The sequence below is a fragment of the Phoenix dactylifera genome, chromosome 13 (genome assembly GCF_051530095.1).
Source record: "Phoenix dactylifera cultivar Ajwa chromosome 13, Ajwa_hap1_PhDact_Kaust_v1.1, whole genome shotgun sequence".
NCBI classification, from domain to species: Eukaryota; Viridiplantae; Streptophyta; class Magnoliopsida; order Arecales; family Arecaceae; genus Phoenix; species Phoenix dactylifera.
This window is the reverse complement of record NC_143202.1, coordinates 5,231,141-5,375,319: the sequence shown is the minus strand read 5'-3', so window position 1 is coordinate 5,375,319 and position 144,179 is coordinate 5,231,141. Positions and strand designations below refer to the sequence as shown.

General features: G+C 39.6%; 1 protein-coding gene, 1 long non-coding RNA gene and 1 pseudogene across 2 annotated transcripts; 1 reads left to right on the top strand and 2 right to left on the bottom strand.

The window, feature by feature from the left end:
- Positions 1-37,591: 37,591 nt before the first annotated feature.
- On the bottom strand, positions 37,592-136,987 carry LOC149751432 (uncharacterized). The gene is made up of 6 exons (XM_089927033.1): positions 136,754-136,987; positions 125,953-126,102; positions 125,130-125,258; positions 124,957-125,027; positions 123,610-123,690; positions 37,592-62,206 (listed from the first exon to the last, which is right to left on the bottom strand). The coding sequence occupies exons 1-6, from the start codon at positions 136,985-136,987 to the stop codon at positions 62,116-62,118; spliced, it is 756 nt and encodes a 251-aa protein (XP_089783159.1). The 3' UTR covers positions 37,592-62,115.
- Positions 129,712-129,809, top strand: LOC120105271 (small nucleolar RNA R71; annotated as a pseudogene).
- Positions 136,988-140,813: 3,826 nt separating the features above from the next.
- Positions 140,814-141,606, bottom strand: LOC120105269 (uncharacterized). Its single transcript, XR_005507666.3, has 3 exons — positions 141,335-141,606; positions 141,075-141,142; positions 140,814-140,981 (listed from the first exon to the last, which is right to left on the bottom strand). It is a non-coding gene; the product is annotated as an uncharacterized LOC120105269 (long non-coding RNA).
- Between the last annotated feature and the right edge of the window lie 2,573 nt (positions 141,607-144,179).

Genomic DNA, 144,179 nt, shown 5'->3' with positions numbered 1-144,179 from the left:
TAATCTCCAGAATCTATTCTAGAAATATTCGGAGATTAGTTGAATCATACTTAAGAACAAATTGACAGATTTTTCCTCTAAAAACCAAAAATCTAAGTTCGAAGGCTTCAATGCACTAAAAGAAAATTCTGAGAATCAAAACAAAGTTGAATGCATGTGTTGAGGGGGAGAATCTGAATTTTTAAGAAAGCAAAATCATAAAATATATATAAGCCAAACAATTGATTGCATGATATGAAGGCTTATATAATTCCAAATGAAAGGGGGAGCCTTAACGTCGAAATTTATTGTTTCACACCTTTCAAGTCTGGATAAATTAAAACTAACTAGACACTTGAATTCATTTTCAAATTTTACTATAATTCTCCTTGTTTGTTGAGCAATTCACTTTACATATACTCAATGTTTTGTCATCATCAAAAAGGGCGAGATTGTGGAGTGATTGATTATAACCCTATTTGATTTTGATGAGCTCAAAGCATTTGAGTATATCTTATGTTTACTAATGAATTCAATCTAGTGTTTCAGTGATATCCTTGTAAATTTATGGCTAAGTGTCTCTAGATTTGGTTCAAGACAATTTGGATAAGTTAAGAAGTCAATGTGAACCAAAGTCTGAGACTCGAGTCGACTCCGGGATATTTCGAGTCGACTCCAAGCATATCAGAAGCACTGGCACAGGCTCGAGTCGACTCCGGGACATTACGAGTCGACTCCGACTGAAAACAGACAGGCGAACAGAAAGATACAACTCAAAACCTGTCAGCGAGTCGACTCCTGAAAAGCGCGAGTCGACTTCGATGCTTGCCGAGTCGACTCCAGAGTAGTATGAGTCGACTCCAGGGAGTTACAGACAGAAAGACAGAGAAGTCATTTTGGACCCTGAGAGCCGAGTCGACTCCTGAGGAACGCGAGTCGACTCCGATGGTTGGCAGGTCGACTCCAAAGGAAGCGAGAGTCGACTCTCAGTGTTATACAAGGCAAAAGTCAGAGAGCAACTTTCGGACACTGAGAGCCGAGTCGACTCCCGCAAAGCCCGAGTCGACTCCGAGACAGCGCGACCCGAAAAAGACAGAAGACAGTATTGTTGTCTCTGAGTCGCGAGTCGACTCCAAGGCAGCGCTACTCCAAAAAGACAGAAGACTGTTTTTCGGATACTGAGAGCCGAGTCGACTCCAGAACAGTTCGAGTCGACTCCAAGACTGCACGAGCCAAAAGACAGAAGATCGGGAGTTCGGACTCTGAGCGCCGAGTCGACTCCCAGAATGTCCGAGTCGACTCGAGTGAGTGAAGTTGAAGAATATCTCTATGGATTCCTTAGGATGAGCCGACTCCAAAAGTGCCAGGTCAGCTCCAGACTTTGGGGAGTCGACTCTGGGTTAAGTCGAGTCGACTCCCAGTCGAGAAGAACACTTTAATTCAAATCCGGAACAGTTGCCGAGCCGACTCCAGAAAAGCATGAGTTGACTCCTGCTACAGCCGAGTCGACTCCAGATCGTGCGAGTCGACTCCGATCCCAACGGACACATTGTCAGGATGTGCAGAATGTGCAGAACGGCTAGTAAAATGCGTCTAACGGCTAGTTTCCGGGAGGAATGGCTTAAATAGCCACAGAGAACTATAGCAAGGTAGAGAAGTAACATTCCTTTCAAAGAAAACACAATAACTTCATCTGCCAAAGGGATTTCCGCGGAAAAGAAGGAAGAGAGCCATTAATTCCATTCAACCAACTCTTCCCAGCATTAAAGAAGTCTCCTTCTACCTTCAAGTCTTCAAGACATTCAAGAGGAGACCCAAAGTTCGAGAAGCCTTCCACTACATCATCATAAACTTGTTTGAGGGCTCTTAACTTTTCTATTATTCATATTGCTGAATATCTGCTTATTTAGAAGCTGTATTTTTCTCTTTGTTCTTTCTATCCATTTGGTCCTTACTTGATTCAATCAGGAGATTGAATCAAGGGTGTAAAGGTTTGTTGGTGAGCCTAGGTTGAAACCAACGTGTGAGGGTTCGATTGTGATCCCGAAAAAATAATCGGGTGGTTCTAGTCGGTGAGCCTGGGAAAACCGACCGAGTTCGTTGTGACCTCGTAAAACAACAAGTTAGGTTGTGAGCTTGTAAAACAACCGGCTGTAATCCGAGGGGTTATAGTGAATTCCCAAGTGAGGCTTGGGGAGTGGACGTAGGAGCAAGGGTTAGCTCCGAACCACTATAAAATCTTTGTGATTGTGATTGCCGTGTCATCTCTTATTTTCATTTCATTCACTGCACATAGCATCTAATTAATTAACTTGCAAAAAGTATTAATTAGTTATCCACAGACATTTTAATTGCAATAATTATTTTAAAACCCAATTCACCCCCCCCCCCTCTTGGGTTGTCTATCTGGGCAACAACTCCCATGGAGGAAGATCTTCCTAGAGCTTCGCGTGGACTATCCGTAGAGGCCAAATGCATGTGCGGCTACAGAAGGTGATCAAGGCATCATCAAAGTCCTCAAAACAAAAAGGTATGAGATCTGATCTTATTAGAAATTAGAATTAGAAATCAACTAGGTTGCTGAATTCTGCATGACTACATGTTAGACATAGAATCATGCATACTTATTTAGGAAAAATGCTTAAAATTTTGGATCTATTTTTATTGTAGCATGCATAAAAATTAAATAGTTTAATTCTACTTGTAGAGTGATTGATTATAACCCTATTTGATTTTAATGAGCACAAAGCCATTGAGTATATTTTATGTTATACTAATGAATTCAATCCAGCATATCAGGCAAAATTTGTAAGAATCCTTTTTTGAGTGCATGTGGAAATCAGCTTAAGTCAGAGGCTGAAACTCGAGTCGACTCCGGAAGATTTCGAGTCGACTCCAAGTGTTTCAGATGTTCTGGCACAGGCTCAAGTCGACTCCGGCACACTGCGAGTCAACTCCGACTGAGAACAGACAGCAGGACAGAAAGATAAATCTCAGACCCTGTCACCGAGTCGACTCCTGAAGAATTCGAGTCGACTCCGATGCTTGCCGAGTCGACCTCCGATAGTTCCGAGTCGACTCCAAGGAGTAACAGACAGAAAGACAGAGAAATTGTTTTGGACTCTGAGAACCGAGTCGACTCCAGAAGAACTCGAGTCGACTCCGACGGTTGGCGAGTCGACTCCTAAAGAAGCAAGAGTCGACTCTCAGAGGAATGCAAGACTAAAAGTCAGAGAGCCAACTTCGGTGTCTGAGAGCCGAGTCGACTCCAGCAAAGTCCGAGTCGACTCCGAGGCAATTCAACTCCAAAGACAGAAGATCAGTTTTTCGGTGTCTGAGAGCCGAGTCGACTCCAACAAAGTGCGAGTCGACTCCGAGGCAGTTCAACTCCAAAGACAGAAGACCAGTTTTTCAGGCTCTGAGAGCCGAGTCGACTCCAAGAGAATCCGAGTCAACTCGAGGAAGTAAACCCGAAAGAAAGATCTTTGAATTTCTGAAAAACGAGTCGTCTCCAGAAGGGAGAGTCATCTCCGGACATTGGCGAGTCGACTCCAGAACGGGACAGCACTTTATTTCAAATTTTGAACAGTGGACGAGTCGTCTCCAGTAAAGCATGAGTCGACTCTAGCAACAGCCGAGTCGACTCCAGATCGAGCGAGTCGACTCCGATCCCAACGGACACTGTGTCAGGAGTTGCAGATTCCGCAAAACGGCTCTAAAAGTGTGTCTAACGGCTAGTTTTCGATGGGGATTGCTTAAATAGCCAGAGTGAACAGTAATAGATAAGAAGCGAGACACTCCATTCAAAGCAAAAGAGATTTCCACCTACCAAAGCTTCTCAAGAGTAAATACAAGTGAAAGAAGGAAGAAGTGCATTAAAAATCTATCCTCCAAACGTCTTCCTCGCATTCAAGGCTCCCCTTCTGACAGCAAATCTTCATGTTGCCCAAGGTGACAAGCCAAGAGGGGGGGTAAATTGGTTTCTCTTAATTTTAACTATCTTACTTATGTCAATTGATGAGTTAGTGGAATTAAACAAAGCACAATACAAACAACAAGAAGAATAGTGGTTCGGTGCTCTCCTAAGCACCTACGTCCACTCCCCAAGCGATCCCTTGAGAATTCACTATAATCCCGCGGATTATAGTTGGATTGTTTTTCGGGCTCACAATCCAAAAATCTTTACACTTTGGTTTTTCGGGTTCACCAAAAACCTATGTTGGTTTTACGGGCTCACCAACGAACCTATGTTGGTTTTTCGGGCTCACCAACGAACCTTTACAATTGGTTTTACGGGTTCACCAATCAACCTACACTGTTGGTTTTGCGGGCTTACCAACTAACCTTTACAAGGAGTTTAATAAACGAAGTAAGAAGATTTAAGCTCCTAGATGAGCAAATATAACAATATAATCTACAAAGAAGAATTTAGAGAATAGTTATTGCTTGATGTGACTTCTCTCTTCTTTGTCAAGGATGCTTCACTCTTCAAGGGTGGATGGAGCTCTTAATGACTCTTGGAATCTGCTCAACCACTTTCTTTTGACTCTTGAATGAAGCACTTGAATGAAGAAGATTAGGGCACTTTGTCTTTCTTGTGTACTTTTTGATATTTTGCAAAAGAATGTTTTCTCTGATGAATAGTGCTACGTTAAATAGTTTCCTTCATCCATTGGACAAGCCCCAATGGTTAGAATTCAAAAACTAGCCGTTACTCACTGTTGGAAGGACAAAAAGTACTTATGCAGAACTAGCCGTTATGCTTCTGCCCGTGCTTGGGTCGACTCAACCTTTTCTTGGGTCGACTCAACCTTTTCTTGGGTCGACCCAACTTTCACTTGGGTCGACTCAATCTTTTCTTGGGTCGACCCTCTCAGAACCACAGAAACTTATAATTCAGCCTTCCTTCACTTGGGTCGACTCAACATTTCTTTGGGTCGACTCAAGGTTCAGTTAGGTCGACTCAACTTTCACTTGGGTCGACCCTCTGAGGGTTTTAAGAGAACCTATTCTGTCAATGTATTCTGTCATTGTCTTTGGGTCGACCCTCTCAGTGTTTGGGTCGACTCAAGCTTGGGTCGACTCAACTTCCTCTTGGGTCGACCCTCTGAGTGTTTCCAGAGAACTATTTTCTTGAGGCTTGAGAGGCTTGAGGTTTGGGTCGACTTATGCTTTCCTTGGGTCGACCCAACTACTGTTCATTCGTGCCATTTTTGCAGAAGTGTGCCAGATGCTTTCTTTATGTGCCGGGGTCGACCCAATCAACCTTGGGGTCGACTCAATCCACACTTTGCTGCAACTCAAGGTTAGATTCATCCATATAAACAATAAAATGCATCTTTATCTTATTATACGAATATAATGAGAGTAACAGACTTATAAATGAAGTATCGAATTAACTTGTAACATACTCTTGATTATTGCTTGTTAATCATCAAAATAACACTATCATCCTCAATCTCTCCCTTTTTGATGATTACAAAATATAGAATATGAGCCTTTGATACTTATCTTAAAATCAGTTTTAAAAGGGCTCAAGTTGCTGAATTTCAGCTTTTCAAATATGAGAGTGAAGTCTCCCCCTATTTCATCCAAATGTTTCCAATTTGACTTTTTGAATTGCTCCCCCTTTCATTTATATTTCATTAAAGATGAAACTTCAAAAATTTGAGATAAAGCATGAATTTCAGATTATGTATCGAGGTGTGAAAGGTATGTGCCAAATTCTGAAATTCTATGTGCCAAATTCTGAAATTCAATAGAAATTTTAGATTTGATCATTTTCATTGTTACAAATTGCTCCCCCTTAAATGTATATGCTTTCCTATTATAATTTTCAACTTGTTTGACAACTTATTTCTCTTTCTTACACAACTTATTTGTCTTTCCTTACTTCTCCCCCTTTTTGTTATCATCAAATAGGTGCATGGGAATATACACAATAATTAACAAACATTTAAACTTCATTGATCAAAATAGGAACATTTTAGTACAATTAATGTCAAAAACAAAAACAAATACAATGTTCCTCAATCAAAGTTCAAAGTACATGATCAACACAAAATACATATGAGAACTAGATACATATCCTAGGCTCTAATCATAATGTTAATATCAGCCTAGGGAGTATCTAATGGCTGTGATCTAGTCCTCATCCTCCTAGTATAAGTGGCGAGGGGAGGTCGAGCCTGATGAGACTGAGTCTGGCGTGGAGCACGGTGAGCTGGATGACTCTATGCCGAAATCTCTGACTCAGCTGCCTGTGGCACAGATGGTCCATGAGTCTCTCTCTCTCGCCGTAGAGCTCCTATCTGCTCTCTCAGATCACTGATCTCAGCAGACATGATATCTAGTCTGCTCGTCAGCCCATCAGTGATAGTCCTCGCCTGAGCTGACATAAGCTCAGTCATCCTACTCCAGAACTCATCTGTGTCTCCCGCAGGAACAGATGACGATGGTCCAGCCTCTGAAGGTGCAGTAGGATGATCCGTATGCTCCTCATCCTCAGGGATAGGGTCTCCAAAATCTGGTGCATCACCCTCTGGTGCATCATCCTGAATTCCTGCTCCAGTACGTACCCACTGCCCGTTCACCTTCTCATAACCCATGCGAATAAGGGATCGTGCAGTGTACGTGTCAGTATGGAGTAGATGCCTGGAGATCTCTCCCTCTACTGATATGTCGTGCTGTCGAAAGATCAAGGTGAGTATCATACCATAAGGCAGGGATACTCTGGAGTTGCAGATCACCTTCCTCATCTGCCTCAGTATCATGGCCGGGAGATTCAGGGGAATACCCTGAATAATATGCTCCATCACAACTAGATCTCGCTCTAAAATGAGATCAAATCTCCCGCTCTTCGGAAATAGAATCCTATCAATGATGTTGTGCAACAACCTCATCTCTGCAGAAAGAGAGCTCGCTATAACCTGCTCCGAGAAGTTGAAGTCTTCATTCTCAAGAATTAACTGCAGGGCTCTCAACTTGTTTTCTGGCTTTTCTGGAGTTGCTCCTTCGCAGGGGAGATGAAGCAACTCACTCAAACTCTCTTCGGAAACTCGAACCCTAACTCCTCGAACTTCTGATATGAGCCCTCCCATCCCAGTTTTGAGGAAGGCATAGAACTCCCGGACTAGTCTCGGGTATATCACCACATCTAGGGAGCAGAGATACTCCCATCCTTGCCTTCGGATCCATCCCCCCAAACGGAACCCTTCTTGATCCAAGAACTCGGAATGGATCCTTCTCCCCGTTGTAACCGATCTCCCCGCAAACTTTGCAAGTTGTACTGAAGGGGAGGGAGGAGGAGGTGGCTCTACACGTGTCTCACCTTGTGGAGACACTGTAGACGGCTCTGTAGCTTCCCTTTCCGCATGTTGGATCCGTGAGACTCTCCCGGATCGCTTGGCTACGGCTCTCTTGGGTCCCATTTCTCCATGATTGTGAAGTAATCTACTGTTTGGAGATGATTGGAGGAGATTGGAGAGTGGAGAATAGGGTTTTCGGAAGATGACAAAGTGTAAACAGTGCCCTAGATAGCTCACGGGTCCCCCTTTTAACAGTGGGGTCCCGACGTTGGGTCAACTCAAGAATTTTCTTAGGTCGACTCAACGTTGGGTCGACCCTATTTTGGGTTGGGTCGACCCAAGTTCAGAAATTTTTCCTTTCTCTTCCTTTTCGCTTCTAAAAATTTTTCTCGCTTCCAATCCTTACAAATTCTTTCTGGGACAATGATACATGAGTAAGGAATCTATAGATGACAAGTTTGACTCATGTTTTATGGGTTTTTAGAAATGGGAGGAATGTATCATGAGACTGCTTGCTCCCTTTTATATCTCTTCAATAAAGAGGATCACATATGCCTAATTCCCTCCTTAGCGTGCAGAATCTATCTTCACTCAAGGGTTTTGTGAATATGTCAGCTAATTGTTTTTCAGTGCATATATGCTCAATACATATGTTTCCATTTTGCACATGATCCCTAATAAAATGATATCTTATTTCTATGTGTTTGGCTTTAGAATGCTGAACCGGATTTTTAGTGAGGTTGATGGCACTAGTATTATCACACTTAATAGGAATGTTATCTAGCTTAACTCCATAGTTCTCTAGTTGTTGCTTAAGCCATAGTACTTGAGCACAACAACTGCCAGCAGCTATATATTCAGCTTCAGCTGTTGACAGTGCCACTGAATTCTGCTTTTTGCTAAACCATGATACTAAGTTGTTTCCTAAGAATTGACATGTTCCACTAGTGCTCTTTCTATCTAATTTGCATCCAGCAAAATCAGCATCTGAGTATGCAAACAAATCTAGACAGGAGTCTCTTGAGTACCATAATCCTATGTTCGTAGTTCCTCTTAAATATCTAAGGATTCTTTTAACAGCACTTAAATGTGACTCCTTAGGATCTGATTGGTATCTAGCACATATTCCTACACTAAACACGATGTCTGATCTACTAGCAGTAAGGTAGAGCAAGGATCCAATTAGTCCTCTATAAAGCTTAATATCAATACTCTTTTCTTTCTCATCTTTGTCAAGCTTACTAGTAGGATTCATTGGAGTGCCTACTCCCTTATGATTTTCATTTCCAAACTTCTTTAGTATTTCCTTTGTATACTTAGTTTGATGAATGAAGATACCTTCTTTAGTTTGTTTGATTTGTAATCCTAGAAAGAAACTTAGTTCTCCCATCAAACTCATTTCGAATTCTCCGTGCATTAAATCAGCAAATTCTTTGCAAAAGAGTATCATTTGTGGCACCCAAGATTATGTCATCTACATATATTTGTACCACTAATAGATTTTCGTCCTTTCTTTTGAGAAATGGTGTTTTATCTACATTTCCTCTACTAAAGTCATTATTTAGTAGAAATTTGCTTAATCGATCATACCAAGCCCTAGGTGCTTGCTTCAATCCATATAATGCCTTATGTAGTCTAAACACATGATTTGGCAATTCATGATTCTCAAAATCAGGAGGTTGCTCTACATATACTTCTTCCTCTATAAAACCGTTTAAGAATGCACTTTTTGCATCCATTTGATACAATTTGAAATCCATGAAACATGCAAAAGCTAGAAGTAATCTAATAGCCTCTAATCTAGCTACAGGAGCAAATGTTTTATCAAAATCTATCCCTTCTTCTTGATTGTATCCCTTAGCTACAAGTGTAGCTTTATTTCTTATAACTAATCCATTTTCATCTAATTTATTTCTAAAGATCCATTTTGTTCCAATTACAGAGTTATGCTTTGGTCTTTCAGTTAATGTCCATACATTACTTCTTTTGAATTGATTTAATTCTTCTTGCATGGCATTTATCCAATTGGTATCTTTTTCAGCTTCTTCATAAGTCTTAGGTTCTAACTGTGAAACAAAAGCAAGATAATCATTTAAATTTCTAAGAGAGGATCGAGTTCTTACCCCTTGAGATGGATCGCCAATGATTAAGTCTTTAGGTTGTCCATATGCATACCTCCATTTCTTTGGCAAGTTTTGAGATTGTGGTGGCATGCAATCATCTTCCTTATCTTGAATTGGCACGTCATCAATATTCAACTTTTCAAAGTTAATAATTCCTGTATCATCATCAAGAATATTCTCTTTCCTAGCAGACTCACTATCAGACTCATCAAATATGATATTAACTGATTCTTCGACTACAAGAGTTCTATTATTGAATACTCTGTATGCCCTGCTAGATGTGGAGTCCTAAGAAGATACCTTCATCTGACTTGGCATCAAATTTACTTAGATCCTCCTTGCCATTGTTTAAAATGAAACATCTACATCCAAATACTCTAAGATATTTAGCAGTTGGTTTCTTATTCTTCCAAAGTTCATAAGAAGTTTTCTTGGTTATTGGTCGTATTAAAACCCGATTTAGAATATGGCAAGCAGTGCTTATAGCTTCAGCCCAAAAGTACTTTGGAAGATTTGATTCGCACAACATCGTGCGTGCCATTTCTGCCAATGTCCTGTTTTTCCTTTCAACAACCCCATTTTGTTGAGGCGTTCTACGTGCTGAAAATTGATGTGAGATACCATTTTTATTACAAAATTCTTCAAAGTGTTGATTTTCAAATTCAGTACCATGATCACTTCGAATTGCTACTAAGGTGAGCTTCTTTTCATTTATGATATTATTATAAAGCTTCAAGAATTCTGAAAATGCTTCATTCTTATGTGCCAAAAATGAAACCCATGTATATCTTGAAAGATCATCTATAATAACTAGTCCATACTTCTTCCCTCTTAGACTCGCAGTTCTAGTGGGTCCAAATAGATCCATGTGTATGAGTTCAAAAGGCCTAGTTGTTGATACTATATTCTTTGATTTGAAGGATGATTTAGTTTGTTTTCCTAATGAGCATCGTCCACAGATTTTGTCCTTTTCAAAAATTAATTTTGGCACATCTTTTATTAATTCCTTCTTGACTAGTTTTGATATTAATTCCATACTAGCATGTCCTAGTCTACGATGCCAAAGCCAACTTGTTTCATTTTTCTTTTCTTCATTAGTAATTAAGCATAATCCATTTTTCTTGCCTAAATCATGAAGATCTACCATGTAAATATTTCTTTGCCTTTGTCCTACAAGTACAATGCTATTATCTTTAGGATTTGTGATTATGCATACTGATGCTTCAAATGTGACTTTAAACCCTTTATCACAAAATTGACTTATGCTAAGTAGGTTATGTTTCAAACCCTTAACTAATAATACATTTTCTATGAAAGTAGATGGAGTAATGAAAATTTTACCCTTTCCAATGATATACCCTTTTCCACTGTCTCCATAGGTTACTACTCCACCCTTCTTAGATTCCAAGGTGATAAATTGATCTACGTCACCGGTCATGTGTCTTGAACAGCCGCTATTAGCTGCAAGACACCCCTGCAATAAAGATCAAGAAAGAGCTTTAGGTACCCAAACTATGTTGGGTCCTTTAGGGTTAGTACTTGATGTTCCTTTTGGAACCCAAACTTTCTTGAATTTAAGCTTATGATTATTACTCAATTTGTTTTGACTGGACTTTCTATAGTTACATTCATATGCTTTATGTCCTAATTTATTACAGCAATGACAAGTAATATTTTCATTTTTAGCTTTTACAAAAATGTTCTTTAAGTATTTTTGTTTCCTATTTGTTTTATATCCTAATCCAGCCTTATCATATACAGCTTTTTGACTATCAAGAATCATATTTAATTTGGTAGAACTAAGTGTAAACTTATCTACTAAGGATTTATATTTTTCAGCATCTTCTTTTAACTTGACATTTTCAGCAATTAGATTCTTGGTTTCATTTGTGAGTTTCCTACTTAGTGTTTCATAGTTATGAGATAGTTTTAACTTATCTCTGATAAGAGATTGATTTTCTTCTTTTAGAACTTTATTTTTATTGATTAGTTTTTTATGTTCTTCCATGAGTTCTAAAAATGCATCATGTAATTCATCAACAGTAAAATCACATTCAAGTTCAGAATCTACCTCATCGTCATTGGCCATATGACATATTTGGGCCGTCTCTTGATGATCTTCCTCTTCCGAACTTAACTCCTCACTTTCACTCAATTCAGCCATGAAGTTCTTCTTTTTCAGTTTTCTTGCCATCCACTTTAATTCCGGACAATCTATCTTATAATGCCCGGGCTTGTTACACTCATAACAAAAAGGTGATTCTTTTTCCTTTTCTTTGTCCTTACCTTTTTCTTTGCTTGAGCTACCTTTGAAGAAGGGTTTCTTTTTATGAAATCTATTCTTACCTCTCATAAATTTTCTGAATTTTCTTCCAAGCATAGCCATTCCTTCTTCATCAAATTCATCATCATCATCTGAATCTTCCGACTCAGTTTGTTGTTTTGGAGTGGTTGACTTTAGGGCAATGGTCTTTCTTCTCTCGACCTCATCTTCTGAATTTTGCCTCATGGTCAACTCATGGGTCATGAGTGATCCTAGAAGTTCCTCTAATTGCAGTGTGTTGAGGTCCTTAGCTTCCTGAATTGCAGTTACCTTGGCCTCCCAAACTCTTGGTAGAGACCTGAGAATTTTTCGCACCAATTCAGAGTTGGTATAAGACTTTCCTAAACTCTTTAGCCCATTTATAATTTCAGTAAAACGAATAAACATATCAGTTATGGACTCAGTGGATTCCATTTTAAACAATTCATACTTATGTACTAATATGTTTATTTTTGACTCCTTAACTTGATTAGTCCCTTCATGTGTGACCTCAAGTTTGTCCCAAATTTTTTTTGCAGAGATGCATGTAGATATTTTATTGAATTCACTTACATCTTATGAACAGTAAAGTACATTAATTGCTTTTGCATTTAATTGTGCTAATCTTCTATCACTTTCATTCCAATACATTTCAGGTTTGAGTATGATAGTGCCCTCTATACTAATTGTGGGTGTGTGAGGTCCTCTAGTAATGATATACCACAATTCATAGTCTAAAGCTTGAATGAATATCCTCATCCTAGCTTTCCAGTATGTGTAATTTGTGCCATTAAATAGAGGAGGTCTATTTGTGGATTGCCCCTCACTCATAGAACATCCCACTTGGGTTGTCATGATCTTTAACTCTTGATTGTGAGATCAATAAGTACTATTGGAGAACCCGGCTCTGATACCACTTGTTGCCCAAGGTGACAAGCCAAGAGAGGGGGTGAATTGGTTTCTTTTAATTTTAACTATCTTACTTATGTCAATTGATGAGTTAGTGGAATTAAACAAAGCACAATACAAACAACAAGAAGTATAGTGGTTCGGTGCTCTCCTAAGCACCTACGTCTACTCCCCAAGCAACGCCTTGGGAATTCACTATAATCCCGCAGATTATAGTTGGATTATTTTCCGGGCTCACAATCCAAAAATCTTTACACTTTGGTTTTCCGGGTTCACCAAAAATCTATGTTGGTTTTACGGGCTCACCAACGAACCTATGTTGGTTTTTCGGGCTCACCAACGAACCTTTACAATTGGTTTTACGGGTTCACCAATCAACCTACACCGTTGGTTTTGCGGGCTTACCAACTAACCTTTACAAGGAGTTTAATAAACGAAATAAGAAGATTTAAGCTCCTAGATGAGCAAATATAATAATATAATCTACAAAGAAGAGTTTAGAGAATAGTTATCGCTTGATGAGACTTCTCTCTTCTTTGTCAAGGATGCTTCACTCTTCAAGGGTGGATGGAGCTCTTAATGACTCTTGGAATCTGCTCAACCACTTTCTTTTGACTCTTGAATGAAGCACTTGAATGAAGAAGATTAGGGCACTTTGTCTTTCTTGTGTACTCTTTAATATTTTGCAAAAGAATGTTTTCTCTGATGAATAGTGCCACTTTAAATAGTTTCCTTCATCCATTGGACAAGCCCCAATTGTTAGAATTCAAAAACTAGCCGTTACTCACTGTTGGAAGGACAAAAAGTACTTCTGCAGAACTAGCCGTTATGCTTCTGCCCGTGCTTGAGTCGACTCAACCTTTTCTTGGGTTGACCCAACTTTCACTTGGGTCGACTCAACCTTTCCTTGGGTCGACCCTCTCAGAACCACAGAAACTTATAATTCAGCCTTCCTTCACTTGGGTCGACTCAACATTTCTTTGGGTCGACTCAAGGTTCAGTTGGGTCGACTCAACTTTCACTTGGGTCGACCCTCTCAGGGTTTCCAGAGAACCTATTCTGTCAATGTATTCTGTCACTGCCTTTGGGTCGACCCTCTCAGTGTTTGGGTCGACTCAAGCTTGGGTCGACTCAACTTCCTCTTGGGTCGACCCTCTCAGTGTTTCCAGAGAACTGTTTTCTTGAGGCTTGAGAGGCTTGAGGTTTGGTCGACTTATGCTTTCCTTGGGTCGACCCAACTACTGTTCATCCGTGCCATTTTTGCAGAAGTGTGCCAGATGCTTTCTTTATGTGCCGGGGTTGACCCAATCAACCTTGGGGTCGACTCAATCCACACTTTGCTGCAACTCAAGGTTAGATTCATCCATATAAACAATGAAATGCATCTTTATCTTATTATACGAATATAATAAGAGTAACAGACTTATAAATGAAGTATCGAATTAACTTGTAACATACTCTTGATTATTGCTTGTTAATCATCAAAATAACACTATCATCCTCACTTCAGCACACTCAAGAGGAGTTGCAGAGTTTGAGAAGCCCCCTTCTTCACATTCAAAAATCTGTTTGAGGGCTTCTAACTCTTCTTTATTCATATTGTTTATATTTGCTTGTCAAGAAGCTATTCTTGTACTCTTTTCAAACTGCTTTTCTTACTTGATTCAATCAGGGGATTGAATCAAGGATGTGAAGGTTGGTTGGTGAGCCGAGGGTAAAACCAACGTGTAGGGTTCGATTGTGATCTCGGAAAAACAATCGGGTGGTTCTAGTCGGTGAGCCTGTGAAAACCGATCGAGTTCGTTGTGATCTCATAAAACAACAAGTTGGGTTGTGTGCTTGTAAAACAACCGGCTGTAATCCGAAGGATTATAGTGAACTCCCAAGTGAAGCTTGGGGAGTGGACGTAGGAGCAAGGGTTAGCTCCGAACCACTATAAAATCTTTTGTGTTTGTGATTGTTTAATTGTCTCTCCCATTCCCTTCATCCACTGCATATAGTAAACTAATTAATCCACTTGCAATAAGGTTTAATTAGTTACTCATTAAGTTTTAATTTGCAATTATTACTTAAAACCCAATTCACCCCCCCTCTTGGGTTGTCTTCTTGGGCAACAAGTGGTATCAGAGCCAAAACTCTTCTACCAAAAGAGTAAAAGATCAAAATGACAACCCCATTTGGATCTTCTCATATTGAGGGGCAGTCCACCCATAGACCTCCATTCTTCAATGGAACCGACTACTCCTATTGGAAGGCTAGGATGAGGATATTTATCCAAGCTCAAGACTATGAGATTTGGACCACCATACTTAATGGACCATACATCCCATCAATTTTTGTAGAGGGTGTTACTATACACAAACTTGAAAAAGATTGGGATGACAATGATATTAGGAAGGCACAACTAAATGCCAAAGCAATGAATGTGCTTTATTGTGCCTTAGACCGTAATGAATTCAATAGAGTCTCTACTTGCAATTCTGCAAAAGAGATATGGAATAGACTTGAAGTGACCCACGAAGGCACGAATCAAGTAAAAGAATCTAAAATAAACATACTAGTTCATAAATATGAACTATTTAAGATGGAATCTAATGAAACTATCACTTGCATGTTTACTAGATTTACTGATATTGTCAATAGCCTAAAAAGCCTTGGCAAAAATTATACAAATAGTGACCTTGTCAGAAAAATTCTTCGATGTTTGCCAAGATCATGGGAGGCCAAGGTAACGGCAATCCAAGAAGCCAAGGACTTGAACAAGCTTCCACTTGAGGAGCTTCTTGGATCCCTGATGACGCATGAGCTCACAATGAAACAACACAGCGAAGAAAAATCCTCTCATAAGAAAAAGGTAATAGCCCTCAAATCTACTTCTTCTAATAAGGATTTATCTTGCAGTAGCTGCAGCGAAGAAGAAGATAATGAGCGAGATGATGATGAGGCTCTTCTCGTGCGAAAGTTCAGAAAGTTCATCAACCAGAAGAAGTCCTTTCATCAGAGGAGAGGTCCCTCAAGTTCCTACAACAAGGATAAAAGTAAGGAAAGGGAAAATAAAGGAATCGGATGCTATGAATGCAAGAAGACGGGACATTTCAGAGTTGACTGTCCCTTGCTTAAGAAGGGCAGCAAATATAAGAAAAAAAAGTCCTCGTCTCCACTCTGTCAGACTCCGATTCATCATCATCATCATCGGATGAGGAACAAGAGGAAAAGGCCAACTTCTGCTTCATGGCGAATGAAAATGAGGTAACATCTGAAACGCATTTAGATTTTACCTTTGATGAATTGTATGATGCATTTAATGAATTAATGGATGAATATAAGACAATAAATCTGTTGCCCAGTAGATACAAGCCAAGAGGGGGGGTGAATTGGGTCTTTCAAAACTTTTATGCTACTTCTAAAACTTTTTGATTAACTATGCTAAGTTGTATAGATGCACAGTGAAAGTTAAACTTAGCAAGGATTTGATGTATAGACTTCGACTTGATTAAATATGCTTGCAACTAAAGGATGTGCGGATAAGAATTAAGCAAGCAATTTATCTAAGTAAGTAAGTGTGTTAGTTAGACAATAACTAGAGGCATTACAAACACAAAGGACATATAGTGGTTCGGTGCACCCCAGCACCTACATCCACTCCCCAAGACCCCTTGGGAATTTCACTATAATCCTACCGATTACAGCCGGTTGTTTTACAAGCTCACAACCCAACTTGTTGTTTTACGAGCGCACAACGAACTCGGTCGGTTTTCCCAGGCTCACCGACTAGAACCAACCCCGATTGTTTTTCCGGGCTCACAATCAAACCCTTACACGTTGGTTTTACCCTCGGCTCACCAACAAACCTAACACAGTTGGTTTTCCCTTTGGCTCACCAACAAACCTTACACCGTTGGTTTTCCCTTTAGCTCACCAACAAACCTTTAACTCCTTGATTCAATCCCTTGATTGAATCAAGTTACAAGATATTAAAACAAAGAATAAAAACAAATCAAAGCTTCTTAAACAAGCAAATATGACAATATAAACAAATAGAGTAAAGAGAAGCCCTCAAACGAGTTTTTGAAGATGGAGGAGCTCGGCTTCTTCTTTACTTGATCCTCCTCTGATTTGGCATGAAGTAGAGGATCCCCGAGGCAGCACACGGATGGAGAGGAAGCTTTCGGATTCACTTGGTTGCTCTTCTTCTCTCTATTTCGTTTTGGATGGCCCTTTTGTGCTTATGGGAGATTTCCTTTGTAATCTCTTTGAGATCTCTTTTCTAGATGATCTCTCCCACTTCCATGATTTCTCCCCTAGCTCTCTTCTTGTTTTTATAGTTTTAGATGGCGTGGAAACAAGAATATAGCCGTTAGAGACAAAAATAGAGCCGTTGGACACAGTCTGCACTTCCTGACAATATTACCGTTGGGATCGGAGTCGACTCGCGCGATCAGGAGTCGACTCGCCTGTTGCAGGAGTCGGCTCGTGCTTTACTGGAGACGACTCGGCCACTGTTCCAAATTTGAATTAAAGTGCATGCCTTGACTGGGAGTCGACTCGGCTTAACCTGGAGTCGACTCGCCAACTTCTGGAGCTGACCTAGCAATTTCGGAGTCGGCTCATCCACTGAAGTCCGTGGATCCAATTTTGAATTTTGTCCTCTCGAGTCGACTCGACTGTCCTGGGAGTCGACTCGAATCTCAGAGCCCGAACTCCCGATCCTCTGTCTTTTGGCTCGTCCAGTCTTGGAGTCGACTCGAACTTCCTTGGAGTCGACTCGGCTCTCGGTTTGCGAAACACAGCCTTCTGCCATCTTGGTGTAGCGCTGCCTTGGAGTCGACTCGAGCTGTCTGGGAGTCGACTCGAATCTCAGAGGCAGTAACTTGGTTTTCTGTCTGTTGATGGTCGCGGAGTCTCGGAGTCGACTCGTGCAATGCGGGAGTCGACTCGAATCTCAGAGTCCCAAAAATGCTCTCTGACTTTTTTCTTGTGTTCCGCTGAGAGTCGACTCTTGCTTTCTTTGGAGTCGACCTACCAACCATCGGAGTCGACTCGCGTTCCACTGGAGTCGACTCGAATCTCAGACCCGAAAACTGCTCTCTGACTTTTCTCCCTGTGACTCCTAGGAGTCGACTCATACTTCTCCGGAGTCGACTCATACTTCTCCGGAGTCGACTCGAATTCCACTGGAGTCGACTCGAAGACTGTTCTTTTGAATTTTTCTTTTGATTTTACTCCTCCAATTTGAATCCTTTGAACTTTAAACTTGGGCCAATAAATTGTAGCTTTCTTCCAACTTGAGAGCTTTGGAGGCCTTCTTGTGTTCTTCCAACTTGCTATGTTCCTTGCAAAATAAATATCTTTCTCCTTGCAACATAAACATTAGTATCTATACTTCAAGGTTTTGTGATCATCAAAATCAATCTATGAATCAATCTTTGGGTCATCAATCTCCCCCTTTTTGATGATGACAAAACTTGGAGTATATGCAATATAAAAGATATTGATTTCTAGAAGTAATACATAGCTAAGTTGCATGAAGTGGAAAACATATATATTTAAAAACATACTTCATGATAATGCTTTTAGATTTAATCAGCTTAACACAATCAACATATTTAAACTTTAAGCTGATTTGTATTCAATTCAAAGTAATAAAGCATTCTGAGGTATATAGCATATACTTAGATATTTCTCCCTCTTTTTGACAACATCAAAAAGATAGTGAAACATTAAGTACAAAGATCAGAGCAGAACACATGGAGTGTGAATTCAAGAGGTTTTTTTTTTTAATTTGATACCACAGATAGTTTTCTAAACAAGTGTAGGTGGAATCTTCCTTAGGTTAATTCAAGAAGTACTACAAATGATATTCAAGGAAAAACATGAGTGGAAATCTAACCTCTCTTCACTACGTATGAAAGCTTGTTCATTTAAGACCTTTTGCCCAATCTATTAAGTATTTTATCAACCATGAGAGCAATTTAATTAATTTTCAGAGTAAAAGATCAAAACTTATATATTTGGAAAAAACATATCATCATGTTGGATCATTAATTCTTAATGACTTCAAAGTTCTTATATGATAATAAGAGCATTGGGGCACAAATACCAAAATATGAGTTTATGCAATTTTTGATACATCTTTGAGCTCTTTTAAAGACTTTCTTTTATTCCTTTAGAAAATAAGCATAATTTGATACATAAAATAATGAATTGGCACAAAATAGAAGTTTTAAAGAGCAAGCCAATTAAAACTCATTAGTGAGGTTCAAAATAGATTTTCTAAGAGATACTCAAGAAAATTTAATATATTGTTCTCCCCCTGTTTTATTAAATTAGAGGCTCTTAAGATTTGTAATTTGGTTCATGAGTGATGCATAAGATATACTAACCAAATAACACGCCTCAAGGTGTATCATAAAGATTTTCAGATTTAAATTTCAGATGATACATATTGGAGAGTATTAGGATCACTTTTCATTTAGTATTCTTTCCCTCTCCTATAGATTTATGTAATTAAGTGCCATAAGACCTCTCCTTCTGAAATTTTCTTTCTCCCCCTCAATTGATCATTCCATTTAAGAGTTTAGAATCCTAAGATAATGTTCAATAAGATTGTCAATCTCAAAAATATACTTCAGCTTATTTTCATAAGACTCAAGGTTTGAGACAAGACAACCTTTATAGAACTCATCTCAAGGTATAAACTTATAATTAAAGCAAGTATTGTAATATAGGGAGGTTCATCAAAATCAATCCATAAAAATCAAGGTATGCATCAAAATAAAGTGTCTTTGGGATAGGATACTGAATATCTAAATCTCCCCCTCAAAAGATGCATTCTTCTTTAATCATTTTAAATTGTTGAATTTCAGATTTTAGTGATAAACGTGAATAACACTGAAATTCTGTAATATCAAGAATGTAGAGTGATCTAGAATTATTCAAAATTTATAGTAATCACTCTTTCTAATCCTTTAAGAACAAGTTATGCTTTCTCCTAATCTTAGAGAAAATGTATAAAAGTATTAATCAGAAAATGATTCAATTGAAGCTCAATTTCTTTCAAAAGCATTTACATTTTCTTTCTTTTAGAGTCATTTGAGTGAACTGAAATATTTCTAGTTTTAAGATCATTCACTCTATTGATATTCTGATGGAAATCTTTAAGAATGTAGGAGAGAAAAACATATAGATGATCATTGAGGTATATATATTTATAGAACTCAATTTCTTAATCATAGTTTTTCACCAATGTATTCATGAAACACAATAAATCTTTTTAATATCAAAATAAGATCATATATTTAGAAATTTTTGTTTGCAATCAAGATCATCGAAAGACACATCATTTGGACCAATATTAGTATACTTTGAAGGTAAGAAATGATATGTTTCGGATGCGTATCGGAGCAATCACCAAAGGCATCAAAATTAATTCTGTTTTTCTTAAAGTAAGACTTTATTTAAAAATCACATTTAGTTTAAGCTTTTATACAAAATCAGATTCTGAATTACATAGGATTTTCAATAGAGGCTTTCAAACTCATACTTTGAAATATGTATCTTCCACATTATAGCTCATCTTAAATCATTAAGATTGAAAACACATATTTCAATAACATTAGAGCACTTTCAGAATCTTTGTATTTAATTTTGAGTTTTGATACAAAATGGAGGATATTTTAACAAGTATTAGGATATTATGTATCAAAGTTAGGCAAGTAGAAAGATAGATCAAGATTAATTCATTCTGCCTAAATAGAGATATCTTTCTCTTCTCCTTTTTACAAATTTATTTAACTTTCAGATTTTAAAGATGATTGTGAACGACAAATCTGAAATTTCTTTTCAATAATACCCAAAAATTTATGCAGTATTTCAAACATTCAATTAAATTATCTAAGCATGGAGCATTACAAAATATTGAGAACCCATAATTCAAAACATCATTCCACATGCAACATATATTATGTGTTAAGTCATGCATTAAGAACAAGCATGTCAAGGATCAAAATCAATTCTTTTCAAATAAACTCCCCCTATTTAAATATAATCTTGCATTGATTTCATCCTTAAGGTGTGTTTCCAAGTGACAAAGAAATTGAATTGATTCTTCTTATATATTTTCATTTACTTTGTCTTTCATTTTTACTTTCTTATGCTCTATACTGTATTTGCTCCCTATCCGGTAGAGTTGGAAGGGGCACGAGGTACTACCACTAGCCTCCCTCTTGTGCCGTCCCTAATATGCCCTACATCGAATAGTTGGGTCAAATAGTGCCGGGTACTACCACTAGCCTCCCCATTGGCACCATCCCTATGATGAGCAATATAGAAAGGTTAAAATGTTTACTTCAAACTCTCCCTGTTTGAGTGTAATTAATTATAGATTTTATCCCTTCCAAATGTGCCGAATATATTATGCTTGTTTTGCTTTTCCTTAAGATTGAAGTACTTGCCTTTGCTCAGATTTTTCATCTCTTGAACAATGTCCATTTTCTTTTCTTTATCTCTCTCTCTTTTTGTTATTCTCAAGTAATCTACATGAAAGAGCAGAATAAAGAAATAATGAAATGTTTCGTATAGAGGTATATCATGCAAACACTATTTTCATTATGCCCAAGAATTCATAGCTTCTCACAAGTCATTCTAAATCAGAGTTTTAATCATATACTTGTGTATTTCATGGTTATGATATAGCCATAGAAATATTTTAGTTTGAGCAACCCATGAAATAGTTTCTAAAAGTATAAGTCAGTCAATACACATATAGACATGATATCAAAAATTAATAATTAAAGAATTTAATCATGCCATAATAAGATTTAAGTTACTGACTTTGCTCAATTAATTTGTGAGAAAGGTATCTAAAATTACCTATTCATTATATGTTCTTCAAGCCAAACTAGATTTCTTATGTGTGAACTTTTGACTGAAGAAGATCCTCTCTCTTGTTTGCATGTGAATGTTTAGTGTATCTTACATGAAGATATCCTTCAAGTTGAAATTTCTCATTTTTCTTTCTTGAAGGAAGGTCATTAGTTTCTTTAAGATACAAAGCATTCATCCAACATATATATATATATTTTTTTAAATTAGATGACTCAATATGAGATATGACAATAGTTGCATGAACTCAAGAGATTTCCTAAATATAAGCAAGCACATATCACTTGAACTAAAGAGATAGATTCATTAACTAAGATAGTTCAAGGACAAGCATGTGAGGCAATAGACAGATTTATCAAGGTCAAATCAATTTAGTTTAGATTCTATTTGCTTAAGATAATTATCAATAAGATGTGTTAACTAAGTTTTAATCAACTTATCTTAAACGTTTGTTTCTATCAAAATTCAGATTATGACGTATTTGTTATCAATAAAATATGATTAATTAAAGTTAGATTGAAGTCTTGCACAAGGTCACATAATGAGCATACAATCTGGTCTACTAGCTGTATGATAAAATAATTATTCTATCATGCTTCAATACAGCTTTAAACAATAGATCTACTTTGCTCATCCTTTACAAATTCTACAAGATGGGGTCATAGACATACCTTCTTCATGCCAATCTTCTATCAGAGTTTTCTTGTGGACTAATGTTGGTCAATGAAGATCCCTTTTCTTGTTTGTCTTAATTTGGAGTTTGAGAGAAAATGTTAATTCATTCATTATACATATTTCAAACTCACTTTGCATGAGCTTAGTAAAATCTCCATATAAATCTTCATTAGTAGAACCAAAAATGATGTCATCAATGTATACTTTGAGCAAATAAGATATCACAAATTCTTCTTTTTGAAGCATAGATTTATCACTATTACTTTCTATCAAAAAGGTTGCTTAAGCTTTTATATCATGCTTTTGATGCTTGTTTCAAATCATATAATGCTTTATCATATTTGTAATGAGTGTTTTCAAATATGGTGATTATCTAACATATATAAAGTAAGCACATAGGAGTCCATTCTACACACTCATTTGATATAACGTTTATAAAGCAAACAAATGATAAAGGTGATTTTTACTTCTAATCATGCAAGAATCTTATCAAGATCTATTTCATCTTTTCTTGATTTAATCTTTTAGTAGTCATCATTAAGTGTATATGTAAAAGATTAACTATATAATTTGATTTTAGTATTTTGATAATACATCATTAGTCTCATAAAGAATAAAATGAATTGATACTTCTACAACTAGAATTTTTCATGAATGTTCTATATGCATTGCTTGATGAATGATATCCAAGGATAGAAATATCTTTATTAGATTTGGCATTACTTTTCTAGAGAACATATCAAGCATAACATGTACGACTGAAAAATATGAGAGATACGCAATAGTTCATTTTCTATTTTTCAGAAGATCAAAAGAAGTTTTCATCAAAAATAGATCTAATAGAAGTCATATATATGACAAGTATTGATGATAGCTTTTAAAAATTATTTAAGTAGATGACTATCACACAACATTGCCTTTTTCAATTCTTCAAAGATTCTATTAATCCTATTTTACTTATAGTGTTCTTGGTGCAGAAACAATTGTATTCACTATTATTTTCTGTGCACAACTTAACACAAAAATTGGTTTTCAAAACTATGCCGTGATTCATAGTTTGCAAACCTTTATCATTTGATCGCTTTTTGTGAGTTTGTGCCAATGCAGAAAATATTTCAATTTGAGTGCCAAGTACAAGGTTAATGTAAGCTTTTGAAAAATTAGTGTTGGAAACAACATCTCTAGATTTAGAAATTATTTTTGGTTTGTTTCCTTAGTTAGCATGCATAGCGAAGCTTTGACCTTTAAGAGGATAATCTAAGTAAGCCTATGGCAAGGTCTTTTGAGATTAAGTGCATACTAGCATGAGTTGATTTTGTATACTAAAGATGGTTTCTTTAATCTTGGTATTCATAGTGCATATATTCAAAAACATACCAAGTACACATTATCATATCTATGAATAATAATGCCATGGATAATAACTATCAATCAAGCATATAGAGAATTCATAGAGTTATTAAATTGATTAACCATTTAACAACTTATCCAATAGCGAGTAAAGTATACTATAAATGAAGAGTTTTGATTATATTTCCAAAAGTATTTTCTATATCACAAAATTGATCACTACTAGCAAATCATATCAAATACTAAAGCACAAATAATGATGAGATGCAAGAATTACTGATTTCATTATTATTTTTTTGTTAATAACTTTTTAAGTTTCTTTATGTTCCATAGGTACCTTGGTACACCTATGTGTACATCCTCATTTTCTCATTTTGGGTACCCAAGCTTGCTTGAGTCCTTGAGAGTTAGGACATATGGTTCCTTTTGGAACCCATATCTGTTTAATAGTAATAACTTTACCATTTGATTTAATTATACTAGAACGATAGGTAAAGTTGTTATTCCCATCCTTTTCATTTTTGAAATAAGTTATCTTATTTAATGGTTTGCTTGGTAAATTGATAACCTTTTTCTCTAGAGATTTATGGCTAAGTGAAGGAGTCAAGCTAAATTTTGATTTATCAAAATCAGCATGTTGGCTTTCAAACATCATTTTTAATCTTTCTGAACTTACAGTGAATTTGTTAATAAAACATCTTAATTGGTTAATTTCTTTACTTAAGTTTTGATTTTCTTTAATTAAGCTATGATTTTTCTGAATCAATTCTTCTGAAAATGACCTTAAGCTTTTATTTTCAGAATTTAGTTTCTTAAGATTTTTATTCTTTACAGTTAATTTTCTACATTCACTATACAACTCATGAAAAGCATTTAATAATTCATCATAAGAGAATTCTTCTTGAAAATCATTTGAGGTAAGAGTAGATTCAGATTTTACCTTGTCTTCTTGTCCCATAAAGCACAAGTCAGTTACCTCTTGTAGTTTCTTGGAGCTAATATCATCATTGTTGCTCCTAACCTTTATTTTTTGGCTTGACTCTTTCTTGGTCAAGGCTTTCTTCCTTTTTATCTCTTTCTTCCTTTCTTCTTGCTTCCTCTTTTTCTTTGTCTTTAGGAAGCTGATTTGCCTCGGAGTCGACTCGGACCTTATTGGAGTCGACTCGGTTATCTTGAGGGTCGACTCTGAAATACTTGGAGTCGACTCGACTGAGGTGAGAGATTCAACACCTTTTTCTGCAGTCTCATTGTTAGAATGTAATTGAAGCACATGAGAGCTAATCTGAGATTTATCATAAATATTTTCTAAAGTATCCCAGATCTCCTTAGCAGATAAGCATGCAGAAATTTCATTAAACTTTGTTTCTTGAATAGCACAATATAATATGTTCATAGCATCAGCATTCAATTGTGCTAAGTCCTTTTCATTAAAAGTTTGAGAGAGTATGTGAAGATCATTTATTATGATTTTCCATAAGTAATAGTTTTGTGATTGAATAAAGATGCGCATGCGTATTTTCCAATGTGTATAGTTTATGCCATTAAATAGTGGAGGTGTATTAATTGAATGTCCTTCTCCTAGAAAACTATCTATTTGAGTTGTCATGATCTTTGGCTCTTGATCGTGAGATCAATGATTAAACTTAGAGCACCTGCTCTGATACCACTTGTTGCCCAGTAGATACAAGCCAAGAGGGGGGGTGAATTGGGTCTTTCAAAACTTTTATGCTACTTCTAAAACTTTTTGATTAACTATGCTAAGTTGTATAGATGCACAGTGAAAGTTAAACTTAGCAAGGGTTTGATGTATAGACTTCGACTTGATTAAATATGCTTGCAACTAAAGGATGTGCGGATAAGAATTAAGCAAGCAATTTATCTAAGTAAGTAAGTGTGTTAGTTAGACAATAACTAGAGGCATTACAAACACAAAGGACATATAGTGGTTCGGTGCACCCCAGCACCTACATCCACTCCCCAAGACCCCTTGGGAATTTCACTATAATCCTACCGATTACAGCCGGTTGTTTTACAAGCTCACAACCCAACTTGTTGTTTTACGAGCGCACAACGAACTCGGTCGGTTTTTCCAGGCTCACCGACTAGAACCAACCCGATTGTTTTCCCGGGCTCACAATCAAACCCTTACACGTTGGTTTTACCCTCGGCTCACCAACAAACCTAACACAGTTGGTTTTCCCTTTGGCTCACCAACAAACCTTACACCGTTGGTTTTTCCTTTGGCTCACCAACAAACCTTTAACTCCTTGATTCAATCCCTTGATTGAATCAAGTTACAAGATATTAAAACAAAGAATAAAAACAAATCAAAGCTTCTTAAACAAGCAAATATGACAATATAAACAAATAGAGTAAAGAGAAGCCCTCAAACGAGTTTTTGAAGATGGAGGAGCTCGGCTTCTTCTTTACTTGATCCTCCTCTGATTTGGCATGAAGTAGAGGATCCCCGAGGCAGCACACGGATGGAGAGGAAGCTTTCGGATTCACTTGGTTGCTCTTCTTCTCTCTATTTCATTTTGGATGGCCCTTTTGTGCTTATGGGAGATTTCCTTTGTAATCTCTTTGAGATCTCTTTTCTAGATGATCTCTCCCACTTCCATGATTTCTCCCCTAGCTCTCTTCTTGTTTTTATAGCTTTAGATGGCGTGGAAACAAGAATATAGCCGTTAGAGACAAAAATAGAGCCGTTGGACACAGTCTGCACTTCCTGACAATATTACCGTTGGGATCGGAGTCGACTCGCGCGATCAGGAGTCGACTCGCCTGTTGCAGGAGTCGGCTCGTGCTTTACTGGAGACGACTCGGCCACTGTTCCAAATTTGAATTAAAGTGCATGCCTTGACTGGGAGTCGACTCGGCTTAACCTGGAGTCGACTCGCCAACTTCTGGAGCTGACCTGGCAATTTCGGAGTCGGCTCATCCACTGAAGTCCGTGGATCCAATTTTGAATTTTGTCCTCTCGAGTCGACTCGACTGTCCTGGGAGTCGACTCGAATCTCAGAGCCCGAACTCCCGATCCTCTGTCTTTTGGCTCGTCCAGTCTTGGAGTCGACTCGAACTTCCTTGGAGTCGACTCGGCTCTCAGTTTGCGAAACACAGCCTTCTGCCATCTTGGTGTAGCGCTGCCTTGGAGTCGACTCGAGCTGTCTGAGAGTCGACTCGAATCTCAGAGGCAGTAACTTGGTTTTCTGTCTGTTGATGGTCGCGGAGTCTCGGAGTCGACTCGTGCAATGCGGGAGTCGACTCGAATCTCAGAGTCCCAAAAATGCTCTCTGACTTTTTCCTTGTGTTCCGCTGAGAGTCGACTCTTGCTTTCTTTGGAGTCGACCTACCAACCATCGGAGTCGACTCGCGTTCCACTGGAGTCGACTCGAATCTCAGACCCGAAAACTGCTCTCTGACTTTTCTCCCTGTGACTCCTAGGAGTCGACTCATACTTCTCCGGAGTCGACTCATACTTCTCCGGAGTCGACTCGAATTCCACTGGAGTCGACTCGAAGACTGTTCTTTTGAATTTTTCTTTTGATTTTACTCCTCCAATTTGAATCCTTTGAACTTTAAACTTGGGCCAATAAATTGTAGCTTTCTTCCAACTTGAGAGCTTTGGAGGCCTTCTTGTGTTCTTCCAACTTGCTATGTTCCTTGCAAAATAAATATCTTTCTCCTTGCAACATAAACATTAGTATCTATACTTCAAGGTTTTGTGATCATCAAAATCAATCTATGAATCAATCTTTGGGTCATCAAAATCTTTAGAATAAAGAGCTAAAACTAACCAATCAATCTCACCTCCATAAATACGATAAATTAATTAAGGATAAGGATTTTATCATTAAAGAAAATTTAGAACTTAAAACAAGCAACCAAATGTTAATTTAAAAAACTAATACTTTAATTAAAAATAACGAAAAACTAGTCAAGAAAATTTCAGAACTTAAAAACGATAAACAAACTATAAGAGATAATCTCACAAAAGACTTAAACATACTAAAAATAGAAAAACAAAAGCTAACAAAAGAACTTGAAAAATACAAACCTTTCGTTGAAAAGTTTACATATAGTTCTGAAAAATTGGAAATGATACTTAATAATCAACGAGCTATGTTTAATAGAGCTGGTTTAGGATATAAACCTAAGAATAAGCAAAAGCTCCTTAGTAACTTTTTTGTGAAAGCAGGGAAAAGTAAAATTAAGAATATAACCTATTTTTGCTGTGGAAAAGTAGAACATAAAGCTAATGTATGTGACCATAGAAAAATAGGAGCTGGAAGAAAAATTAAAAAGGGTTGGGTTCCAAAAGGAACCAACTTTACTAACCTTGAAGGACCCAAGAAAACTTGAGTACCTAAAATTGTATGATCTCTTTGTGTAGGAGTGTCTTGCAGCCAAAGTCGACAAAAACTGTTGGTACTTGGATAGTGGCTGCTCAAGACACATGACGGGTGATAAGGAGCAATTCTTCACCCTAGAGCCAAAAAAGGGAGGTGCTGTGACATTTGGAGACAATAACCAAGGTCACATCGTTGGTATAGGTAAAGTACAAATCACCTCGTCAACCTTTGTTGATAATGTACGATTTGTAGATGGTCTTAAGCATAACTTACTTAGCATAAGTCAATTATGTGATAGGGATTTTGATGTTCTGTTTAAGCCAACCCTATGTATCATAACCAACTCAATTGACAATAGCTTAGTATTCAAAGGAATAAGACGTGAAAATGTGTACGTAGTAGATCTTGAAGATCTTGCCAAAAATAATCCTTGCTTAGTAGCTAGTGATACTAAGGTTAATGATGCAAATTGGTTATGGCACCGTAAGTTAGGTCATGCAAGTATGGATACAATATCAAAACTGGTTAAAAGAGATTCTGTAATAGGTTTGCCAAAACTAAAATTTGAGAAAAATAAAATTTGTGAAGCATGTCAATATGGCAAACAATCTAGGAGCTCTTTTAAATCCATAAACTGTGTCACTACTACTAGACCCCTTGAACTACTACACATGGATCTATTTGGACCAACTAGAACCTCAAGTCTTAGTGGAAATAAGTATGGCCTTGTCATTGTAGATGATTTTTCTAGATACACATGGGTCATGTTCTTAGCTCATAAAGATGAAGCATTTTCAGTATTTAAGAAATTTCATAAGGAAGTTACTAATTCAAGAAATGCTTCAGTTATAGCTATTAGGAGTGATGATGGAACGGAATTTGAAAATCATCTATTTGACAAATTTTGTAGTAAAAAGGGGATAACTCATAATTTCTCTGCACCTAGGACACCACAACAAAATGGAGTTGTAGAAAGAAAGAATAGAACTCTAGAGAAAATGGCTAGAACCATGTTGTGTGAAAGTAACCTCCCTAAGTACTTTTGGGGAGAAGCCATTAATACATCATGTCATATACTAAATAGAGTTTTATTGAAACCCATTATAAAGAAAACACCTTATGAACTTTGGAGAAATATAAAGCCCAAAGTAAACTATTTTCATGTTTTTGGATGTAGGTGTTTCATTCATAATAATGGCAAGGATAACTTAGGTAAATTTGATTCTAAATCTGATGAAGGTATCTTTTTGGGATATTCTACATCAAGTAAAATTTTAGAGTATTTAACAAAAGAACCCTTGTTATTGAAGAGTCTATACATGTTGTTTTTGATGATACTAATGATATCTCTTCTAGCAAGAAAGTAGCTCTTGATGATGATGCAGAAATTCTTGAAGAAAAGATTGATGAGATGACATTACAAGAAGATGAACCAAAGCTAATTGGAGAAGCATCAACAAGTCAAGAGATAATTGTTGATCATGGACTGACTAAAACTTGGAAGTATGCTCATGGTCATCCTAAGGAATTAATTTTAGATGATCCCTCTCAACCTGTTACAACTAGAGCATCTCTTAGGAACTTAAATAATCATCTAGCATTTGTCTCACACTTTGAACCTAAAAACATAGAAGAAGCTGAAAATGATGCAAATTGGATAAATGCAATGCAAGAAGAGCTAAACCAATTCACTAGAAACAAGGTATGGAACCTAGTTGAACGACCCACTAAATACTCAATAATAGGAACTAAATGGATATATAAAAATAAACTTGATGAAAATGAAATCGTGATTAGGAACAAGGCTAGACTAGTAGCAAAGGGCTATAATCAAGAGGAAGGTATAGACTTTGATGAAACTTTTGCTCCTGTAGCTAGACTTGAAGCAATTAGATTGTTACTAGCATTTGCATGCTCTAAAGATTTCAAATTATTTCAAATGGATTTAAAAAGTGCCTTTTTGAATGGATATATTAATGAGGAGGTGTATGTAGAACAATCTCCTGGTTTTGAAAATCATCAATACCCCAATCATATTTATAAACTAAACAAAGTACTTTATGGTTTGAAACAAGCTCCTAAAGCATGGTATAAAAGACTTAGCAAATTTCTGTTAGACCATGAATTCTCTAGAGGGAACATTGATACTACACTGTTTTTAAAGAAGAAAAACAAAGATATGTTAGTAGTTCAGATTTATATAGATGATATTATTTTCGGTGCTACTAACAATCGCCTCTGCGAAGAATTTGCTGACCTAATGCAGAGTGAATTTGAAATGAGCATGATGGAAGAGCTGAACTATTTTCTTGGGCTCCAAATCAAACAATCTAAAGAAGGCATCTTCATCTGTCAAGCAAAATACATCAAGAAGATGCTTAAGAAGTTTGATATGGAAGGAAACAAGTCAATCAGCACACCCATGAGTTCATCATGCAAACTAGACAAAGATGAATCAGGTAAATCAGTAGATCAAAAGATGTATAGAGGTATGATAGAATCTTTATTATATCTTACTGCAAGTAGACCTGATATCATGTTTAGTATATGCATGTGTGCTAGATATCAATCTAATCCTAAGGAATCACACTTAATTGCTGTTAAGAGAATTTTTAAATACCTAATAGGAACAAAAACCATAGGTTTATGGTACTCTAAAGATTCGAGCATAAACTTAATAGGGTACACTGATTCAAACTTCGCTGGTTGCAAACTTGATAGAAAAATCACCAGCGGGTCATGCCAATTCTTAGGAGAAAATTTAATCTCTTGGTTTAGCAAGAAACAAAACTTGGTTGCACTATCTACGGCTGAAGCCGAATATATTGCTGCCGGGAGTTGTTGTGCTCAAATCTTGTGGATTAAACAACAACTTGAAGATTATGGCATTAAAAAAGATAAAATTCTCATTAACTGTGATAATACAAGTGCCATTAATCTAACTAAAAATCCAATTCAGCATTCAAGAACTAAACACATTGAGATAAGACATCACTTCATAAGAGATCATGTACTGAATGGTGACGTGACACTTCAATTTGTTTGTACTGATGATCAACTTTCTGATATCTTCACAAAATCTTTGAGTGAAGATCGATTTTGCATACTTAGAAGAGGGTTAGGAGTGATTGATCCATTCTAGTGTTACTCTCCTCTAGTTCATAGATTTTGAGGATTAGTTTATGTTGGACATAGGATTTCTTATCTATGATCATCAAATCAGTTCTTAAATCCTAGATAAGCCCATAACTCTCTCTTTTGGCACGAAAATAACAATATTTTTGGTTGTGTGCCAGAGTTCGAGTCGACTCGGACATATTTTAAAGTCGGCTCATGGGGGAGTCGACTCGCGCATATTTGGGAGTCGACTCGCGACTTATCGGAGTCGACTCGAGGTCGGGAATCCGATTTTTAACCCAAATCGAAATGTTTATTCCTCACTTCTATTCACAGCCGACACTGTTCCAAAACCCTAGAGCCGTCTTCGAACTCGTCTCCGACCCATTCTAGGTCTTCTCCGTCGAGTTTTCCTCCTATTTTCCGTGTCCTTCCCTATCTTTAGGTCAAAAATGCCTAGGAAGGTCCTTGTCCCGAGCCGAAAGAGACCCGTCTCCGCGAGTGGGGCCGAGCGACGGTCCAAGGCTCGGAACGAACCGGCGAGGCCACCACCTCCGGTTCCTTCCCCGCCTAGGCCGGTTCCCTCGCGCTCATGCGCCGGGAAGGTTGTCTCTACCGGGAGGCAAGTCAACGTTGACTTCCTCTTCCGGAAAGGGTTCAACCTAGGGCATCACCTTAGGGCCCAGGGTTTAGAGTTTTTCTGCACACTTGACCTCCCTACCTATCCAGGGTTAGTTAAGGAATTCTATGGTACTGTCGCACGGGTTAGCGGGGGTATCCAGGGAACTATTTTGGGTGTCCCTATTTTCATCTCGGAGGACTTCATTGCTCGAGTCCTCCATCTCTCGAGTGAGGGGATTGTTCCCACACACCCCTCCGATAGGACAGAGGCCCTTACGGCCATTTTAGGGAGTCCACCTCTGTCCCCTATAGAGGAGGTGTTCGCAAATCAGCTTTCGGCTGAAATGCGGCTTCTCCTTAGTATCATCTCTAGGACTCTCTTCCCAAAGACTGGTAGGTTTGACTTCATTTCCGAGAGAGACCTGGCCTTGATGTTCTACCTCCTCCAAGACACTCCCATCAACTTTCCAAAACTCATCTACAAATACCTTTGTGAACCCCTAGACAAACCTAGGCTGAGTCTCCCTTACGATATGTTATTCACTCTGATATTTAGATAGTTAGAGGTTCCTATCCCTGAGGGGGAACCCTCTCACTCACTGCGTTTTACAGATCGCATGGGTGAGGGGACCTTTCACCGGATGGGATTCCACAAGGTAGGGGGAGTCTGGGTTAGGAAATCATCCACATCCACATCTACACCTTCTGACCCTACCACTCATCACTCACCCAGTCCCGATCATGATCAGGACCATGACATAGCTCCTCCCACTTTTCCTTCCACCTCTGCTCCTACCTATACTAAGCCTTCCACCTCCACTGCCCCACCTTCTCAGCAGCAGCCCCTGGAGGTTCGGATATCTTCTGAGCAGCTCCGAGAGTTGCGGCAGGAGATAGTGAGGAAACTGAGAGCTGATCTACTGAGGGAGCTCCGAGGTCCTCAGAGTGCTCCCTCCACCGAGCTAGTTCCCTCCTTAGCAGCCGTGACAGAGATGGTTGCAAATCTGAAGGAGGAGATATTCAATATTCGAAGCCTAGTTCAAGCTCAATACTGGAACATAAGTGACGTCAAGGACGATACAAGGAAGATGCGAGACAGCATCAGACATGAGCTAGGCAACCGAGTCAGGGTGCAGAGAGGCTAACTAATGCATTGATCTTCAAGCTTGACACCATCCAGGAAAAAGTGAACGAGATTTCCTCGACACAGTCTAGACTCACCCCGGAGATCATCGCACAGCTAGGGAACGTATCTGAGGGGATAAGCTTAGTCAAGCAAATGAATAGACTCAAATCAGGAGCCACATCCTCCACTACAAAGAAATCCTAGAGTAGCTTTGTTTTCTGTCTTATGATGTATTTACTCAATACTTGTATTTCTCTCTACTATTGTACTCAAAATTAGCATCAATACAATGAGTAGACACTTTCTTACAAAACTGTGCAATACTTTTCTGTGTTCTGCGCTTCTTTTTGCTATGATGACAAAAAGGGGGAGAAAATGTGATGTTTTGAAATATAAAGAAAGAAAACCCTTAAAGCAAAACGTAATTTGTTCTAAGTGGATTCGATACCTCGAGGCTTATTATCTCTCTGTTGGGGCTCCAAAAGGAGTCATCTCTAGAATCTATTCAAGGGATATTCGGAGATTAGTTGAATCATACTCAAGAACAAATTGTCAGATTTTCTCTCTAAAACGAAAAATTTAAGTTCAAAAGCTTCAAGACATTAAAAGAAAATTCAGAGAATCTAAACAAAATTGAATGCATATGTTGAGGGGGAGAATCTGAAATCTTAAGAAAGCGAAATCATTAACTACATATAAGCCAAACAATTGATTACATGATATGAAGGCTTATATAATTCCAAATAAAAGGGGGAGCTTTAATTTAGGATTTACTGATCCATACCTTTCAATTCTGGATAGATTAAAATAACCAGACATTTGAATTCATTTCAAAACTTTTACTGAATGATAGAGTAATTCACTTCAAAAATATTCAATGTTTTGTCATCATCAAAAAGGGAAAGATTGTGGAGTGATTGATTATAACCCTATTTGATTTTGATGAGCACAAAGCCATTGAGTATATTTTATGTTATACTAATGAATTCAATCCAGCATATCAGGCAAAATTTGTAAGAATCCTCTTTTGAGTGCATGTGGAAATCAGCTTAAGTCAAAGGCTGAAACTCGAGTCGACTCCGAAAGATTTCGAGTCGAGTCCAAGTGTTTCAGACGTTCTGGCACAGGCTCGAATCGACTCCGGCACACTGCGAGTCGACTCCGACTGAGAACAGACAACAGGACAAAAAAATGAATCTCAGACCCTGTCACCGAGTCGACTCCTGAAGAATTCAAGTCGACTCCGATGCTTGCCGAGTCGACCCCCGATAGTTCCGAGTCGACTCCAAGGAGTAACAGACAGAAAGACAGAGAAGTTGTTTTGGACTCTGAGAACCGAGTCGACTCTAGAAGAACTCGAGTCGACTCCGACGGTTAGCGAGTCGACTCCTAAAGAAACAAGAGTCGACTCTCAGAGGAATGCAAGACTAAAAGTCAGAGAGCCAACTTCGGTGTCTGAGAGCCGAGTCGACTCCAGCAAAGTCCGAGTCGACTCCGAGGCAGTTCAACTCCAAAGACAGAAGACCAGTTTTACGGTGTCTGAGAGCCGAGTCGACTCCAGCAAAGTGCGAGTCGACTCCGAGGCAGTTCAACTCCAAAGATAGAAGACTAGTTTTTCAGGCTCTGAGAGCCGAGTCGACTCCAAGAGAATCTGAGTCGACTCGAGAAAGTAAACCCGAAAGAAAGATCTTTGGATTCCTGAAAAACGAGTCGTCTCCAGAAGGAAGAGTCATTTCCGGACATTGGCGAGTCGACTCCAGGTTTGGCCGAGTCGACTCCAGAACGGGACAGCACTTTATTTCAAATTTTGAACAGTGGGCAAGTCGTCTCCAGTAAAGCATGAGTCGACTCCAGCAACAGCCGAGTTGACTCCAGATCGAGCGAGTCGACTCCGATCCCAACGGACACTGTATCAGGAGTTGCAGATTGTGCAGAACGGCTCTAAAAGTGTGTCTAATGGCTAGTTTTCGATGGGGATTGCTTAAATAGCCAGAGTGAACAGTAATAGATAAGAAGCGAGACACTCCATTCAAAGCAAAAGAGATTTCCACCTACCAAAGCTTCTCAAGAGTAAATACAAGTAAAAGAAGGAAGAAGTGCATTAAAAGTCTATCCTCCAAACGTCTTCCTCGCATTCAAGGCTCCCCTTCTGACAGCAAATCTTCAGCACACTCAAGAGGAGTTGTAGAGTTTGAGAAGCCCCCTTCTTCACATTCAAAAATCTGTTTGAGGGCTTCTAACTCTTCTTTATTCATATTGTTTATATTTGCTTTTCAAGAAGCTATCCTTGTACTCTTTTCAAACTGCTTTTCTTACTTGATTCAATCAGGGGATTGAATCAAGGGTGTGAAGGTTGGTTGGTGAGCCGAGGGTAAAACCAACGTGTAGGGTTCGATTGTGATCCCGGAAAAACAATCGGATGGTTCTAGTTGGTGAGCCTGTGAAAACCGACCGAGTTCGTTGTGATCTCGTAAAACAATAAGTTGGGTTGTGAGCTTGTAAAACAACCGGCTGTAATCCGAGGGATTATAGTGAACTCCCAAGTGAAGCTTGGGGAGTGGACGTAGGAGCAAGGGTTAGCTCCGAACTACTATAAAATCTCTTGTGTTTGTGATTGTTTAATTGTCTCTCCCATTCTCTTCATCCACTGCATATAGTAAACTAATTAATCCACTTGCAATAAGGTTTAATTAGTTACTCATTAAGTTTTAATTTGCAATTATTACTTAAAACCCAATTCACCCCCCCCCCCCTCCTGGATTGTCTTCTTGGGCAACAATACTTCTGCTGTAAAATTTTTAAAAATATATGCATGCGACTACTAGAGTTCCCAACACCTCCTTGATAACCTAGTTTTAACACCATGAGATTGATCACCTATAATCAAGTCTTTAAGATGATTGTGACCATACCTTCAATCCTTGGCAGATTATCATTACCTTAACTTTCACTTGGTGGATTTTGCTTGTTTTCTTCCTTGTCCTCATGTTCATCATCCGTGTCTCCATCAACGGCTGGTGTTTCCTTCATGGTAAGTTCCTCCATCTCTTTTTCTATCAAATCTGCATTATTACATATGTTTTTTTTTCTTGATGGAAGATTATTAGTTTCATCAAAAACAATATATATGGATTCCTCCACTAGTAAAGTTATTTTGTCAAAGACTCTATGTGCCTTACTAGTGAAAGAGTATCCAAGAAAAATAGCTTCATCAGATTTAGCATCAAATTTACCTAGCCTATCTTTTTCAATCATTAAACACAAAACATCTACATCCAAACATGAAATATCCTATATTGGGTTTTCTTTCTTTCCAATGTTTGTAAGATATTTTCATTAAAATAAGCCTTATTAATGCACGTTTTAGGATGTAACATGTTGTGTTAATTGCATCAGCCCAAAAGTATCTTGAAAGGTTGCTTTCACACAGCATGGTTCATGTCATTTCTTCTAAAGTTTTCTTTTTTCTTTCTACTACCCCATTTTGTTAAGAAGTTCTAGATGCAGAAAACTTATGTTCAATGCCATTTTTATTACAAAATTTTTAAAATATAGTTTCATGGTCACTTTAAATTTATAAAGTTTTCAAACCATTTTCATTTGAAATTATTCTAGTACAATTTTAAGAATATAAAAAATGCTTCATTTTTATATGCTAAGAATAAAACCCAAGTAAATCTAGAAAAATCATCAATGATAACAAAGCCAAAATGCTTGCCACCTAGGCTTGTGGTTCTGGTTGGCCCAAGCAAGTCCATATGCAAAAGTTTCAATAGTCTAGAGTTGAAACTATATTTTTTGATTTGAATGAAACTCTAGTTTGCTTTTTTAGTTGACATGCATCATAAATATTATCTTTTTTAAAATTTATCTTAGGCAATATTACAACTACATCTTTTTTAACTAATTTTAAAATTAAGTCCATGCTAGTATGAGCTAACCTATGGTTCCATAACCTGGTAGTCTCATTGATTTTGGTATTTAATGTACTAGACACTTTATGTTTTGCATAAAGAGATCATCAAGATCGACCATGTAAATATTTCTGTATTGATGTCTAATGAATTTTATGCCATTGTCAATGGGGCTAGACACAATACACATAGATGCTTCAAAAATAACCTTAAAACCTTTATCACAAAGGTAACTAATACTAAATAAATTATATTTTAAACCATCTACTAATAGTACATTTTCAATGAGGATGGATGGGGTGATGCTAATACTACCTATATGGGGTGATGCTAATACTACCTATATCGATGATCTTTTCTTTGCCATTGTCTCCAAAGATGACCACCCCTCCATCCTTTGCCTTTAGTATGATGAAATATAATCCATCTTCCATCATTTTCTTTCTGAGCAGCCGTTGTCCAAGTATATCTTCTATTGGAGCCACGAGTTGCTATACACACCTACAACATAGAAAATCAAGTCTTTAATAGGTACCCAAGCTTTCTTAGATCCTTAAAAGTTAGGGATTATATTTCTTTAGGAACCCACACCATTTTAGGAGTTAATTTACCTACTTTTCTGGAGTTGTAGTGAAAAATTTATGATGTATTCTACCATAGCTGAAACATGTCAAACTAGTAGAATAGTTGATGATTTAACAAATATGTTATTCAAAAATTTTTGTTTTTGCAATGGGTTATGGCCAAGACCGGCCTTGTTATATACTACATATTGGCTATCTAATAACATTTGCGATTACTATGAACTTAAAGTAAATTTATCTACAAGAGGTTTTAATCTATCTACTTCTTTTTTTTAGATTTAGATTTCAGCAATTAGTTGTTTCTTTTCTTTGAGAATGTCTTTGGTTAGATTCTTATTTATCTTCTTAAGTTCTTTATTTTTTTGTCCTAGTTTTCTTCATTCACTTACAAAATCTTGCAAAGCATATTGAAGTTCTTCTACAATGAAATTAATTTGTGTTTTAGGCAATACCTCCTCCTCATTAGCCAAGAAGCATAGGTTTGCAGTTTCTTATGCTTTTTCCTTTGAGCTTGACTCATCATTGTCCCTCTAAGTTGCTATCATGGCCTTCTTCTTGAACTTGTTGGGGCCTTTCTTGAGAAGAGGACAATCTACTTTGAAATATCCAAGTTTCTTGCACTCATAGCAGACCATCTGATCCTTCTCCTTCTCCTTGCTAGTCTCTCCCTTGGGAGTGGGCTTCTTCTTGAAGCCTTGCCTTTTCTTCCTCATAAATCTTCTGAATCTTTTAGTAATCAGCGCCATCTCTTCATCTTCGTCAGCATCCTCAGATTCTTCATTTTCCTCTGCATCTTTGGCCACTGACTTTAGGGTGATCATCTTTTTCTTCTTCTTCGACTCCTTCTCACTATTGTGCTTCATAGTGAGCTCATGGGTCATTGGAGATCCAAGCAGCTCCTTTAATGGTAGATTGTTGAGATCCTTCACTTTATAGCCTCAGTAGTGACCTAAGAATTTTTCTCAGAAGATCACTATTAGTGTAAGCCTTTCTAAGACTTTTCATACTATTAATAATATATATAAATCTAGTAGATTTAGCATTATGTTGAGCCATTTTTTTATCATATTCATCCCATTTTCTTTCAAGCTTGGAAAAGGATACTCCATCTACAATCTTGGTGGATGTGTGAGGTCCATTGATTATGACATCCCATATGTCATAATCTAAAAACTTGAATGATATCATAATCTAAAACTTGAACAAAAATGTGTATGCTTAATTTCCAATATGTGTAATTAGTGCCATTAAATAGTGGGGGGCAGTTAGTAGACTGACCCTCAGCAAGGAGGAAAACTTGATAGTACCTAGACTCTACCACAAGTGCATAGGTCATGACAAGTAAAACAGGGCAAAAAGAGTATCGTTTCCACAAGGAGGTGATTCAAGTACCAATTTATAAATTTTCTATATTATTTATACGACCCCAAAATGACTGACTGTAATTTCTTAACCAGAAAAATCAAATATGAAAGGTTCCTAGGGCTTGGATTTCATGAATTGAATTCCTTCAATGAATTTAAATTTGATTGTTAATATTCTACTAATTACAATGACCGAATCCCTTTTTTTATGTATTCTGCTAATTACAATGACTGAATCCCTTTTTTTATGTGATATCCTCTTTCAAGGCATAACACCTATACCTATATTAATCCTATGTCTACTTTCGTAATCATAGAATTTAATATAAATTCATTATGATCTGTGAAATTCTTGAATGTAGGTCACAAGGGTGTGCATTTATTTCTAAACTACACCGCCAATGTTTGATAAATTCACCAACTAATATTGAACTTCAACTTTCGTTACTTTATTCAACATCTTAAGCAAGCAATTCATGGCCAGCAAATTGCAAGAATGAAAACCGAAATCATCAAATTATAACTAACAAAGGATATTCAATACAACCATACTCAATTCATATCAAAAATTCAATGACTACGTACTAGCCCTAGAATAAGAAAACTAGCAAATCATAACTAATAAATCAATTCAATTATTTCTCAATATAAATTCGCATTCAACATCCTTAATAACAATTCAGTAAATAAAAAAAAAATACGAGAAAGGAAAAGAACTCTGTATTTGCAAAAATCCTCCGTTCCATTCTTTCTCTCAGAATTCCAACTTTTTCTTCCTCCTAGAATTCCTAGCTTTTCCTCCTCTCGGAATTTCAGATTCTTTGAGTTTTTTTTCCTTATCTGCTTGCCATCCCCCTCGTATCTTCTGGCCTTCCTCTTCTCCCAACCGATTCTCCTTTTTTTGAATTTTAAAATAGATTTCCCCCATATCTGCTAGCTGAAATCCTGAATTCTAGGCTAATTTTATGACTCGATTCCCAGCTGGATTTAGAGCACCAAAACAATACACTTTGGAGTTGGACCCTTCATAAAAGTTTTAGATCTCATTCTCAGCTTTCCAACGTACCTAGGTTTGCTTTATTCTGACTTATGTAACTCTAGATACAAGTTGAAAACCGAAACAGAGTCTGGGTTGCAGTAAACTTCTGGACAGATTCGGACTTCTCCATTTCGGCTAAGTTTTGGACTTCAAAACGGCAGAACTGGGTTTTGTGATCTTCATAAAAGTTTTAGGCCTATGTCTTCTCTTTCCATCAAGCTAAACAACACATGAAACGGAGGTTTGCAGCTCCAGTTAGAACCCAAAAACTAAATAGTATTCTGGGTTGACTAAACCAGCCCAACTAGGACTTGCTCTCTAGGCCTAGCCCGAATTCTACCTCTTCACATCAGCCCAATTTCAACCTAATTCAATAATTAAACACCTGCAAAATACCAAGAATTCTTAAGAATTAAATAAATGTAAAAGACACCTAAATTCTAGACAAATGAGCTAAGAACATACAAAACACTCTAAAACAAAACAATTAAGATTAAGAAAATGTGTGAAATAAATTTCCACATCAGTTGCCATTGATCTTTCTCTCTTTGATGATTAAGTCACCAAGAGGGGCAAGAGTACCTATGCTGATACCACTTATTGCCCAGTTATGCAACTCAAGAGGGAGGGTGAATTGGGTTATAGAAATTTTAACAATAATGTGCAATAAAAGATTTTGATTTTCAATGTGCGTGTAAAGTGAGAATACAAGAATTGAAATAGAAAAATATAAAGCATGGAAAGCAAGCAAGATATAAAATTTTATAGTGGTTCGATGCCCAACTCAATACCTACGTCCACTCTCCAAGACACTTCTTGGGAATTCTACTATAATCTACTCAAAAATTATAATCTGATGTTTTATACAGGCTCACAATTAACCCAGTTGATATTTAATGGTAATCAACCACTACCACCCCTTATCAAAGCCTTCCCTTGGTTTGATAAGAATACAACACAGTATCCCCCAAGTTTCAACCCTTGAAACTTGTTACAATCAACAAAAAGAGAACATAAGATGATTGGCTCTTTTAAGAGCAGAAGATGAGATGTTGAAGCTCATGAGGAACCACTTACTGAACTTGTTGTAGGCTTGAAAGCTCTACAACTTATTCTCTTAGGTCTAATGGATGTAATCTTCAATGCTCACACTAAATGCTTCTCCTCTTTTCTTGTTTTTCCCTTCCTCTACTTTTTTTCAAGTGTTCCAAAGCTTTTGTAACTTGAAAAACCATTGGAAGGTTGTTTCTAGCCATTAGACAGGATGAATATGGCTATTTTATTTTCACAAAAAAAACTAGCTATTACTATTGTTAGATGCAGACAGGTCAACTCAACTTCTTCAGGGTCAATTTCTGATCTTCAGTGGTCGACTCTTCTTCTTCGAGGGTCGACTCAAAAAAGCATTCATTTTTATTGCATTTGTCTTTCGCTTGTGGTCACCATAGGGTCGACTCGGATAACTTTAGGATTGACTCTAGTTTGCTTGAGGTCAACTCATGATCCACTAGGGTCGACTCATGAAAGGATTGGTTTTTACTACTTTCTATCTTCTATCATGGCCACTCTAGGGTTGACTCAATTTGTGCTCGGCAGAAGTCGATTCATGATTCTCTAGGGGCGACTCGTAAATGTCCAGTTTTTCACTCCTATCTTTTGCCAAAGATTGTTCTAGGGTCGACTTGGCTAATTCAGGGGTTGAATCAAGAAAGCATGCTTATCTTTTGCATTGTGCCAGGGTCGACTTGTGTTCTCCTAGGGTTGATTACTGAAATCATCTAAAATTGAGGTCTTTTGTTTAAGCCTATAGATGTTCAGGAGTCGGCTCTAAGTATCTTTGTGTCGACTCCACTAACATAGAACTTTATAATCTTGACTTACATCCTTTTTGCCTTGAGTATTTTGAATTGAGATTAATTTGGCTTTCTGTGAACAATCTTGAACACTCCAAATATTTTGTATCATCAAAATCAAACCTTTTGGGTCAACACATGTCGCATCTAGCACCCGGCCCCAACATTTTTCTCATCTTCTATATTGAACACTCCAAATATTTTGTATCATCAAAATCAAACCTTTTGGGTCAACACATGTGGCATCTAGCACCCGGCCCCAACATTTTTCTCATCTTCTATATATAAGGTGGATGCATAAAGATGTTCCCACCCTAATACACATGCCCGAGCACATAAATTTTTTGTAGGGAAATCATTGGTTTAAAAAGGTAAAAATTATCCATTTTGACATCATCTTACTTACGAAATATTTTTTTTAGAAAAAATGCAATTCTGTCTGTGTGTTGGAATTTCCAACATAGGAGAGAAACAAAGGTTTTATTTTTTTGGCAAAATAGGCTAGGTTGTTGACATTTCTTCAAGTTTTTTTTTTCTTTTTCGCAAAAAAAAAAGGATTTGTTTTGGAGATTTTGATTGTGGTTCTAATAAAAAAATATTGGGTTTGTGGTGTGGGGGAACAGACGAGAGAAGCAAGAATTTTTTATTTTTCTTTCAAAAAAGTAAAAAAAAAAATTGCAGTAATTTTGCTTAAAAAAATTCTTTTATTATTCAGCAAGAAAATAAGGAACGTGGGTGGATGAGAATAGAGGAGAGAAGGAAGAAAATAAGAGAGAAGAAAATAGGAGATTCGTGTAGAGGGGAGAAAGAAGAAAACGGGGATGTTCTCAGTTTAACAATGGAGCTAGAGAAGAGGAGAGAGGGAGAAAAGAATGGAGATTTAGGCAGAAGGGAGTAGCTCGACATGGGAAAAGGGACTGGAGGATGAGTGGACTCACCGATATGGGAGACCGCTAACCTTGACATGGCGGTCATGCCTCGCTGGATGTCCCCTATGTGCCACTCCTTTGGAGAGAGGAGCAATAAATAGGGTTAGGGTTTCAATGCAAGATGGTGAGATGGGAGAGGTTTTAGATGGCTAAGTTTTGTGGTGGAAGAAGGATGGGTTGTGGCTAATAAGAATAGGGTAATTAGAGTTTTTGCCTTTTAAGAGGTGCGATCGTTGTTCCACCTATGAGTGGGACACACAGTAGTCAGTACTCAATCCTGCTCTCTTTTTTATTTGTTTCTTTTTGCTTCAATTTGTCAATCCTATGTTCTTTCATAGAAAATCAATAGTCATATTACATACGGATGGCCACAGAAGGAAAAAAAAATATTTTCTCTTTCTCATTGAATTTTTCTTGCATAATGAAAAGAGAAAAGAAAACATTTGATTTTTGTCTATTTGTAGTTGAATTTTTGAGAAAAAAAATATTCTAAGCTTCTTTTTTGAGAAAAAAGGTCTCTATTTTTTATTTAATTTATATATTATAACAATTTTGATATGTAGTTTGATGTCCTACTTGAACCATTACTTATGATATTATTTAAAAAATTGAATAAAGTTTTCCTTAATGTTGCTTACATTTCTTTTTTTAAAAAAAAATACAGGGAATGCTGTTAAAGCTGCTTTGTGCATGTTGCCAAGGGCATTCCTTAAGGTACCAATTGTTCTTTTTATGTACATATATTAAAATAAATTAGGTTTTTTTGCATGTATACTCTCTAAAATATATAAAATTGTATGAATATCTACATAAAATTACGATTTTTATGTATACCCTCATAAAATACTTATTTTATATGTATACCCTTCTTATACTTTCTTTTTTATATATGTACCTATACCATCTAACACCATTAAAAATTAAATAATTTAAAATTAAAATAACTAAAATACCCTCATGGGTAGACATGCAAAAAAAAAACTTTATATACATATACATGTAAATAACAACTTTGCAAGAATATTCATGCAATTACACATATTTCAGAGGGTATACACTTAAAACAAATCTTATAAAAAATGATCAAAATCTAGTAAAGATAATTCATTATTAAAAAAAGATAATGAGAAAAATTAAATCATGTTACTATCAACTCTTATAGAATAAATCAAGTTGCTTTTATGAAATTCTCGCCTCAAAAACAAGTAACAACTTAACATTTACAAATCCCTAAAAAATATTTTACTGATCAAAGCATGTATAATTATTTTAAATTTGATACTCTTTAATCTTTAAAAAATAATTAAGAATACGCAAATGTCATAGATTTAATAATTATAATTATATCAAAATTAAATGAAGAATAGCATTACTAAAAGGATTACCTAATATTCCAACCTGACTAATCAATTTTTTTAAAAAAAATTGACAATGTGACTCGATCTTTTTTTAACTTGCCAATCTAATTGAATCATAAAAGACTTGACAAATTTCAGCCAAATTTTAATTTTTTTTAATAGAATTTTTGAATGTATACCTTTTTAAATATGAAAAATTATATGAATACCCTCGTACAGTTACTATTTGCACGTATATCCTTATAATTTTTTTTTGCATATCTATCCATAGAGGTATTTCAGTTTTTTTTTATTTTTAAGTTGTTTATTTTTTAACGACACTAAATAGTATGGGTACATATGAAAAAAAAAAGAAGGATATACATGTAAATAGAAATTTTATGAAGGTATTCATGCAATTTTATATATTTAGGAGGGTGTACATGCAAAAAATCCAAATAAATTAATAGATTCTTTAGTTTTCCTTCTTTAGATTCTTTTTGCATATTTTATTATTTATATAATTTATGTTTCATTTGATGAATTAATGTTCATGCATAATTTTTGAGGTAGTCAGCATCTAAGGTGTTTTTTTTCAATGTATATTCATTATACTAATTTTTTTTCAGTTGTTATATTTTGTCTACTGTATACATAGGATCATCAATGAGATGCTTATATGTTAATTCTTTTAGCACAAATATGATTTACACATATTTAATTTTGGCCCTTTTTTAATTAAATAATTATCCAAAAAAATGATTTTGTTGATCACAAAGCAATTGAGTAGTTACTAATGATTTTGTGTCTTGGAGCAGATTAATTCATTTTGCAAGGAAGCTTCAGGAGTTTGAATATTTAGAGAAACATGGAGAAGCTCCAAAGATCAAAATTTTAAAGTTCGAGAGTAATTCAAAGTCAACTCCGGCACTCAGAGCTTTTGCGGTAGGGGAGCTGACTCCAGTATGTTAGGAGTCAACCCATGGATGCCCACAGGCCAGAACAATAAAGATTAAACTTTCTAGGCATTACGAGTCGACCCTAGGTGTATAGGAGTCGACTCCAGGTTGGTTTGATGTTGATTTATAGCATGAGACCACAACGAGAGCTCTCGTACTCCAACACATATAAAGATCGCACTCTACATCTCATGGGGTATTCTAAGGTCAATGATCTATGGGTGAATAGTCAGGGAGGAGTTAGAGATGATGCATGAGATGGTGAGGACAGAGCTAAGGTTGAGGCACCATCCTCACTTTAGAGAGAGGCTGGAACCAATCAAGAGTATTACTATTCTACAAAGAAGGGAGTTGTGGATTGTCTACTTTTAGGGATGTTGTAGACTAGCCAGCGGAGCAGCTGATGTGGGGAAGCATGGGATTCTATCTCCTGCAGCCCGCTGCAGATTACAGCAACAGGAAACAGAGGAGTTTTGGGCTCAGGAAAACAGAGCTTCAAGTTTCATTCACGGAAAGCAAAAAAAACAGCAGCCAAGGGAAGGAGACGGCGGCCCTTTACACCAATCCTTTTATAAGGCCACAAGCTCCCTCTAAACCCTAACAATAAGGACTCAATTTCTAACCAAATTTGAATTAAAATAGACTCCTAATCAAACTAAAATCAAACCAGATTTCGGAACAAAATTCAGACTTTAACAGACTCAAGTTCAGAAGTTTCAAACAAAGTAGGATTCAATTAAACTAACATTCAGGATCTTGTAGACCGTGGGATTGATCTCTAGGATTAGGAGATCAAGTGGAATTTGTTGGAATCCAAGGATCGCACGCCATCCGCATCATCTTCCTTGGTTTTGTCGCGTCCATACCACCATGTTCCCTAGCCAGCAGAACTTCAGCAACAGGAAAATTTTCAGCAATTCTTTGATCTGCATCAGTCCCCTCCACTTAGAAAAAACTCATCCCCGAGTTTCTCTCAAGATACAGCAGCTCTCCCAGATCATGATACTCATAGAGATCAGCAACATTGAAAGTTTTTGAGATTCACATGTCTACCGGCAAGTCAATCACATATGCGTTACTATTGATCTTCTTTAAAATCTTGTATGGCCCATACTTTCGTGGTTTCCACTTGCTGTATGCTCCCACTGGAAATCTCTCCTTCCGCAAGTAAACCATTACCTCATCTCCTTCTTTGAACTCCTTATATCGCCTATGTTCATCCGCCTTGGCCTTGTACCGGGCATTCATACCTTCCAGGCGCTTCTTCACCTCCAATTGTGTCACTTTAACTTCCTCCGCTAAATTTTCTGCTGCTACACTCTTTCCGGGAAATTTTGGTAGACGAACTAAATCCACAGCATGCTTTGAAATTTTTGTATAAACAATAGAGAAAGGTGATTTACCGGTGCTTCTATTAACAGCACTATTGTAACCAAACTCTACTTGGGGTAATGCATGATCCCAATGCTTCGGACTATTCCCACAAATACAGCGAATCAGATTTCCAAGGGTTCGATTAGTGACTTTTGTCTGCCCGTCAGTTTGAGGATGTGCAGTGCTACTGAATTTTAAGAAGTGTCAAACATTCTCCGTAAAGTAAGCCAAAAGTGACTCAAAAATTTTGAATTCCGATCCGATGTGACAGATTGTGGGACTCCATGCAAACGGACAATCTTCCTGAAAAATAACCTTGTAATATGGGACGCATCTGATGTCTTTTAACAAGAGATGAAATGCGCCATCTTGGAGAACCTATCCACCACGACAAAAACTGAATCCACACCTCTCTGCATTCGGGGAAGACCCAATACAAAGTCCATCGACAGATCCTCTCAAATGTCATTTGGCACAGGTAGGGGCATGTACAGACCGGTGTTTTGAGACTGCCCTTTTACTGTTTGACAAATATAACATCTCTGGACAAACTTTCCAACATCTCTTCATAGTTGTGGCCAATAATACCTCTCCATAAGACTAGCAATGGTCTTGTCTCGGCTTAGATGCCCACTAAGCCCGCCACCATGAAGGACTCTAATCAGCTTCTCTCTGAGTGATGATCTGGGGATGCACAAGGAATTACCCCAGAAAAAATAACCCTCTTGTATGTGAAAATCTTCCATTGCACGATTGCTGGAACACTTGGCCCACACATCCTTGAAGTCATCATCTTCAGCATACAACTCCTTCATGCATTCGAAACCCACAACCTCCGAGTGCAAGGTTGTTAATAATGTGTTACGCCGACTCAATGCATCTGCCACTCGGTTCTGTTGTCCAGATCGGTGCTTCAACACAAAAGAAAATTTCTGCAAGAAGCTTACCCGTCTGACATGCATGCGGTTCAAGTGGTTCTAGCTTTTGATGTACTTCAAGGCCTGATGATCACTGTATAGGACAAACTCCCTCTGAACTAGATAGTGCTCCTAGTGTTTCAATGCCCGGATGATGGCATAAAACTCAAGCTCATACGTAGTCCATTTCTGTCGTGCTTCACTGAACTTCTCACTGAAGTACTCCATGGGCCTCCCTTCTTGAGTCTGAACAGCCCCTATCCCAACTCTCGAGGCATCACACTCTACCTCAAACAGCTTCTCAAAGCTTGGCAAGGCTAGCACTGTGCGGAAGATAATTTTTCTTTTATCAATTCAAAGCTGGCTTGCTGAGGCTCTCCCCACTGATACCGACCTTTCTTCATACATTCAGTAATAGGAGCGACAATGGTGCTGAAATTTCGAATGAAGCGCCGATAAAATGTTGCTAACCCATGGAAGCTACGGACTTGACTGACATTTGTGGGGGTGGGCCACTCCCGTATTGCCCGCACCTTCTCTTCATCAACATGTATACCGTCGGCCCCAACAACAAACCCCAGAAACACCAGGTGGGTAGTTACAAAGTGGCACTTCTTAAGATTGACAAACAATTTATTTTCCCTCAATGCAAGCAAAACCGCCCTCAAATATTCCTTGTGCTCAATCTCTTTACGGCTATAAACCAAGATATCATCAAAATCGACAACGACGAACTTTCCAATAAATGATTTTAATACTTGGTTCATTATCCTCATGAAGGTGCTCGGTGCATTGGATAGGCCAAAAGGCATGACCATCCACTCGTAAAGTCCATCCTTCGTCTTGAATGTCGTCTTCCATTCGTCACCGGGCCGAATTCGAATCTCATGGTAGCCGCTCCGAAGATCAATTTTGGAGAAGACCTTTGCTCCTTCCAGCATGTCTAGCATGTCAGTCAAGCGGGGTATGGAAAATCGGTACTTTACCGTTATCCGGTTGATCGCACGGCTGTCCACACACATGCGCCAACTTCCATCCTTCTTCGGTGTCAACAAGGCTGGCACTGCACATGGGCTCATGCTCTCCCGAATCAGCCCCTTCTTCATCAGATCTTCAACTTGCTGCTGCAGAATTTGGGTCTCCTTAGGACTCAGGCGGTAATGAGGTAGATTAGGAAGGCTTGCGCCAGGCACTAAATCAATATGGTGCTGAATTTCTCGCATGGGAGGCAGCCCATCCGGCAATCTGCAGGTATAATGTCCTGAAATTCCATCAGCAACTCCTCAAACTCCTTGGGCACCTACATGCTTGCTGAATTTGATCGCTTCGTGGCCGGCACCAGAATTTGCTTGGTCTCCTTGACGTCCGCCATGAACTGCTTTGCTGAAACTGCAAGGAAGGATTTCCCCTCCACTTGAGAAGATTTGGGGATGCACCTTTCATTCATGGGAACTAGAAGGATTTTCCAGCCATGCCACCGAAACAAATAGGTGTTGTCCCGACCCCTGTAAGTGACGTCCATGTCACGCATCCATGGGCGCCCAAGCAAGACATGGCAAGCATCCATGCCCACCACATCACACACAACCTCATCCTTGTAATACCGCCCAATGAATAATGGGACCTTGCACACCTTGTCCACTCTTGTTTCAGCACCCTTCTTAATCCATCCGATCTTGTAAGAAGACGGATGATCTTCGGTCTTCAATCCCATTGCACCGACCAGTGCCAAGGAAGCAATGTTCTCATTGCTGCCACTATCAGTGATCACATTATATATCGTTTTATTGATGGTGCAGCGAGTCTTGAAGATGTTGTGGCATTGGGACTCCTCTTTAACCTTTGGAGAAAGCAAAATTCGCTGAACTACAAAAGAAGCCGGAATCCCCTGATCAGGCGTCTTCCGACCGCTCCTCCTCTTACTCTTCTTCCTCATACAACACCCCTTCATCCTCCTCCACCTCTACTACGTTAACGGTCCGCCACCTCGGGCACTCATTGGAACGGTGCCCAACCTCTTGACACCTGTTGTCCCATTCTTGTTTACCTAAAAATATGCTAAACAGATCGTTGTTAGAACCGACAAACAAAGTTTAAATAAATTTTACTCTTACCTTTTCTACTCGAAGAATAGTAGCTGTAAGAGGTCATCCACAGGAAGGCGATTGGAGTTGCTTAAAAATAAAAGCATTCACTCGGATTCAAAACCGATTTTTGAATAACAAAATAAAAATATTATGTCGGGGATGTTGAATATTTTCTAATTGAAAATAAACAAAGAGAAGAAGAAAAACTTTGCAATTGAAATTGGATGCAGAGTAGGGGTCGATTTCTAAAGACAGATTATGAATTAAAATCGCCAGTTGAACAGCAAAAATTAATTTCAGAGTTATCTTAAAACTAAGAATTTCAGAATACATAAAATAAATTACAAACATTAAACTGAACCTAGAAAACGGATTTCATAAGAAAAAATTGATGGATTTCATAAAAAGAAAATTGATTACAAGAACATAAAATAAAAAAAAACAAAAACAAGGAAAAAGTAATCCTGCACGGTGGAACATTAAAAGAAAGAATAAAATATATGATTTTCTCTTTCTTCTTCTCCGAAAAATAGAGCTCCTCCCCTGTTCCTTCTTGAACCTGCCGACCTCCCCCCTCTGTTCCTCCTTGAACCAGCCGACCTCCACCCTTATATACATCCCCAGCAAGCACGTGGAGAGGAGAGGAAAACGGACACTTGATCAATGGGATTGGGTCTCCGGAAGCTGGCCGCGGGATGGGAGGCTGAGATGGAGGAGCTTGATTGCAGCGTGGGATGCCGTGGCTGGGCGGATCATGGAGGAGATTGATCACGGACGCTGATTCGGGAAGGAAGCTGGGATTTGAGGGAGAATCACGAGCGGCTGGACGCGATGCTTGGATCACGCTTGCAGTCGGACGGGCGTGGGAGGCTGGATTACGGAAGACTGGATGCTGGGATCACGAACTTGGGAAGATGTCGGTGATGAGGTGGAAGATGAGTACGGACAGAAGATGGGATGCTGAAGATGGAAGATGCCACGGGATGCTGTGGGCGTTGATCACAGAAGATGCTTAGGGGACCCAATTGTTGGGGCATGGAAGAGATCCGGAAAGCTCAGACGCAGCTGGACCCGATCACAGGAGAGGCGGTCATCCGGGCTGAGACGGAGGAGCTTTGGATGCAGCTCGGACGCGATGCTTTGAGGCGCGGTGGGAACGGACGGAAGACGCGGACGGCCTAGACCGGCTGTGAGGCGCGGTGGGAACGGACGGAAGACGCAGACGGCCTGGAGTGGGAGATGGACTTTCTTCTTTGGCCCACGGATGGATGGAGTGCTGGGATGCTAAAAATCCCCTGCTAACCGCTGCTATGGCTGAAAAAAGAGGAGATGGTTTCCTTCTTTGGGTGCTAGATTGAATGGAGATCTGGATGCTGCATTTGCTCGGAACGGCAGCTGGGACTTCCACTGCGTGAAGAACGTAGGCTGCTGGGATGCAGATGGGCTGGCACGCGGGCGTGATACGCTGGGAGATCTCGGACGTGCCGGCTGCGTTGGGCTCAAACCCAATGTTATTGGATCTCTTGGATTACTTGCACTCAACACAAATACAACATTAATTAGTAAATTTTATCATTAATGATTAGCTAAAATACTAATTAAGATGATATGATGATTGCACTTTTGTGCTCTCATCACACCCCCCAACCAGCTTATTGCTAGTCTCTAGCAATTTAGTGCGGAAATGAGAGTGCAAAAGTAATAATTATTATTATATATATATACATGAACTAAGATAAATACTCACTTTCGTAGAGCATAACGATTATACTTAGCATGTGCAACAAGCCGTTAAACCCCTAGGTTACCCTAGTTGACGAGTGTTGTCTTGTGAGGGTTTGCAGTAAAGTTACCCACAAACTTCAATCCCAAAATAAAATTTGTTTTATGAAATGAAAGTCTAATTTCAAGTACATAACTGATAAGAATTTCAAAAGCACACAAGGTTTTAAATACTAAGTAGCCCAAATTCTAGGTTAGTGTGCAATTTAAGTTGAAGTCATTAAGTTTTTCGTTAGAAAGTTGTAAGACTTATTTATACTTGAGTGCTCAGTGAAGTCTGGACCATGCACAAGCTAAGATTTTGGATCTCCAAAATATCGCTAATGCTAGTAGTTTCCAAGAGTTGGTCGGACAAGACCTATTTGTTGATTCAAAATCATCTTATCTGCAGGATTTCGAGAGCTATGGATGTTTACTTTAATATCTCATGGGCTTTATCTGTAATATTCCAGTTTACTCGAATTTTTGCAACGACGGCTTTCACACTATTGTCTTTCTTAAGGTCAATATACAGAATTTTTTTTTTTTAAGAAACATAATAATGTATATATTGTGCACTTTTACTCCTATGATGATTTCTCCATGTAGCGAGCAATTAGTCGACAATTCTCACACCAGTTGGCACAAGGTGTCGAGCATCAAGACTTCCCTATGGACCTATGCTCGGGTTCCTCATCACAAACCCGCTGACCTTTGACAATAGGTAGCCCTTTTCGATGTACCTGACTAAATCCACCAATTTTTTTTTAATATATATATATATGTGAATCAGAAAAAGATGGTTCATCAGGATTCGAGGTTGCTACCATATTCTCAACACAATGTCGAACCTATACCTTAGAAATGCAGGACAGATGTGTTGTGAAATTCAAAGCACTAATTAGCTTACAACTCACTAAAAGAACTTAATAAAAAGAACTCACTTTGCACTATTTCCGACTAGTCATTGGGCTCTTAGATTTTATATATCTTGTGTGTTGTACAGAAATTAGAATTTTTTTTAATTTTAAATGCTTAAAAACATCCCCAAACCTAAATCTAACATTGTCCTCAATGTTAAAAAAAATTTAAAGCAGTAATAGGACAGAGGAGAAGTTACCTGATATGGGTAGGTAAATTGACAATTAGGGCAAAAACTCCAAAACCTGCATGTTAGTAATTTATTGATTTTTTTTTTTTACATGTTGGGTTGCCTCCCAAGAGCACCAAGTTTTATGTCTTCAGCCAGACAATTCTAACTTAATTAGTATAAACAGGATCTACCAGAAGTGTTTCTTCAACTTCTGGACTTAGATAATCGAGGTATGGTTTGAGGTGATGTCCATTAACTTGAAAAGATCTGCCATCCTTGGTACTGCCTATAATTATCGCACCATGCGGATGCACTTTCTCCACAATGTATGGGCCAGTCCAACGAGATTTAAGTTTTCCAAAGAACAGATGTAATCGAGAGTTGTATAAAAGAACTTTCTGTCCTAGGTAAAATTTCTTATGAATAATTATTTTATCATGCATGAGCTTCATGCAATCTTTATACTTCTTGGCATACTCGTAAGCATCATTTTAATTTCTTCAAGCTCATTGAGCTGAAGCTTCCTATGCTCTCCCGCTTTGTGAAGATCGAAATTTAAATGTTTAATAGCCCAATAGGCCTTGTGCTCTAACTCGACAGGTAAATAGCAGGCCTTGCCATAGACAGTTCTATATGAAGACATTCCAGTTGGTGTTTTGTAAGCCGTCCGATATGCCCACAGTGCATCTGTTAGCCTAAGAGACCAATCCTTCCGAGATGTATTAACAGTTTTTTCAAGGATGGTCTTGATTTTCTGATTGGATATTTCGACTTGTCCACTTGTTTGTGGATGATATGGTGTACTGACCTTGTGATTAATGTTGTACTTTCTCATAAGGGCTTTAAAATTTTTATTACAAAAATGTTTTCCCCCATCACTAATGATAGCACCAAGGGGTGCCAAAACGAGCAAAGATAGATTCTTTAAGGAACTTGATCACCACTTTGTGATCATTGGTCTTATATGTGATAGCCTCAATCCATTTTGATACATAGTCAACTGCCACAAGAATGTACTGATGCCCAAACGACATAGGAAAAGGACCCATAAAATCAATACCCCAAACATCGAAAATTTCTATAATTAAGATAAGGTTCAGGGGCATCTCATTTTTTCTTGAAATTTTTCCTAGTCTTTGACATCGTTCACATGCTTTGCCATACTCGTGTGAGTCATGAAATAGTGTGGGCCAATAGAATCCGCACTGCAAAACCTTTGCAGCCATCTTTTTACCACTGAAATGACCATCACAAGCGTGTTCATGACAAAAGGAAAGAACTTTCCTTTGTTCGTTTCAGGGATACACCGTCGGATGATCTGATCAGGGCAATATTTAAATAAGTATGGTTCATCCCAAAAATACCACTTCACACGAGCTAGAAATCGAAATTGCTCATGTTTGGTCCAAAAGCTGGGTATTTGTTCAGTAACGAGGTAGTTGACTATGTCAGCATACCATGGAACATTAGTATGGAAAATCATCATTAGTTGTTCATCCGAAAAAGTTTCGGATACAGATAAGGATTCTGCAGATGACTCAACAATCAGTCTGGACAAATAGTCAGCTACTACATTTTCAGATCCTCTTTTATCTCGAATTTCGAGATCAAATTTCTGAAGCAATAGGATCCAACGAATGAGCCTTGCCTTAGCATCCTTCTTTGTGAGAAGGTACTTAAGGGCGGCATGATGAAAATAAACAAGAACCTTAGATCCTATCAGGTAGGGGCAAAATTTATCTAGAGCAAAAATAACTGCCAACAATTCTTTTTCAGTGGTGGAATAATTGAGTTGGGCGTCATTCAGAGTTTTGCTCGCATAATGAATAACATGAGGAAGCTTCTCTACTCACTGACCTAAGACAGCACCTATGGCATAATCGAATGCATCACACATGATTTCAAAAGGACGACTCCAATCAGGACACCTTATGATGGGTGCTGAAGTTAATTCGGACTTCAGTCTTTCGAAAGCAGTTACACAAGTTGGTAAAAATTTGAAAATAGCATCTTTGGCCAACAAATCACATAAGGGTTTTGATATTTTGCTGAAATCCTTGATAAAGCGGCGGTAAAAACCCGCATGCCCTAAAAATGATCGAATTTCCCTAATAGTCTTGGGAGGTGGCAATTTAGCAATTAATTCTACTCTGGCCTTATCTACATCAATTCTCCTTTTTGACACAATGTGTCCTAAAACAATACCTGATTCTACCATAAAATGACACTTCTCCCAGTTAAGAACTAAGTTTTTCTCTTTACAGTGTTCTACAACAAGTGTCAAGTAGTGCAGACATTCATCAAAATTGGATCCAAATACAGAAAAATCATCCATGAAATTTCTAAAAATTTCTCCACCATGTCGGAGAAAATACTCATCATACACCGTTGGAATGTAGCCGGTGCATTGCATAGCCCAAAAGGCATGCGACGATAGGCAAAAGTGCCATAAGGACAGGTGAATGTAGTTTTCTCTTGATCCTCACGTGCAATAGGGACTTGGTTATATCCAGAATAACCATTGAGGAAACAGTAATGGGAGTGGCCAGCTAGACGTTCTAGCATTTGATCGATGAAGGTTAGAGAAAAATGGTCTTTCCTAGTCATGGCATTAAGCTTCCTATAGTCGATGCATACTCGCCATCCCGTTTGGACTCGAGTAGGGACTAACTCATTGTGATCATTTTTCACCACAGTGATGCCAAACTTTTTAGGTACGACTTGAACTGGGCTTGCCCACTGACTATCAGAAATAAGATATATAATCCCTGCATCTAAAAGCTTGATGACCTCGGCTCGAACTACATCCTTCATGATTGGATTAAGTCGCCTTTGTGGTTCTCTAGAGATTTTTGCATCTTCTTCTAGATGGATTTTATGTTGGACCACAGAAGGACTAATCCCCTTAATATCAGCTATAGACCAACCGATAGCTTCTTGATTCTTCTGAAGGATAGTTAACAACTTCTCTTCCTGTTCTTTAGTCAGATTCGATGCAATTATAATAGGTAAGGTCTTGTTGTCTCCAAGAAATGCATACTTCAAGTTTTCGGGAAGGTCTTTAAGTTCTAGCTGGGGAGGTTTGACATTGGATGGCACTAGCTGAGATTCCAAAATAAGCAATGATTCAAACTTGGTGGCCCATCTGCTAGTATCCATCACAGGAATGGAATCTAACAATGCATTAACCTCCTGACTTGATTCACAATCTTGACCGAAATTAGCCAAAATCTTTCTAATGGATCAGAATAACTCGACTCTTCAAAAGAACTGCTAATTATGTTCTCAATCATGTGAATTTCTTCCAAATCGTCCATCTCAGTTGACTGACTACTACTATGAAAAACATTAAGCTGGACAGTCATGTTCCCAAAGGCTAGAGTCATTATTCCATTTCGGCAACTGATCACAGCATTTGAAGTGGCTAAAAATGGTCTACCTAGGATCACCGGAATGTGACTTTCTGGATTTTTTACTGGTTCAATTTCAAGGACTACAAAATCCACAGGGTAATAGAACTCATTATCTTTTACAATCACATCCTCCATAATTCCTTTGGGGTACTTTACAGTCCTATCCGCTAACGAAAGAGTAATGTTTGTGGGTTTTAACTCCCCCAAACCCAACTCTGTGTAAACAGAATAGGGTAACAGGTTCACACTAGCTCCTAAATCTAGGAGAGCTCTCCGAATGATGGTTTCTCCTATTTTAATTTCAACAGTGGGGCAACCAGGGTCCTTATATTTTGGGACAATCTGTTGTTGAATAAGAGATGAGGCTTGTGCCGCCATCACAGCTTGCCTAGGAATACTGATTTTTTTTTCACCGTGGTCAGATCTTTTAAGAATTTTGTATATAGGAGGGATCTATCTGATGGGAAGGATAAATTTATTTGGACATTTTTAAATACATCCATGATTTTATCATACTAAGATTTTTTTCTTTGAGTCTTGTAATCTACTAGGAAAGGGAGCCTTGGGTGTGTATGTCTCTATTGGTTTCTCCTCTATTCCTTGTGTTTTCTGTTCTTGTGCCTTTTTCTGAGTGGGGTTCGGTTCATGCTTTTCTTCTTTTTCTTGTATAGAAAGTTGGACCTTGTTGTCCACTTGCTTGCCAGACTGTAAAGTGGTAATTGCCTGGACTTCATGGGTTGAGTTTTCAATCGAATCAATCTGAAACTGGCCTCTTGGCCCTTGATTCTGTTGCCTACTAGGGTTAGGCACTGGCTGACTGGGCAATTCACCTCTCTTCCAATCCCCTAGAGAGTTAGCTATTTGGCTCAGACTAACCTCAAGTTTTGCAATCGCTTGCGCATGGAATTGGTTAGTCTGGGTTTGAGCCATGTTGATCTATTGTTGCTGTTGGATGAAGTCTTGTTGTTGCTTCATCATGTTAGCCATCATGGCTTCCAATGATGTAGTTTGCTGAGGGATAGGGGCACTATAAGTAGGAATAGGTGGAGCCAATGATTGGTTTATTTGTGATGGACCTATCCTGAAAAAATTCTTCTGAAAACCTGGTGGACCACCTTGATGCTGAATAGGTTCATTTTGCTTGTATGAGAAATTTGGGTGGAACCTATTATCAAGGTGGTAGACTGGGCTGAATGAATTAGGAGTGGGCTTCTTGAAAGCACTATATGAGTTTAGAGCATTTGCCTGTTCAGACTTAATGTTGGGTAAACTAGGACAACACTCCACTAGATGCTCAGAACTGTTACACAAGATACATAAGCCCTGTGGCTCGTGTTCTACTTTCATGATGGGATTTGACTCTTTGTGTGAGTTTGAATTAGTTGAAATAGTAAAAGCATCCAACTTTTTGCTCAGATTGTTTACCCCATTCACCAGATTGGACATAACATTCTTGAGTTCTGGGTCTGTTTTTATTTCGTAGGTACTTAGTTCTCTAAACCCATAATCATCTCTATCTACCTCCTGACCGTAGCTACTCCAATTTTGAGCATTTTTAGCTAAGTCCACAAGGAACTCATAGGCTTGATCAGGGGTTTGGTTCATGAACCTACCCTTATGCATGGATTCAATCATGTTCCTATGTGCTGGAGGTAATCCTTTGTAAAAGAAATGTACTAGATCAGCCTTGTCAAGCCCATGGTGCGGGCACTTGACCAAAAGATCATAGAATCTTTTTCAAAGTTGGAAAAATTCCTCCTCAGATTTTTCTCTAAAAGTTCTTATGGCATCTTTAATTTTTTCAGTCTTTACCATGGGATAGAATTTAGCCATGAACTTTCTAGATAGTTATTCCCATGATGTGATGGAATTAGAAGCAAGAGAATACAGCCATGCAGCAGCACGATCCTCTAAAGTCATGGGAAACAACCTTAATTTAATACCTTCTTCATCTAAGTTTTGATTTCTAAACGTTTGACAGATTGTCAAAAATTTGTTTAGATGAATATACGGTTGTTCACTCTCAAACCCATGAAATTTGGGTAACATGTTTATTGTTGCAGCCCGAATCTCGAATTGGGATGCATTATTAATTGGTAATACTATGCAAGTAGGGGGACAAGCGGATGCGGGTGCGAACAACTCATTCAAAGTTCTAATATGTTCATCCATTGTAGAGATTGACGGTTGGCTTACAATTCACTAATTGTGATGAAAAGTTCTGTCAATCTCAGGATCAAATGGTGTTAACTTACCCCTTAATGACCTTCTACCATGCATACATTATCAACAATTCATTAGATTTGACTCCTAAAATGAATGAAATTCTAAGAGAAAAGAAGGGCTAGACACAGATGACCACAACCAACACCACATAACAATTTGATCCTATTAGCCTTAAAATTAAGTGATGTTTAGTAGCTTCTTAAATTTAGTTGCACAGAGATTTATCAGGTTAAAAAGTTCCTGAAATTCTCTCTAGATTAGACAGCTCCTAATCTCCCTTTCAGATTAAGCTTGAGCTTACCAGTTAAGCGATCCTGTAACCAGTGACCAGAAAAGTCCCGGGATGTGTGGTGGTGCCAAAAGGGATACACCGATACCACAATACCCGTAACAGTTCTTACTGTTGTAAAACTTTCCTAGACATTACCAATTACTAAATTCTCACTGGAGAGGCTTTCAGCCGCTTCTTTCCAAGAGTCTAATTGAGCTCGAAAATTCTAAGGCCAACGTCTAATTGATTTTAATTTAATTTGGCTTAGGATATATATGGAAGGTGGTGATTTTTGGGCTAAGGACAGGTAATAACTTTTCGATCTTATCTTTTTAATGGGTTTTGCCCTTAAATTATTTTATGCAAATGCTTAATACTAAATGCAGCAAATATTTAATAATTTTTTAAAGTTTATGAAATGTCATTAAGTTGTACTGATTAAATGAGCAAGCAAAATTTTTATATATATTTTTATATTTTTTTATTTAAATTTTTATATAGGAATAACTTGAATGTAAACTAAAAACTAATCTTTATGCGTCAGTCAATCTCCGAATGTCCGTTAAATAAGCTCTGGAGATTACTCCGTAAGGAGCCCCAATAAAGATATGATAACCTCGGGGGATTGCACCCTATCAATTACTAGCAAAAATAATAATTTTTTTTAATTTAATTAATTTTTTAACCCTTTTTTTAAAATTTCAAATTTCAAATTTCAGAATTCAAATTTTGAATTTAAATTTTTAAATTTTAGAACTTTGGAAAATTTTTCAATTTTAATTATCTAAATTTTTTTTTTGAATTTAAATTTTTTTTACTTTTTTAAAAAAATTAAATGCCAAATTTTAAATTTTAGAATTTAATAACTACAAAATTATTAACTAAAAATAATCAAAACAAGGGAAATTAATAAAAAAAACTTACTACCGGAGTGCGTTCACTCCGGGCATCCAAAATTCGATTTAATCTTCGTGATCGTTCTTGCTTCTCGATTTGCCTTCCCAGCAACGACGCCAAAATTTTATTGTTCCATTTCTGTTTACCTAAAAATATGCTAAACGGATCGTTGTTAGAACCGACAAACAAAGTTTAAATAAATTTTACTCTTATCTTTTCTACTCGAAGAATAGTGGTCATAAGAGGTTGATCCACAAGAAGACTGGATGCTGGGATCACGGACTTGGGAAGATGCCGGTGATGAGGTGGAAGATGAGTACGGACAGAAGATGGGACACTGAAGATGGAAGATGCTACGAGATGCTGTGGGCGTTGATCACAAAAGATGCTTGGGGGACCCGATTGCTGGGGCACGAAAGAGATCCGGGAAGCTCGGATGCAGCTGGACGCGATCATAGGAGAGGCGGTCATCCGGGTTGAGACGGAGGAGCTTTGGATGCGGCTCGGACGCGATGCTTTGAGGCGTGGTGGGAATGGGCGGAAGACGCGGACGGCCTGGAGCGGCTGTGAGGCGCGGTGGGAACGGGCGGAAGATGCGGACGGCCTGGAGCGGGAGATGGACTTTCTTCTTTGGCCCACGGACGGATGGAGTGCTGGGATGCTAAAAATCCCCTGCTAACCGCTGCTGTGGCCGGAAGAAGAGGAGATGGTTTCCTTCTTTAGGTGCCGGATTGGACGGAGATCTGGGATGCTGCATTTGCTCGGAACGGCAGCTGGGACGTCCACCGCATGAAGAACGCGGGCTGCTGGGATGCAGATGGGCTGGCACGTGGGCGTGATACGCTGGGAGATCTCGGACGTGCCGGCTGCGTTGGGCTCAAACCCAATGTTATTGGGTCTCTTGGATTATTTGCACTCAATACAAATACAACGTTAATTAGTAAATTTTATCATTAATAATTAGCTAAAATACTAATTAAGATGGTATGACGATTGCACTTTTGTGCTTTCATCAACACCTGTAACATCTGATGGGCATAGGCTTTTCATAAGGATTGCTGCCCCTCGGTGCTGCAGGTTGCTTGCTAGAATTTTCGACGCCCCTTGATATAGTTGGAGGTGGAGGCTGACTCGAAGAGGTGGCACCATCAATGCCCTTCAGTTTCGCAGTGGTGGGGCGTGAAGGAGCAGCCCGATTTGTGGGCTGAAACTGATTCGCCCTTCGCGTCGCCTGTGCCTCCAGTTTCAAGGCTAAGCTCGTGGCTTCGGATAGGCTCCACATGGGATAAAGATCCACTTGATCTCGGATCGCCGGCTTCAACCCGCCAATGTACCTCGCCACCTGCTGATTTTCTGTTTCCAATAGGTTGTTGCGGGCATTGAGTTGATTGAATTCATCTGTGTATTCGGTCACCGTTCGGGGGCCCTGTCGACAATTCTGATACTGGTAGTAGAGTGCCTGCTCATAGTCAGGCAGGAGGAAACGACTCCGCAGGTGCTGCTTCATCTTGCGCCAGGTAGAGATCTGCATCTTTCCCTGCCGCAGACGCTTGTGCTGTAGTTGCTCCCACCATGCGGAGGCTCCACACTTCAACTTGTAGGCAACCAGCTTCACTTTTTTCTGATCTGGGATCTCCATATAATCGAAGAATTTCTCCACCTCAGCCAGCCAATCCAGAAAACCCTTGATGTGGAGGTTGCCGTTGAATGTTGGAAGATCCACCTTCAGTCTAAAATCAGAGGAGCCGTGGTCTCCTCTTTCACACTGGAAACCCGCTGGTTTCGGGTTCCGTCGCGGACGCCACCCGCCAACGTCATCGTAGACCCCTCTTCCATCAGGTGATCGACGTTGTCGTTCACCCCCTGCACGCCTGAAATCAGCCTGCTTGGGGTTTCTTCTCGGGCATAGACCATCGAACTCGAAGAAGGCGGGTCCTTCTTCCTCCTCTTCGGACGAGTCCATGAGGGGCTGCTGCCTACGTCGGTGGGGAACATCTCACGCCAGTGCTAGTGGTCCACGAGGGAAGGCCTCGCCGGCTGGCACCCAATCCCGGTTGAGATCTCCATGATTTCCGATCCTCAACTCTTGAAGTGCATGCTGGATGTCGCGCACAACATCTTCAAGGCCTTGGATCACTGCCCAAAGGGCCGGCACCCCGTGATCACCGTCGCTAGGGTGAACACTCGCAACGCTGTCATCCGCCATTGAAGTAGGAGAAGCCTGCTCTGATACCAAATGATGCGGGGAAGCGTAGGATTCTATCTCCTGCAACCCGCTGCAGATTACAGCAACAGGAAATAGAGGAGTTTTGGGCTCAGGAAAATAGAGCTTCAAGTTTCATTCACGGAAAGCAAAAAAAAATAACAGCCAAAGGAAGGAGATGGTGGCCCTTTACACCAATCCTTTTATAGGGCCACGAGCTCCCTCTAAACCCTAACAATAAGGACTCAATTCCTAACCCAATTCGAATTAAAACAGACTCCTAATCAAACTAAAATCAAACCAGATTTCGGAACAAAATTCAGACTTTAACAGACTCAAGTTCAGAAGTTTCAAACAAAGTAGGACTCAGTTAAACCAACATTCAGGATCTTGTAGACCGTGGGATTGATCTCTAGGATCAGGAGATCAAGTGAAATTTGTTGGAATCCAAGGATCGCACGCCATCCGCATCGTCTTCCTTGGTTTCGTCGCATCCATACCCACCCTGTTCTCAGGCCAGCAGAACTTCAGCAACAGGGGAATTTTCAGCAATTCTTTGATCTGCATCAACAGCTTAGGACCAACCACTTTCAGGCTGGATGATGATCAACTTGCAATGTGGTTGAGCAGGTGGCTGCTATGATGCTAGCTGCTAGAGCATCTACAAAGGAGGAGAGCTTAGAGTATTAGCCATTTGCCTTCTATCAGGTACCACTTCCGATGTTGTATCAAGCTTAGCTGACTGACAGCTCTAGTGTCGCATATTGTTACTCTCATTTAGATGATAATCAAACTTCGACTTGAGCTCACTGACATGCGCACCTTGATGTCTTGGAGTGTGTGATGAGCGCTCAAAGATTATCAGCTTGACCAGATCATGAGCAGAGCACCAAGTTATCTGAGAGTGGAGGCTGGAAGTCTTCGAGGTTTGTTGAGTCTAGGATCTGGCAGATGAGAGGAGAGACTAGAGGGATAAATGATTCTTTCATTTTCGAGATTGTTTCTCTTCTCCAGTCCATGGGTCAACTTATTTGAGAGCTTGAGACCATTTCTACTTCTGCCTGAGCTTCAGCAGCACCTAGGATATCCTCAACCTTTGTTAGACCCTCCAGCCAGCCCCAGTTAGCCAGTCTATCATCCCTTTTAGCCATCACTCCCTGTCGGACCTTCTCATTCCTTCACTGGAGCCGTACCATGTGGCAGGATTAGAAGCCGGAGAGCTGGTCCCTCGTCGAGGCAAGCTGCGCATCAAGAAATGTCTTCTTCATCAGACAAGGACTAGAGTTTTTAGTTTTAGATTCTATTGCTGGGTATCTTTGATTTCATTTGTGTATGTTGAGGTGTATGGTGGACTATGCATATATATTATGTTGGGTACTACTATGGATGACTCGCATTATGGATGATTTTCTGTATGTTTAATTAGTATAGTACTTCGTATGAACTATATGCACTATCTTTTATTTAATGTAGTTTATATTATTCATTTATGGCAATTTTTACCCCACCATTAAGTAACTTATAACTTACTTGAAAAGTTTATTGTACATCCAAAGTTAAATGCTCTGATACTCTAATACTTAACTTGTTGTAATACTCTCATAACTAACCTGATTAACTTGATGTACGTTTATGTAATGGTCTGAAACTGAAGTGTATGTATCATGTTCTAATGTTGATTGCTCCAATACTAAATTGCCCTAATACTTAATGATCTGGTGCATATTTGAGAGCACCAAGTACTTTATGCTCGAATATTTAATGCTCTGATACTTGCTTGAAATGTCATATTGCATAAGCTCCAATACTTTGTGTGTTTTATTTTAAAATAATATTGATACTATAATACATTGTATGGCATAATATTACATAAGCTCTAATACATGGAACAGTAGTAGACAAAGTATTGGCAGACACACTATGTTTTGTTCAACTTATACTCAATATTTTGTCATTATCAAAAAGGAGGAGATTGTTAATCCAAATGATTGATTTTGAAGATCACAATACAATTGAGAATACTAATGGTTGTATGTCTTGGGGAAAATTAATTCATTTTGCAGGAAAGCTTCAGGAGTTTGAATATGTGAAGAAGCATAGAGAAGCTCAAAAGATCATAATTCCAAAGTTGGAAAGTAGTTCAAAGTTGTTCAGAGGCTTATGTAGTAAAGGAGCTAACTCTAGTATGTTAGGAGTCAACCCCTAGATGCTCACAAGCCAAAATAGTGAAAATCAAATTTTCTAGGCATCAGGAGTTGACCTCAGGTGCATAGGAGTCGACCTCTGAACTCTAAGAGTCGACTTTGGCCATTGGGAGCTCAATGGAACAAACTAGGAGTCGACCTTAGGTTGGTAGGAGTCAACCCCCAGAGTATCAAAGGTTAGAAAGCAGAAGAGGGTGAATTAGGCTTTTCCAAAATTTTAAGTAAAATATAGCAAAATAAGACTTGATGAGTGTGTGTGAGTTGTAACGAGTAATTAACAATTAATTATGCATGAGATCAAAGCACACAAGTCATGCAGCACGAATACAACAAATTTGTAGTGGTTCAGTACTAACCTTGAACCTACGTCCACTATCCAAGATACCCTTTTTGAAAATTTTTACTGTAATCTTTTCAAAATTACAGTCTAATTGTTTTGATCAGGCTCACAATCATGCCAATTGATTTTCACTAGCAATCAACCAAAACCACACTTGACCTTTCTCTAGGCTCAATACAATCTACTTCAAGATTTGAATGGACCTTTTTCCAAGTTTCAATATCTGAAACTTATTTCAATAGAGTAAAAGAGAAATATAGAATAAATGAATCACAACTCCTAAAATTTAAGGACACAAAAATAAATGGAGCCCTAAATCAGTTGGCTAATCTTGAATAGACTTGAATGCTATTCACGAACTCTCTCAATAGTGGAGGACGTAATCTTTCAACTCTTGATGAATGCACTTGAATGTTGTTCTTTATGAGGCTCTTTTCTTTTCTTGGCCTTTCAATTCATTCTTTTTTCCATCTCTTATATTCCTTTTGGTGTTCTCGTGCATTTATACCGCTGAGGAATAGTTGAAAGACTTTTCTAGCCGTTAGATAGGTCAAAAGAGTCATTGTGAGACAAAAATGACCGTTATGATTTATAAAAAAAATAGTCGTTGCTGTTGTCCGGGCGCAATATTTAATGCTCTGATACTTGCTTGAAATGTCATATTGCATAAGCTCCAATACTTTGTGTGTTTTATTTTAAAATAATATTGATACTATAATACATTGTATGGCATAATATTACATAAGCTCTAATACATGGAACAGTAGTAGACAAAGTATTGGCAGACACACTATGTTTTGTTCAACTTATACTCAATATTTTGTCATTATCAAAAAGGAGGAGATTGTTAATCCAAATGATTGATTTTGAAGATCACAATACAATTGAGAATACTAATGGTTGTATGTCTTGGGGAAAATTAATTCATTTTGCAGGAAAGCTTCAGGAGTTTGAATATATGAAGAAGCATAGAGAAGCTCAAAAGATCATAATTCCAAAGTTGGAAAGTAGTTCAAAGTTGTTCAGAGGCTTATGTAGTAAAGGAGCTAACTCTAGTATGTTAGGAGTCAACCCCTAGATGCTCACAAGCCAAAATAGTGAAAATCAAATTTTCTAGGCATCAGGAGTTGACCTCAGGTGCATAGGAGTCGGCCTCTGAACTCTAAGAGTCGACTTTGGCCATTGGGAGCTCAATGGAACAAACTAGGAGTCGACCTTAGGTTGGTAGGAGTCAACCCCCAGAGTATCAAAGGTTAGAAAGCAGAAGAGGGTGAATTAGGCTTTTCCAAAATTTTAAGTAAAATATAGCAAAATAAAACTTGATGAGTGTGTGTGAGTTGTAACGAGTAATTAACAATTAATTATGCATGAGATCAAAGCACACAAGTCATGCAGCACGAATACAACAAATTTGTAGTGGTTCAGTACTAACCCTGAACCTACGTCCACTATCCAAGATACCCTTTTTGAAAATTTTTACTGTAATCTTTTCAAAATTACAGTCTAATTGTTTTGATCAGGCTCACAATCATGCCAATTGATTTTCACTAGCAATCAACCAAAACCACACTTGACCTTTCTCTAGGCTCAATACAATCTACTTCAAGATTTGAATGGATCTTTTTCCAAGTTTCAATATCTGAAACTTATTTCAATAGAGTATAAGAGAAATATAGAATAAATGAATCACAACTCCTAAAATTAAGGACACAAAAATAAATGGAGCCCTAAATCAGTTGGCTAATCTTGAATAGACTTGAATGCTATTCACGAACTCTCTCAATAGTGGAGGACGTAATCTTTCAACTCTTGATGAATGCACTTGAATGTTGTTCTTTATGAGGCTCTTTTCTTTTCTTGGCCTTTCAGTTCATTCTTTTTTCCATCTCTTATATTCCTTTTGGTGTTCTCGTGCATTTATACCGCTGAGGAATAGTTGAAAGACTTTTCTAGCCGTTAGATAGGTCAAAAGAGTCATTGTGAGACAAAAATGACCGTTATGATTTATAAAAAAAATAGTCGTTGCTGTTGTCCGGGCGCAAATGGGTCAACTCATCATTTTCAGGGATCGACTCATGATCTCTATGAGACAAGTTGTGATCTTCGGGGTCGACTCAGACTAGTTGTTATTTTTGTTGCACTCTACCTTTCTCCTATGACTATTATAGGGTGGACTCTTTTGGTTTAGGAGTCGACTCGTTCATAATAGGGGTCGGCTCGTTATCTCTATGGGTCGACTCTCCAACAGACTAAATTTTACTACCTCCTATCTTTTGTCTGTGGCCATTCAAGGGTTGACTCATTTGTTTCTAGGGTTGACTCTTGTCTAACTGGAGTCGGCTCGTGATCTTTATGGGTTGACTTTTCAATGAGTTGAATTTTATTGCTTTCTATCTCTCTTCTAAGACTGTTCTGGAGTCGACTTTTGTTTTTCTAGAATCGACTCGTGAATGCGTATCAATCTACATCAGTATGTCGAGGTCGATTTGTTGTAATCCAAGGGTTGACTCTTGAGATAGCCCAAGTTGAATTTTGATGTTATTGTATGTGAGTACTCAAGGAACACTTTAAGGTATTTTTAGAGTCGAATCTCTTTGTGCAAAGATTTGGATAAAAAAGCTTCATTTCTCCATGTTAAAAGTTACTGAAAGATTTTTTCTTGGCTTTCTGCAAACATTCAAATATGCTAATTAGTAAACTTTTGTTGCCCAGTAGATACAACCCAAGAGGGGGGGGTGAATTGGGTCTTTTAAAAACTTTTCAACTACTTCTAATCTTTTTCAATTAATTAAGCTAAGTTGTATAGATGCACAGTAGAATTTAAACTTAGCAACAGTTTGATTCTAATCTGATCAAAATTAAAACTATTAAGCAATGGACTCAATAAACAATTAGTCTAGATTTTCCAAAGCAAGCATTTCAATACAATGTATCTTAATGCAGTTTTATTAAATGAAACTTGATTAAACAATTTGAATATACTTGCAAATAAAGGATGCACGGATAAGAGTTAAGCAAGCAATTCAATTAGATATTTATCTAAGTAAGTATGGTAATTAAACAATGAAAGAAAGCATCACAAACACAACAAACATATAGTGGTTCGGTGCAACCCAGCACCTACATCCACTTCCCAAGATCTCTTGAAAATTTTACTATAATCCCTCAGATTACAGCCGGTTGTTTTACAAGCTCACAACCTAACTTGTTGTTTTCACGAGATCACAACGAACTCGGCCGGTTTTCACAATCAAACCCAGTTGGTTTTCTCCGATTCACCAAGCACAACCTTACACCGTTGGTTTTCCCTTTGGCTCACCAACAAACCTTAACCCCTTGATTCAATTCCTTGATTGAATCAAGTTACAATATATTAGAATAAGAGTTTAAAACAAATACAAGCTTCTTAAACAAGCAGATATAACAATGTAAACAAATAAAGTAAAGAAAAGAAGCCCTCAACCAAATTTTGCAAATGAAGGAACTCGGCTTCTTCTTTACTTGACCCTCTTCTTATTTCGCACGAGGTAAAGGATCACTGAGGCAGCACACAGTTGGAGAGAAAGCCTTGGGATTCACTCGGATGCTCTTCTTCTCTCTCTTTTGCTTTGAATGGCCCTTTTGTGCTTTTGGGAGATTTCTCTTGAAATCTCTTTGAAAAATCTTTCCTATGTGTTCTCTCCCACTTTCTTAACTTCTCCCCTAGCTCTTTCCTTGATTTTATAGCTTTGGATGGCGTGGGAACAAAGATCTAGCCATTAGAGACAAAAATAGAGCTGTTGAAGTTGAGAAAAAACTAGCCGTTATGCCTCCCAGCGTGTTCGAGTCGACTCGGCTAAAGCAGGAATCGACTCGTGAATAGGAGTCTGCCGGCACTGTAGCTGGGAGTCGACTCGGCTGTAGCTGGAGTCGACTCGAGTACTGTAGCGCTGAAAATCAACTCTCTGTCTTTTTGTCTGTTCTCAGTCGGAGTCGACTCGTAGAGTCCCGAAGTCGACTCGAGCACTGTTCCTTAAAATTTCAGAGTGCCAGAGTCGACTCTGAACTTTTAGGAGTCGACTCGAGGACTATTCTTTTGAATCTTTCTTTAAATATGCTCGTCGAACTTGAATCCTTTGAACTTGAAACTTGGGCCAATGAAGTATAGCTTTCTTTCAACTTTTTGAGAGCTTTTGAGGTCTTCTTCTATTCTTCCAACTTGTTATGTTCCTTGCAAAATAAATATCTTTCTTCTTGCAACACAAATATTAGTAATTATACTTCAAGGTTTTGTGATTATCAAAATCAATCTTTGGGTCAGCAATCTCCCCCTTTTTGATGATGACAAAACTTGGAGTATATGCAATATAAAATAGATTGTGTTCTAGAACTAATGCATAACTAAGTTGCATGAAGTAGAAAACATGCATATTTAAAATATACTTCATGATAATGCTTTAGATTTAATCAGTTTAACATAATCAACATATTTCAATCTAAGCTGATTTGTATTCAATTCAAAACATAAAGCATTATGAGCATATACTCATACTCAAATATTTCTTCCCCTTTTTGACAACATCGAAAAGGTTACAAAGTAATGAAACATTAAGCACAAAGCAGCAAATGATACCACAAAGATAGTTTTCAAATCAAGTGTAGGTGGAACCTTTTTCAAGTTAATTCAAGGAGTATCAAAACTAATATTCAAAGAAGGCACGAATGGAAATCTAATCCTTTTTTTTGAAAGATCTTTAATAACAAGTATGAAAGCTTGTTCATTTAAGATCTTTTGCCCAATATATTAAGTATTTAGCAACATGAGAGCAATGTAATTAATTTTCAGAGTATAAGATTAAAACTTAAAAAAATATACATCATGTTGGATCATTAATTCTTAATGACTTCAAAGTTCTTATATGATAATAAAAGCATTCGGGCATAAATACCAAAACATTAATTCATGCAATTTATGATATATCTTAGAGCATACATAAAATTCAAAGCTTTGAAAGTTCTTTTAAAGCTCTTTTAGATACTTTCTTTTATTTCTTTAAAAAGAAGCACATTTTGATACATATAAAAATGAATTGACACAAAATTGAAGTTCTAAAGAGCAAGCCAATAAGAACTCATTAGTGAATTCCAAAATAGATTTTTTAATAAAGACAGATGGAATTTGTATTCAAATAATTTTCAGAATAGCTGATTTGCCGATTAGGTGCGTTTTAAAATCTATAGATCTATCATATGTAGCAGCTATTTTTAAATTTGTGTTCATAAGAGATACTCAAGAAAACTCAACACATTATTCTCTCTTTTTCATTAAACTAGAGGCTCTTAAGATCAACTGTTTGAATTACAATTTGGTTCATGATTGATGCATAAAATATATTACCAAATAGTAAGCCTCAAGGTGTATCATAAAGATTTTCAGATTTAAATTTCAGATGATACATATTGGAGAGTATTAAGATCACTTCTCATTTAGTATTCTTTCTCTCTCCTTTAGTTATGGATTTATGCGATTAAGTTCCATATGATCTCTTCCCCTGAAATTTTCTTTCTCCTCCTTAATTGAGCATTCCATTTAAGAGTTTAGAATTTGAAGATAATTTTTAATAAAATATTCAAATTGTTAATCTTGAAAATATGTTTTCTACAAATTTCAGCATATTTTCAACTTAACCCATTGAGAGCATATTTGTAAGTATCAAATCATATTCATTTGAGATAATAAACGCTCTAGAGAATTAAACTCAAAGTATAGGCTTTATATAACTAAGACAAGTAATGGCAACACAAGGAGGTTCATCAAAATCAATTCATAAAATATTCAAGGTATGCATGATATGATGGTGACTTTTGAATAAGATGCAAAATCTAGAGAGATTGATATGTCTAAAGCTCCCCCTCAAAAGATGCATTCTTCTTTAATCATTCTTTTTTTTGCTGAATTTCAGATTTTAATGATAAGCGTGAATAAAACTGAAATTCTGTGATATCAAGAATGTAAAGTGATCTAGAGTTTTTCAAAATTTATAGCAATCATTCTTTTTCATCTTTCAAGAACAAGTTATGCTTCCTCTAAATCTTTGAGAAAATGTACTGAAATATTAATCAGAAAATAATTCATTTGAAGCTTAATTTATTTTAAAAGCAATTACATTTTCTTTCTTTTAAGAGTCATTTGAGTGAGCTGAAATGTTTCTAGCTTTAAGATCATTCACTCTTTTAAAAATAGCTTTTTCTTTTAGTGATGGAAGCAACAATCATGCAGAAAGGGATATAGAAGATAATTCAGGTGAATGTTTATAGAATTTAATTTCTTACTCATAGATTCACAGCAATGTATACATGAAATACAATGAATCTTTTTATTATCAAAATAAAGTTATATATTTAGAAACATTCGCAATCAAGATCATTAAAAAATACATCATTTAAATCAATGTTAGTACACTTTAAAGATAAGAAATAATATGTTTCAGATGCGTATCGGAGCAATCAACCAAGGCATCAAAATTAATTCTATTTTTTTAAAGCTAAGATTTTTATTTAGGAATCATATTGAGTTATTCTTCTGAATATTGCGATCATTGAAGCATATAACTAAAGTTACAAAGATGTAACGATATAAGCATTTTTAAATTAAGTTTAAGCTTTTATACAAAATCGAATTCTGAACTTCATAAAGATTTTCAAGGAGACTTTTAAAGTTATAATTTGAGATATATATCTTCCACATTGTAACTCATCTTAGATCATTACGATTGAAAACACATATTTCAAATATATTAGAGCATATTCAGAATCTTTGTATTTAATGTTAAGTTTTGGTACGAATTAGAACATTATGTACCAAAGTTAGGCAAGTTGAAGGATAAAACAAAATCAATTCATTTTTCTTGAATAGAGATATCCTTCTCTTCTCCTTTTTACAATTTATTCAGCTTTCAGATTTCAAAGATGATCGTGAATGACAAATCTGAAATTTCTTTTTAATAATACCAAAAAAAATTTATGTAGTATTTCAAACATTCAATCAAATTATCCAAGCATGGAGCATCACAAAATATTGAGAACCCATAATTCAAAACATCATGCCACATGCAAAATATATTATGTGTTAAGTCATGCATTAAAATATTAAGAACAAGCATGTCAAGGATCAAAATCAATTCTTTTCAAATAAACTCCGCCTATTTAAATATAATCTTGCACTGATTTCATCCTTAAGGTGTGTTTTCAAGTGATTAAAACTTGACTTGATTCTTCTTATATACTTTCATTTACTTTATCTTTCATTTTCTCATTTTTTTGAATTTCTTTCCTTAACCAATTAATGAATATTTTGATTTTGTTTTTCATTTTTACTTTCTTATGCTCTATACTCTATTTGCTTCCTATCCGGTGGAGTTGGAAGGGGCACGAGGTACTACCACTAGCCTCCCTCTTGTGCCGTCCCTAATATATCCTACACTGAATAGTTGGGTCAAATAGTGCCAGGTACTACCACTAGCCTCCCTATTGGCACCATCCCTATGATAAGTAATATAGAAAGATTAAAATGTTCACTTTAAACTTTTCATGTTTAAGTGTAATTAATTATGGATTTTATCCCTTCCAAAAAAATGCTCACACAAGTCTCACAAATGTGCCGAATATATTATGCTTGTTTTGCTTTTTCTTAAGATTGGAGTATTTGCCTTTACTTAAATTTTACTTTCCTTGAATAATGTTTATTTTCTTTTCTTTATCTCTCTTTCTTTTTATTATTCTCAAGTAATTTACATGAAAGAGCAGAATAAAGAAATAATCTTATGTATCATATAGATGTATATCATGCAAACAATATTTTCATTATGCTCAAGGATTCATAGCTTCTCACAAGTTATTTTAAATCAAAATTTTAAGCATAAACTTGTGTATTTCATGGTTATGACATAAGCAAAGATATATTTTAGTTTGGGCAAACCATGAAACAATTTCTAAAAGCATAAGTCAATCAATATATATATAGACATGATATCAAGAAATTAATAATTAAAAACTTTAATCATGCCACAATAAGATTTAAGTTATTGACTTTGCTCAGCTAATTTATGAGAGTGGTATCTAAAATTACCAATTCGTTCTGCAATCTTCAAGTCAAATACCTACTAGATTTCTTATGTGTGAACTTTTGGCTGAAGAAGGTCCCCTCTCTTGTTTGCATGTGAATGTTTATTGTATCTTACATGGAGGTGTCCTTCAAATTGAAATCTCTCATTTTCTTGCTCAAGGATTCTGCATTATTAACAAAATTCTTTTCTTTTTTGAAAGAAAGTCATTAGTTTCTTCAAGATACAAAACATTCATACAACACATTTCTTGACTAGATGACTCAACATAAGATATGACAATAATTGGATGTTGAGTCACTTTACTCAAGAGATTGCCTAAATATAAGCAAGCACATGTCACTTGAACTAAAGAGATAGTTTCATTAACCAAGATGTTTCAAGGACAAGCAAGTGAGGCAATAGGAAGATTCATCAAGGTCAAATCAATTTCTTATTTTCAGAATCAATTTAGCTTAGATTTTATTTGCTTAAGATAATTATCAATAAGACATGCTAGCTAAGTTTTAATCAGATTATCTTAAACAGTTGTTTCTATCAAAATTTATATTATGATTCATTTGTTATCAATAAAATATGATTCCTTAGAGTTAGATTGAAGTCTTGCACAAGGGCACATAATGAGCATACAATCTGGTCTACTAGCTATATGATAAAATAATTATTCTATCATGCTTCAATATAGCTTTAAAACAATAGATCTACCTTGCTCATCCTTTTCAAATTCTATAAGATGGGGTCATAGACATACCTTCTTCATGCCAATCTTCTATAAGAGTTTTCTTATGGACTAACTATGGTCAATGAAGATCCCCTTTCTTGTTTGTCTTAATTTGGAGTTCGAGAGAAAATGTTAATTCATTCATCATACATATTTCAAACTCACCTTGCATGAGCTTAGTAAAATCTTCATATAAATCTTCATTAGTAGAACCAAAAATGATGTCATCAATGTATACTTTGAGCAAATAAGATATCACAAATTCTTCTTTTTGATGCATAAATTTATCACTATTACTTTCTATCAAAAAAGTTACTCAAGCTTTTATATCATGCTTTTGGTGCTTGTTCCAAATCACATATTGCTTTATCATATTTGTAATGAGTGTTTTCAAATAAGGTGGTTATTTTACATAGATCTTCTTTAATGAAATAACCACATAGGAGTGCATTCTATACATTCATTTGACAGAATATAAAGCTCATAAGGCAAGCAAATGATAATGGTGATCTTTACTTCTAATCATGCAAGAATTTCATCAAGATCTATTTCATCTTGATGACCCAAAGATTGATTTAAAGATTGATTTTGATGATCACAAAATCTTGAAGTATAAATACTAATGTTTGTGTTGCAAGGAGAAAGATATTTATTTTGCAAGGAACATAGCAAGTTGGAAGAACACAAGAAGGCCTCCAAAGCTCTCAAGAAAAGTTGGAAGAAAGTTACAAATTATTGGCCCAAGTTTCAAGTTCAAAGGATTCAATTTGGAGGAGCAAATTCAAAGAAAAATTCAAAAGAATAGTCTTCGAGTCGACTCCTGAGGAATTCGAGTCGACTCCGATGCTTGTCGAGTCAACTCCAGAGTAGAACGAGTCGACTCCAGGGTGAAACAGGCAAAAAAGTCAGAGGACAGTTTTCGGACTCTGAGATTCGAGTCGACTCCCAGACAGCTCGAGTCGACTCTAAGGCAGCGCTACACCAAGATGGCAGAAGGCTGTGTTTCGAAATCTGAGAGCCGAGTCGACTCCCGCAAAATCCGAGTCGATTCCGAGGCAGCGCAACCCCAAAGACAGAAGACGGTATTTTCGTCTCTGAGAGGCGAGTCAACTCCAAGACAGTTCGAGTCGACTCCAAGGCAGCGCGACCCCAAAATACAGAGGATCAGTTTTCGGGCTCTGAGAGCCGAGTCGACTCCAAGAGAATCCGAGTCGACTCGAGGAAGAAAATCAGAAAGTATGTCCTCTGAATTCATGAGATGAGCCGACTCCGAAGATGCCAAGTCAGCTCCAGATGTTGGCGAGTCGACTCCGGGTTAAGACAAGTCGACTCCCAGTCGAGGATGCACAATAATTCAAATTTGGAACAGTGGCCGAGTCTTCTCCAGTAAAGCACGAGTCGACTCCTGCAACAGACGAGTCGACTCCTGATCGCGCGAGTCGACTCCGATCCCAACGGTAATATTGTCAGGAAGTGCAGACTATGTCCAACGGCTCTATTTTTGTCTCTAACGGCTATATTCTTGTTTCCACGCCATCTAAAGCTATAAAAATAAGAAGAGAGCTAGGGGAGAACTTATGGAAGTGGGAAAGAACATTTAGAGAAGAGATCTCAAAGAGATTACAAGGGAAATCTCCCATAAGCACAAAAGGGCCATCCAAAGTGAAATAGAGAGAAGAAGAGCATCCAAGTGAATCCCAAAGCTTCCTCTCCATCCGTGTGCTGCCTCAAGCATCCTCTACCTCGTGCCAAATCAGAAGAGGGTCAAGTAAAGAAGAAGCCGAGTTCCTTCATCTTCAAAATTCGTTTGAGAGCTTCTCTTTACACTATTTTGTTTATATTGTTATATTTGCTTGTTTAAGAAGCTTTGATTTGTTTTTAAACCTTTGTTTTAATATCTTATAACTTGATTCAATCAAGGGATTGAATCAAGGGGTTAAGGTTTGTTGGTGAGCCAAAGGGAAAACCAACGGTAATAGGTTTGTTGGTGAGCCTAGGTTGAAACCAACGGTGTAAGGGTTCGATTGTGATCCCGAGAAAACAATCGGGGTGGTTCTAGTCGGTGAGCCTGGAAAAACCGACCGAGTTCGTTGTGACCTCGTAAAACAACAAGTTGGGTTGTGAGCTTGTAAAACAACCGGCTGTAATCTGTAGGATTATAGTGAAATTCCCAAGAGGTCTTGGGGAGTGGATGTAGGTGCTGGGGTGCACCGAACCACTATATGCTTGTTGTGTTTGTAATGCCTCTTGTCATTGTCTAACTAATACACTTACTTACTTAGATAGATTGCTTGCTTAACTGTTATCCGCGCATCCTTTAGTTGCAAGCATATTCAATCAAGTCACATTCTATACATCAAACTGTTGCTAAGTTTGACTTTCACTGTGCATCCATACAACTTAGCATAATTAATCAAAAAGTATCAGAAGTAGGTTAAAAGTTTTAAAAGACCCAATTCACCCCCCCTCTTGGGTTGTATCTACTGGGCAACAAGTGGTATCAGAGCAGGTGCTCTAAGTTTAATTATAGATCTCACGATCAAGAGCCAAAGATCATGACAACTCAAATAGATAGTTTTCTAGGAGAAGGACAATCAATTGATACACCTCCACTATTTAATGGCATAAACTATACACATTGGAAAATACGCATGCGCATTTTTATTCAATCACAAAACTATTATTTATGGAAAATTATAATAAATGACCTTCACACACTCTCTCAAACTATTAATGAAAAGGACTTAGCACAATTGAATGCTAATGCTATGAACATATTATATTGTGCTATTCAAGAAACGAAGTTTAATGAAATTTCTGCATGCTTATCTGCTAAGGAGATCTGGGATACTTTAGAAAATATTTATGATAAATCTCAGATTAGCTCACATGTGCTTCAATTGCCTACTAACTATGAGATTGCAGAAAAAAGTGTTGAATCTTCCACCTCAGTCGAGTCGACTCCAAGTATTCCAGAGTCGACCCTCAAGTTAACCGAGTCGACTCCAATAAGGACCGAGTCGACTCCGAGGCAAATCAGCTTCCTAAAGACAAAGAAGAAGAGGAAGCAAGAAAGAAAGAAAGAGATAAAAAGAAAGAAAGTCTTGACCAAGGAAGAGTCAAGCAAGGAAATAAAAGCTAGGAGCAACAATAATGATATTAGCTCCAAGGAACTACAAGAGGTAACTAACTTTTGCTTTATGGCACAAGAAGATAAGGTAAAATCTGAATCTAATTTTACACCAAATGAATTTCATGAAGAATTTTCTTATGATGAACTTTTAAATGCTTTTCATGAGTTGTATGGTGAATGTAGTAAATTAGCTATGAAAAATAAAAATCTTAAAAAGCTAAATTTGGAAATTTCAAAAGAAAGAAATTCTATTGCTGAAATACACGACAAACTAAATTCTGAAAATAAAAGCTTAAGGTCATTTTCAGAAGAATTGATTCAGAAAAATCATAGCTTAATTAAAGAAAATCAAAACTTAAGTAAAGAAATCAATCAATTAAGATCTTTTATTAACAAATTCACTGTAAGTTCAGAAAGATTAAAAATGATGTTTGAAAGCCAACATGCTGATTTTGATAAATCAAAATTTAGCTTGACTCCTTCACTTAGTCATAAATCTCTAGGAAAAAAGGTTATCAATTCACCAAGCAAACCATTAAATAAGATAACTTATTTCAAAAATGAAAAGAATGGGCATAACAACTTTACCTATCGTTCTAACACAATTAAATCAAATGGTAAAGTTATTACTATTAAACAGATTTGGGTTCCAAAAGGAACCATATGTCCTAACTCTTAAGGACCCAAGCAAGCTTGGGTACCCAAAATGAGGATGTACACATAGGTGTGCCAAGATACCCATGGAACAAAAAGAAACTTAAAAAGCTATTAACAAAAATAATAATAATGAAATCAGTAATCCTTGCATCTCATCATTATTTTTGCCTTAGTATTTGATATGAATTGCTAGTAATCAATTTTGTGATATAGAAAATACTTTTGGAAATATAATCAAATCATTTCATTTTATAGTATACTTTACTCACTATTGGATAAGTTGCTAAATGATTAATCAATTTATTAAGAACAACTCTATGAATTCTCTATATGCTTGATTGAGAGTTTTTATCCTTGGCATTATTGTTTATTGATCTTAGATATGATAATGTGTACTTGGTGTGCATTTGAATATATGCACTATGAATATCATGATTAAAGAAACCATGTTTGACATATAAAATCTACTCATGCTAGTATGTACTTAATCTCAAAAGACCTTGCCATTGGCTTACTTAGATTATCTTCTGAAAGGTCAAAGTTTGCTATGCATGTTAACTAAGGAAACAAACAAGAATCAATTTCTAAATCTAAAGATGTTTCCATCACTAAGTTTTCAAAAGCTTACATTGGATTTGTTCTTGGCAAACAAACTTGAAATATTTTATGTATTTGCTAAATCTTGTAAAAGTGTTTCAAATGATAAAGGTTTCCAAACTGTGAAGATAAAGAGTATCATGGCACAGTGTTGAAAACCAAAATCCTGATTAAGGTTATACAGAAAATAATATTAAATTCAATTATTTCAGCTCCAAGGACATCATAAGTAAAATAGGGTTAATAGAATTCTTGAAGAAATGAAAAAGACAATTATGTATGATAGTCATCTACTTAAATAATTTTTAAAAGACTATCATCACTGCTTGTCATACATATGATTTCTATTAGATCCAGTTTTGATGAAAACTCCTTATGATCTTCTGAAAAATGGAAAATGAACCATTGCATATCTTTCATATTTTTCAGTCGTACATACTATACTTGATATGCTCTTATGAAAATAATGCCAAATCTGATAAAGATACTTCTATCCTTGGATATCATTCATCAAGCAATGCATATAGAACATTCATGAAAAATTCTAGTTGTAGAGGTATCAATTCATTTTATTCTTTATGAGACTAATGATTTATTATCAAGATACTAAGATCAAATTATATATGCATATGGTTAATCTTTTACATATAACAATCTAAAAACATGTTAATAATTAGAACCAAAATTGGATTTTTCAGATATGCACTTAATGAAGAAAAATTGATAACTACTAAAAGACTAAATCAAGAAAAGATGAAATAGATCTTGATAAGATTTTTGCATGATTAGAAGTAAAGATCACCATTATCACTTGTTTGCTTCATGAGCTTTATAATCTGTCAAATGAATGTGTAGAATTCACTCCTATGTGGTTATGTCATTAAAAAAGGAGATCTATGTAAAATAACCACCATATTTAAAGATTACACATTACATATATGATAAAGCAATATGTGATTTGGAACAAGCATCAAAAGCATGATATATAAAAGCTTAAGTAACCTTTTTTGATAGAAAGTAATAGTGATAAATCTATGCATCAAAAAGAAGAATTTGTGATATCTTATTTGCTCAAAGTATGCATTGATGACATCATTTTTGGTTCTACTAATGAAGAGTTATATGAAGATTTTACTTAGCTCATGTAAGGTGAGTTTGAAATATATATGATGAATGAATTAACATCTTCTCTCAAACTCCAAATTAAGACAAACAAGAAAGGAGGATCTTCATTGACCAAAGTTAGTCCACAAGAAAATCCTTATAGAAGATTGGCATGAAGAAGGTATATCTATGACCCCATCTTGTAGAATTTGAAAAGGATGAGCAAAGTAGATCTATTGTTTAAAGCTGTATTGAAGCATGATAGAATAATTATTTTATCATACAGCTAGTAGACCTGAATGTATGCTTATTATGTGACCTTATGCAAGACTTCAATCTAACTTTAATGAATCATATTTTATTGATAACAAATAAATCATAATCAGAATTTTGATAGAAACAACTGTTTAAGATAAAGTTGATTAAAACTTAGCTAACATGTCTTATTAATAATTATCTTAAGCAAATAGAATCTAAACTAAATTGATTTTGGAAATAAGAAATTAATTTGACCTTGATAAATCTTTCTATTGACTCACATGCTTATCCTTGAACTATCTTGGTTAATGAAACTATCTCTTTAGTTCAAGTGATATGTACTTACTTATATTTAGGCAATCTCTTGAGTATAGTGACTCAATAATCAACTATTATCTTATCTTATATTGAGTCATCTAGTTAGAAATATGTTGGATGAATGGTTTGTGTTACGGGGGAACTAAGCCGCCATGCTCCACGTGACCGGCACGCGCGCCCATGTAGACTACGGCTGTCCTTTGATCCAGCAATCCGACCCCGAGTCGGACATCTTCGGCTCCACAGCCCGACCTCGAGTCGGCTGCCCCTGATCCAGCACTCCGACCCCGAGTCGGAGATCTTTTGATAACGACAGGCTGCTTCCCAGAGGCACGCCGAGGCCTCCTGCTCCACTACTCCCTGCAACGGCTGTATCCGATGCTGTTCCACGATCTCCTGTATCAGCCGTACAAAGCGGAACTCCACTACGCCCTGTCATGGCCGTACCCAGCGCTGCTCCACGACGCCCTGTAACGGCCATGTCAGTGGCCACTCCATCGCGCCCCACGATGACAAACCCCCCTGAGAGACCCCCCAGCCAGGTATATATGCGGCTGGGGGGAGAAGGGGGGGTAAGCAATATCTTCCAGAGCACGCTCTTGCTTGCTATTATCATTTCTCCTCCTCCTCCAATCTCCTCTGACTTGATCGTCGGAGGGCCCCCACTACCCCAGTGGTGGTGCGAGGCTTGCTTGCAGGTCTCCCGGTGGAAGGTGGAGCACAATCGACATCGACCAAGGCAGCTCAGACGGAATTCCGTTCACACCGCTGTGCCAATCGTTCTCGGTTTGGACCACCAGCAACAGTTGGCGCTAGAGGAAGGGCTGATCTCAGAGCGATCGTAATGGCACGGCGAGGTGGTCGTGGAGCTTCCAATGCCTCCGGTCGCGGGGCCTCTCGCGCCTCCGGCCGGGAGGCCGCTGCGTCTCCAACACATTCTCAGCAACACTCCACCATTCCACCCCCCATTCAGATGGTCGAAGCCGCTCAGTTCGACCAGTTAGCCCAGCAGGTTCGCACCCTCGCGGAGGTAGTGCAGAACCTGCAGGGTGTGATGTCTCGAGCGCCACAGCGGGCCCAGGAGCCGCTGCTCCCTGAGCGCTCACCTGTCCTCCTTAACCCGCGCTCCTTCCTCTCCCATGGGGAGGAGCGCCGGCGCGAGGAAGATTCTCGAGCACGGTCCATTCTGCCGGGACCGTCCCATCGAAGCTGCGCGGGGTACAAGAGGCGGGCCCGGGCACGTTCCCAGACCCCCCAGTCCTCAAGGAACCCGCGCTCCAGTCGGTCCCCCTCTCGGTGCTCCTTGTCTCCCACCCACCGGTCGCGCTCCCTGGACCGGCGGGTGGACGATCTCCACCGACAACTCCAGGTCCTGAAGGGCCACTCTAAAGATCCCTTCGCCGACTTGGAGATCTCCTCCCAACCGGCGCTTGCCTCGAGGATCCTGCGGACCCCAAATCCGCCGGGATTCAAAATGCCGGCGATCGAGCCCTATGACGGGGCGGCGGACCCACGGGATCACGTGGAGAGTTTCAGGACTCTTATGCTCCTCCATGGAGCATCAGATCCCCTCCTCTGCAAGGCCTTCCCGGCGACCCTCCGTGGCCCAGCCAGGGCGTGGTTCGCCGGCCTGGAGGCTGACTCTATCCAGTCCTTTGACCAATTCACTCGCCTCTTCATCAGCCATTTCGCCGTCAGTAGCCGGCGGCGATTGGTTTCCGACTCCCTCTTTGATGTCCGGCAAAACGAGGGAGAAAGCCTGCGGGATTACCTTACCCGCTTCAACAAGGCTACATTGGAGGTCCGGAACCTGAGCCAGGAGGTGGCTCTCTCAGCCCTGAAGCGTGGCTTCCGGAAGGGCAGACTCACCTTCTCCCTGGACAAACGCCTGCCGCGGAGCTTCCAGGAGCTGTTGTCTCGGGCGAACCAGTATGCAGACGCCGAGGAGGCAGCCGCCCACCGGAACAAGGAGGCCGCCGAGGCCCCTCTAAAGCTCGGGAAGAAAAGGCGAAAAGAGGCACCCCAGAGGAGGAGCCCGACGCCTCAACATCGGCGCAAAAGCCCGTCACCGGCGAGGAACCACGGCGTCCCACGCCCTCGTTCTCCGCACCGACGCTTCAACCGGTACACCCCACTCCTGGCCCCCCGGGCCCAGATCCTTATGGAGGTCAAGGGGCGGGAGAACCTCCCGGTCCCGAGGCAGATGAAGAAAATCCCTGGGAGGAGGCCCTCTCGGGCGTACTGTGAGTACCACCGAGACCACGGCCACGATACCGAAGACTGCTTCCAGCTTCGGGACGAGATCGAGGCTCTCATCCGCCGAGGGCGTCTCGGTCGATATGTAAACGACCGACGTCCCCCCGCAGACCCGCGTCCGGCCGACCCGGCCCCTCAGGAGCCTCGGGAGCAGAATCGACCCGTCGCGGGCGTAATCCACACCATCACTGGGGGCTGCTCTCGGCCCGTGAGAAACACAGGGGGCTCGGTGGAAGCATCAGGGGTGGCCGTCGCGAAGAGGCAGCGGGTCGGAAATGTAATCACCTTTTGTGATGAGGATGTAAAGGGGGTTCAGACCCCCCATGATGATGCCATGGTGATCTCCCTCACTATGGCGAACTATGATGTAAGGCGTGTTCTTGTGGATAGTGGAAGCTCAGCTGATATTTTGTTTTACGAGGCCTTCCAAAAGATGAGCTTGTCCCGACAAGTGTTGCACAAAACATCCACCCCCCTCATAGGATTCACTGGAGACGCTATCTCGGCCGAAGGTGTCATTGAGCTGCCTGTGACTGCGGGCGTTGCACCCGCAGAAGCCACGGTGCGGCTCGGGTTCTTGGTCGTCCGTGTTCCCTCGGCCTACAACGCTATCCTCGGACGACCCGGACTGAACGCCCTTCGCGCGGTAGTCTCTACATACCATTTGCTAATGCGGTTCCCCACGGCGGCCGGGATTGGAGAGGTCCGAGGTGACCAACCGACCGCACGGCAATGTTTCCTAGCAACTCTCAAAGGGAAGAAGCCCGTGGAGGCCCTAAGCGTCGAGTCCCTTGACGCCAGAGACGAGGTGGCTTTGCGGCACGGGGAGCCGGCCGAGGGTGTGATCGAAGTTCCCCTTGAAGAGGGCGCCCGAACCGTACGGTCCGGGTCGGTGCCAACCTCGACTCGGAAGCTCGGCTCAGGTTAGTGGAATTCCTCCGAGCCAATGCTGATGTATTTGCCTGGTCGGCGGCCGATGTACCCGGGATCGACCCGGAGGTCATTTCTCACGCCCTCAACGTTGACCCGACCCACCGACCAGTAAAGCAGAAGAAGAGACACTGTGCCCCGGATCGGATCCGGATGGTCGACCAGGAGGTAGACAAACTCTTGGATGCAGGCTTCATAAGGGAGGTGAGCTACCCCGAGTGGCTGGCAAACGTCGTACTTGTCCGGAAGGCGAGCGGGAAGTGGAGGATGTGCGTCGACTACACCGACCTGAACAAGGCGTGCCCCAAGGATAGCTTTTCGCTTCCACGGATAGACCAACTGGTCGACGCGACTTCCGGCTATCAGCTGCTGTCTTTCATGGACGCCTTCTCCGGCTACAACCAAATAATGATGGCTCCACAGGACGAGGAGAAAACTGCCTTTATAACAGACCGGGGGCTGTACTGTTACAAGGTAATGCCCTTTGGTCTGAAGAATGCTGGCGCCACTTACCAGCGCCTCGTCAACAAAATCTTCAAAGGGCAAATCGGCCGGAACATGGAGGTGTACGTGGACGATATGCTGGTGAAGAGCCGCCATGCCGACCAGCACATCGCGGATCTGGAGGAGACTTTTGCCACCCTGCGGAAGTTTCGCATGAAGCTGAACCCAGCGAAGTGCGCCTTTGGCGCTTCGGCCGGGAGGTTCCTCGGTTTCATTGTCAACCAGCGGGGGATCGAAGCCAACCCTGACAAAATCAAGGCCATCCAAGATATGTCCCCTCCGACCAAAGTGAAGGAGGTTCAGGAGCTCGCTGGAAGGGTCGCCGCGCTCGGACGATTTGTGGCAAAATCGGCCGAACGCTGCCAACCGTTCTTCAAGGTGTTGAAGCGTCCGAAAGACTTCCTTTGGACGGCCGAATGTCAAGTGGCATTCGACCAACTCAAGGAGTACTTGGCGTCTCCTCCCCTGCTGTCCAAGCCGCAAGAAGGGGAGATGCTCTACCTCTATCTGGCGGTCTCCCCAACCGCAGTCAGCGCAGTACTGGTTCGGGAAGAAGCAAAGCTCCAAAAGCCTGTGTACTACATCAGCCGGGTCCTACGGGATGCCGAGACGCGGTATGCGAAGGCGGAAAAGATCGCCTTCGCGCTGCTCACTGCGGCCAGGAGGCTTCGCCCCTATTTCCAGGCTCATCCTGTCACCCTCTTGACCGATCAACCACTGCGGCAGATCCTCAGCAATCCTGAGAATGCGGGACGGCTGGTGAAGTGGGCAGTAGAACTTGGTGAGTTCGACATCCGCTACCAGCCCCGACCCGCCATCAAGGCCCAGGTGCTCGCGGACTTCCTCGCTGAGTGCACTGTGCAGGAGGCGGAACCTAGGCCGCCGGAAACACCCAGCCTCGACCTCCCAATCTGGACGCTTCACATTGATGGGTCGTCGAACCCCGAAGGTGGAGGGGCCGGGCTGGTCCTTACCAGTCCCGATGGAGTGATAGCCGAGTATGCCTTGAGGTTCGGATTTCCAGTGACCAACAACGAGGCGGAATACGAGGCCCTAGTCACAGGACTCAAACTCACCAAGGAGCTCGGCATCCGGCGTTTGAAGGTCTTCACCGACTCCCAGCTGGTGGTCGGGCAGGTCCGAGGGGAGTTCGAGGCTCGGAGCCCGACCATGCAGAGCTATGTCTGGAAGGTGCAAGCACTCATTCCCGACCTCGGCAGTGTTGACATTCAGCAGGTCCCGAGAAGCGAAAATGCCAGGGCCGACAGGCTGTCCCGCTTGGTGGGCGCAGACGCGCACAACTTGTCGAGGGCGATCTACCTGGAGACCCTGGATGCCCCGAGCATCGGCGAGGCCGGAGCGGTGATGGCGATTGATCCGGAGCCATCTTGGATGGACCCGCTCGTCGCCTACCTCGCCGAAGGAATCCTCCCAGAGGACGAAGATCAAGCTCGGCGACTCGTCATGAAGTCCGCCCACTACGTACTCTATGAAGGGAGGCTGTATCGGACCTCGTTCACCGCCCCCCTCTTAAGGTGCCTCCGCCCCTCGGAAGCGGCCTACGCCCTCAGCGAAGTCCACGAAGGCATCTGCGGATCGCACCTGGGGGCTAGGTCCTTGGCGCATAATATCATGAGGCAAGGCTATTATTGGCCTACCTTGTTGGAGGACTCAAAGGATCATGTGCGGAAATGCGACGCCTGCCAGCGCCACGCCAACGTCCAGAGAGTCCCTTCTGTCCCCTTGGCGCCAATCACTGCACCCTGGCCCTTCGCCCAGTGGGGAATGGATATCCTCGGACCATTCCCCGTCGCTTCAGCTCAGCGGAAATTTTTGATTGTTGCAATCGACTACTTCACCAAGTGGGTGGAGGCAGAGCCGCTGGCCACTATCACGGAGGTGCAAGTCCGGAAGTTCGTGAAGAAGAACATCATTGTCCGATTTGGGGTACCTCGGGTCCTCATCTCGGATAATGGGCGACAGTTCGACAACAAGCATTTCCGTGACTTCTGCAAGGAGTTCGGGATCGAGCATCGGTTCACATCTGTGTCGCATCCCCAAACCAACGGCGAGGCCGAGGTCACAAATCGGACAATCCTCCAAGGAATCAAAGCGCGAATCGGTCGGACGGGGCAAGCTTGGGTCGAAGAACTCGAGAATGTCCTTTGGGCGTATCGGACCACGCATCGGACCCTTACCGGGGAGACGCCTTTCAGCCTAACCTATGGCACGGAAGCCGTTGTCCCCGTGGAGCTCGGACTCCCCTCACCTCGGGTGGCCGCGCACCGACCCGAGGCCAATTCGGAACAACTCCGAGGGAACCTGGATCTCTTGGAAGAAGCGAGGGAAATGGCGCAGGTTCGGATGGCGATGTATCAGCGGAGGGTGGCCCGATATTACAACTCCAAGGTCCGACCAAAGCTTTTCAGAATCGGAGATCTGGTGCTAAGGCGAGCTAAAGCATCTCGACCTGCGGAAGGTGGGAAGCTAGCGCCAAATTGGGAAGGCCCATATAAGGTTCGCTGGGTAAACCGACCTGGCTCCTACCAGTTGGAGGCCCTAGATGGTCGAGAAATTCTAAGGAGCTGGAATTCCGCTAACCTGCGGATGTATTACCAGTAGAACGACGATGCCAGGAAGACAGTTCAAAAATGTATAACGCTTTGCATTTCAATAATTTCTGGTTACAACGGCGTGCTCGTGTGATTACAAGGAATTCCCAGGGGGGAATTAGGGTGTAAAGAAAGTAAAGAAGAGGTGGAGACTCCGAGGAGCTGAAGATCTGGGATCCCGAAACCTCCATCTGAAGCGGTTGCAATCCCGTCGGAAGTGGGTGCTTCCAACCGGAGGCGCCATCGGCGTCTCACGAAAGAGACGAAGAGCCGGCGCGGATGAAGAAGAAGTGGACGAAGGAAAAGTCCACACTGCCTCCAACCGGAGGCGCCATCCACGCCCCACGAAGAGGATGAGGAGCCGCCGCCGACGAAGCTCCCGCTGCCTCCAGAAGAACGCCACCTCCAAGGGATATTCCGGTCCTCCCAGTGTTAGGAGAGAGAAGGAATACGAGGGGGAAGAGCATATGGAGGCGCGGTCCTGGATCAGGCGTCTGGTGCAGAGCTCAATCGGGAGGCTGAACTTCAAGGAGGGGAGATGTGATCCCGGATGAAACGCCTAGAGCGGAGTTCCGCCGGGGAGACCCTCCTTGCTGATCCCAGATGAAACGGCTAGTTGGCTGAAGTCGCGAGGGGCGCGCCTCCCGTTCCTTCGGCAGGAGTCTCTCAGCCATGCGCCAGAGAGAAGGTCCACGATCCATGGCAACTTGAACAGCTCCGGCTTGGCAGGCTCCATCGCACCTGCACCTATATTTATAGCCAAACTGCGGCCCCCTGGTCGTTCCGATACGGGTGGCTCCAATAAATGCGGGCGCATTGAATCCGGAGCCGATCCGGCTCTTAAGGCGTATCTTCCCGCGATTTCCTAAGCGTCATTCTCCTTAATCGCATTTTTTGTGCAGGACACTCCGGGTGCCCTGTACCCCTAGGTCCACGTATCTCCGCCCGCGCCCAGGCCGCATCCGCCTCGAAGAACGCGCGCATCGCGGCCGCTTAACTGACACTCCTCGCAAGCAGCAACTGGCGATCCGATTTTCCAGGTAACCCCTCAATTAGCATTTAATGCCCATCTGGTGTTCCCCAGGCGACGCTTGGAGAGGAGGAGAAACACGATCGCAGCTGGCCACGGAGAAATCCCGTCGGGCGGCAAGCGACAGGCGCACGACCAGCGAGCGGAATTTTCCGAGGCTCGGCCCTCGGATGCCAGGCTAACCCGATGATCATCCCGGGAGCAGACTAGCCTGAAGCCCCGACCGGTCGCCTCGGCTTGCGCCAGCCTTGGCCGACCAACGAGCGGAATCTCCCGAGGCACGGCCCTCGGATGCCAGGCTAACCCGATGATCATCCCGGGAGCAGACTAGCCTGAAGCCCCGACCGGTCGCCTCGGCTTGCGCCAGCCTTGGCCGACCAACGAGCGGAATTTCCTGAGGCCTGACAACCCTCGGATGCCAGGCTAACCCGATGATCATCCCGGGAGCAGACTAGCCTGAAGCCCCGACCGGTCGCCTCGGCTTGCGCCAGCCTTGGCCGACCAACGAGCGGAATTTCCCGAGGCCCGGCCCTCGGATGCCAGGCTAACCCGATGATCATCCCGGGAGCAGACTAGCCTGAAGCCCCGACCGGTCACCTTGGCTTGCGTCAGCCTTGGCCGACCAACGAGCGGAATCTCCCGAGGCTCGGCCCTCGGATACCAGGCTAACCCGATGACCATCCCGGGACCAGACTAGCCTGAAACCCCGACCGGTCGCCTCGGCTTGCGCCAGCCTTGGCCGACCGACGAGCGGAAGAATTTCCTGAGGCCTAACCCTCGGATGCCTGGCTTAGCGTCGGAAGAATTTCCTGAGGCCTAACCCTCGGATGCCTGGCTTGGCGCCGGAAGAATTTCCTGAGGCCTAACCCTCGGATGCCTGGCTTAGCGCCGGAAGAATTTCCTGAGGCCTAACCCTCGGATGCCTGGCTTAGCGCCGGAAGAATTTCCTGAGGCCTAACCCTCGGATGCCTGGCTTAGCGCCGGAAGAATTTCCTGAGGCCTAACCCTCGGATGCCTGGCTTAGCGCCGGAAGAATTTCCTGAGGCCTAACCCTCGGATGCCTGGCTTCGCGCCGGAAGAATTTCCTGAGGCCTAACCCTCGGATGCCTGGCTTAGCGCCGGAAGAATTTCCTGAGGCCTAACCCTCGGATGCCTGGCTTAGCGCCGGAAGAATTTCCTGAGGCCTAACCCTCGGATGCCTGGCTTAGCGCCGGAAGAACTTCGAGAGTCAGGAGTCGGCAAGACGCCGCCAAGAGTTAAAAAGAAAAAAAAAAGAGGAGGACGAAAGCGAGATGAAGAAACATTCGACTTGTATTAATTTTCATTGTTTCAGGGCCAAGGCCCATACAATTTGGCAAAATGCCGACATACAAAAAAGAGGACAACGAAAGGTACAAGAGGTCAGCTTGGAGGAACCCCCGGGTCGGGAGTGTCGGGCTCGTCCGCAGGGGGTAGGGAGGCGGTAGGAGAATCAGCAGGCGATGGCGCCGGAGAGGAGTCGAGAAGGGAAATCCCACTCAGGTCAACTTCGGGGTACTTAGCCGACACCCTTGCCAGGCCCTCCTCGAAGCCTAAGATGAAGGATTCGGACCCCGCGTCCGACGCGTCACGGACGAACTCGTCAGACTGACGATAGGCCCGTACCGCCTCCGACATATCACGGGTGAACTCGGCGGACTGACGATAAGCCTGTACCGCCTGGCGCCCGATCTCCGCACTCTTCTCGGCCAACGCCGCCTCTGCTCGCTCCGTAATCTGAGCCTTAGCCTCCAAGACCTTCGCCACAATCCGGTCTTCAGCCTCGGAGGAGACCCTCAGCAGATTAGCCTGAGCCTCCTTACGCTCCGCCTCGGCAGCAGTGCGAGCGGCCTCAGCTTCCTCCAGGCGCGAACGGAGCTCTTGGTCGTTCGCGCGGGACCTCTCCAAGGCTGACTCCAATTCGCCCAGTTTGGCTTCAAGAGACCGGGTTCGGTTGCGGGCGCTGTCGGCAGACCGCTGAGCCTTCTCCCACCTCTCTCGATAGTCCGCGACCTTCCGGGACTGCTTTTCAGCTCGTTCCTCCGCCTTCTTAACCCTGCTTTCGAGGCCCGAGGCGACTTTGAGCTGCTCCCGAGCTTCCAACAGTTGCTTCTCGAGGGCGGCGAAGCCGAGTGCCCGCTCTTCGGCCTCCCGGAGCCTCGCCTCGAGGTCCCCGGTCGTCCTGCCCGCCACGGCCTGGCCTCCCTCTTCCACTGCTTTCAGTCGGTCCTCGGCCTTCGCCAGAAGCCCCGCCTGTTCCTTGTAGCACTCCTCTAGACGGATCATGTACTGGGCGAGCTAAGAGATAGGAAAAGTGAGGGCGTCAGGCGGAGAACAACAGAGCTAATAAATGGTGAAAAGCGGCCAGAAGAACACTCACCGACATGAGACAGACACAGCTGGCAGCCCCGACGTCAGAGACCCCCAACTCCCGGACCCGCCGACGGTCCTTCTCCAGCAGCACTGTTTCGATGAGGTTTCGGGCGCCATCGGTAGTGAAGGCCGACCCCGATTTCTCCCCGGAGCCGGATGGTGGTTCTGCAGCCTTACCCTTATCCATCGCCTGGGAAAGAGTCCTGCTGATTGTGCTCGGGGCGGGGGTCACTCCAGGAATTGATAGGGCCCCGCTCGGCCGGGGCCTCGGCGCGTCCCTCCTCGGATCATCAGGAGCCGGCTGAGTCGAAGGCCGGACCGGGGACCGATCACGCCCGACCCGTCCGTCTCGAGCGGGCTCGGATGATACCTCCGGAATAGCGGCAGTCTCACCACCGGAGGGCTGATACAGCGTCAGCTGCCGGTCCGTGCCCACGGCGTCTCCCTGATCGGTGGGCCCGGACTCGTAGGTCGGCGTCGGAGGCACCTCCCTGCGGGACTTCTTCGCCGGCGGGGCCCCGCTCGGAGGAGCTCGTTTCCTCCTCAGGACCGCTTCCAGTAGGGACGACCTACCAACAGCCGGTCCCTTGTCCGACCGCATGACGTCGTCAATCTCTGCAACAAGAACGAGATGGTCGAGGGCTGAGAAACCGAAGGAAAGAACGAGACGAAAGAGGAGAAAAGAGTCAAAAAAGAAATGGTAGCGGGCTCACGGTCGGTGGGGACCGAGCTCAGACCGACATTCACCAAGGTATCCTCGGAAATAAGGCGGGCCACCGGGGGAAGCTGGCCCTCGGCAACCAACCCCTTCAAGGCGGCCAAGCCATCGGATTCCTCCCTCGACAGTCTCGATAGGCCGATCGGGGACTTCATCGGCGTCTCCCAGGTCGCCCTGATTTCCCAAGAGGGATCTACATCGATGAAGAAGAAACGCTCCTTCCAGCCGTGAATGGAGGAAGGAGCCTCTTTGACGAGGCCGCACCCTCGCCGCGCCGCAAAGCACCACCACCCTTTGTCCTGGGGGTGGCCACTCAGGCTGTAGAACTCCCAAAAAATATTCAGAGTAGCGGGAATCTCGTGCATGCGGCAGAGAACCTGGAAGACCGTCAGGGCACGCCACGAGTTCGGCACCAGTTGCGTCGGCGCAACTCTTAAACCCCGGAGTACCTGCACGACTAAGTCCGAAGGGGGAAAGCGGAACCCGGCCTGGAGAATGCCCTCATTGATGGCGATCTTCCCTGGAGGAGGATGGGACATCCTCTCCTCAGGCCCCGGGAGCGTAACGTTGCAGGCCTCGGGAAGGTGGTACCGAGCCACGAGTTTGTCTAAGTCCTCAGCGACCAGCTCCGACTTAATGCGGTCTGCTCTCACTTCGCCCATTCCTAATGGCCAATAAACCTACGGTCAGGACGGGGACAAGAAGGGGGGAAAGACCGGAACGACTGGGGTACACTAGTACAAAAGGAGAAAGTACGAAGAGCCCTAAGTAGAAGAATGGGGTAACTCACCGGAAGAGAAGGAAGAACGGCTCCGAGAGCGTCAAAGGAGAAGCAAGCGAACAGTCCGACGGCAACAACGGCAGCGCAAAGGGGAAACTCGAAAATGTCTGTAAAGAGGAAGACGGACGGGGGAGGGCCCCCGGTTAAATAGGCGGAAAGGCGGGTGATGCCTCGATGACGCCAGAGGACGCCTGGCCGCCGAAGGGTCGCTCGCGCCCCAAAGGCAAATCGACACCATTAAGGAAGGATGTCCGCCGAAATCCTCAGACTGCCAGGTCAGCAACAACCGCCATACGCCATAAAGAAGGCGGGGATCTCGAAGCGCGCGCGCCTCTCCGAGGGATGGCGGCAATCTCGAAGCATCACTCCCTTCACCCGTTCCCCTACTGGTTCCAGGCTCGGAAGTGGGGGGCTACTGTTACGGGGGAACTAAGCCGCCATGCTCCACGTGACCGGCACGCGCGCCCATGTAGACTACGGCTGTCCTTTGATCCAGCAATCCGACCCCGAGTCGGACATCTTCGGCTCCACAGCCCGACCTCGAGTCGGCTGCCCCTGATCCAGCACTCCGACCCCGAGTCGGAGATCTTTTGATAACGACAGGCTGCTTCCCAGAGGCACGCCGAGGCCTCCTGCTCCACTACTCCCTGCAACGGCTGTATCCGATGCTGTTCCACGATCTCCTGTATCAGCCGTACAAAGCGGAACTCCACTACGCCCTGTCATGGCCGTACCCAGCGCTGCTCCACGACGCCCTGTAACGGCCATGTCAGTGGCCACTCCATCGCGCCCCACGATGACAAACCCCCCTGAGAGACCCCCCAGCCAGGTATATATGCGGCTGGGGAGAGAAGGGGGGGTAAGCAATATCTTCCAGAGCACGCTCTTGCTTGCTATTATCATTTCTCCTCCTCCTCCAATCTCCTCTGACTTGATCGTCGGAGGGCCCCCACTACCCCAGTGGTGGTGCGAGGCTTGCTTGCAGGTCTCCCGGTGGAAGGTGGAGCACAATCGACATCGACCAAGGCAGCTCAGACGGAATCCCGTTCACACCGCTGTGCCAATCGTTCTCGGTTTGGACCACCAGCAACAGTTTGTATCTTAAAGAAACTAAAGACTTTCTTTCAAGAAAGAAAAGGAGTTTGTTAATAATGCAGAATCCTTGAGCAAGAAAATGAGTGATTTCAACTTGAAGGACACCTCCACATAAGATACAATAAACATTCACATGCAAACAAGAGAGAGGATCTTCTTCAGCCAAAAGTTCACACATAAGAAATCTAGTTTGGCTTGAAGAATATATATAATGAATAGGTAATTTTAGATACCTTTCTCACAAATTAATTGAGCAAAGTCAATAACTTAAATCTTATGATGGCATGATTAAATTCTTTAATTATTAATTTTTGATATCATGTCTATATGTGTATTGACTGACTTATACTTTTAGAAACTGTTTCATGGTTTGCCCAAACTAAATTATTTCTTTGCCTATATCATAACCATGAAATACACAAGTATATGCTTAAAATTTTGATGTAAAATAACTTGTGAGAAGTTATGAATCCTTGAGCATAATGAAAATGTTGTTTGCATGATATACATCTATATGATACATAAGATTATTTCTTTATTCTGCTCTTTCATGTAAATTACTTGAGAATAACAAAAAGAGAGAGAGATAAAGAAAAGAAAATGGATATTATTCAAGAGAAGTAAAATCTAAGTAAAGGCAAATACTTCAATCTTAAGGAAAAGCAAAACAAGCATAATATATTCGGCACATTTGTGAGACTTGTGTGAGCATTCTTTTGGAAGGGATAAAATCCATAATTAATTACACTTAAACAGGGAGAGTTTGAAGTAAACATTTTAACCTTTCTATATTGCTCATCATAGGGATGGTGCCAATGGAGAGGCTAGTGGTAGTACCCGGCACTATTTGATCCAACTATTCGGTGTAGGGTATATTAGGGACGGCACAAGAGGGAGGCTAGTGGTAGTACCTCGTGCCCCTTCCAACTCCACCGGATAGGGAGCAAATAGAGTATAGAGCATAAGAAAGTAAAAAAAAATGAAAGACCAAATAAATGAAAGTATATAAGAAGAATCAAGTCATTTTTTTTATCACTTGAAAACACACTTTAAGGATGAAATCAATGCAAGATTATATTTAAATAGGGGGAGTTTATTTAAAAAAAATTGATTTTGATCCTTAACATGCTTGTTCTTAGTATTTTTATGCATGACTTAACACATAATATATTTTGCATGTGGCATGATGTTTTGAATTATGAGTTCTCAATATTTTGTAATGCCCCATGCTTGGATAAGTTGATTGAAATAGGTCTTAACTTGGAATATGTCTTAACTTAGCTCACAAGTCTTTGCTTCACCCTTGCCTCAAACTAACTTGTGTTCCAATGCTTGAATGTTTAAAATACTACATAAAGTTTTTTTTAAGTAATATTAAAAAGAAATTTCAGTTTTATCATTCACGATTAACTTTGAAAGTTAAATAGATTTACAAAAAGAAGAAGAGAAGGATATTTCTATTTAGGCAAAATGAATTGATCTTGATCTATCTTTCTACTTGCCTAACTTTGATACATAATGTCCTAATACTTGTTAAAATATCCTTTATTTTGTATCGAAACTCAATATTAAATACAAAGATTCTGAAAGTGCTCGAATGTTATTGAAATATGTGTTTTCAATCTTAGTGATTTAAGATGAGCTACAATGTAGAAGATACATATCTAAAATTATAATTGTGAAAGCCTTCTTGGAAATTCTTATGAAAATTCAGAATCTAATTTTGTATAAAAGCTTAAACTTAACTTAAAAATGCTTATATCGTTACATCTTTGTAACCTTAGTTATATGCTTCAATGATCACGTCATTCAGGAGAATAACTGAATATAATTTCTAAATGAAAATTTTAATATAAGAAAAACAGAATTAATTTTGACGCCTTGGTTGATTGTCTCGATACACATCTGAAACATATCTTTTCTTATCCTTAAAATCTACTAATATTGGTCTAAATGATCAATGATCTTGATTGCAAGCAAATATTTTTAAATATATGATTTTATTTTGATATTAAAAATATTTATTGTGCTTCATGTATACATTGCTGAAAAACTATGATTAAGAAATTGAGTTCTATAAATATATATATTTCAATGATCATCTATATATTTTTCTCTCCTACAGACTCTCATCAGAATATATATATAGAATGAATGATCTTAAAGCTAGAAATATTTCAGCTCACCCAAATGATTCTTAAAAGAAAAAGAAAATGTAAATGCCTTTGAAAGAAACTGAGCTTCAAATGAATCATTTTCTGATTAATATTTCTATACATTTTTCTCTAAGATTAGGAGAAAGCATAACTTATTCTTAAGGGATTAGAAAGAGTGACTACTATAAATTTTGAATAATTCTAGATCACTCTACACTCTCGATATCAAAAGAAAAGAATGATTAAAGAGGAATGCATCTTTTAAGGGGGAGCTTTAGATATTCTAAAGATACTTTAATTTGATGCATACCTTGAATTTTATGGATTGATTTTGATGAACCTCCTTATATTGCAAGACATGCTTTAATTACCTTGAGATGAGTTCTATAAAGGTTGTCTTATCTCAAACCTTGAGTCTTATGAAAATAAGCTGAAACTTATAGAAAATATATTTTTGAGATTGACAATTTTATTGAACATTATCTTCAAACTCTAAACTGTTAAATGGAATAATCAATTGAGGGGGAGAAAGAAAATTTCAGAAGGAGAGGTATTATGGAACTTAATCGCATAAATCTATAACTAAAGGAGAGAGACAGAATACTAAATGAAAAGTGATTCTAATACTCTCCAATATTTATCATCTGAAATTTAAATCTGAAAATCTTTATGATACACCTTGAGGCATGTTACTTGGTTAGTATGTCTTATGCATCAATCATGAACCAAATTGCAATTCAAATAGTTGATCTTAAGAGCCTCTAATTTAATGAAAAAGGGGGAGAATAACGTGTTGAATTTGCTTGAGTATCTTTTAGAAAATCTATTTTGAAATTCACTAATGAGTCCTAATTGTCTTGCTCTTTAGAACTTAAATTGTGTGCCAATTCATATTTTTTTTATGTATCAAATTGTGCTTATTTTCTAAAAGAACAAAAGAAAGTCTTTAAAAGAGCTCTGAGATGAATCATAAATTGCATGAATTCATATTTTGGTATTTGTGCCCCAATGCTCTTATTATCATAAAAGAACCTTGAAGTCATTAAGAATTAATGATCCAACATGATGATATGTCTTTCAAATATATAAGTTTTGATCTTTTACTCTGAAAATCAATTAAATTGCTCTCATGTTGATAAAATACTTAATAGATTGGGCAAAAGGTCTTAAATGAACAAGCTTTCATACTTATTAAAGAGAGGTTAGATTTCCACTCATGTGTTTCCTTGAATATCATTTGTGGTACTTCTTGTATTAACCTAAGGAAGATTCCACCTATACTTGATTAGAAAACTATCTGTGGTATCAAATTAGAAAACTTCTTGAAATCACATTCGATGTGTTCTGCTCTGAAATTATCTTAATTGGCTCTGATCTATACTCATTAATCTGATTCTAATATTATTGCCTTGAGTTTTATGATTCATATCCTTGCAATAATTTGACATGCAAATCAGAGTACAATAAGGAAAAGAAATATTTGAGTATTCTTATCTTTGTGCTTCATGTTTCACTATCTTTTTGATGTTGTCAAAAAGGGGGAGAAATATCTAAGTATATGCTCATAATGCTTTGTGTTTTGCATTGAACACCAACTCAGGTGTTTTGCATTGAACACCAACTCAGCTTAAATTGAAATATGTTGATTGCGCTAAGCTGATTAAATCTAAAGCATTATCATGAAGTATGTTTTAAATATATATGTTTTCTACTTCATGCAACTTAGCTATGTATTACTTCTAGAACACAATATATTTTATATTGCATATACTCCAAGTTTTGTTATCATCAAAAAGGGGGAGACTGATGACCCAAAGATTGATTTAAAGATTGATTTTGATGATCACAAAATCTTGAAGTATAAATACTAATGTTTGTGTTGCAAGGAGAAAGATATTTATTTTGCAAGGAACATAGCAAGTTGGAAGAACACAAGAAGGCCTCCAAAGCTCTCAAGAAAAGTTGGAAGAAAGTTACAAATTATTGGCCCAAGTTTCAAGTTCAAAGGATTCAATTTGGAGGAGCAAATTCAAAGGAAAATTCAAAAGAATAGTCTTCGAGTCGACTCCTGAGGAATTCGAGTCGACTCCGATGCTTGTCGAGTCAACTCCAGAGTAGAACGAGTCGACTCCAGGGTGAAACAGGCAAAAAAGTCAGAGGACAGTTTTCGGACTCTGAGATTCGAGTCGACTCCCAGACAGCTCGAGTCGACTCTAAGGCAGCGCTACACCAAGATGGCAGAAGGCTGTGTTTCGAAATCTGAGAGCCGAGTCGACTCCCGCAAAATCCGAGTCGACTCCGAGGCAGCGCAACCCCAAAGACAGAAGACGGTATTTTCGTCTCTGAGAGGCGAGTCGACTCCAAGACAGTTCGGGTCGACTCCAAGGCAGCGCGACCCCAAAATACAGAGGATCAGTTTTCGGGCTCTGAGAGCCGAGTCGACTCCAAGAGAATCCGAGTCGACTCGAGGAAGAAAATCAGAAAGTATGTCCTCTGAATTCATGAGATGAGCCGACTCCGAAGATGCCAAGTCAGCTCCAGATGTTGGCGAGTCGACTCCGGGTTAAGACGAGTCGACTCCCAGTCGAGGATGCACAATAATTCAAATTTGGAACAGTGGCCGAGTCGTCTCCAGTAAAGCACGAGTCGACTCCTGCAACAGACGAGTCGACTCCTGATCGCGCGAGTCGACTCCGATCCCAACGGTAATATTGTCAGGAAGTGCAGACTATGTCCAACGGCTCTATTTTTGTCTCTAACGGCTATATTCTTGTTTCCACGCCATCTAAAGCTATAAAAACAAGAAGAGAGCTAGGGGAGAACTTATGGAAGTGGGAAAGAACATTTAGAGAAGAGATCTCAAAGAGATTACAAGGGAAATCTCCCATAAGCACAAAAGGGCCATCCAAAGTGAAATAGAGAGAAGAAGAGCATCCAAGTGAATCCCAAAGCTTCCTCTCCATCCGTGTGCTGCCTCAAGCATCCTCTACCTCGTGCCAAATCAGAAGAGGGTCAAGTAAAGAAGAAGCCGAGTTCCTTCATCTTCAAAATTCGTTTGAGAGCTTCTCTTTACACTATTTTGTTTATATTGTTATATTTGCTTGTTTAAGAAGCTTTGATTTGTTTTTAAACCTTTGTTTTAATATCTTGTAACTTGATTCAATCAAGGGATTGAATCAAGGGGTTAAGGTTTGTTGGTGAGCCAAAGGGAAAACCAACGGTAATAGGTTTGTTGGTGAGCCTAGGTTGAAACCAACGGTGTAAGGGTTCGATTGTGATCCCGAGAAAACAATCGGGGTGGTTCTAGTCGGTGAGCCTGGAAAAACCGACCGAGTTCGTTGTGACCTCGTAAAACAACAAGTTGGGTTGTGAGCTTGTAAAACAACCGGCTGTAATCTGTAGGATTATAGTGAAATTCCCAAGAGGTCTTGGGGAGTGGATGTAGGTGCTGGGGTGCACCGAACCACTATATGCTTGTTGTGTTTGTAATGCCTCTTGTCATTGTCTAACTAATACACTTACTTACTTAGATAGATTGCTTGCTTAACTGTTATCCGCGCATCCTTTAGTTGCAAGCATATTCAATCAAGTCACATTCTATACATCAAACTGTTGCTAAGTTTGACTTTCACTGTGCATCCATACAACTTAGCATAATTAATCAAAAAGTATCAGAAGTAGGTTAAAAGTTTTAAAAGACCCAATTCACCCCCCCTCTTGGGTTGTATCTACTGGGCAACACATCTTTTCCTGATTGAATCTTTTAGTAGTCACCAATTTTTCTTCATTAAGTACATTTCTGAAAAACTCAATTTGGTTCTAATTATTAATAAGTTTTCAGATTTTATCGGCAAGATTTCAAATTCTATCTCTTTCAAAAATAATTTAGTTTAACTTGACCAATTATAATCTTGTTCATTTTTCTTAAGGTGTTTTAATTTCAAATTGTTATATATAAGCAAAAAGATTAACCATATACATATATAATCTGATTTTAGTGACTTGATGAAAAATCATTAGTCTCATAAAGAATAAAATAAATTGATATTTCTACAATTAGGATCTTTTCATTGAATATTCTTTATGCATTGCTTGATGAATGATATCCAAAGACAGGAGTATCTTTATCAGATTTGGCATTATTTTCATAAGAACATATCAAGCATAACATGTACGACTGAAAAATATGAAAGATATGCAATAGTTCATTTTCTATTTTTCAGAAGATCAAAAGGAGTTTTCATCAAAAATAGATCTAATAGAAACCATATGTATGACAAGCAGTGATGATAGCTTTTTAATAAAAATCATTTAAGCAGATGACTATCATACATTGTCTTTTTCATTTCTTCAAGGATTCTATTAACCCTATTTTACTTATGGTGTCCTTGGTGCAGAAACAATTGTATTCAATATTATTTTCTGTACAAATCTTATTAGAATTTTGGTTTTCAACACTGTGCCATGATACTCTTTATTTTCACAGTTTGAAAATATTTTTCATTTGAAAGGCTTTTACAAGATTTAGCAATACAGAAAATACTTCAATTTTAATTGCCAAGAACAAATCCAATGTAAGCTTTTGAAAACTTAGTGATGGAAACAACATCTTTAGATTTAGAAATTGATTCTTGTTTGTTTCCTTAGTTAACATGCATAGCAAACTTTGACCTTACAGAAATTAATCTAAGCCAATGACAAGGTCTTTTGAGATTAAGTACATACTAGCATGAGTTGATTTTATATGCCAAAAGTGGTTTTTTTAATCTTGGTATTCATAGTGCATAAATTCAAAGGCATACCAAGTATACATTCTCATGTCTATGATCAATAAAAGATAATGCCATGGATAAAAACTCTCAATCAAGCATATAGAGAATTTATAGTGTTATTCTTAATAAATTGATTAATCATTTAGCAACTTATCCAACAATAAGGCATACTATAAAATGAAGTGATTTGATTATATTTTTAAAATATTATCTATATCACAAAATTAATTAATACCTGCAATTCATGTTTTAATCAGATACTAAGGCAAAGAAAATGATGAAATGCAAGGATTACTAATTTCATTATTCTTTTCATTTCAATTACTTTTCTTAAGTATATTTTAAAGTTTCATTCTTTAATATATGTCTAGAGCACCCAATGTCCAAATTAACATCTTTTGTTGGAGTCTTGAGAGTGCTAGACACATCTGCAAAAAATATTCAGATTTTCAACTTAGGAACCCAAGCTCTTTTGGGTCCTTGCAGGTTAGCTATTATTGTTCCTTTTAGAACTCATATTTTCTTAATAGTTATTTTGTCCCTAGGCTTGCAGATTTTAGGATTACAAGATGTGTATTTCTGCATATTTTTGTTAAATTTAACAATCATAGATTTAACATAAGTAGATGATGATTTTGTTCATTAGGTTCATCAAATTTATGAAAAACTATTTTAGGATGAACAGAAGAGATTTTAATTAATTTTTGTTCATCATATTTATAAGAATCTGTTTTAGGATAGGCAACGAAGGATTTAACAAACATATTCTTGAAAGATTTTTGGATGTACCATGGTTGATATCCCAATCCAACTTTGTCATATCCAGCTCTTGAATTTTCTATCATTGAATTTAATTTTTCAAAGCTGAGAGTGAATCTTTCAATAATAGGTTTCAAATTTTCAACTTCTTTAGTTAGTATTCTATTATCTTCTGAAAGCAATTCATTGTTTTTCTTAAGTTTATCATGGCTTTCAGTAAGAAGTTGATTTTTCTGATTTAGTTCTTTATTTTTTTTAATTAAGATTTCAGTTTCATTAGTATGTTTCTTAATTAGTGTTTCATAATTATTAGACAATTTCAGTTTTTCATTTACTAGGATTTTCTTTTCATTCTTCAGGTTCTTGTTTTTACAAATAAGTTTCTTATGTTCTTTCATTAGATCAAGAAATGCATCATGTAACTCATCAAGTGTAAACTCATTTTCAAGTTTATCATATACTTCATATTCAGAAGAGGAGACACTTTGCGTTTCAATACATACCTCGTCCTTGTGTGCCACAAGGCATAGGTTTTCAATATCACCTTGCCTCTTTTCTTCTTTAGAGCTAATTTCAAATTCACTAAAAATGTTAGTACTTTCATATTTAGTCTCTAGCATATTCCATATGTCTTTAGCAGTTATGCAAGAAGATATGCAATTAAATTCATTCCCATCTAATGCACAATATAATAGGTTCATGGCTTTTGAATTTTGTTGAGCCATTTTCTTATTATGATTAGTATTTATGTGTGTCCCATTAACTATAATGCTCCATGAATTAATCAAGTGATTGTATGAAAATGCGCATGCGTGCTTTCCAATGTGTGTAGTTTATGCCATTAAATAGTGGAGGTGTATCAATTAATTGTCCCTCTCGTAGAAAACTATCTATTTGAGTTGTCATGATCTTTGGCTCTTGATCGTGAGATCAACAATTAACCTTAGAGCACCTGCTCTGATACCACTTGTTGCCCAGTAGATACAACCCAAGAGGGGGGGTGAATTGGGTCTTTTAAAAACTTTTCAACTACTTCTAATCTTTTTCAATTAATTAAGCTAAGTTGTATAGATGCACGGTGGAATTTAAACTTAGCAACAGTTTGATTCTAATTTGATCAAAATTAAAACTATTAAGCAGCGGACTCAATAAACAATTAATCTAGATTTTCCAAAGCAAGCATTTCAATACAATGTATCTCAATACAGTTTTATTAAATGAAACTTGATTAAACAATTTGAATATACTTGCAACTAAAGGATGCGCGGATAAGAGTTAAGCAAGCAATTCAATTAGATATTTATCTAAGTAAGTGAGGTAATTAAACAATGAAAGAAAGCATCACAAATACAACAAACATATAGTGGTTCGGTGCACCCCAGCACCTACATCCACTTTCCAAGACCTCTTGAAAATTTTACTATAATCCCTCAGATTACAGCCGGTTGTTTTACAAGCTCACAACCTAACTTGTTGTTTTACAAGCTCACAACCTAACTTGTTGTTTTCACGAGATTACAACGAACTCGGTCGATTTTCACAGGATCACCGACTAGAACCATCCGATTGTTTTTCCGAGTTCACAATCAAACCCAGTTGGTTTTCTTCGGTTCACCAAACACAACCTTACACCGTTGGTTTTTCCTTTGGCTCATCAGCAAACCTTAATCCCTTGATTCAATCCCTTGATTGAATCAAGTTACAAGATATTTAAAAAAAGAGTTTAAAACAAATACAAGCTTCTTAAACAAGCAGATATAACAATGTAAACAAATAGAGTAAAGAGAAGAAGCCCTCAACCAAGTTTTGCAAATGAAGGAACTCGGCTTCTTCTTTACTTGACCCTCTTCTGATTTCGCACGAGGTAAAGGATCACTGAGGCAGCACACAGTTGGAGAGGAAGCCTTGGAATTCACTCAGATGCTCTTCTTCTCTCTCTTTTGCTTTGAATGGCCCTTTTGTGCTTTTGGGAGATTTCTCTTGAAATCTCTTTGAAAAATTTTTTCTATGTGTTCTCTCCCACTTCCTTAACTTCTCTCCTAGCTCTTTCCTTGATTTTATAGCTTTGGATGGCGTGGAAACAAAGATCTAGCCGTTAGAGACAAAAATAAAGCTGTTGGAGTTGAGAAAAAACTAGCTGTTATGCCTCCCAGCATGTTCGAGTCGACTCGGCTGAAGCAGGAGTCGACTCAAGAATAAGAGTCTACCGGCACTGTAGCTGGAAGTCGACTCGGCTGTAGCTGGAGTCGACTCGAGCACTGTAGCGCTGAAAATCAACTCTCTATCTTTTTATCTGTTCTCAGTCGGAGTCGACTCGTAGAGTTCCGGAGTCGACTCGAGCACTGTTCCTTGAAACTTCATAGTGCTAGAGTCGACTCTGAACTTCCAGAAGTCGACTCGAGAACTATTCTTTTGAATCTTTCTTTGAATTTGCTCCTCCAACTTGAATCCTTTGAACTTGAAACTTGGATCAATGAAGTATAGTTTTCTTTCAACGTTTTGAGAGCTTTTGAGGTTTTCTTCTATACTTCCAACTTGTTATGTTTCTTGCAAAATAAATATCTTTCTTCTTGCAACACAAATATTAGTAATTATACTTCAAGATTTTATGATTATAAAAATCAATCTTTGGGTCAGCAACTTTTTACTTAAATATTTTTGCATCATCAAAATCAAACCTTTTGGGTTAATATCAACCCTTTCAGATGTCAACCCCAGGAAGCAAGAGTTGACCCCTGAAGTGCAGGAGTCGACTCGTGGAAAGCCATAGGCGAGAAAATAGATTCATGCTTTTTTGGGGCCTATTAGGAGCCAACCCCTGCAGACTAAAAGCAGATACCTGGGGACTCAAAGCCAACCCCTAAAGAGCAGGAATGGACCCCTCTATTATGGTAGCATAATAATGGCTAGTTTTTAGCATGAGTAGTCTGTATATATTGCTTCCCAACCACTTTCCGAAGGGCTCTAACAATCAAATCCATTTTGCAACAGCTTTCCATCATGTAAATGGCTTCTAAAATAAAGAGAAGATAAGGATATTGAAGAGTTATTGAAAGAAACAAAGGTTTTGAATTGAAGAACATTGAATACAAGTGCACCAAGCCTCTAAAGAGCATTCCTTCCCAAATCCTAGCGGGAAGAAAGTTCAAAGGAACATTTGAGACTTCCCTCCACTTCCAAAGGAGCACCAAAGAGGATATATTCAGTTCACTTCAAGTAGCTTTTGTATTGTGAACATTTTTTATTCTCTCTCTTTGTATATGGTATGTTAAGTTTCAAGAAAATTTGAAAGTTGGGGAAAGGCTTGACCGTGCCTTGAAACAAGTCGATTGTACTAGCTTGGGGATAAGCTAAGGCTTATTTGTTGGTGAGGAACCGACAATGGTTGTAATCGTTGTTAAACAATTAGTAGATTAAAAATTTCCAAAAAGAGTGTTTCACTGATTTCTGTTACTTGTAAATCTCTATATATTGAACTGAGATACAAGCGAATTGTAATTAAGCCAAACAATTCAAAACTGTGTCTCTTCCTTTTATGCTTGTTTCTTTCTTGGTATCAGAGCCCTCAGAGGCAAATGCCTAATCCTTGTCAATATGCTTCTGCACCAAAACATTAAAACACAAGTCCAATGGCCTCACTCGAATCTACCAACCTACCAAATCCATCCATTCAGACAAATTCTCAACCTGTCTCACAAATTGGTCGGCTCCAATTATCTACCATGGAGCGTCCAATTCCTTGTCTTTCTGAGGAGCCACGATCTTGTTGGCATCATGGATGGAGCTGATCCTGCTCCAGCAAGAACTCTTCCAGATGGAACATCAAACCCAGCTTACGTAGTGTGGTTCAAGAAAGACACATGTGTCTTAAGTTGGTTACTGGCTTCAATTATAGAAAAGCTAGTATCTACTATCGATGGTATGAAGACATCCAAACAGGTTTGGGACTCCCTTCAAACTAGATTTTTCTCTACATCTAGGTCTTCAATTGCTCTCCTCAAGAGACAATTGCAGACCATTACTCAGGAAAATCGATCTTGTGCTGATTTTCTTAAAGAAGCAAAAGGACTTGCTGATCAACTTTCAGCCGCTGGAAAACCTGTTGATGATCAGGATCTGATCAGTTTCCACCTTGGTGGATTGAAATCCAATGTCACTCCATTTATAACTTCATTCAATTTTGCGTGTTGTGAAAAGGAATTTAGCATTGATGATTTTCAGGCTGAGTTATTGAGCTTCGAGACCCTCTTGATACTCAAAACCCTCAAGCCTCGGATAATCATTTTGCTTTTGCAGCTACAAAGACTAAAGGACAGCAGTTCATGAAGAAACCAAAGCCTCATAACAACCTTCCCAAGTTTCAACAGCAACCTGCACCTAATCAAAATTGTGGTTCTAACAATGCTACTAGTGCTACTCATCCAATCCAGGCCAACAATGATAGACCAGTTTGCCAAATCTGTGGCAAGCATGAACACACTACACTAGATTGTTATCACCATTTTGATTTTTCTTTTCAAGGAAGGTTACCACCAGCTGATCTTGCAGCCATAGCAGCAGAGGCCAACAACACTTACGATCAAGAAGTTTGGTATGCTAATAGTGGGGCAAATGCTCATATCACCGCCAATGCTGCAAATTTGACAAACCAGCAGCCCTACGAAGGTCAAGATACTATCATAGTGGGCAATAGCTCAGGTTTAGTGATTCAAAACACTGGATCAACTTCCATAAATATTGGCAAATCGTCCTTTAATCTTAAAAACATCCTTCACTGCCCAAGTGCTTCCACCAATCTTTTATCTATTAATAAATTTTGTCTTGATAATGATTGTTGCTTTATACTGACTGGGATCGATTTTTGTGTAAAGGAGAACAAGACAGGGCGACTATTGCTCCACGGGCTGGTTGAGAATGGCCTTTATCCGTTTGTTGGACACAAGAATGCTTCAAATAAACTTTGATGTCTCATTGCAAAGCTGGGAATAAAGACTACATTGGATCACTGGCATGATAGGTTAGGACACCCTTCAAAATCAACTTTAGATAATTTACTTAATTATTTGGCGGTTAAGGAATCTGCCAATAAGTTAAGTTTTTGTAAGTCCTGACAACTAGGGAAAGCTAAATGCCTACCCTTTAGTGATTCCACATGGCAATCTATAAGACCTTTAGCTCTCATCCATTTTGATGTCTGGATATCCCTAGTAACCTCGGTTGGTGGTTGCCACTATTATGTTTTATTGTCGATGATTTTAGCAGATTCACATGGATGTATCCCATGCCTTATAAATCTGATGTATTTTCTATCTTTCAAAAATATAAAGCTCTTATCGAAAATTTATTTTCTTGTAAGATTCAGCAATTACAATCAGATAACAGTGGAGAATATTTGTCAAATGAATTTAAAGAATTTTTATCAATGCATGGGATACTTCATCGTTTAACTTATTCACATACCTCTCAGCAAAAAGGCATTGCTGAGAGAAAACATCGACATATTCAAGAAATGAGTTTATCTCTTTTAGCAAAAGCACACCTACTGAATAGTTACTAGGTTGATGCCTTCATAACATCAGTATTTTTAATAAACCATTTACCTACGAGAATCCTCAATAATTTATGTCCATATTTTGTTCTTCACAAAAAGATGCTGAATTATTCTGATCTTAGAATCTTTGGGTGCTCCTGTTATCCATTTTTAAGACCCTATGAAAACCACAAATTATCTTTTCGAAGCAAGCAATGTGTGTTTCTAGGATATGCCAGCCAACAAAAAGGATATAGATGCTTAGACTTGGACACAGGAAGAGTGTATGTGTCGAGACATGTAGTATTTAATGAAGACTCTTTTCCTACAATGGATAAACGCTCAAGCTCATCAGTCGAAATGAGTGATATGTCACCAGGTATGTCTCTTATACAAATTTTAGTTCTTTTATTGTCAAATATGCAAAGTAATTCTTATGAAGATATCCTTGTGCACCAGAATTCTGATAACCGATCAGAAACCATTCCACATATGCCTCTTCCTATTTTACAGGAATCTACACTGCATAATTTTGGAGATAACAGTATATCTCCATCACATGCAGGAATACTAGTTCCTGAGTCCAACTAAACTCCAACCTCACAGTCACTTGCCCTGTTTGAGTTGAACCCACTTGTTCTGATTCCATTCACTCAGCCAACGACAGAAACCACAACAACTTCCACTACCCATTGAGAATTCATAACTCGGTCCAAAAATGAAAATTCTAAACCAAAACAATATTTTGATTATAAGACCTTTTATGCTACTCGATATCCTCTCAGAGTCCTGTCTAGTATTGTTCCTGAAATGTGCCATCTTGCTACACACAGGCAGTGTCAAAACTGGAGTGGAGTACTGCTATGGGGCGTGAATTTGATGCATTGATGGAGAATGGAATGTGGTCCCTCTATCCAAGACCATCAAATAAATATGTTGTGAGGAATAAATGGGTGTATACAATCAAGCAGAATCCATATGGTAACATTGAACGCTACAAAGCAAGGTTAGTAGCAAAAGGATTTGATCAACGTTCTGGCATAGATTACTATGAAACGTTCTCTCCAGTTGTGAAACCAGGTGTTAGCACTTGCAGTGACTTTCAGTTGGAATATAAGGTAGTTAGATGTTTCCAATGCCTTCTTGCATGGTGTCCTAGACGAAGAAATTTACATGGAACAGCCCCATGGTTTCATTGATGAAAATAATCTAGATTTTGTCTGTCGCCTCCACAAGTCACTCTACGGGCTCAAACAAGCCCCTAGAGCTTGGTTTCGCAGGCTTTTCCAGCAGTTTCTTGATTTTGGATTTTCTAAATCCAAAGTTGACTATTCCTTATTCATCTATTGTACTGACAAATTAAAAATGTTTGTGTTGGTATATGTAGATGACATCATTATAACAGGTTCAGACAAAGAGGCAATTCTCAAGTTTATTGAATAGTTGAAGTCGAGTTTTCACATCAAGGACCTGGGAGAGTTGAGCTATTTTCTCGATGTTCGGGCATCCAAAGACACCTTGGGTCTGCACTTAAGGCAAGCACAATACATTACTGATTTGCTGGAAAATACCAAAATGATTGGTGCCAAACCATTGGCTTGTCCTATCATATCTGGTACGAAATTATCGTCTCAACAAGGTGAATTGCTTCTTGATCTGACCAAGTACAGATGTGTTGTTGGAGCTCTTCAATATTGCACAATTTCTAGACCAGATATATCCTATGTCGTAAACCAATTGTGTCAGTTTATGCATAGTCCAAGGGAACCTCATTGGGTTGCTATCAAGAGAGTGCTCCACCATTTAAAAGGGACGGTTGATTTTGGTCTTCATTATTCACCATCTACTATTACTTTGAATGCATTTTGTAATTCTGACTGGGCTGGAAATCCAGATGATAGAAAAAGCACAAGTGGATATGGTATTATTCTTGGCAGGAACCTTATCTCCTAAAGTGCAAAAAAGCAAGGGATTGTGTCTAGATCAAGTACAAAGTTGAATACAGAAGCATGGCCTTGGCAACTGCAGAGATGTATTGGATTCGCATGTTACTAAAAGAATTACAGGTTATTTTAGCCTCTTCACCAATCTTATGTGTGATAATGTTGGAGCCATTACATTGGCCTCAAATCCAGTTTTTCATGCAAAAACAAAACATATAGAAGTCGATTACCATCTCATTAGGGAGAAGATGGTTAATCGTGATATTCAGGTGAAGCATATATCCACACATGATCAGGTTGCTGACATATTCACAAAAGGTCATGCAACAGCTCAGTTTCAGTTTTTGCGTCACAAACTAATGGTGTATGCCCTCCCCATCAGTTTGCAGGAGGGTATATTATTAGAGTATCACAAGACCCAGTCAGGGAGCAGTGCAAAAATTATGCAGAAAAATCTCAATCAGTTTTGACATCTCAATCAGTTTGACAGATTCAAACTCTTCCTAACGTCTGTAACAAATGTAGCCATTGTAAATCCTAGCTGTACTCCTTTAGATACTGAATTTTGTTATGTTTGTGATACTTATGCTTGTTCTTATTGTTTGCATTCTTCAATCATTGCTTTAGCTGCACTTACTCTTCATCTCTCCTCATAGACATGTTACAAAGTTGTTTTCCAGTTTACACACTTGAAAAATTTTGAAAAGCCTAATTCACCGCCGCCACAACACCCCCCCCCCCCCCCCCCCCCGGGTTTCTTATCTAGGCATCACCCGTAGACTAGTGCTTACCAAACTGATGTATGGAACTAAAGTGCTGAGATCATTCATAGACATCGTGTTGGGCAAGCAAGGGGAGTTGTCTGAGCAGGTTAGGATCTGAGATGTTCAGGTAGGAGCAGAGCGAGTCGGAAGAGTGCGCTGCAGAATTTGAATTGAAAAAGCTGAAGAACAAATTTAATTTTCAAATTGAAGATTTTAATTTCAAAGATAAAGAATATTATAAATATTTGGATCAAAGAACTTATGCTACTCATGAGGATCTCGAGTTTGAACGTTGGCTGCCGCAGTGGGAGTATGATTTATCGCTTTTATGATATAAAAGATTAATGGCTGATTACGACAAGTTACAAAAGGAGGTCATCAAGTATAAAAAATGTTTCATCCAGACTTGAAATCATCAGTTTTCAAGAATACCCTACACAATCGTTTGACCAGCTTTTTGTCTATTGGCCTTCACAATACCTATGAGAATCCCTGATCCTTTCTAATGTTTTGTTACCTTGGTTTTTGTTGGAAGAAGTAGTGTTCTTGACTTTTGTGTCCCCTATAAATACTTCGCGATGTATTTTGGTTTTCTTAATGTGAATGCAGGAAATTATATGATTTTACGGGCCTTTTCAGATTTTTAATTAGCTTGGTCCTTTTTTCTCTTTTAAGTGTAGATTTTTCTCTTCCTAGAAAGATAAGATGGATCCAGTAGAAAGCGAGTAGGCAAAATAGAATAGTAAGGATGAATATAGTTGCAGAACAAAGAACTTGAAGATTATCAAAAAAGAAGGATTGTTCAAGAAGCATGGCTAGGAATTCCATTCATGTGGTCAACCATTAAGGAAAGCTAAACACCATTGCCTATGAATGCTCTGCAAACGCTAATCAAAATCAATTGTCTGATGCTAAATGGAATGCAAGCTTAACAATATGTAGACCTGATAATTTACCAAGTATTATTTTGGAGGGAGAAGATGCGTGATCAATTATGGAAAGTGTTACTTCTAGAGGATACGTCGCATCAATAATTGATCAAAGTATAATTTGTTTCTTGGAAATAAATGCTTGGTTCAACCATTTTATAATGTTCATTAATATTGGATTTTCTTAATGTGCAAAAGGGACACAATTCAAGAGCCAGATTTTATTGCAAACTTGGCTGGTTGGCAATTGTTTAGTCAAGAAGGCTCCAGCACTTTTGGCTATAAAAAATCAAGGTTTTTTTTTTATAATGTCCGAGCTTTTTGCTGTGATACTGTCCAATGCTAGGACATTATGGAAAAAAGAAGTTATCATCTTTTTTAAAGGAAACTTTAGGGACCCATTAAATCTTGCATCACCTGAATATGAATGCCAGTATTGTGGAGCTTTATTTTGGTATGAACAAGGTATCCATAAATCACGTAATACAACTAGACAAGCATTCACTTTATGTTGCCAAGAAGGAAGAGTAGGCTTTCCGTTGTAATAACAGACTCTTAACTTTTTTGGATAGTTTGTTTGATTTTAATGGAGGGAGAAGAGCTTAAAAATTTTGAGAAAAATATCAGAGTTTACAACACAATGTTTGCATTCACATCGATAGGTGCTAAAATCGATAATGAGATCAATAATAAGTTAGGTCCATATGTATTTTGTATTAACGGATAGGATCATCATAGGATGGATTTGCTGCTACCAGCTAATGGATAGAAGCCTAGATTCACTTAGTCATATATATATGATATAAAAAATGAGGTTAGCAATTGTTGATCCAAAAGGTTTGATTTTGATGATATAAAATATTTGAGTAGAAAGATTACTGATAGTATTTTTTTGGAGTATTTAAGATTGCATATAGAAAGCAAAGATAATCCCAAAATGATTCAAATATATATAGAAGAATGCAACCTAAAATGCTTAAGATGGAAAGGATGTAATAAGATTTTATGAACTATATAAAATGAGTTGACCCCAAGTCATAAGGAGTCAACCTCTAAACGCCCATAGGCTTAGATGGAAGATGTTATTTTTGAAGGAATTCAAGAGTCGACCCTAGAGGTATACAAGTCGATTGCAGTACAATGGAGCAGACTAGCAGACTTTCACGAGTCGATCTCTGAACCAATCGAGTCAAACCTAGAACAATTTTAGGCGAAAGACGAAAAGGAGTAAAAATTAGCCTCTCTACGAGTCGACCCAAATAGATTACGACTCAACCCTTACCGAGCATGAGTCGACCCCAAAATAAGCCAAGTTGATCCCATATTGGCATTAGACAAAAGACAAAAAGTAATAAAACATAGCCCTTTTGTGAGTTGACCCAAGCAGATCACAACTCGACCCCTGCCAACCATAAGTCAACCCCAAGACAAGTTGAATCAACCCTAGAATGGCTACAAGCAAAAGATAGAATGCAATAAAAATGAGCACTTTTTTGAGTCAACATGAGAAAAAAAAAAATTCAACTTCAGAAGATCACGAGTCAACCCTTGAAGATGTCGAGATGACCCCTCTGCATCTATAAACAATCTTCTAACTACTTTTGATCAAGATATAAATGGATTGGAACACCCGCGGAATTCAACCAAGAGCATAGAAGCCTAAATTCACTTAGTCGTACGTATATGATACACAAAATGAGGTTAGCAATTGTTGACACAAAAGATTTGATTTTAACGATACAAAATATTTGAGTGAAAAAATTACTAATAATATTTTTTAGGGATATTTAAGATTGTATATAGAATGTAAAGATGTCAACCCTAAAGGATGAATTTTGATGATTACAAAACACTTGAGATAATATTGTGTACTAGTGATTGTTGGCTTAATTGTGAAGTTCTATAAATTAAGCAAAATCAGAAGAAATGAAGCACTGCAAAATCATTATTTCTTAACAAATACTTTATTGGATATGTTCTAAAAATAAAATGATCTTAATCCAATCCATGGATATCAAAGATGAAGTTTTAAGTTTTCTGTTTGAGAAATCTGAGTCGACCCCTAAGCAAAAAGGACAAGTTTGAGTTGACTCTGGCACGTTTTCTTCAAGTGGCATAGTCAATGAGTCGACCTCTGCAAAACATGAGTCGACCTTTGTGTAGTTCAAATTAAATAGAGAGCTTTTACCGCCTGAGATAAAGTTTGAAGAGTCGACCCTTGTTCCAATGAGTCGATTCCCGAAATTGAAGAGTCGACCATTGCGTTTGAAGAGTCGACCCCAATTCGAGCTTAGCCTCGCCAGAAAAATTATTGAATGAGTCGACCCTTGCGTTTAAAGAGGCGACTCCTGAAGAAAATGAGTTGACCCTTAAGGTTAAAGAGTCGACCCTTTGAAGTTACAACAGCAAGAGCCGTCTCAATATCTTGAAGTGCTGACCCAGTATAAACATGAGTCGACCCCTGAGTTACATGAGTCGACCCCTGTACTGTTGGGACCACAACGAAAAGCTTGTAACAACTTGTCTTCTTCTGTAACAGAAAAGATTTCCATCAGAACGAAAAGAAAGAAATTCAAATCTCTCTGATGAACTCGTCTATAAATTAAAGGGAACCTCAGAAAGGAAAGACAACGAGGAAAGAAACATAATCAAAGAGAAAAGACCACAATAATAAAAAAAAAAGAGAAGAAAAAGAGCTGAAAAGTTCATCATCCTCACCCGACATTCTTCAGAAATTTTTTTCTGTGAGAAAATCAGTTGAAGCTTCTCATTGCATCAAGAAGAGCTGGTGTTCAAGCATTGGAACATTCTTCCACAACCAACTTCCGTTAGATGTATGCTCTAGAAGCCAATCTGGCTGACACATTATTAATTCTAGGATATAATTTTGTACTTGACTTTATTATTATTGAATAATAAATAGGCATTGTTGCCCAGATAGACAACCCAAGAGGGGGGGTGAATTGGGTTTTACACTAATTTTGCAATTAAAACGTTTGTGGATAACTAATTAATTCTTTTTGCAGGTTAATTACTTAGATGCTGTGTGCAGTGAATGAAAAGAAAGTGCAAATAATAAGACAATCACAAATACAAGGATTTTATAGTGGTTCGGAGCTAACCCTTGCTCCTACGTCCACTCCCCAAGTCTCACTTGGGAATTCACTATAACCCCTCAGATTACAGCCGGTTGTTTTGCAAGCTCACAACCCAACTTGTTGTTTTACGAGGTCACAACGAACTCGGTCGGTTTTCCCAGGCTCACCGACTAGAACCACCCCGATTGTTTTCCCGGGATCACAATCGAACCCTTACACGTTGGTTTCAACCTAGGCTCACCAACAAACCTATATACCCTTGATTCAATCCCCTGATTGAATCAAGTAAGAACCAAATGGAAAGAACAAAGACAAACAGAAAAATAGAGCTTCTAAAAAGCAGATATACAGCGATATATATAAGAGAAAAGTTAAGAGCCCTCAAACACGTTTGAGATGAAGTAGAGAAGGGCTTCTTGAACTTTGGGTCTCCTCTTGAATGTCTGGATGACTTGGAGGCGGGAGGAGACTTCTTTAATGCTGGGAAGAGTTGGTTGACTGGAGTTAATGGCCCTCTTCCTTCTTTTCCGTTGAAATCAGTTTGCAGATGAAGGATTCTTGTTTTCTTTGAGTGGAATGTTACTTCTCTGCTTTGCTACAGTCCTCTGTGGCTATTTAAGCCATTCCCCACGGAAACTAGCCGTTAGACACACTTTACTAGCCGTTCTGCACATTCTGCACATCCTGACAATGTGTCCGTTGGGGTCGGAGTCGACTCGCGCGATCTGGAGTCGACTCGGCTGTAGCAGGAGTCGACTCATGCTTTTCTGGAGTCGGCTCGGCAACTGTTCCAGATTTGAATTAAAGTGGTCTTCTCGACTGGGAGTCGACTCGACTTAACCCGGAGTCGACTCGCCAACATCTGGAGCTGACCTTGCACTTTTGGAGTCGGCTCATCCCAAGGAATCCATAGATGTATTCTTCAACTTGGCTCACTCGAGTCGACTCGTGAATTCTGGGAGTCGACTCGGCGCTCAGAGGCCGAACTCCCGATCTTCTGTCTTTTGGCTCGTGCAGTCTTGGAGTCGACTCGAACTGTTCCGGAGTCGACTCGGCTCTCAGTATCCGAAAAACAGTCTTCTGTCTTTTTGGAGTAGCACCGCCTTGGAGTCGACTCGAGCTGTCTTGGAGTCGACTCGCATCTCAGAGACAACAATACTGTCTTCTGTCTTTTTGGGGTCGCGCTGTCTCGGAGTCGACTCGGGCATTGCGGGAGTCGACTCGGATCTCAGTGTCCGAAAACTGCTATCTGACTTTTGCCTAGTATAACACTGAGAGTCGACTCTAGCTTTCTTTGGAGTCGACCTGCCAACCATCGGAGTCGACTCGCGTTCCTCAGGAGTCGACTCGGCTCTCAGGGTCCGAAAACTGCTCTCTGACTTTTTGTCTGTAACTCCCTGGAGTCGACTCATACTGCTCTGGAGTCGACTCGGCTAGCATCGGAGTCGACTCGCGCTCTTCAGGAGTCGACTCGCTGACAGGTTTTGAGTTGTATCTTTCTGCTCGTCTGTCTGTTCTCAGTCGGAGTCGACTCGTAATGTTCCGAAGTCGACTCGAGCCTGTGCCAGTGCTTCTGATACGCTTGGAGGCGACTCGTAATATCCCGGAGTCGACTCGAGTCTCAGACTTTGGTTCATCTTGACTTCTTAACTTATCCAAATTGTCTTGAACCAAATCTAGAGACACTTAACCTTAAATTTACAAGAATATCACTGAAACACTAGATTGAATTCATTAGTAAACATAAGATATACTCAAATGCTTTGAGCTCATCAAAATCAAATAGGGTTATAATCAATCACTCCACAGGCATCTTTTTTATTCATATTTTTTATGTGTCTATGAATCATCCAAGAAATTAATAAGATGATGATGCATATTTTCAAGAGTTGAGAATTTGAGCCATGTATCATTGGTGATTAATTTCTAAATGCTCCTGATCAATGAATCATCACGAGGACGGTGATCGATCCGATGAGATCAGTGCACAGATCGCTTTTCTTATGGATGGACGAGACTCGAGTCCACAGTGTAGAGACACTGAAGTGATAGTGCAGGTGCTTGTCAGAAAGAAGAGTCAAAATAGCTTCGTAAGATGGATCATATTTTAAAGAATTAGACTAAATGGTTAGCTATGGTATATGCGGAACCAAGCGTTCATAGCAAAAAATGAGGAGTTGCTAGTATAAGTCAATTAAAAATTACTGAAGTGATATGCACTAAATGGTTGATCATATTTTAATTAGCTTGGTCCTTTTTTCTCTTTTAAGTGTAGATTTTTCTCTTCCTAGAAAGATAAGATGGATCCAGTAGAAAGCGAGTAGGCAAAATAGAATAGTAAGGATGAATATAGTTGCAGAACAAAGAACTTGAAGATTATCAAAAAAGAAGGATTGTTCAAGAAGCATGGCTAGGAATTCCATTCATGTGGTCCACCATTAAGGAAAGCTAAACACCATTGCCTATGAATGCTCTGCAAACGCTAATCAAAATCAATTGTCTGATGCTAAATGGAATGCAAGCTTAACAATATGTAGACCTGATAATTTACCAAGTATTATTTTGGAGGGAGAAGATGCGTGATCAATTATGGAAAGTGTTACTTCTAGAGGATACGTCGCATCAATAATTGATCAAAGTATAATTTGTTTCTTGGAAATAAATGCTTGGTTCAACCATTTTATAATGTTCATTAATATTGGATTTTCTTAATGTGCAAAAGGGACACAATTCAAGAGCCAGATTTTATTGCAAACTTGGCTGGTTGGCAATTGTTTAGTCAAGAAGGCTCCAGCACTTTTGGCTATAAAAAATCAAGGTTTTTTTTTTATAATGTCGAGCTTTTTGCTGTGATACTGTCCAATGCTAGGACATTATGGAAAAAAGAAGTTATCATCTTTTTTAAAGGAAACTTTAGGGACCCATTAAATCTTGCATCACCTGAATATGAATGCCAGTATTGTGGAGCTTTATTTTGGTATGAACAAGGTATCCATAAATCACGAAATACCCAAGCTCATATATCCGACTTCAAAGTTTAATTGGACAATTATGCGGGCGTCCACTGCGAGACCCAGCCTGTGCACAGGGGCGCACGCAGCGGAGACGTGCGCGGACGATGGCCCATGCGCAAAGGCGCGCGTGGATGGGTCAAGCGTGGAGGCCAAGAGAGCGCACGGAGCGCGTAGGCGTCGGCCCACCTGCAGGCCGTGCGCGGGGCACGGAAGGGCGGACGCTGCGGCGTGCGAAGGAGGCGCACGCACCAGGCCTCGGGACGGCATGCGCAGAAGACGCGTGCCCAGACTTGGCCGTGAGCAGGCCGTGCGCAGGAGCGCGCGCGGCCAGGCCGAGCGGAGAAGTGCGCGCGCGGCGCGCGCACACAGTCGGCGGACCGTGCGCGGGCGTGTGCACGGCAGAGCGGCATTAACGCGCGCGGGGCGCGCGCAGAGGAGCTGGACCGCGCGCAGGTGCGCGCGCGGCCAAGTGAGCCAGGGTCGGGCCTTGCGCTAGGGCAGTGCGCGGGGTGCACGGCAGGAAGGACGCGAGGGCCCGGCCAAAGATAAAGAAAAGGAGTTCAAAAATTAAGAGAAAACAACATAACAAAGCTAAAGCAATCAATTTCCATGGAGAAATCAAATAAATCTTCAGAAAAAAAAATAGAGAAAAACAGCGAAGTTTGGATCAAAGAAGACGGGAAGCTTCCCGTGGGCAGGAGCGAGGAGGCAGACGACACCATGACCAAATGAGGCATCAGATGGAAAGGAAAGAGCGTGGAATTGGAGATAGGGTTCGAGCGAGGGTTTCGGTCGGTGCTGCTAGAGATCAGCCGCAGAAGAGGAGGGAGGGAGGGAGGGGGAGCGAGAGAGAGAGAGAGAGAGTGGGAGACCGGGTTTCAAAGTCGGACCGGGGGCCGAGTAACGCCGGTTCGAACCGGAACTATGGTTTGGTAATGGGATCCGACCTGATTCGGCCTAGGCCCATTTTAGATACCCCAAGAAGTTTTGGATTGACACAATTCCATTTTAAAAAAGTTCCGCAATCTCGAGGTAGTTCACTAGTACATTTGCACATTCTCTGGTTATGTAATTTATAATTCTCCATAAAATAAGTATACCACGATAATAAGTTATACCTATATAAAATGAATATACGATAATGAAAATACGCCCCTTAACGGAAAAATGTTAAAAAAAAAACCTTTGGCCTCTCCAGGTAAATGTTATAAAACTCAGGTGCTGGTTCTTGATTATTTTTTTGTAAAGACCTAATTCCATCCTGTTTCTCAAACCATTTCCAAGCTGGATAAACCTGAAAATATTGATTAAAAAAAAAGCATCAAAATCCACATTGTAAACTCCAAAGTCACCATTTAACTGCTCCTAAGGCTTGAAGCTAAAATTGTAGGAACAATGTGAGCCAGTTTCATGTGCATTATGTTATATCATGGGCTAGAGAACCAAAGGAAAAAAGAAAACCCACAGTGTAGAAGAGGGATGCAAAGGTTTATTAAATTGACAATCATGAGGTCTCCAATTAGCATTTTCAATTATCATAATGGTTTCAGAGCAAATTATGGGTCAATATTAGGCCACAGAAATTTCTGATATCCATGTTTATGCTCAAACAGCTACAAAAGAAGCAACTTGAGAGTCTAAGGTACTTCTGATGCTGATTTTTTTTTTGCCCTAATTTATATTAGAAATTTATTTTAAATTCATCATTATAGTAGGATTACTATGGTAAAGCAACCTGCATCTTTCGTTGCACTTCCTCCTCATCTGCTATAATAACATACTGGTCAATAACTTCATATTTTCTAGTAATTGGCGGAACAAGGCTAGATTTTGTCATACGAGCACCCCATTCACGATCATCAGTGATAGAATCTAAAGAATCATCCATTTTAAAATAGCCATCTCCTTTTATATCCCACATCGCTCCTGAATTCAGGTCCAAGTCACTTTCTGTATCTGAAGCAGAACTCTCACCTTCACCTCTATCATCTTCTTCAGAGAAATCATTTTCATGGTCATCAGATGTCTCACTATCAGACTCATGTTGTGGAACGGCCTAGTAGCTAAGAAACAAAATGGAAGACTTCATTGCAGTACTCTACTGATTGAAGACTTGGAACTCCTTGAAAATAGGGTTCCCCTGATATACTACTTCCCCTTTTTCGTTATACCAAGGAGTGTTTCGGCGACTCTTCTCAGTGGAAATCGGAGAAAGAACTCAGGAAGAATGCTTAAAATCGAAGACGATCTTTAGCGATTTCGATGGTGAAATTCAAAGAAGAAAGAAAAGGCCTTAAATAGATGATTCCTAGGGTTTGTGGCTAGTTTTTAGATCGCTCTAGAACTCCCAGAGTCCGGCGATAATGGAGGAGGAAGAAGACTCCAGTCGGGAGTCTTCTCCTTCTCCCAATCGCGAGCAACAAGGGCTCGCTTGATCCTCTCAGGCCGGCCCATTAGTCGAAAAAAAATTGGCTATTACATTTCCCCCCTCCCCTTAAGATAATTTCGTTCTTGAAATATGTGTTTAGTTCCACATTAGTTATTCAATGGGTAGATTTTGGGTACTTATACAAGATCAAGGAATCCAAACAATACCTTCTGACTAGCAATTTTGGATGAGATCCTGAATTATTACAAATGGTATTAGAGCGGACCTGGTCTAAAATCTATGTGGACTAGAGGACACTATAGCACAGATTCATTGGGGCTGACCATAGGCCGATCGTGGTGCTTGTGATTAGATTTGAATGAAACTCAAAATAGGGTTCCCCTGATATACTACTTCCCCTTTTTCGTTATACCAAGGAGTGTTTCGGCGACTCTTCTCAGTGGAAATCGGAGAAAGAACTCAGGAAGAATGCTTAAAATCGAAGACGATCTTTAGCGATTTCGATGGTGAAATTCAAAGAAGAAAGAAAAGGCCTTAAATAGATGATTCCTAGGGTTTGTGGCTGGTTTTTAGATCGCTCTAGAACTCCCAGAGTCCGGCGATAATGGAGGAGGAAGAAGACTCCAGTCGGGAGTCTTCTCCTTCTCCCAATCGCGAGCAACAAGGGCTCGCTTGATCCTCTCGGGCCGGCCCATTAGTCGAAAAAAAATTGGCTATTACATTTCCCCCCTCCCCTTAAGATAATTTCGTTCTTGAAATATGTGTTTAGTCCCACATTAGTTATTCAATGGGTAGATTTTGGGTACTTATACAAGATCAAGGAATCCAAACAATACCTTCTGACTAGCAATTTTGGATGAGATCCTGAATTATTACAAATGGTATTAGAGCGGACCTGGTCTAAAATCTATGTGGACTATAGGACACTATAGCACAGATTCATTGGGGCTGACCATAGGCCGATCGTGGTGCTTGTGATTAGATTTGAATGGATTTGAACCCTTAGCCTGATAAGAACGTCAGGGCTTAAATGAGAGGAGTATGTGAGGATCCGTGCAAGCGTGTATGTTGCTTTACCATAGTATGTTATTACAGCTATAATGATGTAATTTCAACATTCATATTAAAATAAATAAATGGTATATGGACAATTCCACCATAGTATATGCTAGATGGATATATGGAAGTACGTATTCCATGGTATAATTTGATATTTTAAAATTTTCAAATTAAATGTGTAAATAATGTCATGACTTGGTTTCTCATGTACAGGCTGTTTGGCTAGCATATGACCAAGAACGAAATTCTTGAAAAATTTTGCCAACTTGGGGCAGATAGCCTTTATCTCTTGGCTGCTTAGTTCGCCTTCATTCCTTTTGACAAACCTTGTCTCCCTCTCATTTCAGCACATGTACTCTCTTTTTTTTCTTTTTCCCTCTCCTTCCATTATCCAACAAGATGAATCCATGGTCTTTCACCTTCATTCCTTTTGAAAAACCTTCTCTCCCTCTCATTTCAACACATTTACTCTTTTTTTTCTCTTTCCCTCTCCTTCCATTATCCAAACAAGATGAATCCATCGCCTTTCCTTCTCTTTCTCTCACCATTTATATGTCTCCATTCCCTTCTCCATCCACATCTTCCCCCTCTTTTATGGCGGCAGCAGCACCCCCCCCCCCCCACCCCCCGCGTACAAGGACAATGCTGCTGCAGCATCAACCCCGCCTTTGCTGTGCCCAAGAAGTAGCACATGCTTTCCAGATCCCCAGTAGAGCTCCTCAATATATTGCTTCAGTTCCCACGCATTTTTCTCCACTGATGCCTGAAGACTTAAATCAAGCAAAATGATCGAATATCTAATATAGCTTCTGTTACTCATATTCATGCAAAGCTGAATTTGTTGGACAGGTTGGATGTGCTAACTAGCTCAGATTCAATGCCGACCAACATAGAGCATAATATGTCTTAGATAATATAACTCTTTACGCCATCGGGCACTCGATAACGTAATTAATTTTGGAATGCAATTTTAGGATATTTGACCGCGATTCTAGAAATTAGGATTTAAAATAAATTTCTAATATAAATTAGGGCAAAAAAAAAATCAGCATCAGAAGTACCTCAGACTCTCAAGTTGCTTCTTTTGTAGCTGTTTGAGCATAAACATGGATATCAGAAATTTCTGTGGCCTAATATTGACCCATAATTTGCTCTGAAACCATTATGATAATTGAAAATGCTAACTGGAGACCTCATGATTGTCAATTTAATAAACCTTTGCATCCCTCTTCTACACTTTGGGTTTTCTTTTTTCCTTTGGTTCTCTAACCCATGATATAACATAATGCACATGAAACTGGCTCACATTGTTCCTACAATTTTAGCTTCAAGCCTTAGGAGCAGTTAAATGGTGACTTTGGAGTTTACAATGTGGATTTTGATGCTTTTTTCTTAATCAATATTTTCAGGTTTATCCAGCTTGGAAATGGTTTGAGAAACAGGATGGAATTAGGTCTTTACAAAAAAATAATCAAGAACCAGCACCTGAGTTTTATAACATTTACCTGGAGAGGCCAAAGGTTTTTTTTTTAACATTTTTCCGTTAAGGGGCGTATTTTCATTACCAATCCCATATTCCAGACAGCTGATTGATTTGCCTATTTATATGACAGGGTGACTGTGATGGATATGATTTGGTTGTTGTTGATGCTATGCACAAGGCAAACTATGCAAGCAGAATCTGTCACTCTTGCAGGCCTAACTGTGAAGCAAAGTAAGCTTTCATATGTTAACTTATATGCTGATTCACTTATCTCCATCCCCCCCCCCCCCCCCCCCCCCCTCGCTCCCCTCCCTTCACATCAAAAAATAAAATAAAATAAAAAAATCTCCACCCCCCTTCATCTCTCTCTCTCTCTCTCTCTGTCTGTCTGTCTCTCTCTCTGTCTCTGTTTCTCTCGCAAGTTCAGGAGAACAATTGATAAATGTCACATAAATAGGCTATTATTATATGACAACAAAAACACATTTTAAGAACATTTTTAGTCTGGAACTGGCTTAACTTCCATCTCTTATTTGGTATGAGCGATCAGTGTTTTATTTTTGACATCCCCATTGTGTGCGCTTTAGAGAGAGAGAGAGAGAGAGAGAGAGATCTGGATTTGTTGCATCTAGCATTTGAGCTACATAATATTCTTACCCAGTTCTGGACAGTCTAAACCAGTTGAATTTAGCAAGTGCCAGAATAGGAGCTGGGTCTTTGCATTTGTATGAACTTTGGTTTTTGATATTCCCCTTTTATTTTACTGTTAGTCTAGCTTATGTGGTTTTCCTGTTAATTGGACACTAGTCAGATCTTAAAAAACCTTAACATTATTTATCATTCTTTCTTTACTTTGGTTTTGTTTTCCTGGTTTTTAGCCCATCTTAATAATTGATTTTGTTATTTTAACAAGTTTGGTGGATTTTTACCCTTTTGTTAGATAAGGATTTTTGTCATTAATAATAAAGATGAGGGCCATGGAAAGAATTGAAGAACTTCATGACTACTCTTATACCAAGATGTGATGGAAAAAGTAAGCATTCTCAAAATCCAAAGTTAACTTAAAAGAGTGGTCCCCTAGTACCTTGCATGAGAAAAATCAAATATCAGTATACTCCCACTGCACCCCCAATACCTCAATAAGAAAAAGCATAAAAAAAATCATTGTGTGTGTGTGTAAGCTCTGCTCTGCCGATGGTAATAGTGTCAACCTCTAAAAAAAATTGTACTAACAGCTCTGCTCACCTACCAATAGCACAGATACAGGGGATAGAGTGAATTATGGGATACAGGGGATAGAGTGAAAATATTAAAATTTCAAGAAAAAGTTATACAAGAAAAGTAGCACAGATATACTAATCTGAGATGAACATTAACATTAAGCTATCCATAAGGAGTTTCATGTGCCAAGTGAAAAATTATCACATAAGCTATTCAGGGAACCTAATTAGACACCGAGAGTAATCTAATAAGGGTAGGGGGCACTGCACATAATTTTACATTTGCTAGGGCATTTTGTTTGAAGTAATTCATCTTCCCCAAACTTGAAGAAAGTTTCGAGGCAAAAAAGAAAACAAGAAATAGCTAATCTAAGACTGATGTCGTCTACCCAATTAATTTTCCAAGAGACAAAATAAAATCAATATCTTTCACTCAAAAAAATGGAACTTTTCTAATCTATAATCAATAAAAAAATATGCCTTTAACCATGGTCACAAGATACAGCAACACATAGATTCAAATAGACACCCATAGAATCCTTAATTCCGGACAAAAATATAAGGGGAAAAAAATCGCCAGTCCTCTCAAATAAACAGAGCCAGAACTACAGAATCGAAAGGTCGAAATCCAAAACAACCACCAAAACCATCCTGAGAAAAATCTGTGACCCATCGAAGACCAACAATCAAATTCTGATATCCAAAACCAAGCTCAAGAGCCATCCAAAAACCAACATATACCATGCCCGTGAAGAGAACAAGTTTTGAAATCACACATCAAAAGAAAGAAACTTATAAAAATCCAAAAAAATAGCGAGCCAACAGCAAACCTACCTAACAATATCCTGACCACGGGGTGAGAATTTACAGCTATGGGGAGCGATCTTGCTGTCTCCACCATATTTGGAACACGGGCTCAGGGAAAACTATACTCACCTTTCTCTCCCTCTCTGTTTGTCCGTCTCTCTCTCTCTCTCTATGTATCTCTCGCTGTGGCTTGGCCAACCTGATGTGATTCCAGCTCCTAAAACCCTTGCTTCTGGAAAGGTTAGCTGTCCTTCTTATGTGGGGAGGGTTGCGTTGGGTATGGCTTAGATACAAAGTACTCATTTTAGATCTCCCAAGGATGAGCTTTATCCTCTCCACAATCCACAATCTTTATGGTTCTTACCTTTTTACTGCTTGGGCTTGTTGGGAATTGGCTACCTGTCTTATTACTGTGGCTGCTCGCACTTCTTGTTGGGAATTTTCTGGATTGTTGAAAATTTCTTACAATATTTTTTTGTTTTTCCTTGATCTTTGAAATATTTTATGGATGAAATAACAAAAATGATCCAGTCATTTATTACATATATTTATGAATTTTATGATTTATCCATTAATCAAACCTTTGTGAATTATAACTTAACGAAGCTATGTGCTTCTTTTTTTTTTTTTAATGGTATCACTTATTGCTTGATTTTGCTTCTCACAAGCTTATTTTCTCATAAATAAATATATAAATATTTTAAAATTTTTATATTGTTTATTTGATATTTTAAATTTTTGTTTACATGAATTCATCCTGAATTTTGGGTAATTCTTTGCAATTTTTTAAAATTTTGAGTCAAGGTGATTGGGGTTTGGGTTGGGGATCGAATCATAAATTGTCATTCATAGTTGAAACCGGAAGAAAAGTTGTAGAAAGGATCTCAAAAAAAAAAAAAAGATAGAAGTCCTGGAATCTTAAGAAGCTTTAAATTTTTCAAAGAGAGGAAGTCATCCAAATTATGATGATCCGGGAAAATATTAGCATCTTGGACTCACAATCTCTAGATTCAACACCCCTAAGAGCAGTTTGTATAGCAGAAAAAGATCTAGAAAAACCTAAGCGAGAGTAGTAATCTGCTGGATTATTTGTTTAAGTTGTGTTTGGATGTTGATTAGCTAACCATAAAAAGTTATTTGTTCCCTTATCCAGCCATTGTTTAAAAGTTATTGTTGGTTGAAAAGGTCTAGGTTAAATGGATAAGGACCAATTTTTGGATATATGAAGCTTGGTTTTCTATTTGTTGAAAAGTCTATAGGCCTCACTTAATCGAAGCAAATCAGTATGAAGTCTAGGCTCTAGTATGAGATCTCAAGCTCTAAAGTACAGATCCAAGATCTCATACATGACCAATTTTTGGATATATGAACAATTTTTTTTTAAAATTTTTGGAAGACTATTAAAAAATTATCAGCTCCCCTTTCCCAAGACTGTCTTCACAAGCCTTTTAAATGTGGAGAACAATTCTTCCAACTCAATTTTAGATTTTACATGCACAAGATCAGAAATGAGCGCAAGTTGCAGCTTGTACTTTTGTTCAGTTCAAGATAGTCAAACAAATCTCTTTGGCAAACATCTTTTGGTCAGTCAATTTTTCCTTCAGTTATGAACAATAGCTGCAAAAGATGATGGTGAACATAAAGCAATGTGTGAAGAGATGGTTTTCACGATAAATCTTGCCTTTGTAATGCCATCACTAGATCATTGGGGAGTCAGATCCAGTGGTAACACAGAACTCAAGCCTTCCTAAAATCAAGCAAAATATTTCAATGGTTTGATTTTTTTTTTCTTTACCTTTTTGTGTTGGTTGACAAGATAATTAGGCAGTGCAATGTTTAGTATTTTTGATTGTACGGAATTACAGCCTTAAAGAAACCCATGCTATTAGTATGCATTGCCAGACTAAATACTTTCTATCTTTGGTGCGGACACCGGTGCCAGGTCACCCGTCACTCGGGTTTATGGTCGCTGCAGAAGGATGGTCCAGCCAGTTTGATTTTATTCTAGGAGTGATTTTATGTTATTTGGGCTTATTAGGATATTTTCTTATTTGACAGTCTTTGGGACTTATTTTGGTATTTCGTTATTTTGAGGGTCTTTTGTGAGACTAGTTTCTTTTAAGTTTTTTTTTTGCATTTTTGGATCTATAAATATGTTGGACCGTACATCGTTTAGGGTTATGCTATGAATGAAATAAAAATTCATTCTCTTTCTTCAAGCTCTGGCGTGTAAAACCCTGAGCGGAGCTAGGTGCGAAGCCGAGTTCCTTCTCCTCCTCCCTCCTCTCTCCTTCTTCCCTATTTCTCCTCTCCCTTTTCTCTCTTCCTTTCTCTCCCTACTGTCCTGCATCAACTTTGGTATCAGAGCATGGCTACGCAGAAAGAGAAAATCTTGGGTTGCTGTGGGTCGTGGGCTTAGGCTTCATGCGGGAGGAAAAACTTTGGGGTGTCTTCTCCAGAAGGTTCACTATTCCCTCTTCCGCTTCCCTGCTCCCCGTTTCTTCTTCCGAAACCGAACTTCCAAGCCCTGTTCTCGTGAGCGTCTCCTCCTTCCAGCGGCGTACAAGAAGAGAAAGAGAATCCCTGAGACATGGCGGCCCCGAGGAAAGCAAAGGGAAACCCCTCCTCCATCGTCATCCTTGTTCGGATATGAGAAGAGGAGCACCGCTGCCCCTCCCTGACACCCCATCGTCCTCAACACTGCCTCTGCCCCTTCATCCTCGTCGAAACCCTTGACCCTGTCGCCAGCCAACGCTGCACTCCACACGCCCGTCACGGAAGCCGGCGTAACCGCCCGCAACAACCCGCAGAGAAGAAGCACAATAACGGGTTAGTGGAGCGAGTTGCGCCCGTCAACCCGAATCCACTTGGTTTGAAAAAAAAAGAGAAAAAAAGAAAAAAAAGAAAAAAAGAGGAAAAAAAGAGAAAGAAAAGAAAAAAAAGAGAAAAAAAAAGAAAAAAAAGGATTACCTGTTCGTCTTCTTCGTCCGCATGCTGTGCCGCCGTCGCCCTCGCCGCATCGCCACCCTCGCTGCTCCGCCACGCCATCTCCTGCCGCCACCGAGGATGATCAAAATCTGGCTACACTTGGATCCCGCGCGAGGAGCTACAACAGATTGACCTGGACTTGTTGGAGTACTACCGGGGCTACACCGAGCCACTTTTATCAAGGTCGACTTCTTCCTACCTGGGGGGAGTTGGTGCGGACACCAGTGCCAGGTCACCCATCACTCGAGTTTACGATCGCCGCAGAAGGATGGTCCAACCAGTTTAATTTTATTCTGGGAGTGATTTTATGTTATTTGGGTTTATTAGGGTATTTTGTTGTTTGACAGCCTTTAGGGCTTATTTTGGTATTTTATTATTTTGAGGATCTTTTGTGAGGCTTCATAGCTTTAGGGTTTTTGGGCATTTTTGGGTCTATAAATATGTTAGAAGGTATATCGTTTAGGATTATGCTATGAATGAAATAAAAATTGATTCTCTTTCTTCAAGCTCTGGCGTGTGAAACTCTGAGTGGAGCTAGATGCGAAGCCTAGTTCTTCAACCCTCTTTCTCCCTCCTCTCTTCTTCTTCCCTATTTCTCCTCTCTCCCTTTTCTCTCTTCCTTTCTCTTCCTGCTGTCCTGCATCAATCTTTTCATATGCTCTAAGAAAATGTAAAGAATGCACTATGCTTATGACATAATTATCGTCCATTATTGCCGCTACTTAAATAATCAAGGGGGTTAATGAAAGAAAGAAATCTATCATTTACATGAAGATGCCAAAGTTAACTGACAAATGCAGAAATACATTACACAGTAACCCAAAATTGGAAGTAAGTAGTTCAATTATTTGGCAAATTCAACAAGCCAATACGTACAAAACTTAATGTGTTCTTGCATGCAACAAGGCAACATTCTTTTTTAGTTGAACATCAGGAAATTAGAAGTACAAGCAGAAAAGGGAAGGTCATTGAACTGGCATCTATAACAAGCTCGAAATGAGACATTAATAAAGCATGCTTTCTAAGTTCCATAGAACAGCATGTACTCATCAAGCGCTAGTTCCAAGATAGTAATTATACAAGCATAATGCCCCATGCCCTAAGTTTATGATATTCAAAACCTAAATGTACGAGTTCTGTTTTAAATTAAAACTAGAAGGAATTTAATAAAACATTCGGCAGAACAGTAAGAATCCAACCGCAAACTACAACCAAAGAAAGCAAGTAGAATATTTACAACAACATAGAAGCTCAAGTAACTTCATTTATTTTCCATTTTGGCATATAGGGAAGGAGGGGATGAAAGGCACATGAGAATAATAGTCTTACCAGAACTCTGCCATTTCACTTGATGGAATCTGCTTTGATAAGGATTCATAAAATATCCGCAAGGGTTCTCTCTGCCATGAAGAATCCACAGCCACAGCGTAAGAAATTTTTCCAAAGGAATTTATCACCTCAGAATAAGTAGAAATAAGGAAGTGAATGTGCAAGTCTGTAACCTCTTCAGGAGGATCATACTTCTGGCCGGCCAAGGAATAGACTTTCTTCTGAGCCCTCACTTTGACAGCCGTTGTTTTGATTGTTTTGGCAACAGTTCTCGCAGAAGTTGATGACGATTTTTCTTTCACCTTCGTTCCAGAATCAAAACTTACATAAATCAAACAGAGGAAATACATGCAAAGAGGAAGAATTAAGTAAATGAGCACCCAAATTGGATTTAAGGGATTGCAAGAAATTTTAATTATTTCACTGTTGATTTAAAAAGCCAGAAGTTAAAATTATGGGGGACCAACAGAAAAGAAAATTATTGCATTCCAGAACCTCCATCAAGATGAACTCTAACATGAACATAATCCAAGAAGGCCCAATTTATTTTAGACTAAATCAAGAAGAAATAGAAGAGAATAAATATGCATTAATTTTTAAAGAAAAATAAACGTCAAATTTTGGGATCTGAAATCGAAACAAGACAGCATAGAGAACAAGTATTCCATCACCACAAATCACTAGAGAACACTACAAGCAAGCAATTTCCTGCCAAATTCTCAACCGGATAATCCAGGAAACAGAGGAACACACCACAAAATCAAAATCTACCCTCCAAAGACCACAAATCAAGCAAAAATGGAAAATCTAAGCGACAATTATAGTAAAATTTGATCAAACAGCATGAATCCACGTGTGCACCTCCAGCAAATCCAACTAAAAGTTTATCCTAAAGCCGTCCGACAACAAATCCACATACCGCTACCGATAGATCACAGTAATTCTCAGACAAGATCGAAACTTTCCCAAGACAACACAAGAGCATTCGAGGAATACCCCCTGTTTGGAGGCGACAGTCACAGCTTTCTGCTTGGAGATCGAGACCGCCTTCCCCGATCCATCCACCTTCTTCGCCCTCTCCGACGAGACCACCGCCTTCCCCTTCCCCCCGCCGCCGCTCCCCTTGACCGCCGCGGACGAAGACAATTATATCAGTTCTTATCCATTTTACTACCCGAGGTCGGGGGTGGAGGGCCAAACCGAAGACCCCATTTGGGCCACTCCCAAGGCCCTCAGTATCCCATGGCCGCGGCTCGCTCGACATGCCAAACATGGGGAGGTCCTGGCCAACAGGCAGGGAGGTCCCCAACCCTGACTCCAACTCCTGACAGGGTGGGCTGTATTGGAAAGGCCCTGCTGGTACCTCGGGGGGCTAACCAGGGTATGCTTGTCCTGGGCCAGCAAGTCCAGCTTAGTCAGAACCCCCGACCCCAAGGCTGACTGGGCCAGTGGGCCCACCACAACCTAGGCCTGTGGGCCCCCCATGTCCTGGCCCTATGGCCCCCTACAGGCTAGGCCTAAGGGGCCTCGGCTCGCGGCCAGCCCCAGGGCCCAGCACCACCAGGGCCTGCAGATGGGCCCGCGGGCCCTACGCGTCCAAGAGCCTCGCGCCTCAATCACGGGGGCGCGGCCCCAGCACCAAGCGCGCCCTCGGCGCGGGGCGCAGACCCAGCACCGGCACGGTACGCGCCGTCGACGCGAGGCGCGCCGTCAACATGAGGCTCTCTCCCTTCGGGCCTCGTACGCAGTGTTAGAGCAAGCGCCGTTCCCTTTATATAAAATAAATAAATAAATAAAGTTATATTTTGACCTCTCAACTTTCTCAACGTCTCACATGCACCCTTATATTTTAACAAGTCTCAATTGGTTGCTTAAAATTACTTCTGTTGCAATGAAACCTGTCAGCTATCCCTGATATTAAGATATTACAGCATATGACCAACACACAATGACTTCAAATTAATTTAGAACTAAAATACCCCGATATTTTAGGATTAAGAGTCGTTCATGGGACTCCACTAAATCCATTCTTCTCCTTTGTCTCCTCTCCGCCACTACTCTGAATCAAGTTCAATATCTAGATGTGATGAGATGGGAAGAGATAAATGGAACTAGAACAAATCCATCGTGACCTCGTGGCCCCATCCCCCCCATATCCATCTTCAGCCCCCCAATCTCTCTCTAAGGGCTCGATCCATTGACTGGCCCAATGTCCTCCTCGCACGAATCTTAGAGCAAAGAAAGAAAAACATTATTTATGCCTCATGTGTCTTGGAAGAAGTAGACTTTTTTCAGGAGTTTGTCTTCTTCCCAAACTTCATCGGGCACGAGGAGTCTGGTGCTTCGTCGGAGATGAGGTATGACCACTAAACCCATTTCCCCCTTCTTCACAGTTCTAAGGCCACCATTATCGGCCATTTTTGAATCGACTGATGGCTAGAACTCCTTGAAAATAGGGTCTCCCCTGTTTTTATGGCTCTTCAGATATCCTACTAAAATTTTAGTGCCTTCTTTGTTGGTTACCCTAAAGAAACTAAAGGATATTACTTCTACTTTGCTGAAGAACAAAAGTTGTTCGTAAGTAATAGAGCTATTTTCTTAGAGAAAGAATTTCTTAGTGAAGGAACTAAAAGCTCTAATGTTGAGCTTAGGAAAGTTCAACATGTAGAAGATCCGACACCATCCACTGAACCAATTGAGTTGGATTTGATTAGATCAGATCCAGAACCCATCTTAGATGCACCATTAAGGCGATCAGATAGAGTACCACGTCAGCCGGACAGATACTACGGTTTCTTGGTCCGGGATGGGGATCCTGTCGAACTTGATGAAAACGATGAGGATCCGATCACCTACATGGATGCGATGCAGAGGTATGACTCTGATGCATGGCTTGGAGCCATGCAATCCGAAATGGAATCCATGAAGGTCAATGATGTATGGACATTAGTTGACCCACCCGAAAGGATTAAACCCAACGTTGGGGACACGTAGTCATTCTTTGTTTTGATCGGTGGTGATGTGACGTTGGAAAGATCGAGCACGCGGACGAGGTTCCCTAGAAGAAATAAAAGGCTGCCCGAACAAACTCCCCCTCTCTTTATCTGTGGGCTCGCCAGCTGACCCAAACATTTGATGGGGACTCCTTTTACACGAAATAAAAAAAAATAATTTCTCGAGTAACTATAAAAAATTATATTCTGCATCACATAGCGGTGCACCAATATAAATAATTAATAAATAAAATCTATAGAAACAAACGATTGTGATTGAAGTGCTGCACGTGGTGTACGATATAATTTCTTAATAACTATTGCTCCATTTTTTTCTCTTATACATACATACATATAGAGAGAGAGAATGCTATTGGTCCAGTGTGCATCATTCACCACCCATGCATCAGTGCAAATGTTTCTTTTACCAGCCTTGCCAATCTCAGATTTTGATGTAAAGAATTAAAGACCTATTTTTTATTAAAAGTATAATAGAAATTATATATAATATTTAAAAAAAAAGTAGGTGGCTAATCAAACATAAGTATTTTATAAATCTGTTGTGTTTTATGGCAAACTAATATGCTAAAAATACTTTATTTTTAATTAATTAGGGCAAAAAAAAATATAATGAACTAGACTCTCAAGATGGCCTAATTGACCAAGAAACACAACCATATTCCAAGTGGAAGCTACTTATATCAATTCGATTACCTCTTATGAAGAGCTCAAGTTGCAAACACTAAGACCTAATTAACCAATATTAAGTCAATAGGTCTTCCACTGTAGTAGAGCTGCTAAGGTCTTTCTAATGTTGATTTGTCTCGGCTGGATACAGTGGTCAAGTTGCATTGGGGGGCTGGACCTCTCTATAGACATGAGATGTTGTAGGATAAAGGTGGGGTTGGGCACCAATAACTGTTAGGTGAGGACCCAATGACGACTTTATTCCTACGGTTATACGGTGGGTCTGACTTAACTAAGAAATAGGACCAATAACTGTTAGGTGAGGTCTTCATGGCTTAGAGACCAAGTTGCACTGCAACATGCTTGAGAAGCATTGTACAAGAGTTGTACACTCATCCATCTATGTGTCACCAATAACTGTTAGGTGAGGTGCCATGTAGATTGATGAGACCGCAGTACCTACTAGAAACCCTAGTCGCGTAGGATTTCCGTTTTCTTACCAGGGGATTGTAAGAAATTCGAGAAAATAGTGGGAGGTACATTTGTTCTAAAAGTTCTTAGAACAGATTAAGGATCAAGTACAAAAGTCTAACTAGAATCTTTACTCTCTGCAGATCATAATGTCAGCCTCAAACCCTTTGACCCGTATTCTTGAAACCAACCGATTGACTAGTACCAATTACAGAGACTAGCTTAGAAATCTCAAAATTGTTCTGAATTGCGAGAAAATAGGCTATGTGCTCGACAATGACATCCCCACATTACTAGCACGTCCGACTACTGATCAGCGTGTGATGCATGAAAAGTGGACAGACGATGACATTAGGGTCAAGTGCATGAAGGTTAATTCCTTGCTAGTAAGAAGGCACTTCTTCATAAAATTTTAATAGTCTTGGGTTTATTCACTCTATCCCCTGTATCCCATAATTGTGCAATCTCTGCGAGAGAATCTAAATAGTCCCATGCCTCATCGGGTTGCTTTTCCAAAAATAGACCATTGCACATAGTCTCTATAAATTGTTTTAACTGTGGAGACAACCCTTCGTAAAAGAAACTAATGGTTCTTCATGTTTCAAACCCATGATGAGGACAAGAGAGAAGCAAATCTTTAAATCTCTCCCAGCATTCATAAAATGTTTCATGGTCTTTTTGTTGGAAATTACTAATGTGCCTTTTCAAAAAGTTAGTCCTTTGTGCGGGAAAGAATTTTTTCAGGAATTCTCTTTGCATATCATGCCATGTTCCTAGCGATCTAGGTCTCAAGGAGTTCAGCCATGTTTTGGCTTTATCCTTTAAGGAAAAAGGGAACAAGGTCAATTTAAGGACATCTTCTGATACATTTGGCACTCTAAATGTGATGCTAATTTTCTCAAAATCCTTAAGGTGAAGATAAGGGTTCTCGGATTCCATTCCATGATACTTTGGCAGCAATTGAATTACTCCTGGTTTGATTTCAAAGTGTCCTACGTTTTCAGAAATAATCATGCATGAAGGTTGACTAGTCCTAGTGGGGTGTAAGTATTGTCGAAGTGTCATAACTGGGGGTCTACCTTCATCACCATGGTGACTTCCTACATCATCAGGAAAATTTGCCATCTCACAAGGTGCGAGATACTGCGAAGGAATTTCAAGGATGTGTCCTAAGGGATGATCTAAAGTTGTACGACTAAATCGACTGGTGTCGTCCCTATTCCAACCTAGCATACAAAATTTAATTAAAATTATATATATATATATATATATATATATATTTAATAAATATAAATATAAGTACCAACTAAAGATACCCTAAAACGACATCCTAAAAAAAAATCTATTCACAATCACACATGCAACTAAACATTACACCTCAATTTCTAATGTTTTTCTTAAATTTCTAGACAGCTCCTAACTGGTTTGAAGAGGGCACCTAAGCCTCCAATCCGGTCTAATGAACCGAGTTGACCAGGTAAGCTCCCAGGTAAGTGGAGGGGTCACGATGCGTTCGCAAAGGTCCCACTTAAAACCCACTTGCCTCGAACAGATGAACTGTCTTCCTTATAGGGACAAAGCTTGCCTAGACATCAACTAAGCCACAGAGCGAAATTGGTGCAACTTTCGGTGGTATTCGTCCTATTGAGCTCGAATGTCCTTAGGGGCCAACGTCTAGTTGATTTTAATTAAGCTTAGGATATTTATGCAATGGGGTGATTTTTGGGCTAAGAACAAGTGATGAAATCCCGACCTTATCTTTTTAAATGGGTTCAGCCCTTAGAATATTTTATGCTGATGCCTTATACTATATGCAACAATAAAGAGTTTTTTTTTTAATGTTTTATGATATGTCATTAAATTTCATTGAATAGGTGATCAAGCAAATTATTTATTTATTTTTTAAAAAAAATTTTATGAGTTGAAGTTTGAAATTTGAATTCTGAAATTTGAAATTTGAAATTTTAGATTTTTTCTCTTTTTTTTTAATTTTTGAATAATCATCCTTGATCTTTTCTTAAAGTTTTTTTTTCTTAAATTTTCAATTAGCAACAAGGGTTAATTTGATATAATAACAATAAAATTCTGATTCTAAAACAATTAAATGCAGAAAATTCAAAACAGAAAGTAGCAAAGTTTCGTATTAATATAATGGTCTTAAAGAATTTTCAATCAGATTTCAAATTTGAGTTCAATCAGACGGTTAATTGCTTTGATATCAGAGTTTGATGCGGAAGAGGCATACGGCTGGATGAGGCTGTGGCTCGTAAGGTGAACGGGATGAGCGGACGAGGAGTGCGTTCGTGAGGAGCATCCTAGCCAGCTGCGAGATACCCAGACGCGGACGCTGAGGATTGTGAGACGCGCTGGATGGGGAAGGAAATCGTGAGAGCTGGACGTGGAAGCTTGGATGCGGACGGATGAGACTTGGGAGGAGCGGACGGACGTATGGGATCGCACGAGATTGTCGACGAAGAAGCCTGCCGCGGGATCTTTGGCATGCATTGCGAGAGGGTCGTGGACGGCTGGGAAAGGGAATGCTCAATCTGGGAAGTCCTTGATTTGGAATCAGAAAGCTGACTGCAGATGGCTGGATTGGGGGCTTGGACAGCTGAAGATGAAGCGTGGGATAGCCAGCCAATACTCGGGATAATTCCCCAATTACACGTGATCTTTCTTTATTTTGATCCCCAATGTGCTCAAGAAGCTGTGGCATCTAGGCTTGTGTAGCTCCGGTGCAAGTGTGCTTGACCAGATTCAATTACGCTCCTAACATCATCAGGCTTGGAGCCATGCCTTATCCCAAACTATACAAAATGCGTATTTAAACTCTAATTTACGATAACCTGTGCCAACAAAAATATAATATTAAATCAGCCATATTATCATTGTCTTGTTAGCAATAATACTAATTTAAGTGGTATGTAGATCGCACTTTTGTGCTCTCATCAGTACCCTTGTTCTCTAACAAGCACCTGCACTCTCACGTCAGTGTTCCTACACTGTGGACTCGAGTCTCGTCCATCCATAAGAAAAGCGATCTGTGCACTGATCGGATCGATCACCGTCCTCGTGATGATCCATTGATCATGAGCATTTAGAAATTAATCACCAATGATACATGGCTCAAATTCTCAACTCTTGAGAATATGTATCATCATCTTATTAATTTCTTGGACGATTCATAGACACATAAACAATATGAATGAAAAGATGCCCATTTATTATTCAATAATAATAAAGTCAAGTACAAATTTATGTCCCAGAGAAAATAATGTGTCTGCCAGATTGGCTTCTAGGGCATACATCTAACAACTACATGCTGCTAGGTGTCACTGGTGGATGGTGGGACTCACAGGGATTATCTCGATGATCGATAAACCCTAATGAGTAGAGTTGGAATCGTTCCAATCCATTGAAAGGAGTTTTCAATGATATTGTGATAGAGATCATAATATATTTCACTACCAGTCAGAATAGAACCTATGGGGTCACACACATTAGAAGTATTGACCGATCCGATGGTTGGATCGTGATTAGGAATCACAAGTAATCAATTCGATTGATAATCAGTTGAAGAAGGAATAATGGAATTAATTAATTGGACTTAAACACAAAACCTACTTCGAGTAGGATTCCTAGAGTCCTAATTGGATTGGGACTGGGAATCCTAGTTGGAGTAGGACTGGGATTCCTACTTGGAGTAGGATTCCTACAATCCTAATGAGATTAGGAGTTTGGAATTAAAATTGGATTCCTACTTGGAATAGGATTCCTAGAGTCCTAATCGGATTAGGACTTCGGATTCAAATTAGAGTCCTAATTGGATTAGGACCAAAATTAAATAAGTCCTAATTGGATTAGGATTTCTTAAGTCCTAATTAATTATTAATCTAATGAATCAACAAGACTCGTAATTGGATTAGGATTGAAGGGGTCAATTGAGTCATGGTTCATTAAGTTCTAATTGGATTAGGACTTACCTAGATTAAACCCAAATTGGTTCACCCTTGGTCCAAGCCTAATTAGATTAGGACCTAACCATAAGTGACCTTCCTAATCCTCCTTAAAGGAGGATTAGGTTAACCATGAAGGAGGGGCACATGCCCCCCCTCCTTTTCCTTGCTTGGTGCGGCAAAGAAGAGGGGTCGGCGCCACTTGGAATTGATTCCTTTGCAGCTACGGAATCAGCTAGTTGAGAATGCGCCAGTCGTCTGCTGTGGTAAAAAAAAAATAAACACTATGTATCTTTGTAAAATCTAGGTGTTTCATAACTACTATGATTGCTGCAGAATTTGCTCCAACTTTTTTTGTGAGGAAAAGAGGACTGGAACGTCTTAAGTTTTATTTATTGGAGAAAAGAACATAAGAGTTACAATCAAGTCATTAGCCTCCTTATTGGTAGGTAAAGGTAAGCAGCACTGGGAACGTGCATGCTCCAAAGTTCATGTAGGCTGAAGACTACGTCCAATAGTGCTACGAAAATGCAAATCCATGTTAAGACAATACCGGGAAGAGCCTCCATTCTTTAGGTTTTGATGCTCCTAGGTTTTGATGCCAATACCCCAACAGAGACGTATGAGTAGTCACAAGCAGTATATTAGTGAGATTGTGGCAACTGCCAGGCACAGTTTACATATACTTTTTCATAAGTTGTTAATGTCACTCATTTCGATTTTTCTGTTTTGAAACATATCTTGCTCATTTGAAAAGTCGGAGCTGAGTGTAAACTGCTGTAGGTAGAAGCCAACATACATGTATGCTGTTTGACAATACATAGCCTCCTTGAAGTGCTTATTTATAAACAACAACAAAAAAAAAAATCAGCATCAGAAGTCCCCAAGACTCTCAAGTTGCTTCTTTTGTAGCTGTTTGAGCATAAACATGGATATTAGAAATTTCTGTGGCCTAATATTGACCCATAATTTGCTCTGAAACCATTAGGATAATTGAAAATGCTAACTGGAGACCTCATGATTGTCAATTTAATAAACCTTTGCATCCCTCTTCTACACTTTGGGTTTTCTTTTTTCCTTTGGTTCTCTAGCCCATGATATAACATAATGCACATGAAACTGGCTCACATTGTTCCTACAATTTTAGACAATCATGGGCTTCTAAGACCAATCTATTGAAAAGAAGAAATTGTGAATAGAGGAAGAACAGATATCATAGTATCTTTCATGTTTTAAAAGATCATATTTTTTGCAGTACTATCTGTAAACTTGACTTATACTATGGTGAATTGGTCCTAACTTCCTCTAGTTTTAGATAAATCGCTTAAAGAATTAGAAGGCCTGGTATACTGCGATGTGTGATTTGATCAAAATTTGCATTTTACAGATTCGGACGTAGAAACTATCATCCCAATCAGATTGAATGGGATGCCCCGACTCTGACATGTATTTTGGAAAAAGTAACATGAAACTCAGAATTATGGGTATATTCAATACTTCCAAATGAAAGGGGAATTGATCCATGTATCTGATCGTGATGTCAAGTTCGTTAGCTATTTTTGGAAGACACTGTGGGCGAAGCTTGGCACCCGTCTTTCTTTTCCAGCGCCTATCATCCCCAAACCGATGGGCAAACTGAGGTGGTCACAGCCTTGGAAACCTTCTTCGATGCTTAGTTCGAGATCATATTAAATCTTGGGATTTAATCTTGCTACATGCTGAGTTTGCCTACAACAGCAGCATCAACCGGACTACGGGTTTCCTGTCTTCCTTGATTTCAGAAATCTTCTTGGTGTAATGAACTCGTACGGCTACTGGAGCTCGCCTGCTTTGAGCCCGAGAAGGGTCAGTTGTGTCCTCTTTGAACGGTTTCAACAGGGACACGTGGAACACCGGATGCACTTTCGGCTTGGAAGGTAGCGACAATCGGTATGCTGTCTCTCCAAGTCGATGTGTGATGATGAAGGGACCTTCATACCTCCTCACAAGTGCTTTGTGGTAGCCCGACTTCAATCTCATGTGATGGTAAAGCTTCACCAGTACTTGATCACCAACCTGAAATTTGCTGCCCGCCGCTTTATGTCAGCCCACTTCTTCATCCGTTTGGTCGCCTTCCACAAGGAGACCTGAACCACATCTGTATCCTCCTTCAGATCCCTCACGAACCTGTAGGCGGTCGGACTACGTCCCATGTAGTCCGCTGCAATACTTCCCGGAGTGCCTGGTTGCAGCCCTGTAATCACCTCGAATGGTGATTTACCTGTCGACTCCGATAGCTGTAAGTTGTAGCTGAATTGGGCTTGGTCCAAGAGTCGCACCCAATCCCGCTGGTTGCCACTTACATAGTGCTGGGAAGCGCTAACAAAGTTCCGAGGGACAATCACCTTAAACTTTGGGTACTCATAGTGCAAATGCAAAAATGTATTAGGCCAAACCTATGAGGAACTAGGCTCATTTAATTGCCCAATTCTCTGGCTGTGATTCCTACTCCTCCAAGCCGTGGCCAATTAAAACCTTCATGGAACCAGTCAATTAAAACCTTGCGGAGTTTACCTGACCATAGTCATACTTTAGGATAGGCCTAGGCCGATTCTCTGAATTTAAAGGTGATGATCATGGATTCTAATTAGGTCGTATTACAAGCACATGCACGTCAATCGATCAATTGGTCTTTAACTCTTGAATTGGTTCCAAGCCTCCTTGATTCGATCCTTGATCAACTCTTGATCCAATCGCCATCAACCGCTTAGATCGCCGTTCATCTCATGCCTTGTCTTCAACTTGATCGTTGACGTACATCATATCATAGAAATACAACCAGATGTAAAATAAAAATAATAATAAATTACATCCCCTTTTAGGAGGCACGCAGGCCTCTCAAAATATCAAATAAGATGCATGCAAGCATCTGAAAAATTACATAACCCTACTTATAAATGGTATATCATTGCTTGATTTTTTGCCCTAATAACATTTGCGCTGATATAAGTGAGGCCTAGTAGTAATGTCTAGCGTATGAGATGGAAACGCCGCTCTATATGCTTGGACTTCTGATGAGACCTTGGCTCCTTAGCAAGGGCTATGGTGCCATTATTATCGCAGTAGAGTGTTATGGCATCTGATGACATTACATCCATTCCGCAATGAATTTCTTGAACCAGAAGCCTTTCTTAGCAACTTCGGAGGCGGCGATGTATTCAGCTTCTAATTACATAAGTTCTAGTATTTCGATAATATTTACAGCTTAAATGTGGTCAAAAGCTGCTGGGTGAAGTATAATAATTATTTTCACTGGAACTATGTACAATAATGGGGCTGTTTTTTGGGATTTCATTCATGTGAAACATGATAGAACTGATGGTAAATAAGGCAATAGTTGCTTTGTGGTTTGTCATATTTTTACAGGAATAATAATTATTTACAGGTACAAGAAGGAAACTTCAGTTTCAATCAGTCAGATTCCTGACACAATTATAGTGACACAGTTTCATAAATGTAGATGTTAATGATGTCATTTTCTGTCATTGCTTTTCCAGAAATGGCATACATTGTCTGCCCAACACTCTGGTTTATTTATTAATTCCTGGTGAGGTCGGGCTTTGGGAGGAAGAGGGAGAGGAGGGAGGAGTAGGCCGAGAGAGGGAGAGAGCGAGGGCGAAGGGGGAGAAAGGAGTGGAGGAGGTCGCCGACGATGCGGGCGGCGAGGGTCGGGGGGAGAAGGGAGAGGTAGGAGAAAGGATTAGGATTAGGGTTCGGGTTGGAGTGGAGGAGGTTGGGGATTTGGAGGTAGTCCCGGGATTCGACGGCGGACCGGATGGAGCGCTGGAGCGGGGTTTCGTTGGTGGTGGTGGTGGAGGCGGAGGAGAAGCAGCGGCGTTGCAGATAGCGAAGCAAGCAGAAGGGCCGCACCGCCGACGGGGCCATTAGGTACGCATTTCTTCCTTGTACTCCGCCTCAGGCCTCGGGGGCGTGGTTTTGGTACCTTGGCAAGATTGCAATATACCGGGGACTCAGCCAAAAATCAACCAATTGCACATTTTCATATCCCGAGGCCACGGCCTCATAGACTAACTCCTGTGCACAGACTAACTGAAGTGATATGCGCTAAATGGTTGATCATATTTTAATTAGCTTGGTCCTTTTTTCTCTTTTAAGTGTAGATTTTTCTCTTCCTAGAAAGATAAGGTGGATCCAGTAGAAAGCGAGTAGGCAAAATAGAATAGTAAGGATGAATATAGTTGCAGAACAAAGAACTTGAAGATTATCAAAAAAGAAGGATTGTTCAAGAAGCATGGCTAGGAATTCCATTCATGTGGTCAACCATTAAGGAAAGCTAAACACCATTGCCTATGAATGCTCTGCAAACGCTAATCAAAATCAATTGTCTGATGCTAAATGGAATGCAAGCTTAACAATATGTAGACCTGATAATTTACCAAGTATTATTTTGGAGGGAGAAGATGCGTGATCAATTATGGAAAGTGTTACTTCTAGAGGATACGTCGCATCAATAATTGATCAAAGTATAATTTGTTTCTTGGAAATAAATGCTTGGTTCAACCATTTTATAATGTTCATTAATATTGGATTTTCTTAATGTGCAAAAGGGACACAATTCAAGAGCCAGATTTTATTGCAAACTTGGCTGGTTGGCAATTGTTTAGTCAAGAAGGCTCCAGCACTTTTGGCTATAAAAAATCAAGGTTTTTTTTTTATAATGTCAAGCTTTTTGCTGTGATACTGTCCAATGCTAGGACATTATGGAAAAAAGAAGTTATCATCTTTTTTAAAGGAAACTTTAGGGACCCATTAAATCTTGCATCACCTGAATATGAATGCCAGTATTGTGGAGCTTTATTTTGGTATGAACAAGGTATCCATAAATCACGTAATACAACTAGACAAGCATTTACTTTATGTTGCCAAGAAGGAAGAGTAGGCTTTCCGTTGTAATAACAGACTCTTAACTTTTTTGGATAGTTTGTTTGATTTTAATGGAGGGAGAAGAGCTTAAAAATTTTAGGAAGAAATAAAAGGAGTGGCCCAAATGAGTTCCAAGCCGGGCTGAACTAATTCAGTCCCTGATGCTTTGAGTAGGAAGGCACAACTGGCTGCAGTCTCTTCCTTTTCCAGACCAGCAAGTAACCTAATGGAGAGGGTCAAGACCGAGATGGAGAAGGATCAATGGGCCACTTCCATGGGTGAACTCATCAAAGACGGCAAGGCATGCCGTTTCTGGACCGAAGGAGCGCTGATTTTGACACGAGGGCGATTTGTCTATGTGCCTTCAGGTGAAGGGCTGAGGCGCGAGGTGTTGCGAGAACACCATGATTCTATGTGGGCCGGACATCAGGGGGTGCATCGGACCCAAGCTCTCATAGATATCGTAATTAAAGAAAATCAAGTTTGTTTGATTTTAATGGAGGGAGAAGAGCTTAAAAATTTTAGGAAGAAATAAAAGGAGTTTACAACACAATGTTTGCATTCACATCGATAGGTGCTAAAATCGATAATGAGATCAATAATAAGTTAGGTCCATATGTATTTTGTATTAACGGATAGGATCATCATAGGATGGATTTGCTGCTACCAGCTAATGGATAGAAGCCTAGATTCACTTAGTCGTATATATATGATATAAAAAATGAGGTTAGCAATGGTTGATCCAAAAGGTTTGATTTTGATGATATAAAATATTTGAGTAGAAAGATTACTGATAGTATTTTTTTGGAGTATTTAAGATTGCATATAGAAAGCAAAGACAATCCCAAAATGATTCAAATATATATAGAAGAATGCAACCTAAAATGCTTAAGATGGAAAGGATGTAATAAGATTTTATGAACTATATAAAATGAGTTGACCCCAAGTCATAAGGAGTCAACCTCTAAACGCCCATAGGCTTAGATGGAAGATGTTATTTTTGAAGGAATTCAAGAGTCGACCCTAGAGGTATACAAGTCGATTGCAGTACAATGGAGCAGACTAGCAGACTTTCACAAGTCGATCTCTGAACCAATCGAGTCAAACCTAGAACAATTTTAGGCGAAAGACGAAAAGGAGTAAAAATTAGCCTCTCTACGAGTCGACCCAAATAGATTACGACTCAACCCTTACCGAGCATGAGTCGACCCCAAAATAAGCCAAGTTGATCCCATATTGGCATTGGACAAAAGACAAAAAGTAATAAAACATAGCCCTTTTGTGAGTTGACCCAAGCAGATCACAACTCGACCCCTGCCAACCATAAGTCAACCCCAAGACAAGTTGAATCAACCCTAGAATGGCTACAAGCAAAAGATAGAATGCAATAAAAATGAGCACTTTTTTGAGTCAACATGAGAAAAAAAAAATTCAACTTCAGAAGATCACGAGTCAACCCTTGAAGATGTCGAGATGACCCCTCTGCATCTGACAACAGTAATGGCTAGTTCTCTAGCAAACTCAGAATAGCTCTATTCACTCCCAACGCTATTTTTTCCCATCCAATGGGTATAAACAATCTTCTAACTACTTTTCACACTACAAGAAAATACATATTCGACGACTAAGATTCTAGTCGCCGAATAGCCATATTTGGTCGCCGAAACCTTTTCGCGCTAGCATACCCTTCGTCGCCGAACCCTAGTCACTGAAAGATTTTGGCGACCAATATTGTGTGGTCACCTAAGGTACACCAATAATGACCAACGTTTGGTTGCCGAAGAAAATTATTAGCGACCAAATCTGTTGTCGCTAATTTCAACGCCTACCAAATAGTTGGTCGTGGAAGGTTTGTCTTCCGCTACCAAAATAATGGTCACTAAATATCTATCTTCCCCCACCAATAGTTTGGTCGCAGAATGTATTAGAATGCATTGGCAACAAATATTTTTTTGTGGCAGAAAGTATTAACCTATATTTAATTAACAATTCAAATTATAAGCTTAATATTTATTTTTGGGCTCGTTCCAAATTCTGTACAACCAACACAGCCTATCCAATATCCATATTGTACAATACATTTGCTCATCCAAATAGAAATATACACAATGTTGGAGAATCCATAATCATTCATTATAAATATCATCATCTATAAGTCTAAAGTCAAGCATACCTATTAACCATACATCAAAATATTTCATCCATACCATATGTTAAGGTAATAATCATCACCAAACACATCAAAATGTAAATTAAAAATTCCAAAATATCTGATCTTGCTATTCATCCAAACAGCCATCATGTAGACAAAAATATTCTTATACCAAAAACTGGATTCTGCTTGTAGACAACTCCACCATGATCATCTGAACAAAAGCTATCCATGTACTAGAAACTAGATTTCACATGCTCATAACTCCACCATGTATCTGAGAAAGTAAAAAAGAATACACAATCAATAACCACATGTGAAAAATAATAAACTAAAATTCAAGTATAAGTTCACAATGACATTTCTCTTAATTTGGTCCAAATTTCTAAATAACCTACGTAATATAAATGAGAATACATACCAACGAGTATTTGTACCATCAGTTGAATACATGGCCCCATCATGATGGATAGATGACTTGTGCGTTTGAGTCTTTCCCTTTAAGAACTCTGTCACTAAACTTGTAAGATGTGCAATTTGCTTCTATTCTTCCTCTCGCTTTTTCTTTTCCTCCTCACGCTCTCTCCTCCCCTGTTCCAATTGCCTCCGCAGCTCCTCACGCTCCATCTTCATCTCCTCCATCTTAGCTTTAAGTTTCTGCAACTCCCCAACGTGGTCTTGTAACACACGACTAGGTGTGGAAGAAGATGAAGAGGGCTTCGGCCCATCCCCAAATCCAAGAATGTATCTTTTTCTTTTTTCAAGTGCTTGCCTAGACATCTCCTCTGATGTTAATTGCACACCGGATTGGGAAGATTCTTCTCGCAAGCTCAACATCTTTGACTATCAATGCAAAGGTAAAAACAAAATTAAATGTATATAACCTTGCAAAAGCAGAAACTGATTTAAATGATTATTGAGATTTTAGATACCTACATGTTTCACGGCGCAAATAGGATCAATCCACTCTTTGTTCTTCTTGGTATGAGTTTTCTTATAGAATTCTGGAAATTCAAGATTTTCATAACCATTAAACTCTGGCTGCAAAGTGTAATTTAGATTAGCATATAGCCACTACATAATAAGAAAACTAGAATAACTGTCAGATCTACTTGCATAAAAGGATTCCAAAAATATACTTGTAGCAAACTAGAATAAAAAATCTACTGGAAGATTATAGGGGTGAACAATATTACCTGTATAGTCATTGTTGCAACAAATGACCGAGATCCTGAACAATGATTGTACTCAAGCTTTTTTCTATTCTTTTTGCCAGCTTTTGATCTCACCTTCAAAAAAATATAAATTAGAAATCTAAAGAAAACATTATGATCAAATATTTTACTTATAAACTCTGAAGCACTAAATATGTAAGTTGCCTTGTGTTCTTTGCTTTTCCACACATCGTCAATTAAGTGGCGCCAATCCTCTTGAGTCACATGTTCGTATGGATGACTATAAGGGTCCACATGTAAGACGTTCTTGATGCTTGTAATGCAATTTCATATTGTGCCTCCCATTTTTGTGAATATTGTAGCATTTTCTGTGAACAGCTTGCTGAGCTACTAGATTGCCATGATAATCATCCGAGATTTTGAACTTGTCCTAAAAATATAAGTAAAATCATTATGTAGTATGATCAATGCAACTATTACAAGTACTTAAAAAAATATTGTGCAATAAATAATTACAAGGACAGATTGTATGATAGCAGATTGAGTAGCCTCGTCTACATGCCGCCACGTCGGTATGCCCTTAATTGGACACATTCTCCTAATATACACCTCCAACAGATTGGTTACCTTTGGGGCATTAATACCACATAAAGCATTCCACTCATCAAGTACTGGAACAGAGAGCTTTTCTCCGCCATTTTGGGCAATGAGTTTATCAATTCCTTTCCCAACTGTCTTACCCCGCACGCGCTTTGATGATGAACCTGCTAAAAATACTTAAATACTTTAGGCCATAAGACAAACCTGCTAGTGATAGACAAAGAGAACGCAAAAAAAAATACAAAACCACTGAAATGCCATCATTTTACCAAGAGTATCTTAGCAATAACAAGATTCAGAAAGATGAGTTTTCTCACTCACGCTGTTGGCAATAATAGGTGGACTTGAAAGCTCGTGGGTTTGCTGGGTAGAAAAGGTGGGGAGCAGAGTAGGTTGGGCAGCCATCACGGGCACAAGTTCAGCATCTCTAGAAGAATTCAGTCCTTCATTATCAGATGGCAGATACTCTTCATCATCATCGCCATTGCTAATCTTGTTCAGTCCTTTATTACCATTCTGATTTGAACCAAACAATGCCTTGGACATGCCCGGTATGCCAAGAGCCTCTAATCTCATTGAGTTCATTTCAATCCTTTTTTGCCTTTGCCTTTCATATCCCGTCAGCTTCTGGGACAAGCACTGAGGCTTCACAAATTTTTTACCTACTTTGTGCATCTTTCACAATAAAAACCAAACAAATACATTACATTCAGCCATAAAAAAATATGGAGTAAAAAGTACATCACACTCTCCATAAAAAATAGAAGCATGTAAGATAAAAATGGATGATTTTCATTAACATAAAAAACAGAAGCATGTAAGATAAAAATGTTCAACTTTGCTATAGATAGATCATTAGAGAAATATATCATGGCTCAAAATCTAGATATGTATCACTGTCACTATCAATGTCTTCTTCTTCATCGCTAGGCTCCTCCATTACTTCATCGACACTCCCTTCGGCTTGATCTAGCCCACGGCACTGCAAAATGACCTCCTCTTGAATAATTTCAGCATCAATATCATATCTGCGCAAATCCATTGTGGTTGGCTCTTCAATGGAAATTGGTTCAACGTCATTAGTTTCATCTTGTTGGAACGCATGATTGAGAACAATGGTTTCTTCAACATCATTGGGTTCTAAATCACTCACTGTGGCACATCCCATATACCTCGATGCTTGAATCTTTGGACAACTTTCCAATTGCCACGTCTCTCTACAGTGTCATTAATATAGAATACTTGCTGCATTTGACTCGGTAGTACAAAAGAATCATCTTTGTACCACCGACTTCTTATATCAATGCTAGTGCAATGCGCATCAATGCAGAAAGTTTTTTTACTTCCAGTGTTGAACCATTCGCATTGGAACAAAACGACTCGTTGTCCGAACATATATGTTAATTTCCAAACTTTGCACAAGTAACCGTAGAAGTCAATCGGTTGCCCTTCGTAGTCCCCTTCAACAACTAACCCATTATTCTGGCTTTTACGGCGGTTGTCACGTTTGATGGTATGGAATCGGACACCGTTACAAAAGCACCCTGAATATATGTTGACTATCGGACGAGGATTGTTGGCCAATGATCATAATTCATCAGTAGCTTTCGGTGATCGCTGGTTTCGAAGTTGAGTCATCTATAACAAAAAAGTGACATAATATGTTACTTCACTTTCAAATACAAGGATAACTCAAGGTGCCTACATGTTAATTAATTTTGCTTACGCGATCTTTGAACCACTTGGGAAATTCTTTACATTGTTTGTTTGTGATGTCAACTTCACTCTCACCTTGTATGTAGTTCTTGTGTTCCCTATTCGACATTCCGTAACGTATAAGTAACAAAAAAGACTAAAACAACTAAATATACAATAGTTGAACCTTAATAAGCAATTTAAAAAAACATACTCTCGATATTGATCCACTTCTGAACTATTGTATAAGACAAACCATTCAGCCATCTCGAGTTCATTGACTAGCACATCAAGTCCCCTTCGGATTAACCCAAATGGTCGGGCACTTTGAGTGAAGATTGCTAACCCCGTGCCGCAATCACCACCGTCATCATTCCTTTCTTTTCTGTTAAACATTGTTTCGATTCCATCGAGGTACATTGAGCAAAATGTTGTACTCTCTTTAGAAATATAAGCCTCAGGATAGAACCTTCTGGGTGAGCACGGTTGGCAACAAATCCTTTTAGAACTCCGAGTAACCTACGATAAATTATTGCTCAATGCTAATAGAAAAATTCTTACATGTACAATA

Bases quoted from the DNA above. Each gene is read 5' to 3' on its own strand.
- LOC149751432 (XM_089927033.1), bottom strand. From the start codon at position 136,987: ATGGCCCCGTCGGCGGTGCGGCCCTTCTGCTTGCTTCGCTATCTGCAA. The intron at 126,103-136,753 runs GTCGGCGACCTC...GAACTGATATAA, and splicing joins CGACCCTCGCCGCCCGCATC to TTGTCTTCGTCCGCGGCGGT. The intron at 125,259-125,952 runs GTATTCCTCGAA...TCTGGAACGAAG, and splicing joins CTGTCGCCTCCAAACAGGGG to GTGAAAGAAAAATCGTCATC.